Here is a 124,602-nt window from a genome sequence, read left to right as displayed (position 1 = left end):
AACTCAAAAAAAATCTCCAACTGATGAATTTATGTACCACTAAGATGGGATGGATGCTAACTGAAGTAGATGCGTTACTAATACACATTTTCATGCACACAAAGTACTGCATCCTGACACATAAAATCCATGTATAAATATGCATGGATCAATAATGCAACATGACTGTCAGCACATTCAACAATAAAAATAACATTTCTTAGTAGAATATGACCGGCAACATATGGCCTTCGTTTTTAAGTGTTCATTTTGCTTTCTCATATTCTAAATTCTGCTTCAATGTTAGGAAAGCATGACATGAGGATCCATATAAGGAATTCCCAATTTTAGTACAATTTGAAATAATTTCTCTGTTCATTGTTATGAGATTCAATGTATTCATTTAAATATTTCAGTTTCAAGACAGGTTGATTGTTTCCCCCTTTGAAACAGTTAACATTAGCTTGTGTTGTTTGCTTTTTGACATGCCACTTGGACGCACTATATCTGAACATACCTTTCCCTGGCATTCTGTACCAATTCTCAGGTAAAGACCTATTGTATAAATTACCAGGAAGAGAATGTGTAACCAGTCACCATGAAATAAAATGTAAAACGTTATTGGGTGGGTGGGGGAACACTGACAACACCGAAATCTGTGACTCACTTGTTCTGCTTCACTGCCTGCCTGCCATTTCCTCATTGTGGTTTCTGAGATTCAACCATTTGAGCTCTCTGCAGCATTGCATGATGTGATCTTCCAGAGCTCGATAGCTTTGCTGGCACAACTGTCAGAAAGTTAAAAAAGAAATGACAAAAAATGACCTCAAAAATTAAAGCCAAGAAGCCATGATTCAAGCCATAAGCCATGATTTGCAGCTAGATGAGCCCCTTATTGGAAGGTAAAACTAGGGAAAAGTTTTCATCACAACATTTGCTGCACTACTAATCTATTTCTAGATCTTGAGCTAGTACTAGTTCTAGAACAAGCAAAAGTTCATTCCGTCCGGACATTTTTGCAGCTTATGCAGCTATCTTACTTCTTTAACAGTAATCGTCTCTGGAATCAATCCTATGTTCTCTGTATCTGGGAAAGGGTGAGCAAGTTCATCTTCAGGAATCAAGAGCCATTTCCAATTTTTCTCAAGTAAATTAAATTAGTTCAGGTGGCTATAGGAAATTTCTGGAAGCTGTTATTTCTGCTACAGGAGGTAGTACAAAGAGCTGACTGAATGGAGGTACCAGGCTTCTGCACCAGCCATATTCATTTTATACCTTTAAAACTGTTGCACATTAAAAGTATGTATTAAATTTGGCATAAAGATGCTTAACTGTATATGTTGAGGTTTAAGTGAATTTCTGTTAGGAGTCACTGAAATCTGCAGTTTGATCATGGAGGCTGTGGATAAAAGGCAGCCAGGATGATAGATTCCAGCTTTATAATTTACACACACCTTGTATATGAATTCTGTTGCCATGAAGAGAAGAATGTAGTTGAAACATTACTCTGCTTAACAGAAAACTTGCACTGCTGGGGCATGGAAAGAGATAACGTCTAATCTTTCAGCAGACTATTCTTTTTCACAATCTCTGAAGTGTAGTCATTATCATCTTAAGGGCAAGTGTCAGTATAAAACAGCATAGAATATGTCCTATATGTCTAGGGAGATTTGGAATCTTCGGGTCATGGTTGTCCCAAAGGTACTTTTTTTTTCCAAAAGGGAATCTGGATTTCTTGTGTTTTTTCTTTGAAAACATTCCGCTTCTCATACAAGAATTCTCCTCAGTTTTGAACTGAAGATGAGAAACTAAACATTCCCCCAAAAAAAAGTCCAGTTGCCTTTTTGGGAAAAAAGCACCTTTGGGACAATATGTCTTAAAGTTTCAGTGACAGGCTATAGAATACATTTGGTCTGAATTTCTATAGATTTAGAGATTGTAAGCAACATTCTGCTATTGGCCAAAATGTATCTTTACTAATCTTAATATATTCAGTTTAATTATTAAAATTACTAGCTGCCACAAGTGGAAAGTGGGATAGAAATCTAAGAAACATGGAGTTTGACCAACTAGCTTCTGTGTTCTTATGGCTGGCCAGTGTGATCTTGCATGTTCTCAGTTCCTTTTTCCTTCTCTCTGTCACCTACTGTATTTTTTGTCATCTTCATTCCGAATACAGCTTCTCCTCCTGATTATTTTACACAAAGGAGAAGTGAAAGCAGTGACAAAAAAGTAACAAGAGGATCAGGACACCAAAGGCTGTCTGAAATTACGTTTCTATTACACATTGGATCTAGTGAATAGCAGTCATCATTCATCTTCAGAGGCTGTCCTCTGCCTCTCTTTTTTTCTATTTAAGGAAGAAATGGACTTGGCCCACTAGTTGAGCCAAGTGAGTTGTGCTGTAGGGAGATTTGCTTATGTGAGACTTTCAAGGAGATCACCCAAGATTTCAACAACACCAGTGACAAATGTTCTCCAAGTGCCTACAGGAAACCAGTTATATCAAGTGCCTGGGTTGGATCATTTTAGTTCGTTTCCCCTTCTGCCAGACGTTTGTAGCAGCTATTAGTCTAAAACTCACCAAAGGGTGATCTGTCTCTCAAAAGACTTAGAGACGCCTCCTTCAAGGAACAAAACATCATATCCAACATAGAGCCTTTTGCAAGATACAAATTAAAGACAGGCCTATGACCAGTACAACAAACTGGAGGCCCTGAGGCACTCTGGTTGAGTGCAAGTTTCTAGTTTTTGGGGTGCTTCAAGACAAAACACCCATGTCATTTCCTCCATAGATCTTACCTGTTAGCTCAGGGAGAGAGACTTTTACAATCAGCAAATACTGAAAATTGTTGAAAGAACCTTTGCTAGTGGAATTCCTACTGAGTGCAGCAATCTCTTAACTAAAGAGAGTCTGCTGTATCTTGGAGTAATCCAGCTAGCAGAGCTGAGAGAGCTTAAACCCCCCTCCCCCCCTTAACTAAATCTCTGTTGTGCACCCAGGTCAGTGCTTTCATCCAAAATTAAATTCTGGGTGTTTCCAACAACAGATGTGACTATAAAAAAAAATAGAAGCTTAGGTTAAACACTTGAAATTCAAATAGCACAGCAGGTTCCCTGCTGGATAATTTTAAGAATGTCTTTTCTACTTTCCTACTACCTCAGCTTTCTTGCAGTGAAACAATTGAAGGTATCCTCAATAGAAACAACAGGCTCTGGAGAGCCTATTTATCCCTATTATTTTTATCTCATGCCATCAAAAAATAAATAAAATGGATCTTTGATGTTTCTTCATTAGACTTTATAGATTGAATCTTAGTGATTTAGGTTTGCTTCTGAATTTTAAAACAAACTGGAATAAACAGAATCAAATTAAGGCAGCTAAGCCACATAAGAATTTTGCATTGTTTTATTTGATGATCCATTTTTTTCTTTTCTTGGTTGTCATTTCTCAAGAGTTTTCTCCAATACCAAATACCTAGTCAATTTCTAATATGTGTCCTAATTCTTATGGAGTAAGAGAAGAACACAGCAGCAATTTATTTTATTTATTTATTTATTTTATTTCCACTGTGTATATAAGTATGCACATAACACTTGTCTCTGAGCCCAAACAGCAATAGCACTTAGATTTATATAGCATTTCACAGTGCTTTACAGCCCTCTAAGCGGTTTACAGAGTCAGCATATTGCCCCAAGTATCTGGGTCCTCATTTTACCGACCTAGGACAGATGGAAGTCTGAGTCAAATGTACTGTTATTCAGTATTTTTTGCATACAGATATAGATATGCAACCTACACCTATGGTTAAAGCTATTGTGAAAAGCACATAGTTACTAAAATGCTTTCATGTTATTCGAGCACCATAACTAGCAGGGAACTTTCAAACAGAATGAAGGAATGGTACTTTCACAGCAGGGGTGACTTCTTCCCATAATATCTGCTCCCCCCCCCCAAGTTCAAATGGACAAAACATAACTGAAAATGCAGATGGAGGGAGTTGTTAATAATTGTATGTGTGTAGATAGATATACATATATGAACATGGAATAGTGATAGGGTTTAGAAAGTTATCATTATTCCAGAAGCTCTGTTGTTAAACTAACAGATACTACTTGTAGTCTTTTAAAAACAAACCTACTATGTTGTATAGGTTAGCAAATGGTGGGAGAGCTGTCTGGTTCCATGACTGCTCTCAGTACTTTGAGTCTGGCACACATAATAATCATTGAAGGAAGCCTTCAAATTGTTATATGATGGGTTGGAGATAGAAACAAGGTGAAAATTATGATATGGTGAAGCGCCCAATGCCTGAGCAACAGTCTATGCTTTATTGTAATTTTTAGGATTGCTGAAGAGTGAATTTTGAACTTTAATCCAGTGAACAAAGACAGTAGATATTTTAATTTAGGTGAAGGTAAAGGTAGAGGAATCCCTGTGGATTTTATTCCGTTAGTGGTTGCTGACTATAGGGGGCGATGCTCATCTCCATTTTAAGGCTATCAAGCCAGTGCTGTCTGAAGATATTTCCACGGTCATGTGGCCAGCATGACATTGAGTGTTCTTCTACTCGCATTTGTATGCTTTCAAACTACTAGTTTAATAGGACCTGGGGCAACGATGGGACCTCACCCCATTGTGTGCTGTTCAGGTCCCAAATCTGGGATGCTAGTCTTCCACTGACAAGCTCAGTGTGTTAACCATTGAGCCACCGCACCACTCCTATTTTACTTTAGAAACCTCTGAAAAAGTTTCCAAGATGATGCTTACAGAGAAAGTGATGGCCTACTGAATACCAACCATTTATTTCTATTGTCAGCTAGAGCAGGGTTCCCCAATTCCCAAGCCATGACCCATGACTGGGTCTCAGCCTGTTTGGAACTAGGCCACACAAGCAGTGGGCAATCATGTGTGCACAACTCCACTTGCGTGAAACTCATTTGTGCAAGCAGAGGGCACCTGTGCCCACTGCTTGTGCAAATGGAGTTGTGCACGCTTGCGCCTGTGCCTGCCACTCACACGGAACCATCACTTCCCTCCCCCCTCAAACTGCTAAGCTAGAAAGGTTGGGTACCGCTGAGATAGAGAATGAAGTTTAGCTTTTTAAATTAAATAGAAAAAACCAAACCATGCTCTAGGGGGAAAAAACTACATTTCATTTCTTAATCAGCTATTTGTTTCCCTATAGCAGTGCTTCTTAAACATTTTTTCCTCTCAGAATGTCGTCCCATTTTAAAAAATTCTGGAGGCCCCCAAAAGAGTTTTTGTTTCTATGGATAACATTTACTATATTAAAATGAAAATTGATGTGCTTGCTGCCACAACTGCTTCTCATGGTTATTTAATGGGATTTTAATATTCTATTAATTGTCAACATAGGCTGGGAAATAAATTTGATTTTAAGTACCTCTGAAACACTGGGCTAGAGTAATCAAATGATTGTTTCAATCCCGGCTAGCCTCATTGCTTCTTGGTGAGGAATATTCCTTTCCTGCCATCTTTTCCTGGCACAATTCCTGACAGCTCCAGCTGAAAAACAAATGAGAGCAAAAGACAGAGAAACGTCTGCCTAAACTCTGGGGAACCGGAAAGTAGATAACCTTCTGGCTTGTTTAGTCTCATACGATCTGTCCCATGGTGCAAGATTGCACTTTGGGTTTGCCTACAGTTTTGTTTATTCTATAAAGCAAAATTACAGTCAAGTGAGAATCAAGAGATCACAGGACACATCTGTGCTTGCACAAATAAACTTACTTGTAGCACCATATTTTGTTGGTGTTTGCTGTAATGTGGATCAAAGTATCTTCTTTAAACATTTCTTGGAACTCTGGTCCAATTGGCTATTTAACTATTTAGTTGCATTGTAATATTTCATGGCTGTATTTCCCAATCAGCAAAACCATAAACCATGAATACCAACTACACTGATCAATCCAGCCAGTAGATTGAGAAAAATCTACCCAGCTCTCTTAGTAGCTGCATAATTGCCACCCCAATAAACTCGAGTTTTCTCACTCCGGATAAGAACTGGTCAAGTCACCATGAATAGAACTTCTAATTCTTGGGCAGTCAAGAGGAAGAACCACAGACAACTACAATGATCCAATACATATCGATTTCACAGAAGACAACATTGAAAAAGCACTACGCAATTTAAAACCATCTCTACTGGACCGGACAGAATATGTGCCTACTTCTTAAAAAAAAACTATCCACTGTCATAGCCGAACCTCTAAGCATAATCTTTGAAAAAATTTTCAGGACCAGCTCCTTGCCAAACCTGTGGTCTCAAGCCACGGTCATCCCCATCTTCAAAAAGGGAGACCCCAGCCTAGTTGAAAATTACAGACCAATCTCTTTATGCTGCATTACCTATAAAGTCATGGAATCCATTATTAACCAAACCATTATCCTCCACTTAGAGACAAACAACCTACTCTACAATAAACAATTTGGTTTCAGAAAAAGGCTATCCTGTAATCTGCAACACTTACACTGCAGAAACATATGGACTACACAACTCAATCAGGGCAAAGCAATAGACACAATTTACATAGACTTCTGTAAAGCTTTTGATTCAGTGGTACACGACAAACTACTCCTAAAACTAAAATCTTATGGTATCTCTGGACACCTGCATAACTGGATAGAAGCATTCCTGTCAAACAGACAACAAATGGTCAAAATTGGGAGCATCCTATCAAATTTTGTACCTGTCAACAGTGGTGTCCTCCAGGGCAGTGTTCTAGGACCAACTCTCTTCATACTCTACATAAATGACCTCTGTGATCATATTAAGAGCAACTGCGTTCTCTCTGCTGATGTAAAGCTATTCAACACCACAGACAATACTGTTACCCTTCAAAAAGACCTTGACTATGTATCAGAATGGTCAAACAAATGGCAACTTCAAATCCCAACAAATAAATGCTCTGTCTTACATATTGGCAAAAAGAAATCAGAAAATAAAATACAAGCTGAATAATTAAGACCTTGTTGATGATCCAAACTCTGTCATGGACCTTGGAGTACTCATCTCTAATGATCTAAGTGCTAGAGCCCACTGTAACCACATAGCCAAGAAGGCATTAAGAATTGTTAATCTAATCCTACGTAGCTTTTTCTCTGGTAATATCACACTACTAACGAGAGCATACAAAACATTTGCTAGACCAATGCTTGAATACAGCTCATCAGCCTGGAACCCGCATTATGTATCTGATATTAACACACTTGAGAAAGTTCAGAAATATTTCACAAGAAGAGTTCTCCACTTCTCTACTCGTTGCAGAATACCTTATGCCACCAGATTTGAAATTCTAGACCTAGAAAACCTAGAACTATGCCACCTTCAGTGCAATCTAAGTATAGTATATAAAATTATACATTGCAATGTCCTACCTGTCAATGAATACTTCAGCTTCAACCATAGCACACAATAGAAACAAACTCAAGGTAAACCGCACCAAACTTGATTGCAGGAAATACGACTTAAGCAACAGAGTGATCAATGTCTGGAATACTCTACCTGACTCTGTGGTTTCTTCCCCAAACCCCAAAAACTTTAACCTTAGACTTTCTACTATTGACCTCACCCCTTTCCTAAGAGGTCTGTAGGGGGCGTGCATAAGTACACCAACGTGCCTACTGTTCCTATCCTATTGTTTCTTTTTTATTTTTCTTATATGTATCCATTTCATGTATCCATAACTATGTTTATACTTATACCTGTTATAACTGCTTGACAAAAAAAAATAAAATAAAATAAATAAGTGGTCTATATTTGTGGTAGCAACGTTGTCTTCCTTGGGTACAAATGCACACATGCACACAAAAATGAGGTACATGTTACATTATGGGGTTAGTCACTATATTTCCCCCGCTTGCCAGAAACCAGAGTTTCTGTTTTTAGCGCTAGGGAAGGAAAAGCCAAAGTTGTGGTTCCTGGAAAATGAAAGAGCTCTTGATTTAGCAAAAACCACTTTGCTTCAGTACAACTACACTCTACTGTCAGTAAGAGGGTCTTCCTAAAATGTGTATTTCTAGTGACAGAAAAGTAGAATTAAAGGAAGAAAATACCTGCTTCTGGGATCAAATATTTGGCTCAAGCAGCTAACTGTAAAAAGGGTTGACTTTGTAGTTAAATAGAAGGTAGAAAAATGGAAAGAAAAATGTCAGGCAGGTTGAATTTAGAATAGAAAAAGGAAAGATGATTACTGGTTGCCAGAATGCCTCAAGTTTATTGAGAGGTGCATAAACATTAAGATTGAGAATCTTGGAAATACTGTATTTAAATCTTTATTAGAGTTTCCATCCCTTTTATCCCTCCCCCTTATCCTTAGAGTACCAATGTTTTGAGCAACTAGAAAGCCCTTTCCTTGGATTACAGAGTGCTGTAAATTTTTGAAACAGATCAGTCCCCTAATTAAGGGTGGCAGTGGTAAGTGAATCAAATATCTATTCAGAATTAGGCTCCACAAATTCCAGCAGGGTTTCCCAATAAAGATCAACAGAATGATTGCCCACAATGCATTGCAATTTGTCCCCTGCAGCCATTTCCTCTCCCATTCTTGCTACTCCATGCATGTATATGTTTGTGCAGTATGTGTTTAAATTAAATCCCAATACAAAATTGCTTTTTGTAAGGGATCAATCTGACCCAGTTCTATTTCTGAGATTGGTTTGGGAAGGTGTCACAATTTCCCTTTAGAACAGGATCATGTTTTGATGTCCTCTTGGACTCCACTCCCGCTCAGGGAGATAAGAGACTGAAAAGGCAGATAAACTGTCCAGCTTTAATTGGTGCTCAAGTTGCAGACTCCTAGTCAGTTATGCCCTCATCACCCTGTTGGAATCACAGATTCCTGCAGGTCTAATTCAATATAAATAATTCCTCCAATACTTTTTGTTTAAGCTACATCTCTGCTATTCCAATTATTTTGTGAGTGCTGAAAACACCTTCACCATAAAGCAACAAGTGGTTGCTAAAATGCTAAAATGGCCAAGGTCCTAGTCAATTGTGTATACATTATGTTGTTTGCCTATCTCTTGGAGAAATGCAACCATTAGGAAACTTGACTAGATCTGCATATATGTGATAACAGTTGGATGAATCTGCTGATATGTAAAACAAATCTGATATTGATTGATAGATAATGTAGTAGTATATTAGCAGTGTTGCACAGGATTGAAAAAAGGCTGGGGCAGTGGAGAGATTTGTATAATAGTGCTAGATTATATGTTTTTAAATTAAGTTCTAGTTTGATGGGGTTTCTTTCTGTTGACTTAAGACTACAGTATAAACCTGCTGGTTTCCTATACTGTGGAGACTGCTTGGGTAACATGCTTGGGTAACATTCTTGGTACCATTCTACTATTTTATCCTTTATCTGATGTAATAGACTCGGTTTGGTTCTTTGTCCGTTTTATTCTCAGAGCAAACCTGTAAGATAGATCAGTCTAAAATACAGCAGCTGGTTTGAAAGTGCTAGTGACCTCATCCTTGCTTATTATGTGGGTGGGATTATAGCAACACTACACTAAAATATAGTTGGTTAGTTTATGGCTCAGTGTAGTTACTTGATGCTTCAAGGTGCTGCAGTACCAGCCCAGGTAGCTGTATTTGATCTGTAAATCATACATTAATGGATTGCTCAATCATAGCATGTTTGAAACAAATCCCCAAGAAAAAGGAGCTATCATCTAGACAAAAAAAAAGTTGCTACCCAGAAAATAAATACATGAAGAGTTAAGTTTTTGTGTATTTTTTTCTTTTTCTTTTTCTTTTCTTCTAAACTATAGTAGCATGATTTGTAAAACATGGTTCAAAACAGTAAGCTGACAAATTTCTTTTGATGTGCATTGTGTGCTGTTGTGTTTTCCTCAAACAAGAAATGCTTGATTTTGTTTCCAACAGCTGCCTGCAAACCCCAGGTGGCCAGAGGCATGATGACATGAGCAAGGTCTTTGTGGCAATAAAGTTGTTTACATTTAAGATGCCATAAATCTCCCTAGGGTTGTTGAAATCTTATTCAGAGAATCTGCCTTTTACAGTTAGTTAATCTAATTCTTAAAGCAGAAGCACTTTATTTTCTAGGTTTATGTGAAAGCCTGAAAAAAAATCTGACAACTTTAATAAATAGCAGAGATTATGCATTTGCATAAGGCCTAAACCACTCCAAAATCAGTTTTGGAGCATGCAGACAATGCTGTTGCTGCTTTCTCCTTATTTTCCCATTGTGAATGGTCTTCTGTAGCCTCTCAAGCAAGCAAGATAAAAGGGATTAGCAGTAAAATGGAAATTCTTCCTTTTTCTTGTAAGGTGTAGAGACTGAGGCCTGCATCTTTAATTTACAACCTGAAAGCACCCAGTCCAAGCAACAGATCTTACCAGTCCTGTTTTGAGCATAAATTACCTAGAGGCAGGGCAAGAGTGCAGATTTAATATGTGGTTTTAGGCCTAAGAAGGACGCAGACACATTAGGCAAGGTTCAGAGGAAGTTTCACCAAGGGGTTGAGGACTAAGTCTTTGAAAGAGAGATTGAAAAACTGGTTATGTTGAGCTAAAAAATAAAATAAATCTGAGCACGGAGGAGATGTCAATGCTTTTATAGTTCCAGGAAGGCGTGGGAAGATATATGTAGAAGAAGTATGTGACTTGATCTTTACTATCCCCAAAGGCAGGATATGAAAAAAAATGACCTTATGACCACTGTCTGAGGACTCTGCCCCAGTTATAAAGCCGAGTTGTGATCCTATCAAACTGGCTATGCTCAAGAATACAGTTTTATTATTTTCAGCTCTGCTGCAGTACATTTGAAATAAAGCAGACATAGCCATACATTACTACTTTTTTTTTCATTCTCCGTTCCCATAAGAACAGTCTGGAAGATGACCTGCCATTGGCTTCAGAGATGCTGAAACAGATATTCTGAGAATGAGGAATGAAAATTGTTATCCTGTTCCAGCTGTCCTAAGTCCTGAAGCAACAATATGTTCCAGGAAAGTAAATTTAGATTTATAAAGCCAGACATCAGTAGGCTCAACTACTAAGCAGAGAAGCTGTCATGGGATTAAAGATATTCAGAGATGATCCTGATATAAATTGCAAAGTGCATGTGGGAGTGCCCTAGAATAATTTGTATGTGTGGTTTCTAATACTGTAGTTCTATAGAACCTGAGTGAAGGTTGTTAGAAGGGGAAAAGTAATTTGACATGTTTCCAGCTTGTGATGTTAGAGGATATTGGAGGGAAATTACGACTTTGCTCCCAATTCTCAACACTGTAAAGCACGCAAGTTAGCTTTAAGACATTAGGAAGGGCCCCAAGTGAGAGATAAAGGAAGACTCTGGGAAAGCTACAAAAGTACTTTGCAGGGGTTCTGTGGTTTTTTTCACTTCTACGTCATGAAATGTGGAAAACAAGTGACGATTGCTTGCCAAAAGTTCTTGCAGCAACAGAAATCTGTTCACCCAAAAAAGTCCTCTCACTGCTAACCTACCGCTTTCTTCTTGTCCATTGTTGGAGAAGAATTTGACAAGCTATTTCTTAATTTCATGCCCATTCATTTTGTCTGAACTACTGAGAACTTCCAAGGTTATTAAGGAAGATTTCCCCTTGCAGAATCTGAAACAGAAAAAATAGGGAGGCGAGATAAATAAATATAAGAGGTGGAATTTAAGCTAAGCAGAAATTTTGTTGTTTACAATACATATTGAATTGTCTTCAGTTCAGTTTATTGAATTTGCATCTAGAAAAGCAAATGAGCATTAGAAACACTAATAGTACAGTCAATGTTCAGAGAAATGGACTGGATAAAAGGCAACAAGGGGACTAGGTGAGAATGTGGACAGATATGGATGATTACTTCAAATTTCCTCTAGATCAGAAATTCCTCAGCTTTTTGCCATCATGCTTCCATTTATCAATGTACACAAATGGGAAAAAAAGTAATGACCCAAACACCGAATTGAATACAAAGAAATAATGAAAACAACACAATGAAACTTTGGGAAAGGTAGATTTATTGCACCAATGTTCAACTAAATGGTTCTTCACATCTTCCCTGGACTCTGTCTGCACCTCTCCAAGGGAGCCTCACCTCATAGTTTGGGAAACACTGCTCTACACATTGAAGTTTGGACAATAAACATGTTCAGGTTCTTTGTTAATTTTAGTAGAACAAGAAAATGCTTTAAAATAACAATGGTCTGTGAAAGAGACAAAAGTATAATCATGCAAAGATATAATTTGTTTAATCATGATGATTTGTTGGGTTTACTTGAAAGGTTAAGGCAAGGCTAGGCAACATTTCTTTTATCTTCGAGCACCAACTCAAACTTCCAGTTGGTTGGTGGGCCATTACGACACATTCTGATGATTTAGCAAGATCTCTAGAAAGAGCAGGACTAAATAAGTCTGGGTTTTGTGTTTTGTTTTGTTTGTTTTGTTTTGTTGCCTGGGAAAATGAGCAAGATGGCAGTAGAAGACTTCAGTTCACAGTTGCTTTACAGATGCTTTCCATTTTCACTTTATTTTATAGCTTTTACCTGAAAATCATACTGCTGGGAGTTGCATCTCAAAACCAAGAAATTTTGTGGTCAAAGCTAACCCATGAAGTGGGCAGTTGCATTTATTAAATTTAGGTAGCCTCTCATCAAAGGCTACAATGTTCAAATTGTCCTCAAATCATCATCTTGGCTATTTCCATTATCCTAGTATCTAGCTATTTCTCATACATGCAGAAATATTTTTGTTTGTTTCATTTTTATTCCATTGCTTCTTTGTCTTGAAATTCATACATGGAGTTGATTCGCAGCACAGCTGGTTAATGCTGGTTCTCCACTGGATTTTCATCTCAATTGGGTGGACCTCCCTGGTACTTGCTGGAGCAGGGGTGGGGAAGTATGGCAATTATACACCCTGTGGACTTCATCTCCCGAAATTCCTGAGCCATCCAAAAATTCACAGATTGTAAAGTTGCCATAACTGCCCACACCTGCTAGAGATACAGAACGGTGTATTAGTGACCTATTCCTAACCTGTCCTCCTTGTCCTCTCTCTACCCCTCACCCATCTTCCTTTCACCATTCTTTAACCTTTAATCCCGTTGTCTATAACCCAGAGGCGATATTCAGCAGGTTCTGACCAGTTCTGGAAAACCAGTAGCGGAAATTCAGAGAAGCGGCAAATACCACCTCTGACTGGAGATTTTACACGCCCACCAAGGCCAAGCCACACCCACAGAACCGGTAGTAAAAAAAAATTGTACCCCACCACTGCCATAACCCTCCTCTCCCCATCAAAACAGATGGAAACAAATTACCTCCTAATCTGCAGTTGTGTTTTGGTGACACACTGCTTTGCATCCAAAGGCTGCCATGGAAATGCAAATAAAGAATCCCAGGAAAGTTAAAAGTGGGACAATGCCATGTGTGGCCATGCAACAGAACTGAAAAACAGAACGGGAAATGAAGGACAAGAAGCTGCCTTGTTTGTTGCCCTCCCCTGAGAGAGACTTAAGAGTAGTCAGTCTTTCCCCCAAATGTTTCTGAAGCAGATTTAATAAACACAATTAAAGTCTTATGGTTTTAAGGCACTCTAGCTCAATTGCAGGGGCCAGGGGGTTAAGAGATAGAATTGAGGATAGAAACCAATTCTTGAAGCATTCACACAGGTTTTATAATGGTAACAAAAATCACATTAACCTTGAATTGGGGGGAGGGGGGCACAATGATCACTACCACCTCATTACTCATGAGGTACTAGTGATCACTGGGTGTCTTCCCCACCCCCATTCAATTGAAATTCATTTAGCTTCTGTGTATGAAGTCAAATGCACAATATAGGTGTAGGAGATGACCATGCTGAGCCCAAGGGAGGTGGGTCAAACATGTCATCAGTCCCGAGTCCCTATGTGCTCACAAGAGATTTAAGTTCCTTATCTACCAATGTTTTGACTGTTAATAGTTCAGATTCTTGTAGAGAGCGTAACTTTGCAATAAATCTTTATACCCACTTGAACTACCTGGATCTCTTGATCTCCCTGGCACTTGACATTATGATTAAGCAGTTCAGCATGTATTCCACAAAACAGAACTTCTCATAAGATTGAGAAATATAATTCTATGAGCAGAGTTAACAATCTCTATTGGAAATCTCAAGACTACTTAGAGCTGGAGTGGAGAGAGTGTTGCAATGCATGCAACCTTTAGGTCAGGGTCCCCAAACTTAGCAACTTTGAGACTTGTGGATTTCAACTCTCAGAATTCCTCAGCCAGGTATGCTGGCTGGAGAATTCTGGGAGTTGAATTCCACAAGTCTTAAAGTTGCCAAGTTTGGAGTCCTCTGCTCAAGGTTGTACCTCTCAGACTCCCCCCAACCCATGAGCAGTAATCCTATTAATTATCCTAGTATCTCTAATTCAATCACATTTTGTTTTAGTTCAGGCTTTCACTGCTTTTGGGAATAAGGTCTGTGACATGAATAAAGTTGTACAAAAGAACCTTAGTGACAAAGCCATAAAATGGCTACCATAGAAAGTCTGAAGAGTGACTTCACAAGAGACAGAGTCTACTAAGCTTGGGCTGGTTCTAATCAGAAATGCTCCACCAAAACACAAACAAAATCCATAGTATGTCCTTTTCACAGAAGATGGATTTTCTTTTTGTAGAATTGGTGCATGTGCCATGTGTAAATTCAAAATTAATTAACGAGGACATTCAATATTCTACCAGCAAAAGCAATCTCCCCGGTACTCAGTTCAACTTCTGCCAGTTGTATCAGCCCTGAATGTTCAGATATTTTTCACAAAGAAAACAGAAACTTGGCCCCAAGGAGAACTCACCACAATCTGATGATGCAGTTGACAGAAATAATCATTAGTAGTACTACATCGAGTATTTTGGATACGGGTTGTGCAATAAATCAATCAAATAGAAAAAGCACAGACACTACCACTGTGCAGATAATGTAGATGACAAGGCAAGCTTTCACCTGAAAGAAAAGTATTCATGCTGACACCTTTAGGAGAAAAGTGAAGTACTGTTGACACATTTTTCTAGATCTGAAACTGGTAGGAAATTCCATTATAATAAAATGGAATAGAATGGGAATAGAATACTTTATTGTCATTTTTGAATGTACACTAATCAGCATACATGAAATTTCATTGCATACAGCTCTCAAAGGTCACTATCTCCGATATACACTACATAAACATGACAAAATAAAATAAATAATTTATGCAGTGGCGCAGTGGTTAGAGTGCAGTACTGCCAGCTACATCTACTGCAATTTGGCAGATTGAATCCCACCAGGCTCAAGGTTGACTCAGCCTTCCATCCTTTGGAGGTGGGTAAAATGAGGACCCAGATTGTTGGGGGCAATATGCTGACTCTGTAAACCACTTAGAGAGGGCTGTAAAGCACTGTGAAGCTGTATATAAGTCTAAGTGCTATTGCTAAGTGCTATATTATATGATACAGTGTAGTTTTTATGTTATATGTGTACATGATGAGAAAAAAGAATCCTATGAGTTTACCAGGATTACTGGATGGCATAGGGAACAAAGCTGTTAGGGAATCTGTAATTAGTCCTGCCAGAAACACTTTGAAACCTCCTCCCAGAAGGGAGTAACAGAAATAGACGATAGAGTGGATGTGTGGGGTCTCTGATAATGTTTTGAACTCTGAATACATCTGATAATACTGCTGTTTAAGTCACAGAAGATGATTGGGACGGTTCTGCTGCTCAAATTGAGAAACCACTCAACATGGCATGAAAACCATCTGATGCTTCCAGATTGCTAGTCTTTCTATTTTGCAAGCATTCACCAATGTTCCAGCTTAATCTGAAGTCTTTTTTTTCCCCAAGACATCATCAGATCTCTACCATTTTGCAAATACTATTAGGCATCTTTGTAGGTTTTCAGGTTTAAGAGCTTGCAGCATAAAAGACAGCAAATATAGCAATCCTGTTCTCACTTGTGACATCATCATTGTTCAATAGTTGAATGTGCTTCATCCTTCACTCAAAATAAAACAAAACTACCCAACTTCCATTTCCCACATATGCTACAAATGGTATATTTGTAGTGTTTTGCAAATAAGTTCCCTTCAAGAGGCATATGGGGGAAAAGATTGATATGTAAACAAGTGCGCTGAGATCCCAAGAAATCTTTCCATCACATGATGCTCTATTCAGTTACTTTCCAAATCCTGGAATAATTTACTCTGCTGAGGAAATGGCATTGTATATTTGGGCTTAGGAGAAAATCGAAGCAGGGATTTTTTTCAAAAAAAAAACAAACCACTAAGACATTGGAAGTTCCATGAACAAGGAGCTAAATTTTAGAGGGTAAAGTGATCTAGTGATTAAGATATCGACTAGAAAGCCAGAGGCTGTTAGCAAGTTGGGTGACTTAGGCCACTCACTCACTCTCTCTCAGCCCAGTTCACTTCACTCAGCCCAGTTCACTTCACGGGGTTGTTGTTATGGGAAAAATAGGAGGAAGGTGTGTCAGATACGTTTGCCGCCTAGAGTTATTTGAAAACATAATAAAGGTGGGATATGAATAGGTAAATAAAAATAACTCAGGAAGCTCTTAAGAAAAAATATTCAGTGCTAATGCTCGTGCAGGCAGTGCTTGACTTACAACAGTTTGTTTAAAGACCATTCAAAGTTAAACAGCACTGAAAAATGTGACTTATGACTGTTTTTCACACATGATTGTTGCGGCATCCCAATGATCATGTGATCAACATTCAGATGCTTGGCAACTGACTCATATTTATGATGATTGGGGTCACTTGATCCCTTTTGGCAACCTTCTGACAAGCAAAAATCGATGGGGGAGACAGATTCAATTAACAACCGTGTTACTAACTGAACAACTTTAGTGATTCACTTAGCAACTGTGGCAAGAAACTGTGGCAAAATTCACTTGCCAACGGTCTCACATACCAACAAAATTTTGGGACTCAATTGTGGTGGTTGGTCGAGGATTACTGGTATTCATTAACAATGGTACAGTACCACATGCTTCTGTAACTTTTATTAAGCTCATGTCCTTGTTGTGTCACCTTTCTCTCATCCATAGCCCAAACTCTGGGCTCAGCCCAAGTTAAATTAATCTTTAACTGTTCCACTCTTAAAGCAGTGGTTTCCATTTTCTCTTGATACAAGTCTCATTTTATGAATAACAACACACTGACCGATTGGTGATGGGTCATCCAGGGGCCAGAACAGTCCAACTCTGGATGCTATTGCAATTGCACCCCTTCCTAGCTCTCTGGGGACACCGCCCTGAAGTGGTATTTTGGCTTGGACTGCAAGGGGAGACCAGATTCCTAGATGCAACGGAGGCTTCTACTTGAGTTAAGATTTTACTACCCTTTGCCAAGTGCTAAACATAGCTTTCTTATGTAGACAGAAATAGTTTTGCTAGACTTCTTTTTTAAACCAATGTTTAGGAAAACAACTAGTGGCCTCTGGAGGGAAGCTTCCTGAATCAGTGGAGATTCCCTCCCTCCCTTCACCCTGCATCCCCAGCTGACCTGTTGATGGGGCTGTTTTTGGAAATGCCTTTGCTACTTTTTCAGAAATGAAAAAGACCCATGATGAAAAAAAAAATCTTAAGTGACTAATTGTTGCTGCAAAGCATCAGGAGCCTTTCCTGAGGCAATCCTGGCAAACTCTCTGTGCCAGGAATAAATTCAGTTGGACAACTTGCTTTGCCTTTCCCCTGCCAAAGCACCTTAAAGAGAGTAATTCATCCACCATTGTCCTTAAAATGTCTCATATTAGATTTCTGAGGAGAATTCCTCTTGCTGGCCTTGTAATTGAAGCAAAATAGAGCTTAGCTGTCAAAACAGCACAAATTATGCTGGCATACTTGTTGGCTGACCCAAAGACTGGAAGAATACACATCAACTAGGCCCTAAACTTTTATTATAAGGCCAATGAAGAAACTTCATGCTATTTGGCTGATTGAGATTAGAAAGTGAATTGAGATAAAATGTGAAAATAGATCAGTAGACAGGCAGCAGAACTACCACAGGAGCTTCTGAACAGCAGCCAACAATATCTCCCTCCCAATAAATGGGCAAAGTGACAGGAGGGGAAAATATGAATCACACTGGAGGTGGAACCATTTCAGTATCATGAGAACTGTCAATGTATCTGGAAATCCCCACTCTCTAAGGAGGAGCAAACTTACTCATGATGGGTTCCTAGTCCAATCAAAATACATTGTACTGCTCTTTTCTTCCTTTCTTCTTTAATGAAGTTACCAAGACACAGTAAGAACAGAGAGAAGATAACATGAAGTATCTTGAAGGAGTACTGGAAAACAATGGCTTATTACCCTATCAATGAACAAGACCAATAAACTTTGATCAACATGACTGGCATTGGTGTCTCTTGCCTTTTCACATACTTACTCCTCACATACTTACCAAGTTCAGGCGTTTGGCTTTTTCTGCAGCATGGGTGAGGTTGCCTGCCAGAATCAGCTGGAGACAAAGAATGAAAAGAATAATAATGTGATTGATTCAAGATCCCTATGCAAAATTGAACATTGACTCCAGAAAAGCTGACAAGTTGCTACCTCACTTCAAAGATCTAAATGAGAACATCTATCTTACTATGAGAGCCAGCTTGGTATAATGGTTAAGGCATCAGGCTAGAAACTTGATGTTGTGAGTTCTAGTCCCACCTAAGGTATGAAGACAGCTGGATGACTTTGGGCCAGTCATTTACTCTCAGCTATAGGAAGGAGGCAATGGCCAACAACCTCTGAAAAAACAGTCACCAAGAAAACTAAGGGAAGCTGTCCAGATAGTCTTTGAGAATCAGACAGAATTGAACAGAATTTTTTAAAATTACCACACATTTATATGGCTGGACAATCCTGGTGACAACTTCCCAACAATTTCTAGCCTTTAAAAAGAAGGGTGGAGAAGCAGATGTAGTAGAATACTGGAATTTGGGGAGATCCGGATCCACTATTACATATCTAAAATGCAAACTACTCAAAGCAAGAAGCCTCGCAAACGAAATGCATGAATTCCTCATCTTACTAAGCACAACCACATTCGATATTATATTTGTCTGTGAGACGTGGTTGAATGCATCTTTTCCAGACTGTTACCACAGTCAGAGAATATTACATTTATCAGTCAGATCGCGGAATCTGTAGAGGAGGTGGAGTTGCTATCTTCTATAAAAAATCCCTAAATCTAAAAAAGATTCTAATTACACAAGAACTTGCTCTTCCAGAGACCATCATTTGTGAATTGTCCTTAAATACCACTATCCACTTCTTACTATGCTACAGAGCCCCTAATTGTGACATAGTTCATGCAAACAAACTAACTTCACTGTTGATGTGGGCTGTCTCTTGTCCACACCCTCTTATTTTCCTTGGTGGCCTCAATCTACCTCTTATAAACTGGACCCTAAATGAATATACACCCGAACCCATACATGCAACCCTGTACAATGCTGTTACCACACTGGGACTGGATCAATTAGTAACAAACAACACTAGACTCAACAACTGCCTCAGCCTCATCTTCTGCAACAGCTCAAACTCAATTTATGGCCTACAAATACAAGAACCCTTTTCAAACAGTGACCACAGAATGATTGACTTTTGTCTCAATTTACGCCCTCACAAAGAAGATCATAATGATGGATCTCCAAAATACAATTTCAAAAAAGCCAACTATGATCTCATAGATGCCGCCCTATCATCTCTTGATTGGCACTTTCTATTCTCTAACTGTAATATTACAGAAGACCATTATAATGCATTCTTATTTGAACTTGAAAGAGTCATTAAACTATATGTACCATTAGTAAACCCTAAAAACAAAAAACAAATTACCCATCATAAGGAAACTTCAATTAAAAAAATCACTATGGCGTAAAAACAAAACTAGCTATGGAGCAAACTTTAAAAACCAATACAACACCTTATGCCAACAGACAAAGGCAGAATGCACAATCTGCAAGCAGGAGGAAAACCTCCTACATACAAAATCTACACGCACCTTCTACAATTTTGTAAACTCCAAATTTAAAGACTCAAGAACCATCCCTCCTGTAAAGGGACCAAATGAAAAAGACTGCAACGACAAAGCTGTTAAGGCCAACCTCTTCAACACATTCTTCAGTTCAGTCTTTGTAAACAGCAATGGCTCATACCCCACATTTCCTAGTCGTACCACAACTAACTGCAATGATCTACTACATATTGACTTTACAGAAGATAATGTGGAAAGGCACTACGAAACCTAAAACCATCCCTATCTATTAGCCCCGATGGATTATGTGCCTACTTCTTTAAAAAGCTCTCCTCTGCCATAACAGTACCCCTAAGCATTATATATGATATATCATTCAAAACCAGCTCCTTACTGAATCTATGGTCCTTAGCTACGGTCATCCCTATCTTCAAAAAAGGTGACCCCAGCCTGGTTGAAAACTACAGACCAATCTCACTGTGCAAAGTCATGGAATCAATCATTAACCAATTCATCACCCTCCACTTAGAGTCAAACAACCTACTCTCCCCAAAACAATTTGGTTTCAGGAAAAAATTGTCCTGCAACCTACAACTCCTACTCTGCAAAAACATATGGACCAGGGTAAAGCAATAGACACAATTTACGTAGACTTCTGCAGAGCCTTTGATTCAGTGGTACATGACAATCTACTGCTAAAACTAAACTCTTACGGCATTTCCAGATCCTTTCACGAGTGGATTACTGCATTCCTGTCAAACAGGCAATAAATAGGAAAAATAAGGAGTGCTATATCAAACCCTGCTCCAGTCAACAGTGGTGTCCCCCAAGGCAGCGTTTTAGGACCCACGCTCTTTATACTCTATATAAATGACCTTTGCGATCACCTTATTAGCAACTGTGTCCTCTTTGCAGATGATGTAAAGCTATTCAATACCACCGACAATGCTACTGTCCTTCAAAGTGACCTTGATTATGTGTCTGAATGGTCAAACATTTGGCAACTCCAAATCTCGACCAACAAATGCTTTGTCCTACACATTGGTTAAAAAAAATCAATTCACCAAATGCAAACTAGGCGGATATGACCTTGTTGATGACCCTCACTCTGCCAAGGACCTCAGAGTACTCATATCTAATGATCTAAGTGCTAGAGCTCACTGTAACAGCATTGCCAAAAAGGCATCAAGAGTTGGAAATCTAATCTTACGAAGCTTCTCCTCTGGAAATATTGAATTGCTAACTAGGGCATTCACAACCTTTGCTCAACCAATACTCGAATACAACTCATCTGTCTGGAATCTACACTGTATACCAGACATTAATACAATTGAGAGAGTCCAGAAGTATTTCACGAGAAGAGTACTACACTCCTCTGCTCGCAACAGAATACCCTATACCACCAGGCTTGACATTTTGGGCTTGGACAATCTTGAACTATGCTGCCTACGGTTGGACTTAAGCATAGTACACAAAATTATCTGCTACAATGTCCTACCAGTCAATGACTACTTCAGCTTCAACCACAACAATACAAGAGCACACAACAGATAGAAACTCAATGTTAACCGCTCCAAACTTGATTGCAGAAAGTACGACTTCAGCAACAGAGTGGTCAATGCCTGGAATGCACTACCTGACTCTGTTGTTACATCCTCTAACACCCACTCCTTGAACCTCAAACTATCCACTATTGACCTCACTCCATTCCTAAGAGGTCTGTAAGGGGCGTAGATAAGTGCATCATTGTGCCCCCCGAGCCTGTCCTATTATCCCCATTTATTTGTACCCATTTCCTGTATTCTTACTCATGTTTATACTTATACCTATTATCTTGTAAGCGATTGACAAATCAAAATAAATAAATAAAAAATAAAAAATAATTTATCTGCTTACCACACCTCCCAATTGCTGGGGATGTCAGTTTTTTTTTAACAAAAAAAATTTGAATCCCACCACTGCTGCAGATTCTGATCAAAAAAATCAAGATGGTGGTTACAATAGCAAATCAAAGACCTGCCCTTGCAAATTGCCATCTTGAGTTTTTTTGACAGAACACATGGCATGGAAGCAAGGAAGGCTGAGCTGGCCCGGTTCTTGTCATGGTCTCAGAATGTTCAAGTTCCTGTTCAGGCAGAATAGTGACACACTGTTTGGAGAATAAATCCAAGGACTTAGGAAGTAAAAAGAAGCACTCTGGGAGTTGGAGTCCCCTCCCACACAGACGTAGGAGGTTGAAAAGCTTCAAGCTTTTGGCAGTTCAGCAGATGAGCACATAAAACCAGACAGCTGTTCTTCATTCCTGAAAAGCTTGGCATTTCACTGTTATGATTAGCTACTTATTTATATTGTATTTATTTGCAAACTACTCCATACTCCTTGAGGAAGAAGAGTGGTAGGCAACATTATAAATCCTTGTTGTGGCTCACATTTACATATTTTATTGGTTAAGTATAACAACTAGAAGATATAGTGAAACACACCCCAAAATATAACATTGCTAATGTAATCAAAAAATAATGTGCAATAGTTATTAAATGAGTGAGATTTGAAGAAATAAAAGATACATCTATAGAGTATTGATACACAGCTAGCTTTGCCTTTAACATATTATTAAATCTAGTCATTTAGATGACCTATTGCTTCATTCCTTTTCCCAGTTTTAGTTCAATATATTATTTTAATTCAATGATTATATTTATAATGTACATATAATCTATATTATATATATAAAATAATTGTAGGAGACGACCAGGCTGAGCCCAAGGGTGCGGTCTAATGCATAATCAGTTCGGAATCTGTATGCCCACACAAGAGACCTAAATCCAGCCCTCCCCAAAGTCCACTGAATCTTATCTGCCGCCAATTCCCTTTGGCCATTAGTAGATCAAATTCTTGTATATAGGTAGCATGAAATAAACATGTTGTACTTTTGAACTCTTATCCTGGTCCATAACTTGCACCTGACAATAATATATATAATTTAGCTTTATGTAATATAATAAAGATTCTTAACATTGTGCTATTTAGATACCTTAGGATAGAGTTTCCCCCATGGTGGCAACTTTAAGATGGGTGGACTTCAACTCCCAGAATTCTCCAGGCAGCCATGGGAGTCCACCAGTCTCAATGTTGCCAAGGTTGTGCTGGAAGTTAAAACCCACCCCTTTCCTAGGAAAATGAAATATTTTAGGATATACTAAAAAGGCAGAATATTTCCCTTAAAAAGAAAAGCAGAAGCTCAGAGAGGCAGAAACTCAGCCCCCTCCCCATCTTTGTTAATGGGCCATTAAAGCATAGGCCAGAGTATTCTACATAATAAAGGCCTCTGCCCATCTCACCACCTGGACTGGGAAGATTGCATCAGCCAGCACTCAGGTGAAGCCAAGTGGTCCAGACAAAGCCTACAAAGTTAGCTAAGACCCACCCATGGGTGTCTGACAGCCAATGGGATACATTTCTTGCACAGAAAGAGGAAACATTAAGGTGGGGCCCAACAGAGGTTATAAAACTAAGGGTCTCTCAGCATCTCAGCCTTTTTTCCTTCTTTCTTCACCCAAGGCATGTGATTCTGTCCACCATTAAACCATCTTTCCAAGCAGTCACCATGTTTCCAGTGTTTTCTTCCCCACTTGGAACTGATCCCAGAAAGCTATTTCTTCCAACAGTTGGGAAATGTTGCCTTAGAACCATGGGCATTCTATAAATGTCAATTGCCATTTTGGATATTAATGTTGCAAACATACTTGTATGTTTATTTAACATCTCCCAATGCAGTTCTGTGAATTATTCCTTCCCCTCTGAAGAGTAGAAACAAGAGAAGTTACTGCATTTTAGTCAAACCACCACTGTCCAGCTAATTTGATACTGTCCCCTTCACTTGCTGGCCAACATCTCTGGAGTCTTTCTTATTGTTTGCTATCTGATCTGTTTCCTGGGAGTAGAAGGATTGAAAGTGGGGCCTTTGCCAAGCAAATGTTATGGTGGAGAAGAATGAATGGAGGACCATCCTCGTTGGACTGTAAGACACCAGCTGTCTGTCTCTACTCTCATAAATTGAAATATGATTACATGTGTTTCACATCAGGGGTCCCCAACCTTTTTGGTTCTGTGGACCGGTGGTGGCGGCGGCGGCTTCAGTGGTTTTGGTAGTGGTGAGGAATGGATTTAAGTGCAACCTAAATCCCATGCATGGGCAAATGAAGCTTCATGCATCATTCCTGGGCCCGGGGGAGGTGGGTGTTGGAGACCCCTGTTTTACATAATGCACAGATAGCATGAAAAATTGTAGGAAAGCCAAATGGGAGACAGTCAAAGCTTTAGCTCGGAAACAACACTTCAGTCTAACTCAGGGGTCTGCAATTTTAAACACTCAAAGAGCCATTTGGACCTGTTCCCACAGAAAACAAAACACCGGGAGCCAATAATTTAACAACTGGTGTGACTGGGTGGGCGTGGCCAACTCAATGTCACTCACTTCTACCCAGTGACCTTCTGCTCTGGAATATGGAGCAAATCTCCATCTCCTACCATCACCCTTACTTTCTTAGGCCAGGCGAGGAGTTATGGGGAGGGGTGGGGTGAGGCCGGTCAGTGGTAGGATCAGCTGACAGGGAGCTACAGCAGAGGGCCGAAAGAGCCACATGTGGCTCCAGAGCCGCAGGTTGCAGACCCCTGGTCTAACTTCTGAGAAAGGTGAGGAAAACCTTAGAAAAAGATGCTACCTTACTTTAACTCATGATAACCGAGGTTGAGAAACTCCTCATACAGTTTTCAAGATTGTTACATTTTAAAGATCCTTCACTGAAGTCTGTGTCACTGTTGCTTTCTTGGTCTTGCCAGCTTATGTGTGTTTGTGTGTGTGTGTGTATGCATGTGCGTGCACATCGTTGAGTTAGTATTGGACTCCTGGTGACTGTTTGAACAGGTCCCTGTAGTTTTCCTGGCAAAATTTCTTAGAAATAGTGTGCTATTGCCCACTTCCTAGGGCAGAAAGGGAGGAAGGGAGAGACTAACTGGCCCAAGGTCACCCAGCTGGCTTTGTGAACTCTCATCCTCTTGGGTTTTAGCCTCTGAGTCTTAACCACTATACAAAACTGCTTGTTTTGCCAGCTCTGTGGGGTTTGAAAGATAAAGTTTTTGAAGTAAGGTCATGGAAAATGTACAGCATTGTTGCTGATTCAGAGGCTGGAAAGAGCAGGAGAAGCAGAGCTGGTGACTCACCACTGCAGCTGAACTGAAATGCGTGCCCAGCTCATCTCTATAAGCACAAGGGGAGAGGAAAAGCTGATTGGAGGAGCCTGATCATCAACAAGAGTGCCTGCAAAGCAAAAGATAAACATTTTTTTAAATTTTTTTCCCAAGTATAGAGAAAACATGGAGAAGAATGACAACTTATACCAGAAGGTAGATAGGGAATGGGATGCTCACTGACAGGTAAAGGAATTAGTCTATTAAGACCATTCACAAAGGATACTGTTTTGCTTTAGCTGCACCCAGGAAATTTGGGTAAGGACATACAATACTGATAAGTTGTATGAGGAAGAACCTATGTGTCCTTGAACTTCTAAAAGTCCCATGCCTAATGCTTACCCCAAATACTGTGGGATGTCCCTGGAGGAATCTCTGCAGAAGGACTCCAGCTTCTGACATGCCAGCTTCACCACTTCTTGTCAGAGACAAAAACTCTTACAGGTTCCTAAACCCAGCTGATTATTTGGATAGGAAAAAAAATCATGTAGATCATAGATAGAACAATGTAAAACAATGCTTTTTTCCTGGAAGTCAGAATGAACAATCCTGATTAAACTCTTATACCCAAACCAGGAAGATTTATCTATCTTCTTTTACTTTCTCCTGTGCTAGCTTCATATCTCCTTCAACATTGTTCCTAATATATCTCCTTCCCAACATTCTTCACACCCGGAAGTTTACAAATTGCACTGTAACAATATCAGGAAATGTCTCAACCCCAAACCACCACCCCAGACACCCCAAATGGGCTATTGTTGAAGACATTTTCAACACCAGCATTGGCCCACTTGAAGTATCTCCTTCCTTATTCCACAAGGTTAGCACATACATAGTAACGTATCTTCTAAAGGTAGCTTGATGTGTTCCCGGAACTCTGATCACTATGATTCTAAACAGTTTGGGAAATGGAACAAATTATCCTAGAAGACCTCAAAGGTCCTTTCCAGCTCTTTTCTGATTGATTGATTGATTGATAATAACCCCTCATTGTTGTCACATTGTGGAAAGAACTTGATGGACACAGTTGTACACAAAGTTTAGCACTGGGGTTTCCAAAGAGGAGTTGATAGAAATATATCTCGAACCATCTTTAGTGTTTATTTACTTAGATCTTGCATACTTAGATCTGCAATGTTTTCCTGACGTTTAAATTGCCTTTAGGCATGGATCTTTTTGCTGAAATATGAAGGCTGAAAGTTACCACCAAAAAAAGAGGCTTCAGGTTTCATATTTTTATGTAGAACCGAAACAGGATAAAAGCACTAGTATTTGTATTAGTTGGACAGTGCCAGAACTGAGCACAAAATACATAATTTTTAGGCTGAGAATATATAGAACTACATTCTCCACCAGCAGTTTTCAAACCATCTTAAGCAACATCCTGGTGTTTATCAAGCCATGAAGTTGAGTAAGGCGGCCACCCTGCCTCCTAAAATAAACTGAAGAGGAACTAGTTTGAAACTACTGAAACTTTTTCTTTTTTAAACACTACGTTAATTATTTTCCTTCCATTTCTTTTATAGGCTATTTTAAACATTTGTCTAACCATTTTATAGAAAGAATTGCAAAAAGTGGAAAAGAAATACACACAGAGACAGACAACAACATAACAACAACAAAAACAAAATGAAAAATTAAGGATTTATTTTCTTTAATGTTGGTTTGGACACTTCTTTGAGGTTAGATGTATCTGTGATATATAAAGTTTTCTCCAAACAGAATCTTAATTTGCAAGCTGCTGATAAGAGAGAACTAGTCCCCCCCCCCCCCCCCCCCCCCCCCCCCCCCCCCCCCCCCCCCCCCCCCCCCCCCCCCCCCCCCCCCCCCCCCCCCCCCCCCCCCAGCGGGTGCTGCGGGGAAAAAAACCAAAATTAAGAGCCATCAATTGTTCTTTTCCAATTATAGCTGTATCTACAAAGTCAATGCAGAAGGCTACTTCTTAAAATACCGTAGATCAGGGGTTTCAAACTCACATTGCCACGGCGTCATCACATGATGTATAGGGACTTTTTCCCCCTTCGCTAAACCAGGTGGGGGCGTGGCCAACGCATGACACATCTGGCCCATGGGCCACGAGTTTGACAGCCCTGCTGTAGATGTTTTTTTTTACCAGTGATTTACAGTACTACTGGAATGGCCAAGCCATTCAATTTTTTTACCTCTCTACCTATGATGCTGAACTTAGTTTATTCTTGGTGTCAATGTGGATAGTCCTCTACTTACAACCATTCACTTAGTGACTGTTTGAAGTTACAACAGCACTGAAAAATGTGGCATATGACCGGTTTTCACACACACACCTGTTGCAGCATCCCCATGGTCACGTGATCAAAATTTGGGCTCTTGACAACTGGCATATATTTATGAGGGTTGCAATGTCTCAGAGTCATGTGTTCACCATTTGTAATCTTCCCAGCCGGCTTCTGACAAGCAAAGTGAATCGGGGGAAGCCGGATTTATGTTACAACTGCAGTGACTCAACAGCAGTGGTAAAAATGTCATGAAATTAGGCACAACTCACTTAACAATTGTTTTGTTTACCAATGGAAATATTGGGCTCAACTGTGGTTGTAAATAAGGTGACTGCCTGTATACAATCTTAGTGCTGTTTTCCGTTGCCCAAAACACAGAAGAGAGTAAAGGAAGTTGACAGCTCCCCAATCATGCCAGCAGCCCCATCCAAAAAAGGGGGCAAGAGAGGTGGCACTGGATTCAGTTATCAAAATGTGTGCTTTCAAAACAGCATCATCCTTGTTTCGGATCAGCATCGGACATCACAATTGCAACAGAGCTTGGAGAGCAGTAACCAAATCTTTGTTTTGCTATTCTCTCCAAAACGTTGCCTTGTTGTCATAATCCTCAGCAGGGCCACATGGTTGCCATTTTACCCCTCCCAGCTGGCTTCTGACAAGCAAAGCCGATGTGGGGAGGTAGAATTCACTTAATGAATTCATTAAAATTAGTTAAAATAATTTGTATTTTGTTTTCTTACAAAACCATAGGGTTATGAAATCCAATTCCCAGTACTTAAAGGAAAAGCGTGTCTGCAGGAGTAGCTGATGGTCCCCTTCTGGTGCTTCTCAGTTTGGCTATCTAATGATTTGCAGGAGAAATGCTGACCTAATTTTGTTGTGGCTCTACATCAGGTGTCCCCAATCCCTGGTCTGTGGAGGGGCACTGGGCACCAGCAAGCCAGAAACTGGGTGACTCAAACAAGTGAAGCCTCATCTTGAGATGCAGGCAGCATGTGAAACCATGCCCTCTCCAGTCCACAGAAAAAGCCTCTCTCCACAGAGACAGTCCCTGGTGCCACTACTCTAGATATATTTCACCCGGCCAAAATTGACCGATTGACTAGATATATATTATGAGGGTGCTGATTGGCTGATGAGTAGCCAGTGGAATCTATTTTCCACCAGCTGTCCTAAGACAGAAACAACTCCTTTGTGTTGCTATCATCTAAAGAGAATTCACCAATAAAACTTAAGGCTGGCCAGAACACTCTTCTTCAAAAAGAAGGAAAGCAGCGCTCAGGTGAGGCTCTGGAATAGGGGTCCCCAACCTTGGCAACTTTAAGACTTGTGGACTTCAACTTTCAAGGCCACAAGTCTTAAAGTTGCCAAGTTTGGAGACCTCTGCTCTGGAGCTTTAAGGAGGAAGAATTGAGTGTTCTGTTGTATGTCAAATAGTCAAATCATGTTGCAAAGGTGCTTTTTTCAAGAGGCAAGTGGACTTTCCGGTTTTTTTTTTCTTTCATTGAGAAGTTGGAGCTGTGATTGAAAAAGCAAAGGGGCTTAGAAAGGCACCTTTGGGACAACCATGACTTGGGTGACTGAGAATCTCCATAGACATTCAGTTAAATCATACTTAAATCATTACAAGACAATATTCTCATCTTACAGCTAGAGCAAAATTAGGATTGCTAGCAGTGGTGGGATTAAATTTTTTTTACTACCAGTTCAGTGGGCGTGGCTTGGTGGGCATGGTGGGGGAAGGATACTGTAAAATCTCCAGTCAGAGGTGACATTTGCCAGTTCTCTGAACTACTCAAAATTTCCACTACCGGTTCTCCAGAACTGGTCAGAACCTGCTGAATACCACCTCTGATTGCTAGGGTATCCAGGTGACCCTGCAAATTTCTCAATTATTACACATTCTCCATGTATCTTCTGAAGTTAATTTTTAACTTCTGGCAACAAGTACCTGAACACATCCCTGCAGTTTTCTTGACAACATTTTTTGGAATCCTAGGGCTGAGGGAGAGTGACTGGCTCAAGACCACCCAGCAGGCTTTGTGCCTAAGGCAGGACTAGAACTCACAGACTCTAGGTTTCTAGCCTGATGCCTTAAACACCAAATCAGACTGGTTCTACTACTACCACACTGTGTACCAGAGAACAGAAACAGCAGGGCACTACTGCAAGTCCTTGCCTTCTTGCTTTCAGACTTCCCACTGACCCATCTTGGCTGCTGTGTGAATATGTTTTTCCAGCTACTTATCTCATCAGGTATTCTGACCCATGCCCTTTTCCGAAAAATCAAACACATTCCAAGAGGAACAAAAACCTTGTAATGCTTTTACAAAATAATTAGCTGTGATAAGCACAAGCCTTGCCAAACTGTGCGAGACTTGCCCAAAGATAACAGACAAGAAATAATTTGCAAGACAAAAATGTTCAAATACAAACTCAGGATACTGAAATGTCCAGGAGGCTGTGGTTTCAAAACGTCTTTGCCTTCTGCAAAGAAGGTTAGTTTCACAGCTGGCTTTTATCTTCTTCAAGGAGGGGCCATTACCTTGCAGCCTTACTCCTGAGTCACCCATGCTGTTGTAACTGTTCTTTCCTCTGAGCAATTCTGCGTGCATGCACTCTTGGCACAGGCTCCTCAGGAACCTCCTCATCACTGCTGCCAGTCCTCACAATCTCTGAAGGCAGCAGTCCACTCCCTAATGGTCCTGGCTCCTCATCTGAGTCCTCGCTCTTCTCAGCCGTCCACACATGCTGCCGGCTAACCACAATATCGGGTTTTGTTTTTTTAAATATATTTTTAGTTTCAAGCTAACATTTATTAGCAGCTTTTTACTTAGCCACAAGATGTCAGTATGCCAACACAAAGCAGTAGACACGCTGGGATTTTTTCCCCTATTTTCCCAGATAAGCTAATTACACTCAGCTGGATACTTCCAGACTGATCTTTTATTGATCTGTATTCATTTATAAATTTTATCAGCAGCATCAAAAGGCTGCTGTCCTTGTAAAGGAAAATGTCCCTGAGAAAGCAGGCTGTAGCATAACTTGCGTAGGAATAACTTGATCTATTCCCTTAGCTTCACTATTGAAATTTATGAGATGTCAAGAATTATATTTGTTTTTTTAAAAAAAGAACAGGATCACACTCTTTATTGTTTCCTGTTTGGAATTCTTATGAAATTACTACAGTATCTTCCGAGGTGTTATAGCAGACAGGAAAGATGAAGAGACAGCCCTTGAGTTCAAATCCACTAAAATTCTAATTAAGAGAAAGAAAAGAGTGAAGAATACTTAGGTGTCACAACCTCAGATTAGTTAAGTTCTTTGAAAGACCTCTGTTTGGTTAATAAATCAGATGAGATGACTTTTCAGTTCTTTTCTTTTAAAATGTGGATGACCAGACAGCCTGAAAACACATAATGTTGCCATCTGCAAGACGTTTGTGGGAACATTTACTCTGTTTGCCATCTCCACATTCCCACCTGTTTACTTGGTGATGGAGAAGGAGAATTGAAATGACAATTTCATTTCCAAAATCTCAGGGCAACTCTTTCCATAACCATATCTTGGTCTTGCAGCCAACTTCTTCCAAAATTTCTGTGCAGATTAGGGAGGTGGTATTGTTTTGGTGGTCATGTTTAACATGTGTGAGTAGAACAGACTAAGAACTGTAATGGGAGGAGTGGTGAGCAGATGGCAGAGGTTTGCACTTGTGTCTATTTTCTGACTTTTGGGGGGCCTTTCCTTGCTTTTACAGCTCAATTAAGGCTACCTGAGGGATTACAACAATCATGACTAGATGTTTGGCTCTGAGGTTTGCCTAAAAAAAAATTTGGAGGATGCAAAAAGATGCTAGTTGAGGAATTCTGGGAATTGATATCCACACATTGTAATGTTGTCTAGTTTGGGAAACGCCACTGTTGATGATTGGACAGAGACCCAGTCTGAATATCTGGGCTGATTTTGACAAGATGAACCCCTCCCAACATAGCTTGTTGAGGGTTGCTTTTCTGTTTCAGAAGATTTATAGTATAAAAAAAGTAGCCGACTAAATAAATGTAGTTTTTCGTTTTATTATTATTTTTTGTATATTCCTTTTAAGAAAAAACAAGCATGATGCCTATATCAAATTAAGATGTCTGGCTGTGTAAACATCTCTCCATCCTTTGTTCCTAGGACAGACAGTCTACTGTTAACTAACTATATCACTGATGGAACAGAACAGTGGCACAAGGCATGTCCAAGGCATAAGTATGCTTCCCCAGAGGGAAGAAAATGAACTCTCCTTCAAAGCAGACCAACAACAGAAGCTCAAAATCAGTGCAGTGCTGACTGTTGTAGAGATTGATTTGCTGATTTTGCTGTTGGATATAAAAAACCACAGTGAGCCTTTCCTCCCCGCTCCCCTGAAACTCTTTTTAACTATACAGAACTTTGAAATAGTCAATTCCCTTCCTGGTAGCAATTTAACTCAACCTGTCTCCTTTTCTCTCCTGTTCACCTTTTAAGGTCGAGAGGAAATAAAAAAGATTGCAGGACAACTTAATCATTGTTATAAAGCAGGGATGGACAGTGTGGCAACTTTATAACCTGTGGATTTCAATTCCCAGAAGTCCTAAACCGCCATGCTGGCTCATGAATTAGGAGTTGACAGGTTGTAAAAGCGCCATAGTTGCCTACCGCTGTTGTAATGGGAGTGAAAAATGATGGAAGCACTGTGGTGTGGAAGTAACCTCAGCTAGTCTGTTCAGAATGACCTTAGACTCTAAAGAGGTAAGACCAGGCAGAACATGAGAACTTGATTGGTTGAGAGGGAGAGCTGAATTCACAAATGACTTACCACCAACTGAGCCCACTCTGTGCAACCATGTTGGACCTTCTCAGTAAAGGGGCAAGAGGAAGGAAGAAAATAAAATATCTCTCTCTCAGATACAGAAAGTTGAATACAACCGCAGTGGTAGCTGATTTAATACAGAAGATCAAACAGTCTTTTATCTAGGAGAGAGAAGTAATTTATTCACTCTCATAGAATCCCAGGCTAAATTAGGCTTACAAAATAGATGAGAAATCTAAAGAGAAAAGAAAGGCAGGATTCACCAAACCAATGGAAGGAATTCAATCAGCTATAACAGAAATAACACCAGCCAGGAACAACTACCAAAAGGAAAAAGAAGGAATAATGAATACTAATTTAGAGTGTTCACGATTTTAATTAGGGGACTATCATTGCAGATTTGTTAGCCATCCAAAGCTTTGGGAATGGGCAGCCGGTACTGTACATTTTTAAAATAAACCTATAAATACATAACAATATGTAGAAGCAAGAAACAGCTTAAAACCTCAAAGCAAATGTTATTGTTCTTGGCTATGGCTATGGAATTTCACAGCATTGAGGACACAACAACATTGGACTGAGCAGTTCAGCTCCCAATTCCAACCACCCTGCCTAGCACAGCTAATGGTGGATGATGGGAGTCGGTGTCCAACAAAATCCTGACAAAGGAAAGGACTTTATGCAATTCAGGCCAACACAAAACTACTCAAAAATAAATCCCACGAAATGTTATGGGGTTTACACCCCAATAAGCAGGGCGTAATCATTGAAACTTAACTTATTTGTCAATACATATATGCGCTAGAAATATTTATTTAAAACTTTGTGAAGAATTATGAAAATGAAGCATTTAGCAGACACATGAAAATGAGTCTCTTCACACAGTAAGAAAAAGAAGGTAAGAGAGTTGTAGCTTTAATCAAAGAAAGGAAAACATCATTTCAGCAGCTACAGCTTGCCATTTCTCCTGCTGATTTTCTCCTTTGTATAATCTTACAAAAGGTAAATCAATGCTTTCTTCTTTTTCTGAATTTCCAGCATATCCACATTAATTCACTTACCAGGGAACCTGAGAAGAAGTGAGTGCCAAGGCTATCTGTATAAGAATAGTGGCTAGTTAGAAAGAGGACACCAAAAGCCACCTGCAGCAGGCCAAGTATCACCAGGACAGCCTGAAAAAGAGAGTCCACAGAGTTAAATGCAAAGTATCCTGTAATGCCACAGTAGAAATCATGCTCTAGGTGAGTATTGGAAAGATATGGTGTATATATACAGTATACACACACACTTTTTTCTGACCACAAAAAATCCATGAAGGAGAAACATAACACAATACCTTTTGAATGGTAATGCTGTTTTTCTGTGCCTTAAAATACCCCAAGGTAGTATCTGTGTACTTCCAAATTGAATTGGTCTCACAATTTTTTCTGATCTCTTCCTAAAAGAGACTGGCAGAAGATACATTGTCACTCACCCAAAATGTTCTTGGCTGAATCCCAAAAAAATTCTGTAACAAGGGTGCTGTCTCCAGCATGTTTTCCACTACTGATTAAAGCTTCTGTAGCATAGCACCTACTGTATGAGTGTTGTAAATAGGAGCTAGGAAAACAAAGGTTTGCCTGAGTTATGTTACATCATTTGTAAGTTTGCAGCTGATCAGTTAGCTGGAACTCCAACTTTACCATCATTCCTAAGGGTCTAAAACAGCAAATTGCAAGAAATGTACTTGTTTCCATCTTTCCATTAAAACGTATTATATCAATTTCATAAACAAGGTTCTATCCATTCATATTAATCTGCAGGCAGCATGCTCTCTGTTATGTCCCTGACAACTACAGTTCCCAATCTGGTCTGCCAGGTCCCTAGCTAGGGGGAAGGGGTGTTGTGTCCTGACAGTTTCTGTTATGTCTTTGGAACTGGTTGGAGTCCCCAACCAGGTCCGCTGTTTGAGCGGGAGCACCAGCCACTCCCATTGGTTGGCTCCGTTTGACAGTCGGCTATAAAAGCCGGCTGTCGAGCAGAGCCAGCGTTCGTTGTCGCCCTCTGGGCTGCCAGCCCAGCCAGGGCAGCCGCGGCAACCTGTTATGCTTCAATAAAGAGATGTTAGCCTTCAGCTCCGTGTCTGCCTCGTGTCTCCTTCTGGCTACATAACACTGGCGACGAGGGTGGGATTGCACAAAGAAGAGGCAACCGGACTGAATCAGCTGAGCTAGTCACTGAGAGCGAAGCCACGAGCACTGAAGCCGCAGCCACCAACGCTCACAAAGAGCGCGAAATTCAAACCTCCCTTGTTCTGAGCTGTACTCACTGAAGCGAACCACGGGCGCTGTAGCCAGCTGGCCGGCGCTCACAAAGAGCGCGAAATTCAAAAGAGCTGTGGTCACTAAAGAGCAAAGCCACAGGTGCTGAAGCCGCAGCCGCCGACGCTCACAGAGCGCGAAATCCAAAAAGCCTCTGTAGCTTGAGCTGTAGTCGCTAGAGCGAAGTCACGGGCGCCGAAGCCGCAGCCGCCGGCGCTCACAAGAGCGCGAAATTCAAAAAGCCTCCTCAGCCGAGGAGACTGACACTGCCAGACAGGCGCAGCCACAAAACGCTCTTCTCAGAGCGCGATTTTCGAAGTCACAGCTACTGAGGTGACAGGCACTGCCGCTGGCACTACGGGGAGCACGAAGCTCAGAGCCTCCATTTGCCGAGGAGAAAACGCCCCCCTGCCAGGCACTGCCGCTGGCGCTACCGTGAGGTCGGCGACGCTCAAAGCCTCCATTGCCGAGGAGAAAACGTCCCCCGCCAGGCACTGCCGCTGGCACTACTGCGAGCGCGAGCTTCAAAGGCTCCCTCACTGAGGAGACGGACGTCGCCCACAGGCGCCACTGCCGCCATTTCCGAAAGCCACAGAGACGAGCCAGTCTACCTCCTGAAGAACCGCTCTATCTGCTGAAGGCAGAGACAGCCGTCTACCGCCTGAAGAGCCACTCTATCTGCTGAAGGCAGAAACGAGCCGGTCTACCTCCTGAAGAGCCGATCTACCTCCGGAAGAGCCGATCTATCTGCTGAAGGCAGGGACGAGCCGGTCTACCTCCTGAGAGCCGATCTATCTGCTGAAGGCAGAGACAAGCCAGTCTACCCCTGAGAGCCGATCTGCTGAAGGCAGAGACGAGCCGGTCTACCTCCTGAAGAGCCGATCTATCTGCTGAAGGCAGAGACAAGCCGGTCTACCCCCTGAGAGCCGATCTATCTGCTGAAGGCAGAGACGAGCCGGTCTACCCCAGAGAGCCCGATCTACTCAGCAGCCATCGACAACGAACCCCAGCCAAAAGGGCCTGGTCTACCTGTCAAACCCAGCGAGCCCGATCTACCCAACAGCCGTTGACAACGATCCCCAGCCAAACGGGCCTGGTCTACCTGTCAAACCCAGCGAGCCCGATCTACCTAACAGCCGTCGACAACGGCCCCCACCAAAAGGGCCTGGTCACCTGTCAAATCCAGAGAGCCCGATCCATCTAGCAGCCGAGAAGGGCCCGGTCTATCTGTCAGGTCCCGAGAGGGCGGCCCACCCAGCAGCCGTCGACAATCCCAGCCAAAAGGGCCCGGTCTACCTGTCAGATCCCCCGAGCCCGGTCAACCCCGTCGAGTTCCCTACAGGACCCGGTCTACCTCGCCGACGCCGAGAGCTCCCTGCAGGTTCGGTCTACCCCATCAGGAGTCCCCTGCAGGGCCCAATCTACCACGCCGACGTTTGAGAGCTCCACGCGGGGCCCGGTCTACCGAGCCAACGCCGAACGTTCCTTGAACGGCCCCGATCAACTCGAGAAACACTGAGCGCTCCTCGGCCGGGCCCGGTCTACCGGCAAAGGACTCTACCCCAGCTGAGGATTCCTTGGGACTGGGGGTCTATTTGCAGGTCTACCATATCCCTAACCAGGGGGAAGGGGTGTGTCCCTGCCTAACTACAGCCCCAGTCTGGGTCTGCATTATCCCCTGGGACTAGGAGTCTATTTGCAGGTCTACCATATCCCTAACCAGGGGGAAGGGGTGTGTCCCTGCCTAACTACAGCCCCAGTCTGGGTCCGCATTATCCCCTGGGACTAGGAGTCTATTTGCAGGTCTATCATATCCCTAACCAGGGGAAGGGTGTGTCCCTGCCTAACTACAGCCCCAGTCTGGGTCCGCATTATCCCCTGGGACTAGGAGTCTATTTGCAGGTCTATCATATCCCTAACCAGGGGGAAGGGGTGTGTCCCTGCCTAACTACAGCCCCAGTCTGGGTCCGCATTATCCCCTGGGACTAGGAGTCTATTTGCAGGTCTACCATATCCCTAGCTAGGGGGAAGGGGTGTTATGTCCCTGACAACTACAGTTCCCAATCTGGTCTGCCAGGTCCCTAGCTAGGGGGAAGGGGTGTTGTGTCCCTGACAGTTTCTGTTGTGTCTTTGGAACTGGTTGGAGTCCCCAACCAGGTCCGCTGTTTGAGCGGGAGCACCAGCCGCTCCCATTGGTTGGCTCCGTTTGACAGTCGGCTATAAAAGCCGGCTGTCGAGCAGAGCCAGCGTTTGTTGTCGCCCTCTGGGCTGCCAGCCCAGCCAGGGCAGCCGCGGCAACCTGTTATGCTTCAATAAAGAGATGTTAGCCTTCAGCTCCGTGTCTGCCTTGTGTGTCCTTCCGGCTACATAACACTCTCCATAAGGATATACATAGACTGTCTTGAATTAAGAATCTTCAAATTAAGATTAATATCAGCTCTTTGAGGTAGGCCTGCTCGTGACACAGATAACATTAGGGCTACAAAAATGTTTGTTTGTTTAATTTCTATGCCACCCATCTTGCTGATATAAAGAATTTGGGCAGCCTACAATATAATAAAAGATTTTTAAAATACTAGAAAACAATTAAAATTATTAAACTTCAATAGATTAAATTTCTATGTTGTAGGATATATTCACATGATCTTAAAGGCTACCAGCAGACTTTCCGCCTGACTCTTTTACCAACCAGAATCAAAGTGGGCCTATTTTGAGTATTTGTCTCCAGTTCTCACTGGTTCCAGGATTGAGCTGTCATTTAGTTTCTTTCAACCACTCTCCCAGCAGCTCCTGCATACCTTTGTCAAGGCTAACTCCACACTTCCTTTTTCATTTCATAGTAGCTCTGGTCTCTGGATTCTATGCTCCATCTTTTCTGCCTGAATTGAAGGACATCTTTTCTGGTTTTTAATGACATGAAACTTGTTGTGATTGGAAGGATCGGTACTGTTAGGAATTTTGAATCTGATGACTGTTAGATCGTGGATTGACGTCAGAACCAGGAAACGTTAATCTGAAGGGCAAGCCAGTTAATTAGCATGTTGCCTTAATGGGTATAAAAGGACACAGCTGAGCTGGTGCCTTTTGCCAGAAACAAAATGTCTATTTTGAATGAGGACGTTACTGCAAAGAGATCTCTGTTTGTTTGAATTTTGAAGGGGAGTCCTAACAGTTTTTGCCAGCCGGTTATCTTGTTATTTCCTACAGTTTGATTTGTTTGTGTAACGGCTGCTTTGTGTTTGTTCGTTTGAATTTCCAAGAGGAGACATAACATTATTGTTTCTGGCCAAAAACAAACCATCTTTAAAGCAAGATGGATTTAAATCAACTGCAGCGTTTGGTAGAGCAGCAGCAACAGCAAATAAATCAGCTACTGCAAAGCAATGTGACGCTTCAGAATCAGGTAACACAATTGCTGAATTATGTTTCCAGCTTACGAAGCCCTGCTGCTGTTCCCCCTGCCCCTCCTGTGAGGAAAAGCCCAGTATCCATGCCGGAGAAATTTTCTGGGCAAACGGACATGTTTCCGGCATTTTGGGGGCAGTGTCAATTATTTATGTCCTTGAGGCCTGAAAACTTTCCAAATGATCAGGCCAAGACAGGATTCATTCTTAGCCTCTTATCTGGGCAGGCTGCTAATTGGGCTACTCCTTTGTTGGTTCAAGATAGCCCGTTGTTGAATAATTTCCAGGGTTTTCTTCAACAACTGAGAGTGATGTTTGAGAACCCAATACAAACTGTGGATAGACGGTTACGGGACATTACTCAGGGGAAATGTTCCCTGCAGGATTACGTTGCAGAATTTCGTTTGTTATGTTTGGATTCCAATTGGAACGAACCGGCTCATATGGCTGCATTCCAGGAAGGCTTGTCTGATGCCATGAAAGATGAGCTGGTCCATGCAGAGAGGGCTTTAACTTTGGATGCATTGATAGTTCAGTGCTTACGAATTGAAGCTCGTTTACAGCAACGTGGACGCAAACGGCTCGGTATGGAACCATCTTCGTTTTCTCGTGCACAACCCACGCCACCGAGAGTTTTCCAACCCACGGTTAATGTTGAGGAGCCGATGGAGTTAGGCACACTCCGCCCTTGCTTAACGGTGTGAGAACGTACGAGAAGGTTCCAGGAAGGTTTGTGCCTTTATTGCGGGGGTCTGGGACATTTTGTTAATTCCTGCAAACGGAGAGGGAACCGCAGACCCGTACCTGAAACCACTCTTGGCTCGTCAGGAAAACAGGGTAGACCTGACCTCAAGGAAACCCTAGGTCGGACAAATTCCACATCCCCACCTCAAATTGCTGAAGTAAATCCTGGCCCTCCTCGGCATTTACTTTTGGACACTCGAATTTTTCTACAGTCACAGAAGGAGGGAATTCCTGCTGTTGCGTTGGTGGACTCAGGGGCTACAACCAGCTTTATGGACCGAGCTTTTGCTACGCACTATGGGATCCCATTGGTTGCTGTACATCCACCCATTAAGGTGGAAACCGTGGATGGGCGTGAGCTCAAGTCTGGGCCCATTCATTTCGCCACCCAGCCAGTGCGTATGATCATTGGGGATCATGAGGAGGCGATAAGTTTTTATATCACCTCGAACCTTCATCTCCCTTTGGTGCTCGGAATGTCCTGGTTGCGTTTGCACAATCCGTTGGTGGCTTGGTCGCAGAACGGTATTTCTTTTCCAAGTCTCCAATGTGTAGACCACCTGAGACAATTGGAACGAGCGACGCCTCCATTGGCTGTGGGAGACAGAGTGGGGTTGTCAACGAAACATCGTCAAGTTAAACATCAGACTCGGGGGAAGGGCCCTGCGGTGGGGGATAGTGTTGTGATTGGAAGGATCGGTACTGTTAGGAATTTTGAATCTGATGACTGTTAGATCGTGGATTGACGTCAGAACCAGGAAACGTTAATCTGAAGGGCAAGCCAGTTAATTAGCATGTTGCCTTAATGGGTATAAAAGGACACAGCTGAGCTGGTGCCTTTTGCCAGAAACAAAATGTCTATTTTGAATGAGGACGTTACTGCAAAGAGATCTCTGTTTGTTTGAATTTTGAAGGGGAGTCCTAACAGTTTTTGCCAGCCTGTTATCTTGTTATTTCCCACAGTTTGATTTGTTTGTGTAACGGCTGCTTTGTGTTTGTTCGTTTGAATTTCCAAGAGGAGACATAACAGAAACTGATCTAAAATAATTATGTACTATTGTAAATAGTTGGTGCTTCAAACTCAATGAAAGACCAGGAGGGCTGTTCATGTTAAGGGGGGATTGCTCCTATTGAGCTGGATATCTTTAGACCACCAATCCCTGCCCCAGTTAGTCCAGCACTCACCTGTGTCACTGCCGGTAGCATAGAACTTAAATTCTTTTTGCCCAGAGTTTCTCATCAACTATTCTCTCCCCATTGAGGATAGAGAGATGTTTTTAATTGAACAGGAACAGAGTAACAGATCAGTGTTTCTGTAGTGCGGAGCTTTCAACACAATCCTTTTTTGAGCAATACCAAACATAAAATTTTGATTTTCTTATGTTAGAAAAGCATAGCAAGTTGAAACAGGTTTAATTGCCACCATCAAGTCAATGGCTCCCAAGCATTGAGTGACTTTCTTATATTTACATTTACGTCAAAGAAGCAGCAATAGAGGATGAATCAAAAAACAAAATTAAAGTCTGTTAAACTTGAGAGTTGCTGCAGAAGCAAGTGGTACTGGGTAGACCAGGAAAGAGTGGATTTCCAGAGGGAAAGCAAAGCTCTCTTTTGCTAGATCAGGCTGAAAGAAAAAGCAAGTCAAAACAGAGCAATACAAACCAGAAGTCTGTATTGGCTAAGGCAGGGATGGTGAAAGATGTGGTGGTGATTCAGCTTTATATATTTTTAAGCAATTTCCCTTCTATGCCTTTTCAAGTTACATTTCAATATTGCATTTGTAGCAGTTGCCCTTTCTTTTATGTTGTAATTTTCTATTAAAATGCTTTAAAGAAAAAAAGATAGCCTCCGCAAATTTTTCATAGCTGTACTTTTAAGGGCATAAAAGGAAAATCTGCTATACCGTATTTGTTTCATATATACACTTTTAAAATGTACAAATGTATTTTGTCATATATGCTCTTTCCAAGGTTTTTTTTTTTTTAAGGTGCTGGTGAAGATAATTGTTCTTAACTGCTGGCAAATGATTGATGAGAGAGCCTGTCTGAATGAGAAACATGGTGAGTGTTTAGGGCTACCCATCCAACCTTGAGCTGGCAGATATTATGCCTACCTAAAATATGCTGTCATTGGTGGAACCTAAATGTGCATATAGGAATGATGGCAAATAGTGCTTTCTCTTTTTACAGTGTAGAAGGCATGTTAAGACAAGGATTGGGAGACTGGTGAATTACCCCAGCTTTGTTTCCCTAGCCATCTCTAGCAAAAGTCATCAGCCAGTACAAAAACATGGGTTTTAACCACCGGTCAAAATCCACTGTGGTTTTTTGCAAATATGTCTTTCCATCTGACAATCAACTATAGTTGGATTCCTTTTGGACACAGAGTTGAACAATTCTAGAAGAGCATTAACCAGTGAGGAAAAAACCCCAGCAACTGGAGTCATCAGAAACATAGTTGGCTCACTGTTTTCATTCAGCTGTGAGGGCTCCAACAAATCACTCTCATTCAAAGCGAAAATCTCTAGACACATCTCAGAAAAACTAAATTGGTTTATTAGAAACTGTCATGTTGGTGCGTGGCTGGGTGCAGCTGGTACTAAATCCCATCATAAATTTCCCCCTTGACCCTGGTCTTTCCCCCACCCCTGGATGTGACCTCCAATAGGATGCATCAGTCTCCAAGAATCATCCATCATGCTCTCCAATAACCTTCTTATGCTCCGGACAACTTTGGGCTGCTGAGTTGATATCTAGGCATTTCAAGAATGCCTTGTTTTCCCCCACTCCCTTTTTCTGGCAGCTAAAAAGACCAGAGGAGTATCTTTTTAGTTGACAGCAGCCTCTACTTCCTGGCCACCTCCAGTGATTAGATGTTGATCAAAGCCTCTAAGTTGGAGATTTGCTCAGAGATCTGGCAGACACAAGGGAAGAGTTTAGTTTGAAAGAAAATGGACTCTCTTGCTACCAAAGCAGCACAGCCCTGGAAGGACACTGATCTGAGGGGGAGGAAATCTGCCCTCTCTAGTCATTTGATTTTGTCACCAATAGAGTAGTCAATGTGTATCCATGGCAAAATCTGTGTTTGGATAAGAGAGAAAATATAATTTTAATCCTGCTACAGCTAAGAACAAGGTATGACTTGGGGAATCAAATGAAGGCAGCTGAGGTTTAGAGGCAAGGACTATACTGCAATTGGGTGCAAATGAAGAAAGGCTCATCTTTTGCTCTTGTTGTTGTTGTTGTTCTCTCATCACACAACCTCCAGAGAAAGGAAGCAAGCAAGCTTGGTTTGGGGTAAACACACAAGCCTGACATTTTGGGGTTGAGACTAAAAGAGAAACAGGTAGCTGAGTTCTCCGCCAATAGAAATCTGGTGCTACTGTTTCTCCACTGCCACCCCAAACCTGAATTTAAGAACAAAGTAACTTATTGAAGTCATGTTGCTGTGGATCCGCAGTTATGCCCAGACTATATATATATATATGTAAGCCATGTTAGGAATATCTTGAGCATCCTAATTCTACATTAGTCTCCCCCACACCCTGCCGTCTGAGGATTATGTGTGTGAGATGTATTATAATGAGCTTTGGAGGAAGGGTCCATATAAACCGAGAAGGACATTTAGTCCTGTACTCTCTAATTCTTGAGCATTAAAGATTTCTAAATATAACTCTCCATGTGGATGGCTGAAGGTAAGCCGCTTAAAGTGTGACAAGGAGTCAGATGATATCTGGAGTTGTGTTTCAGCTGATCAACAAAGCAATTAATAGCCAGTGATGTTTTTGTGTGTAAGAAATATATTTGCAATGATACCAGATGAAATATATTTGCAGAGTGCAAAACCAGCAAGCTAGTTCTGGTTTTGGAACTCACCCTGAGTTTCCTTACAAAAGATTTGCCAGCTTGTTATTATGAACTCACATACTGGGACATCTGAAACATTTTGTGGATTAGAATTGGGTTGAGTATGCATATTACCTTGGTCTATGACTATGACAAAAATTTGATTTGTTACACATTACACAATTACACTTCCTGTTTTGCACTGGCATATTTATTTTCTTAAATACTTGCTATCCAGAAGAGAGTAGATTTGCCTTTCTAAAATACAGCTACTAAATCATCAGGTTGTATAGATGTAATGCTGGACTGCCCAGAGGTTCCAGTGCCAGATGTTCCAGTTGATGCAGGTGCCATGGCCACAGCATCAGTTTCTCTCAGAACTGACTGGATCATCCCCATTTGGTATCTTCTGCGTGAATGTTTGTTGGAGTAGAAACAGCCCAGAATGGACACCAAGACAATGAAGGAACAGGCAACTAATATGACAATGGTGGCAGTGGAAAAGGGGAGATGAAACCCTGTAAGGAGAATAAATGAGGCAAAGAGAGAATGGAAAGTCAGAATGCCAATTCACAGAGTGAATCATTACTAGTATATCAGCTAGAAAACCAAATTCTTCCTGGACCTCTTCATTCTCTCAACCTTTTTAGATGGCTGATTGACAACCATATCAGATCCAAAGAGCTCTCTTCATTTCCACTCCAAATTGTAGTGCCTCCTGCTACTCAGTTCCAAATGTATGCTGCAGAAATGCCACTGCACACTTGTTTTATGCACTAATCTTTTGGGTTCAAACACAGGTTCTCTGATTAAACCAAGGCTTCAAAGAAAGTCTTGGTGTTTTTACACAGAGGGAATGTTTGCTGTGTAGATCATATCTGGTCTAATGCAAATGTCATGAGGCAACTGCTGACTGTACACTATGAACACAGCTGTGGCTTTCTCTTTGAATATCTCCTTAGATTTGAAAGGCCATTGGAAAAAAAAAACACTCTGTTGGGGTAGCCTTTCCTGCCCTGGTGTTAGGTGCTTTCCCCACTTGCACCTAACCAGAGTACAAACATGCCCTGGCACTCTGGCAGTAGATCTTTTTGGTTGTGTGCCCATGATTTTGCCCTCATTTATCAGCAACACAAGCTGAATGGCCCTTAGCTATATGTATCAGTATTAACATAATGCTTCCTTATTTTGACCCAGTCCAAAGGCAGCTTTCAAGGGAAAGGGACCCCTTAAAAAGAAAATCAGATGATGGACACTGGCCAAGAACAGACAAAATAGAGGCAGGAGAAGGATCCACAATGGGGACAGCAGATTTCACTCAGGTAAAGTTTTTTGCTGAAAACTTTAATTTGGCAAAGAGGAAAAGCCCTGGGATCTGACATGTACCTTCTTTGGAGAACATCAAGCTGAAACTATATAAAGGACTTTGCTCCTTCATGCATCAGAAATACATTATTACTACAGAAAGTACCAGAACCTGTATTTTGATCAACAATCTTTCATAGCAGAGCGTTTGCCAATTATAAGATCCGGTAGCAAAGCCCTGTTTCAAACATTTAGCCTAATGACAATTTCTCATGTATCCAATTAAGCTTGAACTAGCTGTGAAATCTCATACCATAATACATAGTTAAAAGTTAAGAGATTTCACAAGACTATGTTGTTCTTTGCTATAAAAAGCTTACTTCTCTGGAGAAAGGAAATGTAGACTTTGCATTATTGCCTATAGATCAGAACGAAAACCCAGCAAAAAACCAAACACCCCTCCCCTCATACAGTTACTGGATTCTCAAGAATCACAAGTGGAATTCAGTATTTGCAGGCAGCTTTATAAAACAAGTTAGCTTATAATTAAAGGCTTATTCTCCCTATTATGTTTACAACTGTTTCTTACAGGCATGCATCTATAGCAGAGGTCTCCAAACTTGGCAACTTTAAGGCTTGTGGACTTCAGCTCCCAGAATTATCCAGCTGGCTGGATTCAAGCCTTAAAGTTGCCAAGTTTGGGGACCCCTGATCAATAGGATGGAAATATTTGCAGCATAAAAAATGGTTGAGATGTTTATTTCTGCTGACACCAGATCCATTGGCCACCACAGCATGAAGGAAGAAATGTGCAGTTTGCCCACTTACCAATTGCTCTGTAAAACACATCATCATATCTATGGCCTCGGTTCTGTACCCCCCCTGCCCAAATCTCAACCCATTGAAAAATGGAAAAATTTGATATTCTCACCGTTTACATCTTCTTTCATTTTTTCTTTCCTCACGATAATATTCGCCATCTGGTTCAGAGATGGCCCAGCAGCAGGGGATGTGTTGAATATAGCAGGGGCAAAGTTGGTCACAATGGACACCAGCTCCAAAGTCCTAGAGCTGTTCTGCAAAGAGGTCTGGGCCTGCTCCCCTTTCAGTTCAATGGGACCAAGTGTGAGGTCTCCTTCTCCAAATGTTCCTGGAAAGAGGTGAATAAGAGTTTGGAATTCAGCCCTGACATTGTGGTACATGATTACCACAATGTCTCTTTTGCAAAGTGATTCAATTTATCCATGCTGTTCTTTTAATTCTACTTGGAATACATGTGAGATGGTTGGTGTAGAAATTTGATAAGTGAATAAATTTTATGGATTTCAAAATTCCCAAATTAGCCTGAACTCTGCTAATGTAGAGGAACACACTGGATGCATCTACTTGAGCAGGTGCCAAACAAGGCCAGTAAATAAAGCATTATTTTGCTGAACTTTTAAATAAGAAACATTGAAGCTCAGGGATTATCCTGCAAGGAGGATATTATTTTTTAAATTTATACACTGGACTCTTGGAGATCTTTGGGTCTACAGTAATAATAATAAAAAAAACCCTGACCCAAAAATACAAAGGAAAAGAAAAAAACAATAACCAATAAACCCAGATGACAATATCTTCATTAACCCCCAAATATCCTCTGAAAAAATGTTCTGAGCTCTGATTTCAGCAGCCTCTGGAAAGCTACCTCAGAGGGACCTAATCTTACTTCCAGGATGCTATTTCCAAATATGGGTACAATTATCCAGAAATAATGTCTTGTACCTTCAGCCTCTCTTGCCTCATGAAAGTGTGGAACCACAACCAGCATTTCCCCCCAGGACAGCTACATTGGATGGGCTGATTCTGGCTAGAAGAGATATCTGGGCACCCAGGTATAAGGGTTTATAAATTAAAAGCAGCAATTTCAGGAGCCCTCATTCTCCCTCTCTCTCTTTTTTAACCATTGTCCAGGTATTGATTCTAGCACTTCATTTCTCAGAGCAACACGGAATATGAAAGGACATGCTGGGACTGACCAACAGGGGTTGGCACCCAGGACGCAATCTCGTCAAGGACCCAAATCTCCTCCTGGTACCAGAGGCCAAAGTGGGATCAGATCCACCAGATGCCTGAGATGGAGCATTCTAATATGGGAGATCACACTACCTCTCCTCTGCTGCTGTCTCCTTTTTCTTTTTTTGCTGCCACAGCCAGTATGAGATGCACAACAGGAGCAGTCAACCCCTTCATGAGAGCTCCAGGTTGCAGTAGTGTGATCATAGGAACATGCCTTATTGAGATGGTTTGCTGAGCCCACAGGTACTGCCTTCAAGTGGCAGATGAGGTAGATCTAAAAGAATCAGAATAGATATTAGCTGGTAACTGTAACTGTCCTGTATTTGAGAAAGGGAAGACAAAGTACAGAAAAATCCATGGTAATCCCTTACACCTGTAGGAAGTTAGCACCCACCCCTCTCCTAGAAAAATGAAATATCCTAAGAAATGTTTAAAAAGGCAGAATATTTCCCCTAAAAAGAGTAGAAGGTCAGAAGCAGAAACTTACCTCAGAAGCTCACCCCAACCTTTGTTAATGGGTGGGCCATTAAGGCCTGGGCCAGAATATTTTACATAACAAAGATCTCCAGGTAGAGCTATAGAAATTGCCTAAAGCCCTTTTCATTACATCATCATCCAGCAAGGCTCAACCAAGGCTGGAACTCAAGACAGCCTACAGAGTTGCCCCTGCATGGCCCCATGGGAGTTTGACAACCAATCAGAGTACAAGCTCAAATTCAAATCCCAACAGAGGGTATAAAACCAGGCACTTTCAGACCTCCTCCTCCTCCTCCTTGATCTTTTCCTTCACCTTGAAGCATGTGATCGTCCTTTTCACTTTGGAGTTCCAAGCCATGGGGTCCTGTCCACCATTAAACCATCTTTCCAAACAGCCTCCCTGTTTCCAGTGTCTTTTTCCCCACTTGGAACTGAACCCAGAAGGATAATTCTTCCAACACACCAAAGCATCTGCTATTGTTGGCATAATTACTATTAATAATAATAATTGGCATCTGTTGTGATGCATAAGGAGGACTTCTTCCATTTCAATACCTCCCCTCAATACAGGCAGTTCTAGAACTAAGTTAGGAGGATGGCTTTATTCCTCACCTTTTGAAGATGATATCATAAGATGATATCATAAGATGATATATGACATCATAATGTACTTAGATTTTCCACCCCAACTCATACCCACACACTAATCAAGTATCCTAGCCCTACATTTAAAAATCCAACTTCCATTTCTTCCATCTTCTATCTTAACCTGATTGTTGGAGGCTCCAGTGAAGGTAAATGTATCCAGTTGGAAACGGAGAAATCCATCTTCTCGCATGGCAAGAAAATGGGAGCGACCGTGCTGCCCATCTACAAAGCATCTGCAGATTAGACAGAAACAACATGAAAGGGCTTGTTTTCCTTCCCCAGGTTATCAATGCTTTTAAATATGTCTTTCTTTGTGTTCGTCAACAGTATTGCAATGATGAACACAAAAGCAAGCTGCGTGGTTTTGAGCCAGAAACCCCCTCTCTTAAGTCCAGCCCACATCACAGGATTGTTGTTGTGCAAAAATGTCCATTAAGTGGACCAGACTATGATAAACACCACATGGATGGCTAAACTATTCTTACTGAGATTGGCTGAAACAACAGAATCTTGCAAATCTGATTGTGCTGTGCCCTTCCTCCTTTCTATAGTTCAGTGAATTATGGGAGGTGGTGCCTGAGCCACTTCGCAATGTTATCTAGACATTGCTGAATTTAAATATGTTTAGGCCCTTTTGCTTAGGAGAAACAGCATTGTGCATATCTCCATCAAGGTCATGTTCTTTACTGTCTATTGGAAAACAGGAGGAGGGAACATAATGTACCCCACATGAAGTTGCACAAACTAAAGTAGGATCCCAAAATAAACCATCATTTTGACGTCTGCATGTAAGCTAGTAGCAGTAGAATTGGTAGATTTCCAGACAAACCCCTTACTTTAGAAAGACACTTTATTTTGAGAAACAGGAAATCATTGCTATTTCTACATATTTTAGAAACAAAAATAATTTCCTCTAAATCTTAATTCAAGTTGACATGATGATGAAATAGTGGCCAGCTTCTTTAGTCATGCTAAACCACAACCTCATTTTATGGCTTAGCCTTAGACGCTTCAGTGGGTCAAAGGAAGGGTTGGTTATGGAGGTTCATTTTAGGGATGATAAACAATAAATAGCCATGGTTTCTACAGGTCTCCCTACACCTCCCAAAGGACTGCTCCCCCTCACTTCTTTTTTCTCAGGTTTCTTCCTGAGAACAGACCGGAAGAAAAACATGAACTTTCCATCAGAGTATATTCATGAACTGGAATAGAGCTTAGTAACAAGGTCAGCCAATGAGAGCTGAACTGAGGGCTGAAATTTAAAGAGAGAATCTGAGCATGGTTTATCTCTGTTCCTGTGTTCAGCTCTAAATTGAAAGAGAAACTAACTTGTTTGCTTGCCTGCTGAATTAAAGTGAAACTGATGTCTGTTTCTGAGCTCCTGAATTGCTGTTCTGTTCTGAACCTGTAACATGTCTGCTTCTGTTTGAGTTTGCTCCATGTAGAAGAAATCTACAACTGGTATTGTAAAATTTACTTGGGTTTATAAAGAAGTTAAATGAAGCTTCAGCTATCTGTGTTTACTTTTCTGGCGCCGAATTTACGCTGCAGTACTCTGAACACACTCTATCTTTGGACACAATTCAACTCAGAATAGGTCTGTTCTCCAGCAGTCACTTTGGGGCATCTATATGCTTTTTATAAATGGTGCAAGTGTGCTAAAATGTTATGGGCCTCTCCATGGTAAAAATTATAAGCTTCCAAGTTCTCAAACAATGACTTTACCAAACATTCTGCTTTTTCAGCTGTTTTAATTTCCAAGTGGGGTAGTCACCACTCAATTCCAAGAAAATAACCAAACACCATTTAACCTCAAAGTCCAATGAGTATGACCTTACTTTCATAAACACTGGAACTCAGTTATGAATGCTCACTTCTACTAAGAAACATGAGGCTACTTGTAAAGATAATGACTACCACCTCTCATTGTGCTGAGCCCAAACTCTCAGAGACTTACCCATGATTTGTGATAACCTCATATTTCACAGAGGATTCTGCACTTGGCCGGGCAACACATTCATCCACATAGATTCTCAATGGAAGATGGTTATCTTTTCTTACTGATGCCTGGATGTTGATGAAGTCCCCAAGATAGTAAGTAGGGTCAGGCATCAGTTGTGACCAGCTACCTGAAAAACAATATATTAATAGAGCATTATCAATATCACAGAAAAGTAACTAGTAGCCTGCTGTCAATCCCAAAATCTTTTATTCTTTTCTTAATAATTTCTCAAGTTTTTCCTTTCCCCAATGCAAATTTCAATGGTATGGATTTAATGCTTTAAATACTGTTGGAAGAAATATCTTTCTGGGTTCAGTTCCAAGTGGGGAAAAAGACACTGGAAACATGCAGGCTGTTTGGAAAGATGGTTAAATGGTGGACAGGACCACATGACTTGGAGCTCCAAAGTGAAAAGGATGATCACATGCTTCAAGGTGAAGGAAAAGATCAAGGAGGAGGAGGAGGTCTGAAAGTGCCTGGTTTTATACCCTCTGTTGGGATTTGAATTTGAGCTTGTATTCTGATTGGTTATCAGACTGCTAGGGTTGGTTGAGCCTTGCTGGATGATGATGTAATGAAATGGCTTTGGGCAATTTCTATAGCTCTACCTGGAGATCTTTGTTATGTAAAATATACTGTCCCAGGCCTTAATGGCCCACCCTTTAACAAAGGTGTAGGTGAGTTTCTGCTTCTGAGTTTCTATTTCTCTTTTTAGGGGAAATATTCTGCCTTTTTAGTATTTCCTAGGATATTTCATTTTTCTAGTAGAGGGGTGGCTTTTAACTTCCAACAATACAGAGGGCAAAGGCTTGTTCTCTGAGCTCGTGGGTTGGTTTCTGAATGTTTTGTTACCAGGCTAGATAACATCTTCAGTGGAGTTTAGCGGATGTCAGTGTCAGTGTTCTTCTGTTTTAAATGCTCTTTAAAATGCTCAATGGGGATTTAAAAATGGCTATCTACTAGATTTATTTAACACAGGTAGTCCTCGACTTACAACAGTACATGTAGTGACCATTTGAAGTTACAATGGCACTGAAAAAAGTGGCTTATGACCATGATTCATCCTTACGACCATTGCAGTATCCTCATGATCATGTGATCAAAATTCAACCGCTTGGTGACTGACTCATATTAATGATGGTTGCAGTGTTCCCAGGGACGTGTAATCAGCTTTTGCAACCTTCAGACAAGCAAAGTCAGTGGGGGAGCCAGATTCACTTAACAATTGCATTACGAATTTAATAACTGGAGCGGTTCACTTAACAACTGTGGCAAGAAATGTCATAAAATGAGGCAAAATTCACTGCCTCGCTTAGCAATAAAAAATTTGGACTCCATTGTGGTCATAAGTGGAGGACTACCTGTATTGCAACTTTATATAAGTCAATTGAAATTGTAGTTGACTCGATTAGCACACTCACTGTCATAGACTTCCAGGGCAAACACCAGGCTCTGATGGTCCATCACGGTAGAAGTGAAAGGGATCCAAGTAGGATGGAGTCCAAGCGAAGAGACATTCCAGGACCTAAATGTAAACATCATGTTTATCAGCTCACATCCTCTTTGCATTTCCAAAGCTCTTTAATTGTTCTTATATTTATCTTTTTATTATCTGTAAGCTGCCCAAAGTCCTCTTATAGGTGAGAGCAGCAGTATATAAGTTTAATGTAAAAATAAAGGACATTATGCAATTTCCTAGAAGAAAAGCTGCAGTTAAGTGCAAAACCAATTCAAATTAATTCTCAGAACTCAGGAGGCTGGTAGCAATAATGCCAGTTCTGATCGCATAAGAGACTTTCTATCTACATTTCTTTTTTTTCTTTTTTTTCGAACAAATTTTATTGATTTTTTTTAAAGACAAACAAAACATAGGACATAAAAGCATAAAAACCCCTTTCTAAAAATTACTTATAAGTTTTAACAAGGCAAATAAAACATTATTTTTTAAGGCATAGTTCCACATCATCACATTTCCATTTAAGCACATATACATATATCTACATTTCAATATTTAAGACCTAGTCTATAATTACAGAGTAATTATAAGTTAGACTATCTCACTTCTTTCACCAGTATTCCATGACTTACCTAGGATAGAAACAGTTTATAGCATGGGAGAATGGATTGGTCCTGATCACCCCATCTGGAGCTGAAGGCACATAGTGGAGGATGTTCTTATAATGGATGCTTCCTGGAAGAAGCTATGGGGTCAAATAAAAAAATATCTGCAGAAGCTCATTTTAAGGTTATATTCTAAGACGATTAAGGGGCTTACCCCACTGCTGAATTAAAGTGCCATTCACCCATCCTTGAATAAACATGAGCTCAATAGGATACCGTTTCCCCATCTGCTGATCCTTATCCTATGTTTAATGCCTCTGTTCTGCTCATGGGTGAACAGTATAGTATAATTTGGATATTGCATAATTTTGTTCCAACATTGTTGAATTCGGAAGGAATGAAAAGAAATCCCAACAGACAAATAATCTCCTCCCCACCTCAAGACTACTAAGGTTGTATTAACAGATCCTTCTTTCTGATTTCAGAAAAAAAAAATCAATGAAATTAGTGTGACTCTTGTTAAGTAGCTCGATCTTGCTAATAATCAAGGCCAAGACTCTAGCTTCATTCCAAGAAATGGCATCTATAGGTGGGTAGAGGGTGAAATGAAAACAAATAAAACCAGCTTATCTTTTGACAAAGCACCCTTGTCAGCTAGATTTAGAGCTATTACTTTGCAACAGAAAACCTCCTACTCAGTGTGAGATATTTTGGAGCAACTTCAGGAATCTATTAATAAATTAAGTAAGAAATGGGGTGCAGATGTCTCTTAATTAAAAACTTTATAACTGAGTATACGGACAATGTTTTGCCCTCACCAAATTGCTTCAGCAAATGGTAAAAATGGAGAGAGCAATAGCAATCTGGGGTCCTCATTTTACCAACCGTGGAAGGATGGAAGGCTGAGTCAACCTTGAGCCTGGTGAGATGCGAACTGCAAATTGCAGGCAGCCAGCAGGCAGCAGAAGTAGCCTGCAGTGCTCACTCTAACCACTGTGCCACCATGGCTCATGAAGATATATTACAGAATATAGATATATTACATTACAGAAGAATCCGAGAAGAGAAATAATTTTCAAAATGCCCAAAGCTTACAAGCAGATCATTGCTTCGCAGAAAAGACATTACAAATGAAAAAAAAATGATATACATTATTTAAAAAGTTTAAATAAAAAGGAACATAAGGAAAAAAGTTAAAAAATATATTAAGGACTACAAGTAGATATGTTAAACTGCTTGATCAAATGCCAAATTCTAGATGCTATCTGTAGTTTCTTATTTGGGGTTTTTGGTTAGAAATAAAATGAAATGAAAACTCTGGAGAAATGTATATATTATGCTATGCTTGAAAGTACTATTTCTTACTGATATAATCCCAATATTATGTAGTATCTGCACCTGTAGAACATATCCAACAATTGTTGCTAAATAATTTTCAAGACACAATTGCCCACAAATTGAAATATGGGAAAGCAATCACTTCAATATATTATGCACGTCAGCATATACCTGGAATGCTGTGTCTGGGCACTACAGTTCAGAAATGACAATGACACCTTGAAACAACTTCTGAGAACTGCAACCAAGATGATATGGAAATCAAACTCTATAAGGTATAATTAAAGTATTTGGGTATGCCTTGCCTATAGAAGAAATTATTAAAGGGAGCTATGATAGCAATCTTCAAATACATGAAGATTGTTGCATAGAAGTAGGAATGGATTTATGGCAGAATATCCAAAGGGTTAAAATAACAAGGAAGGAGGTTCAGGATAGACCTCCAGAGATCTAGTGGTTCTGTCATTCTACTGTTATTATCCAGAAGGGTACTTGCCTTCCCAAGTAGTGTTATTGCAAAGACCTCTGTAATTAAAATTATTAACAAAATTCTAAACCCAGAGTTATCTTACTTGTCTGGTGGCTTCACAAGCAAAGAGAGGATATTCCAGCAGGAGAACATTTGGATGTACAGCTGTCACTTTACAGTCAGATCCCAGAGTGAGTTCATTGGCATTAACCATCACACCAGTCCCAAAGAGATTCACAGGAACGGTGATCAATAGATGTGAGCTTCCACACGACACCGAAACTGCAGAAGATATAAGGGGTCAAGATAGAGCAACCTGGAGCAGCATATTTTTTCCCCACAAACTGGAATGTGCAAGGGGTTTTCATAAATGGCACCATTATGCTCCTGAAAAGATGGAAGATCCAGAGGATCAAATCAGAGCCCCAATCAATTTAAGATCATCATTATACATATTGCATAAGTTGCCTCCAAGAGGTCAGGAGCAAAACATATAAAGGCCTCAGTTATTGTTGGTTCCCACCAATTAGCTTCAGAGCTGCTGGCAGAGCAACTAGCCAGCTCAGAGGGTAGATAGTGGGGAGAGTGAGGGCAGCCACTGAGAGGAAGAGAGACTTGTGGCTGGTTTGAAGCCCTTATGTGAAGTCTACTGCCATCGGAAGTGTATTCTTTTAACACCATTTATTTATTTATTTTATTTGTCAATCGCTTATAAGATAATAGGTATAAGTATATACATAGTTATGAATACATGAAATGGGTACATATAAGAAAAATAAACAATAGGACAGGGACAGTAGCCACGTTGGTGCGCTTATGCACACCCTCTACAGACCTCTTAGGAAAGGGGTGAAGTCAATAGTAGACAGGTTAAGGTTAAAGTTTTTGGGGTTTGGGGAAGAAACCACATAGTCAGGTAGAGTATTCCAGACATTGACCACTCTGTTACTGAAGTCGTATTCCCTACAATCAAGCTTGGTACGGTTAACCTTGAGTTTGTATCTATTGTGTGCTCTTGTGTTGTTATGGTTGAAGCTGAAGTATTATTCATTGACAGGTAAGTCATTGCAATGTATGGTTTTATATACTATACTTAGATCAGACCGAAGATGGCATAATTCAAGGTTTTCTAGATCTAGAATTTCAAGACTGGTGGCATAAGGTATTCTACAACAAGTAGAGGAGTGGAGAACTCTTCTTGTGAAATATTTCTGTACTTTCTCAACTGTGCTAATATCAGATACGTAATGTGGGTTCCAGACTAATGAGCTGTATTTGAGTATTGGTATTTAACTGTTGTTGATCATCAGCCTTATTTGTTAAGCCTCTGCTTAAAAGTCAGAGTGTCTAGGAAGCCACCATCCCTCATTCTTTTGTAATGAAACCAACAAGTAACTGAAGCAACCACATATTCAAAGCTTGTCCTTTATTTAGGTACACAGAAGCAGCCACTTCAGGTGAAGTAACTACTCAGGCAGAAAATTAGGATCAAACTCTTTGTTACATCTAAACCACTAAGCTCTTGGGGCACTTGACAATCCTATCAAGCCATTTTGTGCCTGTGTTCACATGCCATGCTGCTTTCTCATGCTTAACTAAACCACAACTTATTCAATTGACCCAATTGTCAACCCTGAATTAATTACAATATGTAAATCTAAAAGGTAATTAGTAGTTTGTGGTCCTGGGAGGTCTGTAAATTTACCTTGCATGCCTTTCTCTAAAGCTCCCCTGATACTGATACATTAGCTGAGTTCACATAACTCTTTTAATTTGGTTTATCCCGTTTTCCAATACACAGAAAATATTGGTGTAACTTATAACACTAACTTACAATTTCTGCAAAGAAACCAGAAACTACTTCTTTGTATCTTTTTTCTTCCATTTTTTTTCTCTTTATTTTTTCAATTTGTGTGTGTGTGTGGCTATTTCCAAATATTGTGGCCCAGCAGCTATCCCAATTAACCAGACTATGATAGGAAAACAACCAGCATTTTACTTAGCAATTAAGAAACAAACTTTTTATCAAACGTGAAGTCTTGCAGCAAACAAGCCAAGTTAAAGACTTCTAGGAAAAACCTAACTCTTCTGCTAAAGATTGTGCACATATAAACTGCCTATGTATGAATCTGTAGTAAAATCAGGCTGTCTCCAGAAATAACATTTTTTTGATGTTGACCATTAGGTTCCCTCTTAACAGTCATGAACTTCTTTAATATTCCCTTTACTGTATCTAGAGATGACCTAACTGACACCATATTTAAATTCTCTAACACCCTACAGGCATTTTATAAATAAAACAGCTTGAGGCACATCTTACCATAAATTCTATTTTTAAAAAAATCTTGTAGCTTCCCCAGCCCCTGGTTGGCCCAGTTTGGAAACGATGCAAAGATGGATTCAAAAATTGGTGGAGTTAAATTTGCTATCTGCAGATGATTTATATATTTAGAAACTGCATATCCCCAACCACTATTACAGTTCAGCTTCCATTTAGAAAGTTCCATTATATAAATTGAACATGTTTCTTTACATAGAACTCGCAGATTCCATGCACTGTATCTGTTCATTTAAAAAAGAAAAAAAACTGTTTTCCTTAACCCGGTCAGTAAACCTTCATGCAACTAAAGATTTTGCACAAGTTAATCTAATTAAGGGGCCTCCAACAAGACTTGTCTATTGATCTGAAAGCATACCAAATGTAGCAAAATGCCCAGAACTCAAAAACCATTTGGTTTTCTTTCTCATTCTGAGTCAAATTCTCCATTCCCTCACATTTTACAACTTGGTAAGATATTCTAATAAATATATTTCCTCCCCATTCCCAGCACTGGTTCACTAGCCTAGTGAGCTTGGTGGCTTGTGTTATGACTACATTAAAGGAACAAAGCTAACTCTTCCCTAACATCAAGCAATACACATCAGTTTTAATTAATCCTCATGAAAAATTGTTTTGTAATTCAACTTGCATCTTGGCAGATCTTTAATAACAGGAAACAGCCTATGATAAAAAAAAACATTTAAGCCTGGTCTTCTCTGGATTGAGTACAAACCAAAAACAAATTACAATAGCTAGTTAAGGAGCAATCAATTAATCTTTCTTCCTTTTCTTTTCACTTCTCCAAGTTGTATTCCCTCTCTGCATTTACCTGAGGAGTTCTGAGTAGAAACAGCAGCAATTAAAAGCAACAAAGCCCATGTTCTTAGATGATTCTCCATTGTTCACAGCAACTACTCAAGAATTCTCTCAGGTGAGAACCAAGACTGGGCCCTCTCATTGGCTTCATTTATAGCTCATGCAATACTCAGGTGCCTTGGCTTCTTCCAATGAAACTCTATAAGCTATTTCCTTACCTAAATGAGGAAGCCATTTCCTTTACTCTGAGTGAATTCAGAAGTGGTACTGGTTTTGTGGTTAGTTCGTGTAATATGCTCTGTCAATAGCAATTCCACTATGTTGTTCAAATACTAAGACATTTTGGAATCAGGAAAAGATTTTGTAACCAAAGTTTATTGAAGGTTACAAGTTCTAGTTTCTATTAATCCAAAATGGCAGCTATTCTGAATTCAGCATTCTAATATACTCAATAGAAGTATACAGAAAGTTGTTACAATGCATTGTAAATAAACTCATAGACAGAACTAATAATTACTTGGAATAGTATGATATTTAAACCCAGCAGTTTACTTGTTGAGGAGACCATAGCTAAAACAAACCATGGTGGAGCAGTGATTAGAATGCAGTACTGCAAGCTACTTCTGCTGATCATCGGCTGCCAGCAGTTTGGCAGTTCAGGTTTCACCGGTTCACCAGCTCACCAGCTCAGCCTTCAATCCTTCCGAGGTGGGTAAAATGAGGACCCAGATTGTTGGGGGCAATATGCTGACTCTATAAACTGCTTAGAGAGGGCTGTAAAGCACTGTGAAGCAGTATGTAATCTAAGTGTTATTGCTATTGCTATATCAAGCTCACTATGCATTATAAGGAATAAAAGAACTACAAATGGGAGCATTTATAACACATTCAATTTAATTTATTTTCAAATGATTGTCCATGCATTTTCAACTTGTTCATCTTTTAAGAATGTTGTGTGGCATTAAATATTGGGCCATCAAATAAGAATTCATTTCTTTAGAATACTGCCAGAATAATCTAGTGTTAATGGCAGTCTTAATGTAAAATGATAGTGTTAATGATGGTCTCGTAGACCACCAGCATGGGACATCTCTATCCAACTTTATAGGGAAATAAGAGCAGATGGACTACAGAAAAAGGGACCAAAGGGGTGTTATGTCTTGGGAACCGGTTGGGGCTCCAACCGGGTCCACTCGTTAAGCAAGTTCAACAACCGTTCCTATTGGCTGGCGTCGGTTGACAGCCGACTATAAATAGCTGGCTGTCAAGCCAAGCCAGCCGTTGTTCGCAAGCTAGTCTGCCCATTGGCTGGCAGACGCGACAACCACTGTTCCTTCAATAAACGTGTTAATTGCATGCCCTGGTCTAAGCCTCTCTTTCCTTGAAATACAACACTGGCGACGAGGGTGGGATGTGAAGGCAGCCAGGAGCATTTTCTAAAGGAACAGGAGCCTGTCAGCAGAAGCCGCAGCCGCTTGCCGTTTGCTGCCGAGCCTCGGACTCAGAAGCCTGTCTTCGGAAGCCGCAGCCGCTTGCCGCTTGCTTACCGTGCCATCGGACTCAGCAGCCTGTCAGCGCAAAAGTGAAAGCTCAGGTTAGATCAACCGGGTTAGAGAAGGCCGGGCGCTATCAGAGAAAGCGCGTCGGTTAGAGCACCACGGATAGGAAAGTCGGGCACTGAAGCTGCAGCGCCGCGCGCGCGAAAAAAGGCGCGAAAATTCTAACGGCTGTCACTGAGCTGCAGCCCCGAGCAAGCCACGGCGCTGAGAGCCTCAGCCGGCTCGATCACAATTGGGCACTAATTACAGAAGCCGTCTCTAAGTGAAGACTCCCCAGTGAAATTGTGAGCGCCTCAGCCGCCTCGCCAAAAAAAAATAATAATTAATAATAAGAAGAAAAAGGGCTCAATTTAAAGCGCTGTCAGTACAGCACCACAGCCACAGCCGCCAACGCTAGCAAAAGAGCACGAAAATTCAAGCGCCTCAGAAAAGCCGAAGTCCTTGAGTGAGAATAGGGCACTGTAGCCACAGCCGCCCACGCCCCAAGCAGCATCAATCCAAGACAACGAGCTCCCAGTGAGGCAGACCAGTCTACCAAGAGACTGAGGGATCAAAATGAATGTCAATTCAGTATTCCCCCCTTTCAAACCCGATGAGGTTTTGAAAGGGGGGAATACTGAATTGACATTCATTTTCACCGATGAGGAAAAGTGGGACTCATATAAAAATCGCTTCAACCACTTTATCGATGCCATTGGACTGGCTGAAGCTTCGGAGCAGAGGAAGAAATCCTACTTCCTCAGCTACTGTGGGGCTGTAGTATATGACACTGCCACAGCACTCCTGGCCCCACGAGAAATAGGGAATGTCCCATGGGCAGAGCTGGTGGAAACGCTATCCAACCACTACTCCCCAAAACCGTCTCAGATTGCTAGGCGCTTCGCTTTTAGGATGAGGAAGCAAGCTGAGGGGGAATCCATAAATCAATATATGGCAGCCCTGAGGACAGCAGCTCTACAATGTGAGTTCAAGAACTATTTGGACGACATGCTGCTAGACCAACTCGTCTGTGGGGTGAGGGATCTAAAACTCCAGAGGCGTTTGCTGGCTAGAAGAGACCTAAACCTCCCCAGGCAGTTGAAGAAGCCTTAGCTGCAGAACTTGCAGCACAGTCCGCAGCTGAGATCCAGGGCACCGCTCCCAGACCTAGCACTTCCTCTGTACACTCTGAAGAAGCGGTAAGTGAGGATGACCCGGCAGAATACTCCGATGTGCATCGCCTCAAACCAACGAGACAGCCGCAGGTAGGAGCGAGGCCAAGAAACAACAGTGGTCCAAAACAAACTCTTTATGCCTGACCTGTGGAGGTTCCCATTCCCGGGCATCTTGCAGGTTCAAACGCCACCTGCCACAACTGCCACAAGAAAGGTCACCTCGCAAGAGTCTGCCAGGCAGCGCGCACCTCTCCACAAAGATCTCTTTCCCCTCCTGTTCCCCGAAGGCAAGTAGAAAAATGCCATACTTGCTACCAAGCCAACCACACACTCTACACCCCCAATAAAATTACACTTTCTGTTTTACTAGAAGGTAATCCCTGCCGCATGGAAGTAGACACGGGGTCAGCGCTCTCAATCATATCTTGGGACACGCTTAAGAAGATCCAGCCCAGACTGACAAAGAAACAGCTTCAAAAGTGTTCCCATCTGGGGGGAAGGGGTATTATGTCTTGGGAACCGGTTGGGGCTCCAACCGGGTCCACTCGTTAAGCAAGTTCAACAACCGTTCCTATTGGCTGGCGTCGGTTGACAGCCGACTATAAATAGCCGGCTGTCAAGCCAAGCCAGCCGTTGTTCGCAAGCTAGTCTGCCCGTTGGCTGGCAGACGCGACAACCACTGTTCCTTCAATAAACGTGTTAATTGCATGCCCTGGTCTAAGCCTCTCTTTCCCTTGAAATACAACAGGGGACACATCCACATATGCCTAAAACAGCCTGTAAACACTATGATCTCACCCATGAGAAATTGCCTGAGCTCAGGTTCCTATGTAATTACATATTAGTATGTAATATGTGCAGAGGTATTAATTGAAACAAACTTTTTCCTGGATAACTTACTTAAAAGGACATTGGGTTCTAGTTTTAACTCTCTTACTCTGTTGATCTTTGAAATTTGCCAGTGAGAAGGCACAGATCTTAGCCTCTAATTTAAGGGTCTTCAGACGTGGCAAGTTTAAGGCTTGTGGACTTCAACTCCCTGAATTCCTGAGCTAACATGCCCGGAAGAGGAATTCTGGGAGTTGAAGTCCACAAGTCTTAAAGTTTGAAGAACCCTGTTCTAATTCATTATCCTACCTGAGTACAGGTAGCTCTTGACTTATGATCACAATTGAACCCAAAGTGTCTGTTGCTAAGTGAGACAATTGTTTTGCCTCCTAAACACAAGTTTTAAAGACTATATTTAAGAAGAGAACCAAAGGGACAGACAGCAAGGATTTTACCCTATTGATTATCTCCACCAGTAACCCCACTTTCCTTTGGGCCCCCCAAGGCAACTAGCATACCAGGGTTTGATACTTGTTGCTAAGCAAGATTGTTGTTAAGTGAGTTTTGCCTCATTTTACAACCTTTCTTGCCTCAGTTGTTAAGTGAATCATTGCAGTTGTTAAGTTAGTAACACGATTGTTAAGTGAATCTGGCTTCCCCATTCGCTTTGCTCGTCCGAAGGTTGCAAAAGGCGATCACATGACCCCAGGACACTGCAACTGTCATAACTTATGAGTCGGTGGCCAAGCATCTAAATTTTGATCAAATGATCGTAGGGCCGTGATGGCGAACCTATGGCACACGTGCCACAATTGGCACACAGAGCCATTTGTGCTGGCATGCGAGCCACAGGCAAACTTACCTTACTGCACATGCGCATGCCTCACAGCTGATTCCACCCCCCCCCCGGTTGGTTTGAGGCCTTTTTTCGCCTCCCAGAGGCTTGGAAAAAGCCTCTGCAAGGCTTCTCAGACTGAATTATAGGCCCATTTTGTCATTTCCTGTAATATTGAGTCTGAGAAGCCTTGCAGAGGCTTTTTCCAAGCCTCTGGGAGGCCAAAAAAGGCCTCAAACCAGCCCAAAAATCAGCTGTGAAGTGCAGTGCAGATAAGGGGGTGGGGGATTGCGAGCGCATGCACAGGGGGCATGGGGAAGGGGGCACGCATTGAATTCTGGGTAATGGCATGCAAGTGTGGGTGAGCTGGCACATTCGCAATTTTTGGCACAGGAGCCCAAAAAGGTTAGCCACCACTGCCATAGGGATACTGCAATGGTCATAAGTGTGAAAAATCAGTCAGAATTCACTTTTTCCATTGCTGTTGTAACTTCGAACGGTCACTAAACACATGGTTGTAAGTCGAGAACTACCTGTAGTGAATGATTTTGGTACTTGAAGGACCATCACAGGGGAAAACAAAATGTTTATTTATTCTCAGAGCACCTGAGGTCGGGACAAAAAGCAATGGGTGGAAATTTATCAGAGGGAGAGCCAACCTGGCAATTAAGAGGAATTTCCTGATATTGAGAATCAGTGGAACAGCTTCCCTCCCAGAGTTGTAGGTGCTCCATCGCTGGAAGTTTTCAAGAAAAGATTGGGCAACCATTTGTCTGGAAAGGTATAAGGACTCCTGCCTTGGGCAGGGGGTTGGACTAGAAAACCTCCAAGGTCCCTTCCAGTGCTATGATTCTATATGACTAGGGAAGTATTGGGAACAGATAAACAGATAATCAGAGTTGGAAGGGACCTTGTAGGTCATCTAGTCTAACCCCTCGCCCAAGCGGGAGACCCTACACCATTTCTGACAAATGGCAATCCAATCTTTTCTTGAAAATCTCAAGTGATGGCGCTCCCACAACTTTTGAGGGCAAGCTGTTCCATTGTTTGATTGTTCTCACTGTCAGAAAGTTTCTCCTTGTTTCCAGGTTAAATCTCTCCTTGTTCAGTTTCCATCCATTATTCCTTGTCTGGCCTACAGGTGCTTTAGAAAATAGCTTGACCCCTTCCTCTCTGTGGCAGCCCCTCAAATATTGGAAGACCGCTATCATGTCTCCCCTGGTCCTTCTCTTCACCAGACTAGCCATACCCAGTTTCTGCAACCATTCTTCATATGCCTTAGTCTCCAGTCCCCTAATCATCCTGGTTGGGAACATTATCTATTCTATTTTAATGATATATTACAGATCATCAACACAGATGTCATATTGTTGGAAGAGATACCAAAAAAGAAAGGAATATAACTTTTGACCAACTGTATTAGTTTTATTTCTTTTAAAGTGGCAAAAAGGGATTAATCCACAAAGATAATTATGATAAATTTACAACCACTGTCAAAGAAGGAAAATGTATAGTAAGTGAAAAATGAAAAAAATGCAACAAAGGAAAAATGAAAAAAAAATGCATCATTTCCTTATTTTGCTTCTTTTTTCCCATTATTTTTACTTGGAATTACAATTGGTTATTTCACGAGTGGATTAAGGTCTAGAAGAATCTGAAGATTTTGAATTGTCTGAAATAATCAGGAAACCAACAGCGGCTGGTTCAACTTCTACTTCTTCCTCTTCACCTTCTGGAGGACAACGCTCAATACAGGAAACATGACGCTGCAAATGATTATGCAAGGAATTCAAAATATACAAACAAGAACAGAGAATATTGAAAAGAGAGCAGAGAACGTTGAACAAAGAACAGGAAAAACTGATGAAAAGGTGGAGAACATTCAACAAATGATGATGATGTATGATGAGAGATTCCAAAAAATTGAAGAAAAACAAAAAAATAAGAAAATTGGAGATATTGATAGCAGATTAACTGTGGTTGAACAAGATAAAAGTGGGATGCTGAGATGAGAGATGGACAGATCAAAATTTTATCTCAGATTCCAAAACATAAAGGAAGAAAAGGGACAAAACGTAGCTGAGATAATGATAGAAATCTTGGCTGAAGCTCTGGAAATAACCAAAGAGAAGATGATGGATGGAATAGATGAGATTTTTTGAGTCTTTACAAGATATGCAATGAGAAATAGCTTACCAAGAGAAGTTCACATCAGATTTACAAAGAAAGACATTAAAATGCAAATATTGCAGGTGGCAAGAGAGAAAACATTGAAATATAAAGATAAGGAGATTGTTGTCCTGAAACAAGTACCCAGAAGAGTGAGAGAGATGAGAAGAGAATACCAATTCCTGACTAAAATCCTACTTTAAAAAGAGGTGAATTATAGATGGCTGATTCCAGAAGGTTTAATGTTCACATGGCAAGAACAGAGACACAGAATTGACTCAATTGAGAAAGCTGAATTATTTTATATAGAATACTTTGGAGGGAAAGAGGAGGAGACTAAAAAAGAAATGTCACTAATTGAATTCCAAGAGGACTTCCACATAGCCACTGAAAAAGAAGGGGCAATAGGCAGAAAGGTGGAAGTTAAAGAACAACATGAACCAAAATTTACGAGAGCTGCCAAACCTACCTATAAAGTATAATCATGGAAGAGAAAAAACTGATTACAATTAACATAGACAGACTTAACCCAGCTGTTAAAAGAAGGAAAACTTTCCATAAATTAGAAAAATTAAAATTTGATATAATCTGCCTACAAGAAGTACATATTAAAAATCAACATGAACAACTGTTGATACAGTCAAAGTTAGGGAAAATATTTACTTCTTTGACACAATGCAAGAAAAGAGGAGTGGTGTTATACATTAAAGATATTATCCCAGCGAAATCAATCCATAGGGATGACGATGGAAGATTATTAATGGTGGAAATAATGGACAATAATATGAAAACACCCCTGATTGCAATCTATGCCCCGAATGACAATCAAGAAGAATTTTATAGAAAACTACATATGAAAATAATTGAACTGGACTATGCTAATATAGTTATGATGGGAGACTTTAATGGAATTGTAGACAATAAATTGGACTATACAACACAGAAAACAACAAAGCAAAACAAAAAGACTCCCTAAATCCTTTTTTAAAATGATAGAGGAAATAAATTTAAAAGATACATGGAGAGAAAGAAATGCTAAGACTAAACAATACACCTTCTATTCAAACAGACATTTATCATGGTCCAGAATAGATATAATATGGATGTCAACAGAATTGTTAGCTAATATCCAAGAAATAAATATTGAAACAAGTACTTGGGCAGATCATTATCCAATGGCAATTAAATGGAAAGGACAAAGAAGAAGATCTAGATGGATGTTTAATAATACTATACTAAAAGAAAAAGATTGACATTTGAAATCAGAGAACAAGAAGATAAACAATTTTATAAAATTTGGGATCTATTCTATCAATGGTTAGACAATAAAACACGGTAATGAAATATGTAGATTTTTAGAACATAATCAATATATAAAGATGTATTTTTTAAATTATATCTACAAAATGATTGTAGGATAGATTTGAGATGATAATATGAACTGTCAAAAAACAAATTAAGTAAAATATGGATTATCTTGTAAAACATGAATGAATAAGAGTATAGTCAAATGATTGATTAACAATGATATTAATGTATTTAATATTTGATTGACAATATGAGAAACATATACAATGTAATTGTAATTGAAGACTATGAAGTGGAAGCACAAAACAATTTGTAAACCAACCAACACACTGTATGCACATATATGGAAGATGGTTTGATGTTTTTATGTTGTGATTCTTTATGTTTGTCTTAAAAAAACAATAAAACTTTAAAAAAAAGAAAGAAAGAAAGAAAATGTATAGTAAGTGAAAAAGTGAAAAAATGCAACACAGCAAAAATGAAAAAAAAATGCATCATTTCAATAGTAAATAATTACAATTCTCTATCTAATGCAAATACTATTCAAGTACATCTGTATTTATACTTCCAATACATTTATGTAACTCATTTTAACCCCTCTGTTTAAAGAAGCATTATCATTTGCATCAACACTGAAATAACAATGTGAGGTTTAGAAATAAACAAAATAATATCATCTCCATACAGATCTTTTAAAAAGATGAAAAGTGGCATCCTTTTCTACAGGTTGTCTTCTACCTACAACAGTTTATTTAGTGATCATTTAAAGTTACAACAGCACTGAAAAAAGTGACTTATGACCATTTTTCACATTTATGACCATTGCAGCATACCCGTGGTCACATGATCAAAATTCAGATGCTTGGCAATTGATGCATACTTTTGACGGTTGCAGTGTCCCAGGGTCAGAGGTAGTATCAGTGGTGTGATTCAAATTTTTTTTACTACTGGTTCTGTGGGCGTGGCTTGGTGGGCATGGCAAGGGAAGGACACTGCAAAATCTCCAGTCAGAGGTGGTATTTGCCGGTTCTCCGAACTAGTCAAAATTTCTGCTACCGGTTCTCCAGAACTGGTCAGAACCTGCTGAATACCATCTCTGATCACATGACCTTGGGACTCTGCAACCAGCATAAATACAGGCCTGTTGCCTTTTTGAATTTTGATCATGTGACCATGGGGATACCTCTGGGTGGTATTCAGCAGTTTCTGACCAGTTCTGGAAAACCGATAATGGAAATTTTGACTAGTTCGGAGAACCGGCAAATACCACCTCTAACTGGAGATTTTACAGTATCCTTCCCCTGCCACGCCCACCAAGCCACGCCCACAGAACCGGTAATAAAAAAAATTGAATCCCACCACTGCGCCAGTTTTATGTGATCATCTTTTTTGACCTTCTGACAAGCAAAGTCAATGGAGAAACCAGATAAACTTAACAGCTGTTGTGTTATTAACAACTGCAGTGATTCACTTAACAAATGTGGCAAGAAAAGTCGTAAAATGAGGCAAAACCCACTTAACAAATTTCTCACTTAGCAGCATAAATTCCGGGCTCCATTGTGGCTGTAAGCTGAAGACTACTTGTTTTCCTTTTTAATAGCGAGAAACATGCTATTAATCATGACTTCAGATATTCCAAAGAAGGTAAGGTAAAGGCGTCATTCACTGCCTGCTGATGCCCCATTGCCATCCTTCTCTTCTTTCTCCCCCTGATCTTTGACTACAGAACTGAAAAACCAGGCAAGATAAGAATTTGGCTCATTCGGTGGTTTTAGTTGAACCTTGTTTTATTGTTAAACAGGACTCTCTGGGAATCATCTTTCAGTGGTACTCAGCAGCCACCTTCCAGGCAGTGGCAGATTAAGGCTCACTGGTGCCCTAAGCACTGACAAATCTTGATGCCCCCCTCCTTTTTTACAAATCTTCATTGTTTTTTTTTCTTTCTTTCTCAACTTTGTGGTGCTCCCTTTGGGCCTGGTGCCCTAAGCAAGTGCTTAATGACTAATACACCACTGCTTCCAGGCATACTGAAGTCCAGCCTTACAATCACACTCATGTCGGCCTACATGTCTTGAAGGACATGTCCACACTAGGAGCAATTACTCAATATCTCTTGCTTTGTTATGGGAAAGCAAGAGGACAAGGGAGGAGCCCTCTGCCTCTGCTTTTCAATCATAGCAATACTTCTCTGTGCTTGCCACATTGCATGATAGCCCTGCATGATGGTGAGAGCTCTGGTAGGATTCCTGCTCCTGCTTCTCAGCCAAGGACAACACTGTCTTGGGTGTGGTAAGTAGGAAAAACTGGATGGGCCATTTGGATATCTGGTTCCTTAGGTCCTTATTTCCTTTATTTCAAGAGGTGCTCTTAGAAAACAAAATACATTTTCTATACAAAAAATCTGCTGTGGTAACTTATGCTTCACTAGCTTCTTTATCAAAATCTTTGCATTCCTACTGTTAGCTGCCTGTATCCCACTTTTAAGGGGTGATAAACTTCAGGAATGTTAGCAGGTACTCAACATTAATTTCTTTGGAAGGGAGAACATAATCTCCTTCCATGATAAAAGAGTTTATTAATACAACTATATGGGTACATAGAATTTAATAACAGGTTTACTGTAACTGATCTTTATTTTACATCAGATTCTTAGGAAACCCTTATTGGCATACCATTTATTATCAAGTTTTTTATTATCTCTTCTCAATTCAGTACAGGTCTATGTACAACTATCTATACAACCAGATTCTTAGTGGGTAAGAAAAATGAGTTATCTCCACTATCATTGTCCAGGTTCAGTTTCTGGCAATGACTTGATTTATGAGTCATTGACAAGAAAATAATGGTTCTCAATTGTTCCTTAGTTGTGTCTTAAGACAGATTGCCTCAGGGGTAATTATACTAATTTCTCCATTCAGAGAAATGTTTTGGAAATAAATCCTCAAAAAGAATTCAGATTAATCAGTCCTCCAAAACTCATTGCTCACCTGGTCATTCATACAGCTCTGTCTTACGCAACACCATTTCCTTAATCTTTTGCTGAGACTCAGCAGCAATTCATAGAGACTAAAGTTTATCTCCATGCACTGAAAAACTTCCAAGTTCCTACAAATTGGATGATTAAAAGTTGGATTTTTAATACAGCAATTGGGTTAAGTGACTGAATTAGATTTTTCTCATACCAATTTTGTCAGTTTGAGTTGTCTCCATCTCCATATTCATCCTCATTCTAATCTACAGGGCACTGCACCTATTCTTGCTTAGATCCCAGTTAGGGAATATCAACTATTTTCCTACTTCTTGTATGCAGTATTGTTACATTTTTCCCATTTCTCCAAGAGATGAGACATGCTACTGATACAATGTTTTCTTACAAGTGCAATAGATATGTCAACTATTAATAAAATAACTATTAATTCCATTAGCCTTCATTCATAACACTCAAGAAACTTTAGCTATACAGTCCTATAGTAAACCACTTCTGATTTTAGTTTACTTTAGTTTACTTTATTGTCATTGTACCTCGTACAATGAAATTAAATACCATCTTCAGTGTACATTATGACTATGAAAATAAACACAAACACACATTCTTCACATTCTATACATTGAATTGAAAACCCCTGATATTGCAGTAGAATTCAGGAGAGCTACTGGCCTGGGATAGAAGCTGTTTTTCAGCCTATTTGTCCTTGTTTTTATTATCCTGTCCATCTGCCAGATGGTAATAGTTTTTAAAAAAAAGGGTGCCGAGGATGAGATGGACCTTTGAGAATGTTTTGAACTTTCTTAAGGCAGAACAATCCATAAAAGCCTGAGACTTCGCGAGTAAAAGGAATGATAATGGTTTGCTCAAAACTACACATCATTCGTGGCTGTAAAAAAGGTGATATTGGAGTTTCACAGCTCCTTCTTGGCATCAAATGAATGTAGCTTTTTATACCATGTAGTTGTTGGATAAAAAATGTTTTTAAAATTAATTTATTTCTATCCTGCCATGGTGGTGCAGTTGTTAGAATGCAGTATTATAGACTAACTCTGCTCACTGCCAGAAATTGGATCCTGACTGGCTCAAGGTTGATTCAGCATTTCATCCTTCTGAGGTTGGTAAAATGAGGACCCAGATGATTGGGGGCAATATGCAAACCCTGTAAACCACTTAGAGAGGTCTCTAAACACTATGGGGTGATATAAGTGGTATTGCTTCTTGCTACTTATTATTTTTACAAATAACTCAAGGCAGCAAAAATAACCAACACACCTTCTTCTTCCTATTTTCCTCACAAAAAAAGCCTGGTGAGGTGGGTTGGGCTAAAAGAGAGTGACTGGCCCAAAATCACCCAGTTGGCTTTCATGGTTAAGGTGTGAGACTTGAAAAATAAAGTAAAACGGTGCTCCATATTAGAATCCAAACAATATCTGCAGAATTACAGTAACTGTAAATATATACACAGTGCGGGTCCCTCATTTAGTAATCAGAGGAATTGTCCCAAAAGCTCCATTTAAGCTTTGACTCTTAAGGAAAAGCCCTTGATCCTCCAGAGAGGTAAGCTCAAGAAGAGTAGGATGCATTTCTGCAATTGAGGCCTGCCTTGATCACTCATTTCTGAAGAGCTTCTAGTACCTGCGTGGCATTGCTATAACAATTATTGTCACATTGAGTTTTTCCACATGGTTCTACATTAGTATTTTTTTTAAAAAAATTGAACAGCCTTATTTCTGAATGTAGGATCATTTATAGCAATAGTATGTTTTTAAGAGCACAGTTTTGGCATATACTGTGACATAACGGTGGTGGCGAAAGGCCTAGGAGATGCTCTGTTGCCATCTTCTATTTCTCTAGAGTAGCCTAGTAACATCCTATTTTTCCTGGGCAAGAAAGGTAGGAAGTTCACAACTTTCTCAACACAACTTTTCTTCCATGAAAATTATCACATTCTAGCCATTAACCTATGTGACTCAACAAATTCTTGCTAAGCAAGTGCCTGTTCTCTCACAGATGGTATGCAATATCTTGCCAAGTTACATAAGTAGCCTTCCTCCTGTTAACATGCAACCCACTGATTTTCCTGAAAGGATTCGTTCTTTCGCATCACCTTGCCAGACCTGTTTAGAGCCAGAGTTGAGGAAACTGAGATAAACAAAGGAAAGTCAACGGTGCTAGAAATGAAGTGACTATTTGAAGGTGAAAGGTTGGTAGGGAGGTTCCAGAGCTGTCCCAGCAGTTTATATAAAGGAAGACAAGCAGGTTTTCACCCTTGACTTCCAATATTCTGCCACATCAAGGAAGATTTGGTCTAAGAAAGGATATGCCCACATCTGAGCCCAAAATGTTCCTCTTGACTATTATCATGTGTGTGTTCTACGCAGTCACTAATGCAGCTTCCAGTTCTTCAGGAACTTGCTGTAAGTATTTCAAGTTAATCTTCCTCTTGCATTAGCCCTGCTTCTCCCTAACTTGATGAATAGCTTGACTGAAGGATAATATAGGAGTCAGTCAATAGCTTGACTGAAGGAGTCTTAGTCCAACACATTTGGAGATCTTCAAATGGGTGGGTCACGGTGATCAAGTAGGGGCAGGGTTTGCCCTATATTTAAGTGACAATAGGTCTCTTACACAGTCGAAAGCCTACCTCTGCAGTTATGTCCTTTCGAAGGCACATGTAACTGTTTCAAAGGCTATCACTGGGAGCCTCCATATGCTCACGCAGTGACATTACTTCACGACAGACTCACCAAAAGCGTCTGCACATAAGACAACTAGAATCAACTTTTGCAACTTTTTGAGCTTTGCCAAGAACATGATTGTTTTAACAATTTGAAAGGAAGTGCTTCATTTGCACTAACATACTGTGAAAAATGTCTCTTTGCACAACCCTAGATAATGTATGTAAACATTTCAAATACTTGTGTGCTGAATGAAATATTAATGCACAGAGGGTGTTTAGACTGGATCAACTTTCCTTCATGAAATAGTTTTGGAACTAAACTGTGAACTTGAGCCATCATGACTGCCAGTTTCTATTCTCCATACCTCATTAATGATGAAGCCAAAAAGCTATGCCCTACCTAAATCTTCTCATGTTTAATAAAAGCAACACAGGTGAGGAAGCTTTCTAATGATCCCATCTGATTGAACAGCAGAGCTAAAATTCCAAGCCAGCACATACATTAGCTTTCTGAATACACAAATAGTTTTCAATACAGATGCACAGAGTGTATTGACCTAGTCAATACACAGTGTCCACAAAATATGTATGATGTGAAAGGAAAACTGAAAATAAAACATGAATTTAAAAAGTATAGAAGCATAGAGCTGAATAATCACTTCCTACACGTAGAAAAATAAAGTAGTACAATGCAGAAATGGTTTATCTCCTTATGTGCTATTGATATCATCTGAAATGTAATAAATTTGTAGTGCAACCTTCCCTAACCTAGTAGCCTTCCAAATGTCTGTGTTCATATGATATGAATTGCACACCAATGAGTGCCAATGGGAAAGACAGGTCCCATTGTCCTTATATCAAAGAATATAAGAAGTGACTAAAGGAACTTGAGGAAGCAGCTGTTTAGAGATTATGTCCAGCAGCCTATCTAAGTCACCCCACCTGCTGATCTATTACTATAACTTCACTTGCTATCTGCCTGTTTTCATACATCACAGTAAGTCCATAGAAGACATAGAGAATAGGAAAGTACCCCATCAGAAAATGATATACAAAAGCTCAAAACTTAGTGCCAAGTGTCTCATTGAGCAAAAATGCTTCCTGTGTATTGAACTGGATTAATTTAGTTAACTTACTTGATCTGTATTCCTACTGAAAATAATAGCGCTTAAAGTTGTATGTACTCTATTCTTCCATTGATTTCAGTAAGTCAGTTCACCTTAAATAGAGCAAGAGAGAGATAGGTTTGATTGAGTTAACTGTGACAAAATCTTGCATGAAGGTATGTGGGATGGCAATTTTGGCTAGAATCCATTCAAAATATCCACATTCATAGCTAAAGATGAGGCCCAGAGAATTGTATATAGCCTCAATAAAAAAGGAAGTACAGAGAGAAACAAAAGTGAAAAAATCTTAAATGTACACAAATAATTAAACAGCTTTTTTTTTTTTTTGCTCACAGTGAGTGATAAAGTTCATGTGCAATGTTTTTTCCCCAAAAGCAGATAAATTCACATAGGTCTGGATATCTTTATGAATAACAAGTCTGCCTATGTGATAACAACTTGGTTGTATGGATCTTGCATGATATATACAAATTATTTGAAGTTATTCTTATTATAATTATAGAACTCATTAGTGAACAAAAAATGTTAGTGGGCAAAAAAAGGAGTAAGAGCCAGAGGTGGTATTCAGCAGGTTCTGACCAGTTCTGGAGAACCGGTAGCGGAAATTTTGAGTAGTTCGGAGAACCAGCAAATACCACCTCTGACTGGACCCCCCCCCCACACACACACATCTATTCACTACCTCCCGAATTCCAGCTGATCAGCTGGGTCTTCTTTTGTTGCCCTGCACAGGAGAACAGAGCTGGAAAGCAGGTTAGTGGGGTGGGAAGGGAATGGGATTTTGCAGTATTCTTCCCCTGCCACACCCACCAAGCCAAGCCACATCCATCAAATCACACCCACAGAACCAGTAGTAAAAAAATTGAATCCCACCACTAGTAAGAGCCCCAAGCTCTACCAATGCAGAAGAAAAATATAATAGAGACAATTTCTTTGACTGAACTCTACTTCTGTTGACAAGCTACATCAGAGTGCTCTAGGAACAGGTGCTGCTCTTGGTAAACCTCTTTGGTCTTTGTTCCAGATGTCCCAAGTGATCGGCAATGGTTAGTTAGAGGCCTCCAGACTCAACTGGAAAATTGGGCCAGTCTGCAGAGTACACCTGATCCCAGTGTCCTGATTGCTTTGAACTTGGCTGAAGACCACAACCTTAGTGTGATAACACAGTTGGTGAGGCAGATAAAAGAAACAGCTGGAACAGGTATGATGTTGAAATGAGAAGTTTTTACATAAATGACTGTATTGTTTCTATAACCACTTTGAATCAGTTCATATCTTTATTTTGTTACATTTGTAAAGAGGGAAACATGGAAATTGTCAATGTATAAGAGCTCATGAATTGGAATAGACATGGTAACAGGTCAGCCAATGGGAACTGTTTGGTGACTAAGAAACAGCACCTGTTGTCAGCCAGAGTTGGAGACTGGGGTAGTTTAGGATTACTGGTCTGTATATAAGAGTTAGTTTGTCCTTGGATCTTTGCTTCTGTGTTTATATTGCTTCTGTGATTATGACTTCTGGATTCTTCTGTTTCTGACTTCTGCCACATGGTATTGTATGCATGCATCAAGCGTCTTCTATAAATGAATCCTGCTGAATTATTTACTTGTGTGCTGGTTGGATTGCTGCAAACTCTAACAGAAATAGTTTTCCATGTGTCACTTTTGAAAACTGTGGGTAACTCGTTAAGCCAAACAGATAATGAAAAATACCATGAAGCTTTATGATTTATTTTGTTTTTACAAGTACCTCCTAGGTTTGACTATGACATATCTCCCAAGCTTAATTAAAACTTAAGTAAGTCCAATTCTATTTCTAGAATGGCCACTGTTTCTTGGTAATATAATAGGTAGCACATGACAAGTAGTCCTCAAGTTATAACAGGTCACTTATTGGTGGTTCAAAGTTATGACACCAGCCCACAAAGTATTTATGGTACAGTCCCGAAATTACAAATGTTGCAGCACTGCGGCAGTCCTTCATCCTTACGACCAACCACAGAGGCACTGCAATATTCCCCCTACCTATTTTGCCCCCAAAGGACTTACTAGTCATTGGATTGCTATCGTATCCCACTGGGAGAATGGAAGCCTTTGGGGGTGAGATTTTATGCTCCTTCAGGTCTCTGTCCTCTGCACCAAAAGCTTTTGCAAGGGGACGGAAGCCTTCAGTGGCACAATCTTACACTCCTCCAGGTCTTCAAATCCTTTGCAAAAGCTTTTGGTGCAGAGGATGGAAGCCTGGAGGAGCATGAGATCACACTCCTTCAGACTCACCAAGGCTTCCCGATGTTCCAAAAGTGGATCTGGTGTCCTGTGCATGCAACCTTGGTGAGACAGCCAAACTGAGCAGGGTGCACTCATCCCACTCTGCCTCTGCAAAGAAACCTCACTGCTGTGCAAACCCCACAAGAGGAGAGGAGATAGATAGCTCATTTGATGAGTGAGAAGGAGCAGTCAGTCTGTTCTGGAACTCTGGACATCTTTGAAAGGTGAGTCTCCACAGGTCCAGTGCCTGTGGAGACCCAGCGGGGAAGACAGGGTGGGGGAAGCAACTATGGGGACCCCAGGGGATTATAAGTGGAGCACGAGGTGGGAGGAGGCCTTGGGTGTCTGGAAGCAGGTCCCCCATGGTCTTCCCCACCTTGAAATATCTTGTGCGCACTTAATCTGTGCATTTGATGAACAAATGCATTGGGGAAAGCAGGGAAGGGTCACATTCATTTAATGTGATCCAATTAACAAATCCTCAGATTGCGAATGTAATTGGCAGGCTCTATTACATTCGTAACTCAAGGATTATCTGTACAAGGCAAAGTTTTCATTATGATCATAGGTCCACACTTGGCAAACTTGGCTAAATATTTCCCACAATTTCATGAATAGGTCAAAACAGGTTTGTTTGTTTTTTAATTGTTGATCACCTATATTACAAGAATCTCATCCAACTGGCTGCATTCCCTTGAGAACCAGCAGATAAGCCTTCACAAGTCTGATTCCAGTTATTGTATAACTCTAATTTTAAAGCAACTCTCCCAAATGTTTTGGGCTGCAGTCTAGACTTCCAGCCGGGATGCGAAAGGGTTCTTTATTGCTTTCGAAGCATTGCTTACTCAATCTTTGTCCTCTCTTATCCCTTCTTGCAGAGATGACCTCTGGCAAAGTGGCCCTTTATGTTCTAGCTCTTCGGTCCGCCTGTCAGAATCCTGCTGATGTCACCACGCCAGAAAAACATGTCAACCTGGTCCAAGTCCTTGAGGAGAAAACAAAGGAAGAGATTGAGCATATCCGTAAGGAGACAAATGGGCATTAGATTCCTGCCTTTCATTCAGATAACAAAAAAGGAATGATTAATGCATGGCTCCTTGACTGTCTGTGCTCTCCCCCATCATCGCCTTCAAGGATGGTATTCAGTTGAATTGAAATGCCCAATTCATAGTCTATTAGAATTGCTCTCTTAGCCATGTTAGCAGTGCCTGTTCTTTGTCTCAGTTGCGAGTAACCTTTTCTTTTTTACATTTGAAAGATTGGTACAACTTAAAATGTTTGTACATCTTTTCCCCAGATAACGCAATCACTTTTCTCCCTATTTCACAATGCAGATGACAGCTGAATCAATCTGCTGGTGGTAGAATACCAATCCTGCTATTAATTCTGATCCCTATTTTGCATTCTTACTTTCCTATTCTTTTAGGACTTTTATAACAGCTGCAAAATTGATCCAGAGTGGTGATGATGATTGAGAATGGCTTTGTATCATGCATTTATTTAGTCAAAACTTTTATATAGCCACCCATCATAAACCAAATTCTGCACAGCTGTCCACAAAAATACCTACAATAAAAATATTAAAACCAAAAGACCTGCTACTATAGCTAAACTTTCCCATGCAGCACATTTTCTGCCAATCAACATTGTACATGAAAACAGCAAAATCTTTGTGAGATCTCTGAAAGGTGAAGTTGCACCGATGAACTTATGGGGAAGATTTGTTTCAGTTCAGGCTGAAAACATGTTCTGTGCAAGATAGAACAGAACTCATAAAGTACAAAATCTAGTTTAGCATATCTGATATTCATCTCTGCATCCTAAATTTCCGTACAAGTATTCCTTGACATATGACCATAATTGAAACTAGAATTTCCATTAATAAGCAAGATAGTTGCTAAGTGAGTCATGCCTGATTTTACAACCTTTTTTGCCATGGCTGCTAAGCAAATTACTGCAGTTGTTATGTGACTCATGTAAACATTAAGGTAATCTGATTTCCCCCATTGACTGTGCTTCTCAAAAGCTGGCTGGGAAGGTTGCAAATAGCAATCACGTGACCCCAGGACTCTGCCACTATTGTAAATGCATATTGGTAGCCAAAGCCATGAATTTGGATCACATGACTGTATAGATGCTATGACAGTCATAAATGTGAAGACCAGTCATCACTTTATTCAATAGCATTGTAATTTTGAACAGTTGCCAAACAAATGATTTTAAGTTGAAGACTATCCATATTGTGGGTAGGTAGTATTATAAATTATGCCTAGGAGAGGTTTATAGCTCTTTTGAGATATTCTCCCTATAGCATTATAAACTCTCATGCAGCGGGAGAATGGACTTCATTTTCTGCCCTTTCTCTTCATTTCCCCTGCATTTGAATCTAACTTGGCTTCCAAGTTAGAGGGGAAGATCTGCAGCTACGAACCCAACCATCCCATGCACTAGGTTAATGGAGATCTTCCAGATGAGTAGACTTCAGTTTTGATGCCAGCTGGGGAATTTGGAAATTGATTTGGAACAGATCTGGAAAATGCTAGTTGATAAAAGATTATTTTTTTGTGATTTAGAATCCTGCACCATTATGGTTATCAATTCCATGGGGATCCCACAGAAGTACAGCTGGTTTGTGATTTCAGATCACTCCTTCTTCAATATTACTGTTTTCCATTTCTGCCTCATTTTGAATTCAACCTCCAGTTATAGACGGAGGGTAGATATCTTCTGTGACCACACAGGAAGTAACTGATAAACATGCTTACTTTTCAGATACTACTGGGACTCCCAAGACAACCTACTACCAATTGGCTCTAGATACTTTGGCTCTGTGTGTAGAAAAAAGTCCAGAATTAGAAAATCCTGCCACCACCCTGGCTAAGGCAGCCCTGAATAACAGTTTCCACTTCGATGGTCGTTTCTCTGTAGGTAAGATAATGCTTCACAGAGATACAAACACATGTATGATTTTGAATATTATTTTAAATTACCTTTTTATTCTGAGCTTCCTAGTACCTCAGGATAGCACTTTCAATGTTACCCGGTAATGATCCTGGCAAACAGGCTGGACCTTGTAATAAACGGCCTTTTCCAATTTGGCCTGCTAATCTCAGATATCTGCTATTGCCCAGCACTTTTATACCAAAGAGAACCATGACTCTTCCTAGATTGGCAAATATTCATGACTTTCTCCTCACTGCTCAATCCCTTGTCTGATGTAATTCACAGATACTGCTGCTGTAGCAAATCTGGGACTCTTCTGTGTGTATGAAGGAAAGATCTCACCTCAACAGAGCAAAATTACAGGAACTGTTACAGCAGCCTTAACCCACATCACAAAGCAAATCCTTAATGAACAGCAGTCTAATGGCCTCCTTGGAAATGTCTATAGCACTGGCCTTGCAATGCAGGTACATCTGACCTTTTATTTGGGAGGGATGAAAACCCAGCAATCTGGTCTTTATCCCTTTGAATTTACTGAGCATCTCTCTTTCTTCTCTCTCTCTCACTCAACAATTTCCAGGCTCTCAGTGTTACTTCTGAGTTCTACTCTGCTAATGCATGGAATTGCCCAAAGACCCTGAATGAAGTGCTGAGTAAGATCACCGAGGGAGCCTTTAGCACTCCAGCTGCTGCTTCTCAGATCCTACCTTCTCTGGTGGACAAAACATATTTGGATGTCAGGGGTCTCACCTGCAGCTCCGAAACTGGTAAGGCAGCTTCTTCAGTGGAAAGAAACTCTTCTGGCACTTCCCTTGTTCTCTCAAGGAGAAAAAACAGCAGGTTTGGCTAGTGAGATAGTCATGAGTTCTGTATTATAGGTTCACATCAGTGGTGGGATTTAAATTTTTTTACTACCGGTTCTGTGGGCGTGGTTTGGTGGGTGTGGCAGGGGGAGGATATGGTAAAATCTCCAGTCAGAGATGGTATTTCTTTTTTAAAAAAAATAAATTTTATTGAATTTACAGTTTAAAAACTTATCAACAGTACATTTACAGAATAGAAAAAATGGCTAAAGGGAAAGAAAGAAAACACCCAGCCTAACAAACCGGATAGGGGCCGGTTGGGGGGGGGAAGAAAGAATATAGAGGGAGAAGGGGGAAGGGTGGGGGAAGGGGAATAGAGTAAGAAAGTACATTAAAAGCAAACAATATCTTTTTGTGACAGTCTGTAAGGATCATTTCTCTTCGTCATATCCGATCTACTCCTCTTTTCCATTATGTTTAAGTTACTCTATATCATTTACACAATTTGTCTCTGTATAAGCCAATTATACCAAGAATCCCAGTTGTTGTAAAATGTTGAGGACTCTTTGTTTTTTAGAGCTATAGTTAGTTTATCCATTTCAGCACACTCACATATTTTCTGAATGACCATTTGCTCTGTAGGTGTAGGAGGTGATTTCCAACATTGAGCAAACGCTAATCTAGCCACAGTTAGAATATGGATTATTATATATTTTGTCTTCTTGGATAGATATCTATCAGAGATCCCTAGCAGGAAGAACTCTGGTTTATAGTCTATTTGTTCTTTAGTTATCTCCTCCAACTATTTTCTGATTTTTTGCCAAAATTTTTGGGTAGTTTTACAAGACCACCACATGTGGAAAAAAGTTCCTTTAGTGCTTTTACATTTCCAACACCTTGAACTCATGTTAGGGTTCATCTTCGCCAACCTCGAAGTGGGTAAGTGCCATCTATATAACATTTTATATATATTTTCTTTGTACGCTGCCGATTTCGTAATCTTGATGTTTCTATTCCAAATCTTTTCCCATTCTGTTAATGTAATGCTTCTTCCAATATTCCTGCTCCACGCTATCATGTTCCCTTTCACTATCTCTTGCTCTAATTCTACCTCCAATAAGTATTTATAAAATTTAGAAATATTCTTTTTATTTGATCCTAATAAGATTTTATCTAAATATTGTAATTTGCTATTGATTCCAAACTCTTTGATATCTTGTTTGTATCTGCTATGGATTTGTATGTATAACCATTGGTCAATTTTAAATCCCTGTTCCTGTAAATCCTGTTGAGTTCTTAATTTTCCTAGAGGGTCTAATAAATCTTTATATTTAATCATTTTCATTATATCCAAATTGTTGGGATGTATCATTGCCTCCATTGTTGAAAGCCAAATCGGAATTTTTAAATAGTGTTTTTTGCATATTTTTTTCCAGTTGGTTAATAATGAATCTCTAATAAGGTGTCTATGAAAGTACAACTGTTTAGTTTCCCCCACTTCCCATAAAAATGCATGCCACCTGTTGTGTCCCTGACAGATTCTGTTATGTCTTTGGAACTGGTTGGAGTCCCCAACCAGGTCCGCTGTTTGAGCGGGAACACCAGCCGCTCCCATTGGTTGGCTCCGTTTGACAGTCGGCTATAAAAGCCGGCTGTCGAGCAGAGCCAGCCCGGAGAAGTCGCCCTCTGGGCTGCCAGCCCAGCCAGGGCAGCCGCGGCAACCTGTTATGCTCCAATAAAGAGATGTTAGCCTTCAGCTCTGTGTCTGCCTTGTGTGTCCTCCGGCTACATAACACTGGCGACGAGGATGGGATCGCACAAAGGAGAGGCAACCGGACGGAATCAGCTGAGCTAGCCACTGAGAGCGAAATCACAGGCGCTGAAGCCGCAGCCGCCGGCGCTCACAAAGAGCGCGAAATCCAAAAAGCCTCTGTGGCTTGAACTAGTCACTGAGAGCGAAGTCACAGGCGCTGAAGCCACAGCCGCCGGCGCCCACAAAGAGCGCGAAATCCAAAAGCCTCTGTAGCTTGAGCTGAAGTCACTAAGAGCGAAGCCACGGGCGCTGAAGCTGCAGCCGCCGGCGCTCACAAGGAGCGCGAATTCAAAAAGCCTCTGTAGCTTGAGCTGAAGTCACTAAGGAGCGAAGCCACAGGCGCTGAAGCCGCAGCCGCCGGCGCTCACAAGGAGCGCGAATTCAAAAAGCCTCTGTAGCTTAAGAGCTGTAGTCACTAGAGCGAAGTCACGGGCTCTGGAGCCACAGCCGCTGGCGCTCACAAAGAGCGCGAAGTTCGAAAGCCTCCTCAGCCGAGGAGACAGACGCCGCCTGACAGGCGCAGCCGCAAAACGCTCTTCTCAGAGCGCGATTTTCAAGTCACAACTACTGAGGTGACAGGCACTACTGCTGGCACTACTGGGAGCACGAAGCCCAGAACCTCCATTGCTGAGGAGAAAACGCCCCCGCCAGGCACTGCCGCTGGCGCTACCGAGAGCACGACGCTCAAAGCCTCCATTACCGAGGAGAAAACGCCCCGCCAGGCATTGCCGCTGGCGCTACCGAGAGCACGACTCTCAGAACCTCCATTGCTGAGGAGAAAAGCCCCCTGCCAGGCACGCCGCTGGCGCTACCGAGAGCACGAAGCTCGAAGCCTCCATTGCTGAGGAGAAAACGCCCCCCACCAGGCACTGCCGCTGGCACTACTGAGAGTGCGAAGTTCAAAGCCTCCTCGCTGAGGAGACGAACGCCGCCCACAGGCGCCACTGCCGCCATTTCCAAAAGCCGCCGAAACGAGCCAGTCTACCTGTCAAACCTTGAGGAACCGATCTGCTGAAGGCAGAGACGAGCCGGTCTACCTCCTGAAGAGCCAATCTATCTGCCGAGGGCAGAGACGAGCCGGTCTACCTTTTGAAGAGCCGATCTATCTACCCGAAGGCAGAGACTAGTCGGTCTACTTCCTGAAGAGCCGATCTATCTGCCGAAGGCAGAGACGAGCCAGTCTACCTCCTGAAGAGCCGACCTATCTGCTGAAGGCCGAGACGGGCCAGCTACCAGTCAAGCCCAGAGAGCCCAATCTATTCAGCAGCCATCGACAACGATCCCCAGCCAAAAGAGCCTGGTTTACCTGTCAAACCCAGCGAGCCCGATCTACCAAGCAGCCGTCGACAACGATCCCCAACCAAAAGGGCCGGTCTACCAGCCAAACCCCGAGAGCCTGGCCCGCCCCCGTCGAGTTCCCTGCAGGGCCCGATCTACCTTGCCGACGACGGGAGCCCCCTGCAGGTTCCGGCCTACTCAGCCAACGCCTAGAGCCGGTCTACCAACAAAACGCATGGGCTCCCGACCGAACGGCCCGGTCTGCCTTGTCGAACCGCGAGGGCCATGGTCTACCCCGACAAGCATTCTCTGCAGGGCCCGATCTACCACGCTAACGACGAGGGCTCCCTGCGGATTCCGGTCTACCCCGACAAGGGTTCCCTGCAGGGCCCGATCTACCACGGCGGCGGCGAGACCCCCTGCAAGGCCCAGCCTGCCCGGCCGAGTTCCCTGCAGGGCCCGATCTACCATGCCAGCGACGTGAGCTCCATGCAGGGCCCGGCCTACCGAGCCAACGCCGAACGTTCCCTGAAAGGCCCCGATCAACTCGATAGACACTGAGCACTCCTCAGCCGGACCCGGTCTACCGGCAAAGGACTCTACCCCAGCTGAGGATCCCCTGGGACTGGGGGTCTATTTGCAGGTCTACCTTATCCCTAGCCAGGGGGAAGGGGTGTGTCCCTGCCTAACTACAGCCCCCAGTCTGGTCCGCGTTATCCCCTGGGACTAGGAGCCGATTTGCAGGTCTGCCATGTCCCTAACTAGGGGGAAGGGGTGTTGTGTCCCTGACAGATTCTGTTATGTCTTTGGAACTGGTTGGAGTCCCCAACCAGGTCCGCTGTTTGAGCGGGAACACCAGCGCTCCCATTGGTTGGCTCCGTTTGACAGTCGGCTATAAAAGCCAGCTGTCAAGCAGAGCCAGCCCGGAGAAGTCGCCCTCTGGGCTGCCAGCCCAGCCAGGGCAGCCGCGGCAACCTGTTATGCTCCAATAAAGAGATGTTAGCCTTCAGCTCTGTGTCTGCCTCGTGTGTCCTCCGGCTACATAACACCACCCTCTCTGAAGATCGTGCCCTTCTAAAGCTAAGGTTCTTTTATTAAGTAAATTTACCCAGTCTTTTATCCATAATAAGATGGCTGCCAAATTCCCAATTTGGGAGCGCTAGCCCCCCTCTATTTTTTGTGTCTTGTAAGGCCTTAATATTGATCCTAGCTTTTTTCCCTTGCCAAATAAATTTAAGTGTTAACCTATTTACATATTCAAAAATTTTTTTGGGTAATTTAATTGGAATTGTCTGGAATAAATAAAGAAATTTTGGTAGAATGTTCATTTTGATCGTGGCAATCCTGCCCAGTAGGGAAAGCTGCAGCTTATTCCAGGATTCTAGGTCTTTCTTAATTTGTTGTAGTAGTTTATCGTAATTATTCTCTTTAATCGATTTACTTTGTGGTGTTAACCATATGCCTAAGTATTTGACCTTTTTTGTTGCCTGTATCCCTATGATTTTTTCTAATTCTTTCCTCTGATTCTCTGTTAGATTTTTGGTCATTAGTTTTGTCTTATTTCTGTTAATCTTTAATCCTGCTACTGAACCAAACTGTTCTAATTCTTTTATTAGATTATGTCCTTTTTCCATGGGTTCCTCTAAGAAGAAAACCATGTCATCTGCGAATGCCTGTAGTTTATATTCCTCTGCTTTAACCCTTACTCCTTTGATTTCAGAATTTTGTCTTATCCGCGTTAACAGTGATTCTAAAGCAAATATAAATAGGAGGGGTGAGAGAGGACAACCCTGTCTGATGCCCTTTTCAATGTTTATTGGGCCTGTTTGTTCACCGTTAATTAGTATGTTAGCCTGTTGGGTGTTATAAATTGTTGTGATAATGTCCTCGAATTTGGTGCCCAGATTCATGTTATAGATTTTTTGGGTTAAAAAGTGCCAATGTAGATTATCAAATGCTTTCTCAGCATCTAAAAACATGAGTGCAAATTGTTTCTCCAAATGAACTACATAATATTCTAAGACGTCAATAACGGTTCTTAGATTATTTTTGATTTGGCGGGACGGAAGGAAACCATTTTGATCTTCATGAATGTATAAATTTAAAACTTGTTTTACTCTATTCACTATAATAGAAGTAAATAATTTATAATCAGTGTTTAAAAGCGAAATTGGTCGATAGTTGTTGATATATCTGGCATCAATGTCCTCCTTCGGAATTAGTGAGATCAACGCCACCCCCTCCATGAGTCTGGCATCTTGGCTACCAAAAGTACTTCAGTAAACACTTCTAGCATCAGTGGCCCTACTAACTCTATTATAGCTTTATACAATTCTACTGGAATCCCATCTGGACCAGGGGATTTGTTATTACTTTGATTCTCCATTGCAGATTTCAACTCAGACCATGTAATATCCTTATTTAATAATTCTTTCTCTCCTTCCCCTATTGTTTTATCATTTGTATTTTCCAGATAAGTTCTTATTTTGTCTTCATTGATTTCTTCCTTTTTATATAATCTTTGAAAGTAGTTTAATATGATATCTTTTTTCTTCTCAATCTCATGTTGTGGTATGTGTTGTGTCCCTGCCTAACCACAGTCCCCAGCCTGGGCTGCCATGTCCCTAGCTAAGGGGGAAGGCGTGTTGTGTCCCTGCCTAACCACAGTCCCCAGCCTGGGCTGAAATGTCCCTAGCTAAGGGGGAAGGGGTGTGTCCCTGCCTAACCACAGTCCCCAGTCTGGGCTGCCATGTCCTAGCTAAGGGGAAAGGGGTGTGTCCCTGCCTAACCACAGTCCCCAGTCTGGGCTGCCATGTCCCTAGCTAAGGGGGAAGGGGTGTTATGTCCCTGTCAGTTTCCGTTATGTCTTTGGAACTGGTTGGGGTCCCCAACCAGGTCCGCTGTTTGAGTGGGAACACCAGCCGTTCCCATTGGTTGGCTCCGTTTGACAGTCGGCTATAAAAGCCGGCTGTTGAGCAGAGCCAGCCAAGCAGAGAGCGGACCAACGGAGCAGCGCTCGCAAGAGTTCTCGCCCTCCGGGCTGCCTGCCTGGCCAGGGCAATTCTCGCCCTCCGGGCTGCCTGCCCAGCCAGGGCAGCTCTCGCCCTCCGGACTGCCTGCCCAGCCAGGGCAGCTCTCGCCCTCCGGACTGCCTGCCCAGCCAGGGCAGCTCTCGCTCTCCAGGCTGCCTGCCCAGCCAGGGCAGCCCTCACCCTCCGGACTGCCTGCCCAGCCAGGGCAGCTCTCGCTCTCCGGGCTGCCTGCCCAGCCAGGGCAGCCGCGGCAACTTGTTATGCTTCAATAAATCGATGTTAGCCTTCAGCTCTGTGTCTGCCTCCTGTGTCCTCCCGACTACACAACACTGGCGACGAGGGTGGGATCGCACAAAGGAGAGGCAACCGGACTGAATCAGCAGAGCTAGTCACCGAGAGCGAAATCACGGGCACTGAAGCCGCAGCCGCCGGCGCTCACGAGGAGCGCGAATTCAAAAGCCTCTGTAGCTTGAGCTGCGATCACTAAAAGCGAAGCCACGGGCGCTGGAGCCGCAGCCACCGGCGCTCACAAGGAGCACGACATTCAAAAGAGCTGAAGCCACGGGCATTGAATCGTAGCCGCCCCACTCACAGAGAGCTCGAGCTCAAACCGCTGCGATCTGAGCTGAAAGTCACAGCGCTGAAAGCCTCAGCCGCCTCGCTCGCAGAAGAGCGCGAAATTCGAATTGCTGTCAGTTACGGCGCTGTAGCCACAGCCGCCAAACGCTCGCAGAGAGCACGAAAATACAAACTGCCTTCACGAAGGCTGAAATCACTGAAGCTAGTACGGTGCTGCTGGCGCCACCAAGAGCGTGAAGCTCGAAGCCTCCGTTTGCTGAGGAGAAAACGCCTTCCCCGCTGGGCGCTGCCGCCGGCGCTACTGAGAGCACAACGCTCAAGCCTCCGTTTGCTGAGGAGAAGAAACGCCCCCGCCAGGCATTGCCGCTGGCGCTACCGAGAGCAAGACGCTCAGAACCTCCATTTGCTGAGGAGAAAAGGCCCCCGCCAGGCACTGCCACTGGCACTACTGAGAGTGCGAAGTTCAAAGCCTCCCCGCTGAGGAGACAAATGCCGCCCACAGGCACGACTGCCGCCATTTCCAAAAGCCGCCGAGACGAGCCGGTCTACCTGTCAAACCTCGAGGAACCGATCTACCTGCTGAAGGCAGAGACGAGCCGGTCTATCTCCTGAAGAGCCGATCTATCTGCCGAAGGCAGAGATGAGCCGGCCTACCCCTGAGAGCCGACCTAGCTGCTGAAGGCCGAGACGGGCCAACTACCAGTCAAGCCCAGCGAACCCGATCTACCAAGCAGCCATCCAACGGGCCTGGTCTACCTGTCAAATCCAGAGAGCCTGATCTACTCAGCGGCCGCCGGCAACGATCCCCAGCCAAAAGGGCCTGGTCTACCCGTCAAATCCAGAGAGCCCGATCTACCTAGCAACCGTCGACAACAGCTACGTTAAGCCCAGAGAGCCCGATCTACTCAGCAACTGTCGACAGCGATTCCCCAGCCTACAGGGCCCGGTTTACCGGTCAAACCCCAAGAGCCTGGTCAACCCGCCAAGAGTTCCCTGAAGGCCCCGGTCTACCTCACCAACGACGACGAGTTCCCTGCAGGGCCCGAGCTACCTCACCGACACCAAGAGCTCCCTGCCGGCTCCGGTCTATCTAGTCAAGAGCTCCTTGCAGGACCCGATCTACTTTGCCGACGACCGAGAGCTTCCTGCCGGTGCCGGTCTACCAAGCCTAGAAGTTCCTGCAGGACCAGATCTACCTCGCCGACGGCGTGAGTCCCATGCAGGGCCCGGTCTACCGAGTCAACGCCGAACGTTCCCTGAAAGGCCCCGATCAACTCAAGAGACACTGAGCGCTCCTCAGCCGGGCCCGGTCTACCGGCGAAGGACTCTACCCCAGCTGGGATCCCCTGGGACTGGAGGTCTATTTGCAAGTCTACTTGCAGGTCTAATTACAGGTCTACCTTGTCCCTGGCCAGGGGGAAGGGGTGTGTCCCTGCCTAACCACAGTCCCCAGTCTGGTCTACCCCAGCTGGGATCCCCTGGGACTGGAGGTCTATTTGCAAGTCTACTTGCAGGTCTAATTACAGGTCTACCTTGTCCCTGGCCAGGGGGAAGGGGTGTGTCCCTGCCTAACCACAGTCCCCAGTCTGGTCTGCCATGTCCCTAGCTAAGGGGGAAGGGGTGTTGTGTCCCTGTCAGTTTCCGTTATGTCTTTGGAACTGGTTGGGGTCCCCAACCAGGTCTGCTGTTTGAGCGGGAACACCAGCCGTTCCCATTGGTTGGCTCCATTTGACAGTCGGCTATAAAAGCTGGCTGTCGAGCAGAGCCAGCCAAGCAGAGAGCGGACCAACGGAGCAGCGCTCGCAAGAGTTCTCGCCCTCCGGGCTGCCTGCCCGGCCAGGGCAGTTCTCGCCCTCCAGGCTGCCTGCCCAGCCAGGGCAGCTCTCGCTCTCCGGGCTGCCTGCCCAGCCAGGGCAGCCGCGGCAACTTGTTATGCTTCAATAAATCGATGTTAGCCTTCAGCTCCGTGTCTGCCTCCTGTGTCCTCCCGACTACACAACAGTATGCCTTTCTCATCCATTAGTTGCTGTATCAGTCTCTTTTCTTTTTCTTTTTTAAGTTTATGAGATAACCATCTTCCTGGCTTGTTAGCATGCTCAAAGTAGGTTTGTTTGGACCTTCTCAAACTAACTTCTATTTTATCTTGTTCAGTTAAATTCAGCTTATGTTTGGCTAATATTAACTGGTTTTGTATTCCTTGATTCTTAGGGGGTTTTTGTAATTGTATTTCTAAGTCTTTGATTTGTTGTTGTAATTCGTTTTGTCGGGCATAAGCTCTCTTATTTCTCATAGCATTATAGGAAATTGTTGTACCTCTTATAATTGCTTTCATTGTATCCCAAATATTCTGTTTTGAAGTTGTTTCATTATTATTTTATTTTAGGAAATAGTTTGGCTCCTCTTTCAACTTATTGGTATACTCTTCTTCATTTACTAATTGGGTATTTAGCGTCCATATTTTTTTTATTCCTCTCCTGTCTCTCCAACTTAGCTGTATTGGGTTATGGTCGGCCCACTCATGGGTAGAATTTTAATTTCTTTTATTTCATTAGCCAATTCCAAATCCTTCCAAGCCATATTTATTCTAGTCCAAGTTTTATGTGGATTAGAATAGTATGTAAATTGTTTCTCTTCCAGGTTCTGTTCCCTCCATAAATTTTTTTAATGTAACTCTTTCGTCATTTCCTTACATGCCATAGAAAATTCTCTTTTCCCCTTCTTATTTTTTTCCATATTACTATGGTCTTTTTGGTAGTTTGCAATGGAGTTAAAATCACCAATCAAGCAGATGTTCCTTTTTTCAAAGCCTATTATTTTTTGGTGGAGGTGTTTGAAAAATTTCCCTTGGTCTTCATTTGGGGCATAGATTGCTACAAGTAAAAATGTGATATGGTTTATCCAAATTTGTATAACCAGAGTTCTTCCTTCAGGATCCGACCAAGTTAATTCTGCCTTTACATCTTGTTTTACATAAATTGCAATTCCTTTTTTCTTGTGTTTATCGGCTGGTGCCGTAAAGAGTTTCCCTAATTTCGGACAAATTAGATGTCTTTCATCATTTTTCAAAATGTGTGTTTCTTGAAGACATATTGTATCAGTGTTTTGTCAAATAAGTTTTGAAAATATCCTTTTACTTTTTGATATTGAGTTTAAACCATTTATATTGATGGAGAGCAACTTCTTCCCCTCCACCATTTATCTATGTCTGTTTAGATTTTTGCCTAGTAATGATTCGATTCTCTTCTTGTTGTTGTTGTGGGATTTGCTCATCTCTCCCAGGTTGTGGTTTATCACTTCCTGAATTTGGGGAAAGTTGTTCCTTTTGGGTTCTGTGATGATAGTGGTCCTCCTGTGGTCTCCTTTTAAGTTCTTCTTTAGTGTATTGACCATCCATATCCATGAGCTGTTGGTAAAAGTCTTGGGCCTGTTCTATTGATTCTATTTTGATTTTCCTCTCTTTCCACGTAATTAACATCCCTTCCGGGATTAGCCATTTAAATTGGATTCCTTCTTTATTTAAATCATTGGCTAGAAATTTATAATCTTGTCTTATAGTCCTCACTTACTTTGGAATTTGTTTTAAAATCGTAATTTCTCTACCTTTATACGATATTGTTTCCTCCCTAGACATTTTCAAAATTAAATCTCTCACACATCTCCTAGAGAAGTGTATGTGGATTTCTCTTGGACAGTTATTGCATCTAGCATAGCTTGTGCTAACCCTATATACCTCATCAAACTCTTTAATTAAGTCATCTTTTCCTTTTCCTAACCATTCAGCCAATATTTCTGCCATCAAATGTTCCAATTCTTCGTTTTTTGCTTCGGCCACATTTTGGAACCTTAAATACGCCATTGCTTTGTCCATTTCGAGATGAACCAGTGAGTCTTCCATTTCTCTAAGTACATTTTTAAATTCCTCATCCATCCTTTCAAAGTTAGTCTCCATGCGTGTTGTTCTACTCTCTATATCTTTTATTTTAACTTCATTTTTCTCCATGGCCTGCTGTAGGGACCCTATCTTTCCCTCCACCTTCGATATATCTGCTTTCATTTCAGCCTTCAGTTTCCCCATCTCATCTTTCAGTTTGCTTATGTCTGCTCTAGTTTCATTATGATTTTTGATCATCATTTCTTGCATTTTAGATATAGCTTCCTGCAAGGATAATAAGGAACTTTGTATATTAATGTTGGGGACATTAGGCTGCTTTTCCCCATTAGGGACTCCTCGATAGTTTTTTGAGTTGTTGGTGGGGTGGGTGTCAACGTAGTCAATAGGGTCGGAGTAGCCTTCCTTCCTGTTTTTAGGGCCATAGTTGTCGTGGATGCCATCTCTCTAAGTATTTGTTTTTGTTGATGCACAATTTTAGATATATTATCCCAAATCACCATTCAGTGTTTGGGTCCTGTATTTAAGAGTCTATTCTCATATTTCAATTAAATATCTCGCTCAACAATCTTTTCCCCTATATTATAAATAGGTATCTACTACAATATTCTAGTCTATATAATAAGAAAATTGGTCAACAATAGTACATCAATTAACACTTTAAGGAATTAATCTTAAATATCTTAAGTAGTCTAAATAGTTTATAAATAGTTTATATCAACAGAGTTTTTCCCTCTTTACTATTAATACTTAAATCAGTAATCACTTAACTCTATAAGGATAATATGCCCCCCTCTTTCTTTCTTTTTTTTCCCAAATAAATAAGATTATGTAAGCTATTTAGAAAATACAATAGGGAGGCAGGGGACAAGATAATGAGAGGAAAGGTAAGAGAGAGATTACCTCAACTTCAGAAAATCAACAAACAAAAAGCAAGGGATTCATCTTAAAGAGAAAATAGTGCCAAAATAGTGATATTAAGTAGTACCACGTAATAAAAGAAGCAAGTTGGGTAAGTTAATAAACCATCTTCCAGCTAGAAGGTTCTTTTCAGCATTCCAATCAGCAAATGGTATAATGTGCTGACTAATCTTCAGTCCCAAAACCGTCTTTCCCAGCCTTCTGTTTGTCTCTGCCTAGTTCCTCTTGCTTCTTCTTCTTTCTTTCCCTTGCCACTTTTAATTCAACATACAAATCTTCCACAGTCCAATGCAATACTCAAGTCTGTCCTCTCCATGGTATTAAATAGATGTAATAGTCGTGTTGTACTCAAATCTGAGGATTCATAAGACTCGATCGATACCAGAATTCTTTCGCCTCCGTCGCTTCCCTTTTCTCAAGTAATGTCAAAAAGAAAAGACACTTCCGGTTTGTCGGCTTCGGTGACAGCAGGGATTCGCTTTCTCTGCGATCCCTGCTGTGCTAGCTGCCTTGGTGCCTCTGATCCTGACGGATTTGGAGGCTAAGGCTGCCCTGTTGGGGCAGCTGAAGAAAGGGGGGATCCGGACAGGGGTTGAGGGGTATTGCAACCCCCCCAGCCAGCAATAACCCCCTTCTCTCAAGATGGTGGAGAGGCGGTCTTTATGGCCACCATAAAGAAGCCGGCAACTGGATAAAGAATGCGCAGGAGGAAGAAGAAGGAGTTTTAAAACGAAAGTTTTTTCTTGGTTGAACTGGGACCTTAAGGACATATTTAACACCTGGGAAAGTATTGGCTTGGACACTACAATGTTCCCGATTGATGTTTTCAGCTGCGAAGAAAAGTGACGAAAAGGGGAAGTTACTCTCCCTCCCTTATGGAATTAACAAATGGTCAAGGGAAACCAGCCTTTTGATAGAAGGTAAAACCTAAACTCCTTTGTTATAAGTGGGAAGGGAGAGGCTTGGGAAAAAATTTTTTTTACTCTAAGACTTCGTTGGAGGAGATGCCTTGAAGATAAAGAGAATAGAAATTAATTCTAAAAAAGATTTAAAGCACAGATTGGATGTTTTTTCTTTCCCTAATTTGACTTTACCCCTAGAAGAGAAATTGTAAAAAGAAGAAGCTAGTACTCTGCCTGGACTGTTTGATGACTGTGGATTTTGGGACTTTTAGGAACTGTTTTAAGTTTGAAAATAACTGATTGGCTTAATAATAAAAAGAGGATACAGAAAGAGAAGAAGAAACAGTTCAAAATGGCTCTATCTCTTGATGAACTAAAAAAACAATATTTAAAAATAAGGAAAGAAGGCAAAGATGTTATGGGAGAAGCCCTTTGTTTCCTAGATATGGCGCTTGTCATGTGTCAGCAAATTAAACAACAGCTGGAAGAAGCCGAGGAAGAAGAAGCCATTTTTAATGAACTAAACGGTGTGACTAAGAAAGAAAGAAGAAAGAGAGGAGCGAAAAGGAAGGACTTAAGAAATAAAAAAATATTTATGAAAGAGAAAAAGAAGATGCAAAAACAACAGAATGCTAGAAAGCAAAAGGAAAGAGGAATGCAACAGAAAGGGGAAACCAAGAAGGCAGAGGTTTGGAGAGGAGTGGGTAAAAAGTTTAGGCGGGCTAAGAAGGAAAGGGGGAAAAAAGTTACAAAGGTATAAAACAAGATGGAGAAAAGAAATTTTTTTTTAGGGATAATGGGTAAAGTATGGGTTTTTTTTTTAAAAAAAGGGGATTCTGCAAAATACACATGATATTGTAATAGTGGTATTTGTATTATAAGTAGATAATCAGAATTTTTTAAGATCTAATAAAAAACTAAAATATTAAGGTATAACTTTAAAATGTTTAATAATGAATGATATTAAGTTTTAATAAAATACTAAAGGGAATGTTTAAAATATTAGTTTAAATATAGAGTTTAATGGATTAATGTGCTGACTGTTATGGATTTATTATTGTAGTATTGGTTTCTGAAATAGTAGAATGTACTAAGCAGAATCTGATTGGGATTTAGGTGTTATTTTAAATTTTAATTTAGGGGAATGATAGAAAGGCATCATACTCTGATTAGTGATTCCAGGGGAAACTATTCTTTTTTAAACTGGAAATGAGACAGATGTAAATGGAGAAATGGACAAAAGATATAAAAATATTTTTCTTTAAAGCAAGATTAAATATATAAAACAGAATTAAGATGAGGCAAAAGTGGAGAGGAGTTATATAATAGATATAGAATGGTAAACAAGATAGGTAATGGTATATAAGAAGAGCATGAATTCAATTGAAGTCCATACAAAAAGAGGTAATCTGGGGCCAAGTTACTTTCTAGAAGAAAGTTTTATGTTTTTATGTTTACGTCTTATGTGTGTGTGTTTAATTAAGAATTAAATAATAAAATCTCAGAGGAAGACTAGATGAGAATAATTATAAACAAGCCAGAGGAAAATATAAATGTGATGATTGAATAGCAGATAAATTAGAAAGGAAATATGATTGAATAATGATTAAAGAGAAACAATGTGGAATTTGGTAAAGGGAATTTACGTGTTTATATGGAAATGGGATAAATTATAAGTACGTGATATAAAACAATATGTTACCTGCCTTGTAAAGATTTACAATGGAAAGAGGTTTTATGTTCTTAATGTTTAATGATGTTTTGTTTTGTTTGTTTGTTTGTAAAATCAATAAAACTTGTTTAAAAAAGAAAGAAAAGAAAAGACCCGAAAGTCAGATGAAGCCCCTCACAAATTCCGGACCTCTGATCTCCTGGTTTTAACAGTCTTCCTCTTTCCCTGGAGCTTCTCTTTCACAGGCTGAAATCTGCACTTTCACTCTTGTGCTTAAGCTTTTCCGCTCTCCCTTATAGCCCTTTCATTTTTTCCCAGCCACTTTTCTGGCTGCTTTCTGTCCGACTTCTAAAAGTGCTGATCACAACCAGGAAAGAAGATTTTACGCCGCTATCATTCTTTTATCATTCTGCTCTCTTCAGTTTTCAAAGATTCCAAATTATATAACAGTTTTTCAATTCCTGTTACTCTCGACCTCGCAGGCTGTTACTGCTTTGCTTATTCACCTAAGTGGTAGACCGGACTTGAAGCCGCCATAGAATGACAGCTTACTCTTCCACGCCAGGCTCGGGAGCTTTCTTCTTCGCTGTTGGGGGGTTGCCTTCCCCACTCTACTGCTCGAGGTTCTCCACGTTGACATGAACCTCTCCGGGGTTCGTGTATCCCTGGGGGGGTCGCTCCTGGCGCCAGAAAAGGTGTTTGAAGACCGCAAGAGTCTTCTTCACCTCCTTTCACCCCTGTCCTGCCACCGGAAGTCCCAGAGGTGGTATTTCCCGGTTCTCTGAACTATTCAAAATTTCCATTACTGGTTCTCTCCAGAACAGGTCAGAACCTGCTGAATACCACCTCTGGTCCACATTCCCCATCACTACGCGTACAGTTTTGCTGTTATTGATTATCTTGGAGACACCGGAATTATGCTGAAAGAAAGGAAATGATGGAGGCTGGAGATGAAAATAAGGGGACAGAGTTATGCCATTTAGTGTCCAATGACATTGGGAATAATCACACAATCCACAAAGTGATGTTACCAAAGTTATGCTACTTTCACATAGCTTGATTCTAACTGGCATTTAATTCCCGAATCCTCCTCCCCGCCCACCAAAAAGCGTGTTGTGGGGCTGAGGATTGTCTATTTTTGAATGATCCATTTAATTCACTGTTATGGATTTGCAACTTTTGCTGAATGGATCGCCCATAGTGATGAAAATCAACTGCAGCTGCTAGCAATAGTCACATTTTAAGCATCTTCAGATGGATGCCAATTTGTGCTTCCAAGTCTCAGCTCATGTTATTGGCTATCCCTTATCAAAACTGTTCAGGCCTAGGATTGGCATTGGATGCTAAGGGTGTAATGAGTTATTTCACCTGCCTTCTCTTCTGTTTCTTTGCAGTAACAGTGCATTATACTATAATCAATAAGCTAACACAACCTTATTTTGAGTATTCCACAACTGTGAAAGTGCCAAAGGGTTCTGTACTGCTTGCTGTCTTGGAAGCAGCTAAACAACTTAATGCAAGTGAATTCAGGTAAATAGACTCCTGGTAGATTCATTATAGATTCTAAATATTTTCACCTATAATATGCCTGATCTTTTTTTCATTCAGTTTTTCTTATTTTATTAATTTTTGAAATTAATTTGCTTTTAAGATTTCTTGTGCATGTATTTGAATTTAAATTACTATGATATAATTCACCATTTTCGTATTCATCCTTCCTTCTTGTTACATTTTAATGAATTTGGCATCTTGCAGCTTTCAAACAGAGGAGACTTCTTGGGGCCCCATGGTCACCTCTATCAATGGCCTCCAAGGCAGCACCAATAAAAAGACTTACTGGCAGTTCCTCAGTGGCAAAACACCCCTTGAACAAGGTACATTTTCTTGAGAAGGAGGAAAGTGCTGAAAGATACAACATAGTTCCTCCAGATATTTGCGGCCTTAATCACATATCTTAATTATGATTAACTTATTAATGAATATGCAGCCATAGGACAATAATAATCAACAAGCCCAAAATAATAGTTTGATGCCTGTTAAGATGGCATAGTCTTCAAGTTGAGCTCAACTCCTCATTATTTTATAGATATATCTAGGTAGTTTTTTTCAGTGAAACACTGAAATTATGTGTCTTTGTCCTCTCCTGGAATAAGCTTTCAACTTCTCGGTCTATACTACAGTACTGGCATGACCTAGAAATAGCCTAACCAGAAACTAATCAACTTTGTCTCTACTTAACTTTTGACCCCAGACAAGATTTCCAAGGGCTGCAATTAATTGAGAGCTTACTCAAATGCACAATTCCCAAAGGGCAAGGTGTACAGAGGACATAAATATACAGATTTTACCTATTTAGTGCACTTGGAAATGTGAATATAGAATTTGTTTTCTACTCTCTAAAGCAGCTCTATCTTTTGGGGGCTTAAATGGCAGCTGCAGCTTAGGCATCCTTTGCGGGGGAAGTTCAGGGCAATTGAGCCTTCATGACTCAAATCCTACGTTTGCATCTAGTATCAGGAAGCAACTATGAAAGAGTGGAGTTGTATTGTGATATTACTGTATGCATACTATTTTTCATCATCATGAGTGGCTGTGGCCAGGTATGCAAGGCAGCAGAGTATCTGCATATATCTAATGTAATACTGGTTTTCAAACATCTACACATATTAAGACTTACAATTATCTCTAATGTATGGAGTATGATTTACTTTTCAACATCATGTTTTTTATCTTTGCAGGTGTTGGCAGCTACAAACCAAAAGATAATGAGGAAATTGTGGCCATCTTCAGTAGATACTAAACTATTACCTATAATAAAGAAGTGGGGTTCAAGTCTATATCAGTAAAGTATTGATTTCTTTCACATTCACAAAGTAAATCATTTTTGCTAGGCAAACGTAGGTTACAAGACAGTATAGCACTAATAAAAACTTCTATTTTGGAAAGAAACCTGCCAATGTTTTTAATCAGATGTTGCTATCTGCTGCTATGTATATTCAGCATAGGGAAAGAAAAGATAGGCATACAAAATGCAGTTAAATGAATAGAACCCAAAGGCTAGCTGAAACAATCGGAATAAAAAGGCACTCAAGTACTTGGAAAGCTGACTTACATATATGAGTACTAATTTAAATAATATGAATATAATTGAAATACAAATACATCTTACTAAATAAATGCATAGATTCCTAATACATAAATGAATAGATCTTACCGGAAAGGAGAAGACTTTGGCTAACTTACTGCTGACAAACATCTGTCTTTGCTTTTAACTCCGGTCTTCAAATGCACCCTGTCTTTTCTAACAGCTGTTCAAAGAGAAGATTGCCCTCTAAAGGGAGAAATGCAACACCTCAGACATTGATTTATTGAGCCAGTTCGATGTTGTCCCATTTCAAAAGACACAAAATGATTTACCATATACCAAAAATAACATCAACCTTAAACCAACAGAAAAAGTGAATTACAAAAATAGCCCTGAGCTAACCCACAACTATTCATCAGAATTTGCCTTAACATAATTGGTAATATTCCAATGTTTATACATCTTGAGGCTGCCATTAAAAGCTGTTGGCTTTAAAGGAGAAAACATGTTTATATTCAGTGGTGGGATTCAAAAACCTTTACCATCAGTTCGGTGGGCACGGCTTGTTGGGTGCGCTTTGTGTGTGTGTGCACACACTTTGCATATACGAGCGCACCAAACACGCACTTTGCTCAGGCACAGGGGCATTTGCACAGGTGCAGAGGCATTCCAACTCACCTCCTGCAAGTCTGCACTCTCCCGGTCACTTCAGTAGCTGCCGTACGGCACTCTTCTGTGCCGCGCAAAGCAGCTGCGCTTCAAAAGCAGAAGATAAAGGTGAGTATGGGATCTTGGGCAGGTGGGTGAGGCCAACAGCAGCGTAGCAGAGAGAACTGGTTTGGTCTCCGCTGTTCATCACTGTTACTGGCTCAGCAGAACCAGGCCGAACCAGTAGCATACCGCCGCTGTTTGTATTGGTGCTGCTAAGGACAAATTAACCAATCTTCTGCATGGCCTGGGGAAAAGGAGAAAGCAAAAGCCTTTTTGTTTAACAAGATTTGTACAGCTAAGTCCTTGACTTATGATCACAATTGAGCCAAACATTTATATTGCTAAGCAAAACAGTTAAGTTTTTATCTGAGCATTTTATTTTATTTTATTTTATTAATTTTTATTCATTTTTAAGACAAACATAGACAAACAAAACATAAAAACATCAAACCATCTTCCATATATATACATACAGTGTGCTGGTTGGTTTACAAATTGTTTTGTGTTTCCATTTGGTAGTCTTCAATTACAATTACATTGTATATATTCTCATATTTTCAATCAAGTACTAAATACATTAAAATCATTGTTAATCAATCATTTGACTATAGTTTTATTCATTCATGTTTTACGAATAATCATATTTTACTTAAATTGTTTTGTGACAGTTCATATTATCATCTCAAATCTATCCTACAATCATTTTGTTGATATAAGAATACATCTTTATATATTTATTATTTTCTAAGAATCTACATATTTCATTACCATGTTTTATTTTCTAACCATTGATAAAATAGATCCCAGATTTTATAAAACTGTTTATCATCTTGTTCTCTGATTTCAAATGTCAATCTACTCATTTCAGCGCATTCTTAATGATTTCCTCCTGTGATGGTATTTTCTCATTTTTCCAATTTTTAGCAAATACAATCCTAGCCACTGTTAATAAATTTACAATCATGTATTTCAATTCTTTACTATATATTTCAGGTAAAATTCCCAATAAAAATATCTCTGGTTTCAAATCTATATGCTTTTTTGTTATTTTTTCCAACCATGTGTGGATTTTAGTCCAATATTTTTTAGCATCCGCACAAGTCCACCACATATGGTAATATGAGCCAGGTGTCTGATGACATTTCCAACATTTTTCTGATTTGTTCCTGAACATTCTTGCTATTCTTGTCGAGGGAAAATGCCACCTGTAAAACATCTTATACAAATTTTCTTTATATGCTGTTGACATTTTCATTTTATAATTTTGAGACCACAATTTTTGCCATTTCTCTAAATCAATCCCATATCCAAAATTCTTCCCCCAAGCAATCATTGTTTCTTTGACTTGTTCTTCTTCTAGTTTAATTTCTAATAAATATCCCTATAATTTTTTAATCACCTTTTCATCAGTACCTGTCAAAATCTTATCTAGATCAGTCAGTTTATCATAGAAACCTTCTGTTTTAGAGTCTTTATCATACCTTGAATGTATTTGTGCATATGAAAACCAATTCATCTTTATACCTTGCTCCTCTAATCTTTGTATAGATTTAAGTTCACCCTTTTCATTCAATATTTCACCCTATCTAACTGTTTGTTCCTTTTTATATATTATAGGATAAGAAAATGCTTCAATAGTTGATAGCCAGACTGGAATTTTCAAATAACATTGCCTTTTAGTCTTCTCCCAGTTTAACCACAGAGACTCCCACATATAATGTCTTCTAAAATACCCCTGTGATTTAGTTCCTTTTATACCATAGAAAAGCATGCCACCCCAACAATAGATCATGTCCTTCTAATGTCAACAGTCTAGTTTTTCTTAATGTTACCCATTCCTTAACCCACATCAAAATTGTAAGCTTGGTAATACAATTCCCAATTAGGCAAACCAAATCCTCCTCTTATTCTAGAATCTTGCAAAAACTTTAGCTTTATTCTCGCTTTCTTTTCTTGCCATATATATTTCAATATGATTTTATTTAAATCTTCAAAGTAATCTTTTCCAAGCCTAATTGAAATTATTTGGAACAAAAATAAAATTCTTGGTAGTATATTCATCTTGATTGTTGATATTCTCCCTATTAATGACAGTTGTATATTTTCCCGTTTCGCCAAATCTAACGCTATCTGCTGCTTAAGTTTGATATAATTATTCTCTTTTAGTGTACTGCATCTTGCTGTCAAATGTATCCCCAAGTACTTAATCTTATTCGTTACCTGAATTTTCAATAGACCACAATTGAGGCAAACATTTGTATTGCAAAGCAAAACAGTTAAGTTTTTATCTGAGCATTTTATTTAACCATGCTTCATCCTGACAGCATCACTGCAAACCAATAATTTTGAAAGCAAAATTTTACCAAGCTGCAGTGGAGATGAACCCCCCCAAAGAGATCCCTGAAACATTGCTAGAGGAAGACTCAATGTGAATCTGACTGGACATAAGCAAGAGCCTATTTTAGGAATTATTTCATAAAGAGAAGAGCGGCAAAGGTCAATGTTTCTTTGCTCTTATTGTATTTACTGATAGCCATTCTGTTGTGTCCCTGCCTGACTTCAGTCCCCAGTCTGGTCCGCATTTCTGGCGGGAGCACCGATCACGCCCATTGGTTGATGCCGTTTGGCAGCGGCTATAAAAGGCGGCTGCCAAACGGCGTCGTGGGTCGTCACCCTCTGGGCTGCCAGCCCAGCCAGGGCAGCCGCGGCAACCTGTTATGCTCCAATAAAGAGATGTTAGCCTTCAGCTCCGTGTCTGCCTCGTGTGTCCTCCGACTATATAACACTGGCGACGAGGATTGGATCGCACAAAGGAGAGGCAACCGGACTGAATCAGCTGAGCTAGTCACTGAGAGCGAAGTCACGGGCGTCACGGGCGCACTGAATTAAAGCCTCGCAGCGCCTGGCGCACAAAGAGCGCCACAAATTCAAAAAAGCCTCTGTAGCTTTTTGAGCTGTAGTCGCTAGAGCGAAGTCACGGGCGCTGAAACCGCAGCCGCCGGTGCTCACAAAGAGCGCGAAATTCAAAAAGCCTCCTCAGCTGAGGAGGCAGACACCGCCTGACAGGCGCAGCCACAAACGCTCTTCTCAGAGCGCGATTTTCGAAGTCACAACTACTGAGGTGACAGGCACTGCCGCTGGCACTACTGGGAGCACGAAGCTCAGAGCCTCCATTGCTGAGGAGAAAACACCCCCCGCCAGGCACTGCCGCTGGTGCTACCGAGAGCACGATGCTCAAGCCTCCATTGCCGAGGAGAAAACGCCCCCTGCCAGGCATTGCCGCTGGCGCTACCGAAAGCACGACGCTCAAGCCTCCATTGCTGAGGAGAAAACCCCCCCCGCCAGGCACTGCTGCTGGCGCTACCAAGAGCGCGAAGTTCAAAGCCTCCTCACTGAGGAGACAGACGCCACCATTCCAAAAGCTGCCGAGACGAGCCGGTCTACCTGTCAAGCCCCGAGAGCCCGATCTACCAAGCACCCGTCGACAATGAGCCGGTCTACCTGTCAAACCCCGAGAGCCATGGTCTACCCCGACAAGGGTTCCCTGCAGGTTCCGGTCTACCCAGCCAACGCCAAACGCTCCCTGAAGGCCCCGATCAACTCGAGAGACACTGAGCACCCCCAGCCAGACCCGGTCCACCGGCAAAGGACGCTACCCCAGCTGGGGATCCCCTGGGACTGGGGGCCTATTTGCAGGTCTGCCATGCCCCTAGCCAGGGGGGAAGGGGTGTGTCCCTGCCTGACTACAGCCCCAGTCTGGTCCGCATTATCCCCTGGGACTAGGAGCCGATTTGCAGGTCAGCCATGTCCCTAGCCTAGGGGGAAGCGGTGTTGTGTCCCTGACAACTGCAGTTCCCAGTCTGGTCTGCCATGTCCCTAGCTAGGGGGAAGGGGTGTTGTGTCCCTGCCTGACTTCAGTCCCCAGTCTGGTCCGCATTTCTGGCGGGAGCACCGATCACGCCCATTGGTTGATGCCATTTGGCAGCGGCTATAAAAGGTGGCTGCCAAACGGCGTCGTGGGTCGTCACCCTCTGGGCTGCCAGCCCAGCCAGGGCAGCCGCGGCAACCTGTTATGCTCCAATAAAGAGATGTTAGCCTTCAGCTCCGTGTCTGCCTCGTGTGTCCTCCGACTATATAACACATTCAGTGGCCCTATTTAGGATGTCCTATTTCCTATTGATTGAGGGGCCCAGCAGAACATGTGCTGGACCATTTTGAAGATTATTCAGGCTACCTGGTGGGTAAAGTAGATCAGATTTGCTCTGTCTTGGATTCTGACTGGGCAGAGCAGGCTAATGCTGTGATTTGGGATGAATTTGAAACAGTGACTTCTGAGCAAGTGGACAGAGGAAGTGGACAGGGATCTTTGTGCTGTCAGCTCAGATATCTGCTTACTGGGTCCAGGTCCCTCCTGGGTTTCCAGGGATATGACCCATGCAGAAGTGTCAACCTTTTTGATGGAGCAAGTGGTGATTGCAATATGGAAAGAGGCATTGGTTGGATCTGCAGACAAGGATGAAAACTCTGGAGGAAATAAATTATCTTGACCCATCTCAGTAGGTTTCAGGCTGAGATTTAATATTGAGACAGATTTGATGAACTGTTGGCAGAACCAGAATGGTGATAGGGCATCCACCCTTGTACTCTTTAATCTCTCAATGGCTTTCAATATCATTGACCATGGCATCCTTCTGAGATGGATCTGTGAGTTGCGGATTGGGAGCACCATTTTACTTTGGCTCTCTTCCTTTCTCTGTGGGCTGATTCAGTAAGAGCTGGTTGGAGAGATCATCCCCTAGTCCCTTACTTGTGGGGTGCCACATGTTCTACTGTCTCTCCCCTCCTTTTCAACATTTAAATGAAATTGTTGGATGAGCTCATCTGCCACTTTGGGACTCAATATCATCACTGATATATACTGATGATACTCAATAATACCTTTCAACTCCAGGCCTGCCAAATAAGGCTGTCACAGTTCTATCCCAGTGTGTGGAACCTGTGCAGGTTTGGACGGAGAGGAACAATTTTCAACTCAATTCTGCCAAGAGTGAGTGGCTGTGAGTGAATCACCCAGATTTGGGGATGTTCCAAGTTTGACCTTGGATGGAATTGCACTTCCCCATTCAACAATAGTGCACAATTTGGTGGTCTTTGTGGACTGATAGTTCTTGTTCAATGAGCAAAAGGCAGATGGGATTAGGACAGCTTTCCCAGCTTCATCTGGTACATCAGTTGCACCCTTTCCTAGATTGGAAGACTTCCAGGCAACTATTCGTGCTCTAATCATCTCACAGCTAGAGTACTGCAACATGTTTTACATATGGCTGCCCTTAAGACTGCCCAGAAGGTTCAGCTGATCCAGAATTCAGCAGGGTAGATAGTGACGGGCATGCTTTAGTATGCCCATGTAACATTTCTGCTTTGCAAGCTTCATTGATGGCTTGTTTGCTCCTGGGAATGACTCATAGTGCTGGTGGCTACCTATAAAGGCCTGCATAGCACATAGCAGGGGTGTCAAACACATGGCATCACATTGTTGTCATGTGACGAATCACAACTTTTTCCTTTATTAAAATGGGGTGGGCACAGCCAGTGCGTGACGCACCCAGCATAAGGCATGATTACCCAAGGGACTGTCTATTTTCTACCATATCTGCCCAGCCAGTTTGAATTGGCAGGTTTGGTGTGTTCCAGATTCCATTGATTAAGCAATGCCATCTGTTTAACTCTGCAACTGTGCTTTCCCTGTAGCAGCAGCTATCCTCTGGAATGAGGTCCCCTCCAAATTCAAATAGCTCTTGCCCTGTTGATATTTTGAATAGTTTTTAAAACCTGCCTCTTTACCCAGGCCTTTGGAGAGAACAGTGAATGGCCCCTTCTTCCTTTCTATTCCTTTCTGGTTTTCTTTGCCATTATTATTTAGTGCTGTTTTTGCATTTTGTACCATTTTTTGTTTCTAAATGTTATAACAGTTATAAATCATCTGAAATTGCTGCGGGTCAGGATATAAATTTAATCAATTATTATGGTTGGCTGCAATCAGCCAGATATTTAGGCTGGATTTGGCATTTTTATCAATGTGTCAAGTGCTTCCCAAGGATCTGGGAAAAGCAGGTGTTGTTTGATGATGCTGAAGGTATTGTTGTAGGATATAAGCTGTTCCAAGTAAAACTGTTGTTTGCAACTGACTGGTGGTGATTTTATCAATGCTGATGGTGTTCAAGTGGTGCTCTGGCTGTTTTGGGATTCCACCCAAGGTGTCTGTTACTGTTGCCATTATCTTTGCTTTCTTTTGCCACAGTTATTCCATTTCTATTTGCAAATCTTTGTATTTTGTGATTTTCTCCAGTTCATTCTCTTCTAGTCTGCTGTCTACAGGTACTGCGGCTTCCATCATCCAGATTATTTTATCTTTCCTACTGACTTCTTGTTATCATAAATATTTAAAACTACTATAGTGGCTTTGCTTCAATATTTTTATTCAAAAGGGGAGAAATTTGTCCCTCCAGCAATACAAGTTTTTAATGCAAAGATTAAACCTCAAATTTTATATGGAGCTCCCATTTGAATCACAGTTGTCAAGAATATCATAGACCAATTGCAGAAGTTTTAATATCTCCTTTAAAAGTTCCAAGTAATGTTCCAAACTCTTGTTTCCTTGGAAACTATACAATGTCCTTTGAACAGCAACCTGGCTATGTACAGTATTATTAAGTTTTGGTCACAAATACGTTTCTGAAAAACAAGGAAGGATTGCTATGTGAAATAGATTCAGATACATGATTTAAACAGGTGACCCAAAAGATTAATCATATCGGCATTGACCCTGATTATTTGTTTTTAAGGTTATGACATCAGCATTTCATTGTATTATTAAAAAAATGAGGAATAACTCAGTACAGAATGGCAAAGGCTAAACTTCTATGTTTACCTGTGACTTTTGGAATAAATTGCAAATATACTTTTCGGTTCCATATGTTTACATTTAATTAGATACAAAACAGACTTTTCAAAAGCCAGATTAAATGTGTTGCCATCAAATATGCTATACGGTAGCTTTCAAAAGATCCTCAGATTTTGTTCTGGGGAAGTGTGTTTGTGTATGTGTGTGTGTATTTCACACTGACTTTAACAAAAGCTGAGGAACATGAGACATTATTTCTGATGCACGCTGGATAATTGAGAAAGCCGAAGTACATGAAAAAGAAGTCATTATGTGCTGTATTAATTATAGAAAAGTCCTTGATTATGTCATATAAAGTTGTGGGATGTGTTTAGAAAAAATGGGATTCCCAGGACATCTCATTGTCTTCACATAAGAAATATTTGCCTGGATGGGATGCCCACTTTGGCCAAGTTCACCTTCTTTGACAAGTTCATTAGTTTTTGTTTTAGTGTAATTTCTCACCTTTTTGCCCTGGAAATGTCTATGAGGTTAGGACTGAGGAACAAGGGAAGATTGAATGTTAGGGAAGGTTTGATTCCTTTTCCATAACTGTATAGGTGCTTTTGAACTTTTGTGTTGGAGAAGACTCCTGAAAATATCACAGACAGCAAGAAAACAAACATATGCAACATTAAATAAATTAGCACAGGTTTCTCACTGGAGGCACAAATGATGAGGGTCAAATTATCCTACTCTGAACATATTATGCAAAGTCCTAACTCTCTGGAGAAGGCTTTAATTAATACTGAGAAAAGTGGAAGGAAAGAGAATGACCAGTAGCAAGATAGGTGGACTCAGTTACAATTATGATAGGTTTGCCTTGGAAACCCTGAAAAACCAGGAATGGATCATCATAGAGCAGGGGTCCCCAACCACTGGTCCATGGAAAGCACGTAAGCAACTGGTCTGTGAAGCCCCATCTGCAGGATGCAGATTAGCATGCAAAACCATTCCCTCTCTGGTCCATGAAAAAAACTCTCTCCATCAAACCAGTACCTGATGCCCAAAAGGTTGGGGGCAGCTGTTACAGAGAAAATCTGTCTATGTTGTTTCTGAGAGTTGTCACAAGATGGATTATATTTTGTTGTATTGTGAATTTTCAGCAGGATGTTATCAAACCTACTTTAAGATCAAGACAGGCAGAGACATTTCTGGATGTGTTAAAGTTTTACTCACAAATAAAAATCCTAAAATTATAACATCAACAGACAAATTTTTACTATGGCATAAAAACAAGTTCTCTAGTAACACATCAATAAGAGAGAGTTTTAAATGTTTTATGTAATATTTACCAATTATTTTACATGCCAAACTGTTTTATCTAATGTCAACTTTTAGATTATATTTGCACTTTGCTGTTTGAGCTTTGGTGTTAAATAAAATTAAATTAAAACTCCTAGAGGAAATGTATACACTGTGCTAGCTTGTAAGTTTATAAGTACTATCCCAACAGTAATGTATATCTCTGTAGGACAAATCCAAGAATTATGGAATAATAATCCAAAGCTGGACAGGATGGCTAATACTTTAAATGAGAAAGCCAGAAGATTCAAACAGAACTAGATAAGTTTGAGCAACAGGCTGAAATGAAAATATTGAAAATATTTTGTTTCACATCAATTCTGACCAAATAGCACAAGATGTCTCCAAGAGTCAGGAGCAAAACATAAATACTGTATATTTTTTGTTGTTGGCAGGTGGGATCTGTTATTATTCAACCAACCATTTCCATTGCACTGTTTCCCCCACTGGGGCCCCAAACCAACTGGCAAAGCCACACCTTGAGCCTCTTACGAAAAATAGGCGGGTTGGGGCCAACCTCCCATTGCTGGGGTGGAGAAGATGTTCCAGAGGGAAAGAGCAACAGCAGGGAAGGTTCTCCCCCTGGACCCTGCCTGTCAGAATAAATGGGCTGATGGGACCCACAGCATGCCTCCTCTGTTGGCACCACTTCAACTTTAGAGGATTTGACAGTCCTATCAGGCCATTTTGTGCCCATGTTCACATGTCATGCTACTTTCCCATGCTTAACTAAATTATGACTTATTCAATTGACCCAACTGTCAACCCTGAACTAATTACAATATGTTAAATCTAAAAGACAGTAGTTTGCAGTAGTTTGCAGTCCCAGGAGTTTGTAAATTTACCTTGCGCGCATATCTCCAAAGACATTAAGAATTCTATAGAGTTGTTTGTAAAAAGATACAGTTGTCTTCAATTGAAACAGTTAGTACACACAGCTGTATTAACCTTTATAATTTCAGCCTGAGAAAGTTCTTATCTTGCAGTTAGAAAGTTATAATTATTTAGTTGCTAAGGCACAAAATGTTTGCATTATATGATCAAATATAAAAAGTTTTTTAAAAAGAGCAATAAAATCCATGTTGCTTGGCCCTCTCACTCTACAAGCCATTTTATAAATAGGACAGCCTTACACATCTAACTCTGATGGTGTGGGTAGAATTGAATTTAACAATGACAGAAAACACCCAAGGACAAATAATCCATTTTATTCTCTTTCTGCTCTGCCTCTTTCTGTCCTTTTTATTAGAGATGGTGTGGGGGGGCGTGTTCTTTAACATCAAAATACTGTGTGCTCTGAAAAACATTATTTGCACTGGAGGAGGAGAGGGAAGAATATAATATTGGTCATTATTACTCCTCCATTCCCCCATTTGCTCACTTTCTTGACCAAGTTATTTATTGCTGACTTTATCTATTGATCTCTGGGGAAATAAGTATCAGAGCATTGAGGTGGTTCAGAAAGGTAGGGTGAGGTTTATAAACTCCATGGTTCCCATGGAAAATGATACTTCAGCAAGCTATTCTTTTTCTTGGTTTCGTCCAACTGCCTTTCCATAAATGAGCCATGATATGCCAGGTTAGCCATTTTGTAAGCAATCCAAAGTCTGTTCTCTGAAGCAGACTTGTAGACTTCAACTTGCTGCCTGAAGAATTATGGGAGTTGGCGTCCTCACTTCTTAAAACTGGTTGGATTTCCCTGCTCTAGACAAAGGAGTTCTTGAGAATTCAAAAGCTGCCCCAGTGCTTTGACATTTAAGTAGATTCTATTTTTTAATCTTTAGTTGGCTTTTAATCCTCGTTGGCCCAGCTTTAAAAAAAAAAAAATTAATCACACAAAGGTGGATCCAAAACCTGGTAGAGTGCTATTTGCTAGCTGCGGATAATACATATTTTTAGAACCTACATATCCTCAATATGGGGTATTATTCCATTCAAACTTCAATTTAAAAAGTTCCACTAAATAAATTGAAGGACTACGTGTTTCTTTACTTCTATCTCACAGAATCTATGGGTTGTATCAGTTCATTTAAAAACAAAAAGTAACAACCACTTTCTTCTTACTCAGCAAACCTTCATGCAACTGAAAATCTATTTTGCACAAGCTAATCTAATTAAGGGCTTCCAAATAAGACTTGCTATTGATCTGAAAGAGCAGCAACAATCAACCAATGGAACAGTTTGCCTTTGGAGGTTGTGGGAGCATCATCACTTGAGACTTTCAAGAAGAGATTGGACTGCCATTTGTCAGAAATGGTTAGGGTCTCCTGCTTGGGCAAGGGGTTGGACTAGATGACCTACAAGGTCCCTTCCAACTGTGTTAATCTGACTCTAAATCTGAAAATCTAGTAAAATGTCCAAAACTTTAAAAACCATTAGGTTTTCTTTTTAATTCTGAGGCAGATTCCATAACGTTTCCCCTTTTTACAGCTTGGAGAGGTGTCCTAATAAATATACTTTCTCCTCTAACCCAACAATGGTTCACTAGCCTGGTGAGCTGGGTGTTTTCTATTTTGAGCACATTAAAGAAAAAAGTTAACTCTTCTGTTACATCAATAATAGCACTGATATAGTTTTCTACTAATGGGAAACATTTTGTAATAAGAGAACATTTAAGTCTGTTCCTCTGACGGCATAGTATTAGTACAGTGCACATCAAAAGCAATCAACCAAAGCAGTTTCTTTTCAGTTCTCCCAAGTTTTATTCCCTCTCTGCATTTACCTGAGGAGTTCTGAGTAGAAACAGCAGTGATTAAAAGCAACAAAGCCCATGTTCTTAGATAATTCTCCATTGTTCACAGCAACTACTCAAGAATTCTCTCAGGTGAGAACCAAGTCCTGGGCCCTCTCATTGGCTTCATTTATAGCTCATGCAGGTGCCTTGGCTTCTTCCAATGAAACTCTATAAGCTATTTCCTTACCTAAATGAGGAAGCCATTTCCTCCATTCTTGAGACAATTGAGGTGATATACTACATATTCAGGCTGGGTTCACGTTCCCTTCTTGGATAAACCATAGGCTGCTTTTTTGGTTAAATCATATAATACACCTCATCTATAGAATTTCTACCACGTTCTACAAATACCCAAACTAAGAGAGTTTGGAGTCAGGACTCTGGTGGAAGATACAAGTGCTATTTTTCGTTGTCAAGACAGCTCGGAAGGACAGGTCCAGTTCAGTTTTATTTCCTTTTTCTCAACCCAACTTCTCCTCCATGAAATGTATCCCTTCCTAGCCATTAATATGTGCTAGATGCATGGCTCAGCAAATGATTTCTTAGCAAGTGGCTGTTCTCTCGCAGATTGTGTCAACATCTTGCCAAATTACATTAGCCATCTTCCTTCTGCTAATATGTACACCTGCCCCACCAATTTCTCTGAAAAGATTTGTTCTTTGGCATCTCCTACTCAAACTGGTTCCCAGGCAATGTTGAGAAATTTGAGATAAGCAAAGAAAGTCAACAGTGCTAGAAATGGAGATAAAAGATTGGCAGGGAGTCTATATAAAGGGGGGAAAAACACATTTTCACCATTGACTTCAAAAATTTTACCACATCAAGGAAGACCTGGCCTAAAAGAAAGGACAAACACAGATTCCTATCCCAAAATGTTCCTCTTCACTATTATCCTGTATGTGTTCTGCACAGTCACCAATGCGGCTTCCATTTCTTCAGGAACTTGCTGTAAGTTTTTTGAATCACTCTTCCTCTTTGATTAGCCTTCCTTAGATTGATGCTTCTTGAAGATCTGTTGACTGATCTTCACAGCCAAATGAGCCTTGAGCCTTGCAAAGACTTGGATGCTGGAATTGGGTATGTCTAGTTTAATGGAAAGAAGTAGTCAATGCCTGGAATACTCTATCTGACTCTGTGGTTTCTTCCCCAAACCCCAAAAACTTTAACCTTAGACTGTCTACTATTGACCTTACCCCATTCCTAAGAGGCCTGTACGGGGTGTGCATAAGCGCACCAATCGTGCCTACCATCCCTGTCCTATTGTTTTTTTATTTTTCTTATAATCTATCTATCTATCTCATGTATTCAAAACTATATTTATACCTGTATCTGTATCTATCTCATGTATTCAAAACTATATTTATACCTGTATCTTATACCCTTATATTTATACCTGTATCTTGTAAGCGATTGACAAATCAAATAAATACTAAAAAAATACTAAATACTAAAGGACTATGGGTGATATGATAGCAGTGAGTGTTCCAATACCCGAAGGGCTGTCACAAAGAAGAGGGGGCAACCTATTCTCCAAAGCACCTGAAGACAGGACAAGAAGCGGTGGATAGAAGTTAATCAAGGAGAGAACCAACTTAGATTTAAAGAGAAATTTCCTGACAGTTACTCAGTGGAATGACTTGCCTCCAGAACTTGTAGGTGTTCCGAAGAGATTGGACCATCATTTGTCTGAAATGGTATGGGATTTCCTGCCTGAGCAGGAGGTTGGACTAGAAAATCTCCAAGGTCCCTTCTAACTCTGTTATCCTAATAGAATAGAATAGAAAAAGAACAGAACAGAACAGAACAGAACAGAACAGAATAGAATAGAATAGAATAGAATAGAATAGAATAGAATAGAATAGAATAGAATAGAATAGAATAGTTGGAAGGGAACTTGGAGGTCTACTTGTCCAACCCCCTGCTTAGGGGGTTATTTTGAAAATAAGTGCTTCATTTGCACTACCGTACTGTGCAAAGCACCTCTTTTACAGCCCTAGAAACATTATAATATTTGTGCACTGCATGGATTACTGATGCATAGAGCGTTTACGTCAGGCCAACTTTGGCTCATGGAAATAGTTCTGTAAAAAAGTAATTAAAATGTAATATTGGATAAAACCCAATCTGTCATTATCTTTAATCTCTATTATCTTTGTTGATCTTAGTTTCTATGAAAATAATGGACCTTAAGCTTGTATGTATAGCATTTGAAGCTATCCTTGTTGTAATAACAGAACTCACTAGCGGGCAAAAACTTTTTGGTGGACAGAAAATAAAATGTAATACAGGAAGTCCTTGAATTACAACAGTGCATTTATTGACTGTCTGAAGTTACAACGGCACTGAAAAAAGTGGCCTATGACCATTTTTTGCACTTATGACTGTTTGCAGCAGGAGTGAGATGCTACCGGTTCTGCCTGGTTGTATAGAGCCAGTAGCTCTGAAGAGCAGCAGACACAGAACCAATTCTGTGTTTGCTACTGTTTGGCCCGCCCACCCGCCTGGGCTCTTACCTGTCCTTTATTTCCTGCTTTTTCAACCTCAGTTGCTTTGCGTGGCACAGCTAAGGTTGAAAAAGTAGAGAAAAAGAGATTTTTCAAACTCTGCGCACCTGTGCACAGTGCTTTTCAGCTGTCTGTGCGGCACAGCCTAAGGTTGTTTTACACACACGCACAGGGCAAAACGTAGTCACCAAACTGGTAGTAACACCGGTTGAATCCCACCCCTGGTTTGGAGCATCCCCATGCTCATGTGTTCAAAATTAAGATGCTTGGCAATTGACTCATACTTATGATGGTTGCAGTGTCCTGGGATCACGGGATCAGCTTTTGTGACCTTCTGACAAGCAAAGTCAATGGAGAAGTCAGATTCACTTAACAACCATGTTACTAACTTAACAACTGCAGTGATTCACTTAACAAGTATGGCAAGAAAAGTTGTAAACTGGAGCAAAATGTACTTAACAAATGTTTTGCTTAGCCACAGAAATTTTGGGCCCAACTGAGGTAATAAGTCAAGGACTACTTGTAGCGACAATATCTGAGGCTAAATTATAATTCCATTGACAAGTTACATGAGAGTTGTCTAGGAACAAAGGCTGTTCTTGATAAATCTCTGGCTGTCTTGATTTTAGCTGTCCCAAATGATCAGCAAGGGTTGGTTAGCAGCATCCTGACTCAACTGGAAAACTGGGCCAGCCTGCAGGGCAAACCTGACCCCAGTATCCTGATTGCTTTGAACCTGGCTAAGGATCACAACCTTAGTGTGATAATGCATTTGGTGCGACAGATAAAAGAAACAGCTGGAACAGGTACGATATTTGAAATGAGAAGCTTTCACATAAATAAATTGGTTTCTATAACCACTTCTGAAGCAGTTCAGATCTTTTTCATTTGATCCATTTTGTAAAGAGGGAAACATAAAAATAGTTTTTCAGCTGTCACTTTTAATAACCAGCTAACTTACTAAAGCTAACCTGATTGCGAAAAATACCATGAAGTTTTGTTATTTTGTTTTTACCAGTACATTCTACTTTTAACCACAATATACTTCCCAAAATTAAATAAAATTAAATGTCCTATTCTATTTCTATAATTGCCAGTCAGCTTTTTCTTGGTAGTAAATAGCCACTAACTGGCAAAGTTTTTATCATGGTCATATGTACACACTGGCAAAAGTTCATCTGCTAAATGTTTCCCTGTTATTATTTGTCACAAGGAATCAGAACAAATTTTTGAATAGGCCAAAGCAGTTTTGTTTTTATTGTTGATCACCTGTATTAAAAGAATCTTCCCAGACTGCATTCCTTTGGGAACCAGTAGGTAAGGCTTCGGTAGTCTGATTTATAATGTTTCCTCCCAGGGTGTGACTCCAGGCTGGTGCCCCTTTTTACTCTCACTTCTCTTTTAACTGGTGATTCTTCCATGGTTTAAAGTTGTTATTTTTTAAGTATAGGATACAATAGTATGTATATATGTATGTATGTATGTAACACACTTTTGTACCCTAAACCTACTCTGGATCATCATTCTCCATTCATGTGGGACCACATTGTCCTCATAATCCTCATAATTTGTACCTCTCATATTTAAAATAAATTTTCAGACCACACACAGTCTGTTGGGTGGCATAAATACAACTGATTTATTTATAGTCCTCTCAGAAATTTCATAAAGTCTAAAGAAGCCTGCTCCCATGTAAGAGAGTGGGTTAAATTGTAGCTAAAAATCCCTTCCATGGAATAAAAGCAGTAGGTTCTAATGATGATAAAAAAAGAAATTAAGAGCTTCATGACAAAAGCAAAACAGTTTTGATTAGAAGCATGTTTTTTTTCTTCCTGGAGCTGAAATTATATTAACAACTGTGAGTCTGTACTAATTCAGCCATATCTGTCTAGACTTTCACAGATTGCAGTAAGGAGCATCTGACACCAGGAACTCCAGTCCATGAAATCTTATATTATCACTACTTTGCCTTTAAAATATCAACCACATGGTTCTGCAATGTATTCAAGGAAAAAGAATCAGAGAGGGTGTCCAATTATATCCCAATTTTAAAGCAGCTCTCCCAAATGTTTTGGGCTGCAGTCTAGACTTCCAGCCAGGATGCGAAAGGGTTCTTTATTGCTTTCGAAGCATTGCTTATTCAGTCTTTGTCCTCTCTCATCCCTTCTTGCAGAGATGACCTCTGGCAAAGTGGCCCTTTATGTTCTAGCTCTTCGGTCCGCCTGTCAGAATCCTGCTGATGTCACCACGCCAGAAAAACATGTCAACCTGGTCCAAGTCCTTGAGGAGAAAACAAAGGAAGAGATTAAGCATATCCGTAAGGAGACAAATGGGCATTAGATTCCTGCCTTTCACTTAGAAAACAAAAGGAATAATTAATCCAACTGTCTGTGTACTTTCCCCCACCATTGGCTTTCAAGGATGGTATTCAGTTGAATTGAAATGTCCATGTATTTTAGGAATGTTATCTATGCAGTTCAGATAGCTCCAAGCAGTTCCAGGATCATCAACAAACTAGCACTCAACTATCTATCTCAGGAAAGAAATAATCAATCAATACTATAATTATTTTCTTAGTCAGGTTGACAATTACCTGTTCTTTGTCCCTTTTATGAGCAACATATTCTCTTCTGCATTTGAAAGACAAATGCAAGTTTAATTGCTTACAAACCTTACTAAACCCTTAGTTAGTGCACATTTTCATCAGAATTCAGTTCTCCACATACAATACCTCACAATTTCTATTCATTCTGATCTTCACGCACATTTATTCTGCAGAAATAAATTTTCTGAAGGAAATGTACTTTTATAACAGCTGCAAAATTGATCTACAATACTGATGGTAATAGATCATGGCTTTGTAATATTATGTATGTAGTTATTTATTTATACAGTATTATTTATCTAGCTACTCATTATGAACCAAATTCTGGGCAGCTCACCACTCAAAAATAAAATGGTATCAATAAAATCATTAAAATCAAAAGACCTGACACCACAGCTAAACTTCACCATGTAGCACATTATATATCCCAGTTAATCAACACTTTACATAACACCTACTGAAAACAGCAAAACCTTTTCAAGATCTTGAAAAGGTGATGTTGTGCTACCGGTAATATACTTGTGGGGAAGATATACTTGTGGGGAAGATATCTTCAGGCTGAAGATACGTTCTGTGCTAGAAAGAGTAGAACTCATAAAGTACAAAATCTAGTTTAACAATTTGATATCTGTATCTTTGCATCCTGAGTTTCCAGCAATATATCTCACAGACACTTTACACAAAAGTCAGTATTGTGGGGTAGGTAATATTATAAATTATGCCTTGGAGAGGTTTATAGACCATTTGAGATATTCTCCCTATAGTATTATAAACTCTCATGCAGCAGGAGAATGGGACTTCATTTTCTGCCCCTTCTTATCATTTCCCCTGGTTCCCACACAATGTTGAGGAAATTGAGATAAGCAAAGAAAAAGTCAACAGTGCTAGAAATGGAGATAAAAGATTGGCAGGGAGTCTGTTTGACTGAATGCTGCCTTCCACATTAGAGGGGAAAATCTGCAGCTATAAACTCAATCATTCCCTATACACTAACTATGTGGACATCTTCCAGATGAGACGACTTCAGTTTTGATGCCAGCTTGGCAATTCTGCAATTGATTTCTACAGACCTGGAAAATGCTAGTTGATAAAAGGGTATTTTTGTGATTTAGAATCCTGAACCATTATGGTTATAAATTTCAGGAGGATCCCATGGAAGTATAGCCGATTTGTGATTTCAGATCCCTCCTTCTCCAATAGTACTGTTTAGAAGTAGTTTTCAATTTCTGCCTCATTTTGAACTCAACCTCCAAACAGTTATAGATGGAGGGTAAATATCTTCTGTGACCATACTGGAAGTAACTGATAAACATGCTTACTTTTCAGAAACTACTGGGACTCCCAAGACAACCTACTACCAATTGGCTCTAGATACTTTGGCTCTGTGTGTAGAAAAAAGTCCAGAACTTGAAAGGGCTGCCACTGCCCTGGCCAAGGAAGTGCTGGCTAATAGTTTCCAGCTCAAAGGTCATTTCTCTGTAGGTAAGATAATGCTTCACAGAGACACAAACATATATATGATTTTGAATATGATTTTAAATTACCTTTTAATTCTGAGCTTTGAAAGTCTTCAAAGTAGATGTCTTAATGATACCTTGTAATGATCCTGGGAAATAGGCTGTGTCGTATATCTCATACGAACAAAGGACGCGAGTCGGTGACTTGGTTCAGCTCATTTATTAGGGTAAGACACAAGTGGGGAGAGTGGGGAAGAAGCGCGGCTTAAAAGCACTTTCTGCTGAGTGCTGCGGCCAATCGGGTCATTTTGAATCGCCCGCGATCGGCTCAGCCAATCGCGGTCGATTCCGAACGACCAATCAGTGCCGCGCACTCAGCCAATCCTGTGGCCGTGCGCTTTAGCCAATCCGGGCTGCCGGATTTCGAGTATTCAAATGTCTGTACAGAACACCCTCCCTCTTGGTTTGGTCCACGTGACGTAGTCCCGTAAGTAGGCGGGCTCCGTATTTTCCGACTTGACTTGTGCTGGTCAGTTGTCTCCTGGCTGTCGGCCGGTTCGGGTGGGACTCCTGTCGCTCTCCGCCTCGTTGATGGAACCGCCTGGAAGGGTGAGTCAGGCCTCTCGCCGCGGCTCCCTCCTGGTCTCCCCGGGTTGGTCGAGCTGCTGGCTTCGCTGCTCCCGCTCGGCTTTTCCGGGCTGGTTGAGCTGGCTTGGCTGCTCCCGCTCGGGCTTCCGGGTCGGTTGAGCTGGCTCGGCTGCTCCTTCCAGGTGAGGCTTCGAGTGGGTCGCTCTCCGGTTCTTCAGGTGGTGAGTACTGCTGGTTTCTTTTTGGGTGGGTTTGTTCTTTTTGTTCTTTGGGGCTTCCTCCCCTCTTGGTTGGTGTTTTGCCGGTTCCTTTCAGTGTCTGGTATTTGCGTGTCGGTTGTATTTCCCGCGGTGGTTCTTGCTCTCAATTGGTCGATGTGGCGTTTCCACGGTCGTCCGTCGGTAGTTTGAAGGCGGTACGAGTGTGGGCCTGTTGCTTGGGTGATCGTTGCCGGTATCCAGAGGGGGTCCCGGTAAGGTTTTTTGCAGACCCTGTCTCCCGGTGCGAATGTTCTGCGTTTGCTGGTGGAGTCAGGGGGTCTTTCCGGTTGTATGTGGGGTGCAAACGGTCGAGCGGTGATCGCAATTTCCTCCCCATTAGTAGCTCCGCTGGGCTCTTGTTCGTCGTAGTGCTCGGGGTTATGTGCTGAATTAGTAGCATCCGGTTTATTTTGTCTTGTATGTCCCCGGTTTCGATCTTTTGGATGGTCTTTTTTGTGAATTGGACCATTTTCTCCGCCCTTCCGTTCGCCGCCGGGTGCGCCGGTGCCGTTAATGCGTGTCGGATCCCTCGTTCTGCCAAGAATTTCTCGAAGGGTAGCGCGGTGAACTGGGGGCCGTTGTCTGACACGATGACATCGGGAAGGCTGTGGGTTGCGAAGAGCTTGCTGAGTTCTCTGATGACGGCATCTGTGGTAGTTGTCTTCATGTTGCTTACCTCCAGCCAGTTGGAGTAAGCATCTACGGTTACCAGGAAGGTGTGTCCTCTGGTTGGTCCCGCGAAATCTACGTGGATTCGGGACCATGGCCCCCGAGGGGTTTCCCATTCCAGGATCGGGGCGGCGGGGGGGTTTGGTCTTGATTCCTGGCACTGCTTGCAGGAGGCCACCCAGGCTTCGATCTCCTTGTCCATCCCTGGCCACCAGGCGTGACTTCTGGACAGGGCTTTTGTCCTAACGATGCCGGGGTGCCCTTCGTGCAGCATGCTCAGGACTTCTTTTTGCAATTTTTCTGGGACTATGACTCTGTCCCCCCACAGTAGACAGCCTTTCTGCGTTGATAGCTCTGTTTGTTGGTTCCGGTAAGCTTTGAACTCGTTGTCCACGTCCTTCTCCGGCCACCCTTTTCCCACCCATCTTAGGACCTGCGCCAGACGTTTGTCTTTATTGGTTGCTAGGGCAATGTCTGACACGGTCAGGGGTAGGTTGGGTAAGGTCTCGATGCTCAGGGTGGCTGTGGTGGGTGCTGGGTCAGCGTCCAGGGTGGGCAATGGTGTGCGGCTGAGGGCATCCGCGTGCGGGATTGACTTACCGGGGCGGTGGATTAGCCGGTAATTGTAGGCGGCGAGAAATTCGGACCACCTTGTCATCCTTGGGGAGAGGATGATTGGGGTGGCCCGGTCTCCCGCCAGTATTCCCAGCAGCGGTTTGTGGTCCGTGATTATGGAGAAGGTCCTGCCGTAAAGGTATTCGTGGAATTTCTTTACGGCTGCGACGATTGCTAGAGCCTCTTTGTCCAATTAGCTGTAGTTTCTTTCGGGTTTTGAAAGGGTCCTTGAGAAAAAGGCGATGGGTGCTTCTTTCCGGTCGGCGAGGGTGTGGCTGAGGACGGCTCCTACGCCGAAGGGTGATGCGTCGCACGTTACCGTGATGGGGAGTGTCTCGCTGTACTGGATGAGGACAGCGTCCGATGTGAGAAGGTCCTTGGTTTTGTTGAAAGCGTCCTCTTCTCGTCTCCCCCACGTCCAGGTGGCTGCCTTGTCGAGCAGCCTATGCAACGGTTCCTCCACGGTCGCCTTTTGGGGCAGGAAAACATTGTAGAAATTAATCAACCCCAGGAATGCTTGTAACTCAGTTTTGTTTCTGGGTTTCGGGGCTTCTTTGACGGCTTTTATTTTGCCCTCGGTGGGGTGGATTCCGTGCTGATCTAGTAGGTACCCCAGGAATTCGACCCGTGCCGTGCGCAGTTGGCATTTCTCCCTCTTAACTTTTAGTCCTGCACTTTGGAATCTTTGCAGTACTTCCCTTAGGCGGCCGTCCAATTGTTTCTGGTCGGCCGCGGCTACCAACACGTCGTCAAAATAGGGTACTACCCTTTTATGCCCCGGAGGAGCCTCTCCATTAGGCTTTGAAATACCCCGGGGCTACGCTGACTCCAATTGGAGCCTCTTGCAGCGGAATGCCCCTCGGTGTGTGACTATAGTCTGCGCTTCTGCGGTTTCCTCGTCGACCGGCAGTTGCTGATAGGCTTGGGCCAGGTCGAGTTTGGCGAAAACCCTGCCCCCCCCCCAGTGAGTGTAGAAGGTGTTGCACTACTGGGACGGGGTAGGCGCTTTGTTGTAGCGCGCGGTTCAGGGTGGCCTTATAGTCCCCGCAGATTCTCACCGACCCATCTGGCTTTATCGGGGTGACTATAGGGGTCTCCCATCGGGCATGGTCCGTTGGCTCGAGGACTCCCTGCTCGATGAGCTTATTTAATTGCTCATCGATTTTGGGGCGGAGGGCAAAAGGCACTCGCCGGGGTTTGAGGCGGATAGGGGCAATGGTGGGGTCAAGGCTGAACGATATTGGGGGCCCCGGTACTTGCCTAGGTTTCCGTCGAAGACCTCTTGGAACTCGCGCACGAGCTGCTCCTCCCAGTCCGCCTCGGCGACGTGGTTGGTGCCGGTCACTTCTAGTCCCAACGGCGCGAACCATTGAAGTCCCAGGAGGCTGGGGCGGTCTCGCTCGACGATGGTTAGGGGTAGTATTTCGGTGCGCCCTTTAAATGTGACCTTGAAGTGCCCGGTCCCTACCACGGGGATGCGATTCCCCTGGTAGTCTTTGAGGATGAGTTTCTGGCTCTCCAGCTCGTGCCGTTTCATGGAGGGTACTAGCCGCTTAATTTCCCGCCACGCGACCATGGATAGGTAAGATCCGGAGTCGACTTCCATTTTGCAGGGGCGGTCTTCGATGGCGACCTCCACGTGGACCTTCCGGCCATCCCAGTTGGAGGAATGGCCAACGATGACCGTCTGGTGCGTTTCCTCGCGCTGGCGGTTTTCGTTGAAACGGCGGCTCCTCGCTTCCCGGCTCCAACGGCTCTCGCTATCCCAGTAGCGGTTCCTTGGGGGTGTTGTCGCGTCTGGCGTTGTCGCGTCTCTGTGGGCTGCTGTCTCGGTGGCGGGGCTGTGGTTCCGTTTGAAAACGGCAGACCTTGGCGATGTGGCCCCGCTTGTCGCAATGCCGGTATATTGCATCAAAGAACCGGCATTTCGACCGCGGGTGTTCGCCGCCGCAGCCGGCGCACTGGAACTTTGATTTTCGGTTCCGTTGCTCGCGCCGGTTGCGTCCCGTCTGCAGCCGGTGGATGTCCTCCTCGTCATCTTCTGAGTCGGAGGGGGATTCGAGATCGCCGTGATGTGTGGAGGCGGCTGCTCGATGGTCGAATCCGGACTGGTTCTCGGGGGTCGCGGTCGCTTCGGTCATGGCGGGTCGCTCCGCGGTGCCGGCTTGCCGCAATTGGGCCGCTGATTTCCGGGTCGCTTCTGCTGCGGTGGCTTCGGCAAGGGCGTCGGCGAGGGAAATGTCGCCCTTTGCCATGATCCGGCTCTGCAGGACGGGGTCCCGGAGGCCGAGGACGACGCGGTCCCGCAGGGCTTCATCGAGATCGGTGAACCCGCACAGGCCCCCGAGGTCTCTGAGGTCGGCCACAAAGTTGCTGACGCTCTCCCCTTGCTTCTGATCGCGGCGGTAGAATTCGTGCCGGCGGATGAGGGTGGGCACGGCGGGTGCGTAGTGGCTCCTCAGCAGCGGTTCGAGATCAGCCCAGTCCATGGCCTTTACGTCGAGCGGCTTGGCGAGGGCTTTTGCCATTTTAAACACTGCGGGCCCGCAGTGTGTGAGGAAAACGGCCCTTTTCCTCTGCCCGTTCGCGTCCTTGAGGTTGCTACTCTCCAGGAACATGAGGAATCGGTCTATGTACGATTCCCAATCCTCCGTAGCTTGGTTGAAGGGAGCGGGTGGCACGTTGCCGCTGGCCATGCTGCCGGTTGCGGTTCCGTGGGCCACGTGCGGTGTGGGACTTGTTTTAAAATCCCACCTTCGTCGCCAGTGTCGTATATCTCATACGAACAAAGGACGCGAGTCGGTGACTTGGTTCAGCTCATTTATTAGGGTAAGACACAAGTGGGGAGAGTGGGGAAGAAGCGCGGCTTAAAAGCACTTTCTGCTGAGTGCTGCGGCCAATCGGGTCGTTTTGAATCGCCCGCGATCGGCTCAGCCAATCGCGGTCGATTCCGAACGACCAATCAGTGCCGCGCACTCAGCCAATCCTGTGGCCGTGCGCTTTAGCCAATCCGGGCTGCCGGATTTCGAGTATTCAAATGTCTGTACAGAACAGGCTGGATTGAGAGATGGCAAGTAGAACCTCAGGGAACTTTATGATGAGCAAGTGATTGATAAGCTTGGAATCCATTAGCCATTGCATCATCCACAATGACAACTTGTAATAAACGGCCTTTTCCAATTTGGCCTGCTTCTCTCAGATATCTGCTATTGTCCAGCTCTTATACCGAAGAGATCCATGACTCTTTCTAAATTGGCAAATACTCCTGACTTTCTTCGCACTGTGCACTTCTTTGTTGATGTAATTCAGATACTGCTGCTGTAGCAACCCTAGCACTGTTCTGCGTGTATGAAGAAAAGATCTCGCCTCAACAGAGCAAATTTACCGGAACTATACGAGCAGCCTTGGCCCTGGCCACAAAGGATATCCTTAATGAACAGCAGTCCAATGGCCTCCTTGGAAATATCTATAGCACTGGCCTTGCAATGCAGGTACATCTGACCTTTTATTTGGGAGGAATGAAAATCCAGCAATCTGGTCTTTATCCCTTTGAATCTTACTGAGCATCTCTCTTTCTTCTCTCTCTCTCACTCAACAATTTCCAGGCTCTCAGTGTTACTTCTGAGTTCTACTCTGCTAATGCATGGAATTGCCCAAAGACCCTGAATGAAGTGCTGAGTAAGATCACCGAGGGAGCCTTTAGCACTCCATCTGCTGCTGCTTCTCAGATCCTACCTTCTCTGGTGGGCAAAACATATTTGGATGTCAGGGATCTCACCTGCAGCTCCGAAACTGGTAAGGCAGCTTCTTCAGTGGAAAGAAACTCCTCTGGCACTCCCTTGTTCTCTCAAAGAGAGAAAAATAGAGAAATAGAGGCACAGCTTAATGAGGCTTGCATTGTAAATCCACCTTTCCCAGCACTATATTTCCACACCCCCCAAAAGTACAGTTTTGCAGTTATTTGTTATGCTGGAATTCCTGGACCCCATAACAGCTATCCTGGAAGAAAGGGAATGATGGAGGTGGAGGAAACAGTGCTATTTCCAGGTAATATTTATTTCACCTGGGTGCATTTTGGATATTTCCCTGGAGGGCGCCAGAGTCAGATAAGGTAAACAAGGACAAGCACTTTTTAGCCATACTTTCAAAATGTATTTATTTGACCAGAGGTGGTATTCAGCTGGGTCTGGCATACTGGTAGTGGAAATTTTGACCAGTTCGCAGAACCGGCAAATACCACCTCTGGCTGCCCCACCCCACCTGCAGCCACCCTTTCCTGTCTATATTCCCTTGGTTTTTAGTTCAGCTGATTCACACAGCAGAGTGGATTGCCTTGTCTCAGTTGAGCTAAAAAACAGCTCAGCTCACCAGCGTTGACAGAGGTTGGTCTTTGAGCTCTCTGGGAACTATTCATAGAACCAAGTAGGAAAAAAAATTGTAAATCCACCCCACTGCACGATTGGAACATTCTAAAGCCATTGATAGGGTATGGGGAACAATTTTCAGCATTTTTAAATTCAAATCTATTTTCATTCAAAATAAATGTTATGCTACCAGAGGTTTAAAACACTAAAATTAGTGGCTTGTGTTCCTATTTTGAAAGAATTGCAGAACCCTCCACAAAATTATGCCACCAAAGCCAAATAGATTTTTCATCTAATTTGAATGCTTCTTGAATCCACAAAACAAAGGTGATGATGTAGGTATGCAATGGATTGCCCAGCCTGTAATGATCCAATTTGTTCAGTGTTATTTACCTACAGCTTCTACTCAATAGCTCATCCATAATGATGAAAACAGTGGGCTTATTAGCATCATTCTTCTTGTCATACTGGCCAGGGTTGGTTCTGGAGTTGTGGTACTGTGATTCTGGAAAGTTGTACAATGGGAGAGCTGTACACCATTGCAGTTATACCAGATGCAAGGAAAAATGTGTAATGTAGATATGGAGCTCTGGTATAACAAGCATATTTTAATTTTGCCTATGGATCTATTTTCACTGCACCAAGAAGTGCATGTGTTTGATAAACCTCCTTTAAATTTGCTGCCAAGTCTAGTTCATATCGCTGACCCTCTGCTGCGAAAATCTAGAAACGGCCATAGGATATTAAGGTTTAATGAGTTTACTTTACCTGCTGTCTCTTCTCTTTCATTTGTAGTAACAGTGCATTATACAGTAATCAATAAGCTAATAGGACCTCACTTCAATTATTCCACAACTGTGCAAGTGCCGAAGGGTTCTGTGCTGCTCACTGTCTTAAAAGCAGCTCAAAAACTTAATGCAAAGGAATTCAGGTAAATAGACTCCTGGTAGATTCATTATAAATTAGGTCTCTGAATGTTTTTTGGGGGGTGGGGGGCATTCAGCGTAGGATGTGAAACTTTTCTTATTTTCAGTTCAGGTAAACCTTTATCAATGTATTTTAAATTGTCTTTGGGCTGGAGGCTGGATAAATTTGAATATTTGATTTCTATGAACTATTTTCACCTATAACATTCCTGATCTTTTCTGGTTTTTTTCAATTTTTCTTATGTGTATATTAAATATCTCTTAACGTGTTATGACATAATTCAGCATTTTCGTATTCATCCTTCCTTCTTGTTACATTTTTAATGAATTTGGCATCTTGCAGCTTTCAAACAGAGGAGACCTCTTGGGGCCCCATGGTCACCTCTATCAATGGCGTCCAAGGCAGCACCAATGAAAAGACTTACTGGCAGTTCCTCAGTGGCAAAACACCCCTTGAACAAGGTACATTTTCTTGCGATGAAGGAAAGTGCTGAAACATACAACATAGTTCCTCCAGATACTTTCAGCCTTTATCACATATCTTAATTATGATTAACTTATTAGTGAATATGCAGCTATATGACAATAATAATCAACAAACCCAAAATAATAGTTTGATGCCTGTTAAGATGGCATAGTCTTCAAGTCGATCTCAACTCCTCATTATTTTATAGATATATCTAGGTAGTTTTCTCAGTGAAACACTGAAATTATGTGTCTTTGCCCTCTCCTGGAATAAGCTTTCAACTTCTCAGTCTATACTACAGTACTGGCATGACTTAGAAATACCCTATCTAGAGACTAATTAGCTTTGACTCTACTTAGCTTTTGATTCCAGACAAGATTTCCAAGTGCTGCAATTAATTGAGAGCCTACTCAAATGCACAATTCCCAAAGGACAAGTTGTATAGAGGAAACATAATATACAAATTTTACCCATTTACTAAAGTGACTGATAGGCAACTCAAGAAAAATCAAGGTTGTTAATCAGTTCAGCACGCAGTCTAGGTGGAAGACAGTTGCATTAACAAGAGCATCAATCAAATGAAGTTAGGGGTGAAATGTAGTCCCAGAAAAAGACTGGGCAAAGGATCAAGTTGAAGAAAAGGTTGAGGAGTACAATACCAAAGTGAAGATTCCATGAAAACAAAGGGACAGAACCTTAAAGATTTAGAAGAGTAACTGGTCCTCTAATAAATGGTTGCCTAACATTATCTAGTGCTGTTCAGTTATAGATGTGTATAAAGCTGACACAAATATATTACAATAGAACATAGTTGTCCAATCTTTTAGCTTGCCTGGGCTGCATTGAATGAAGAGGAATTGTCTTGAACCAAGGAAAAATATATTTTTCATTATCCTGTGGTGTTGCTTTACTTAACTGTTCAAGGCTGCATGCTATTCATGGGCTGTGTGTTGGACATGCCTGGTACAGTGGATAGGAGTATGCAGTGCTTTGGATTTGATTCTAAAAAGATGCTTCAGTGCACTTGGAAGTGTGAATATATCCCAAAGGTGCCTTTTTCAAGAGGCAGCTGGACTTACTTGTTTTTTTTTTTTGAAGACATTTTGCTTATCCAAGAAGTTTCTTCAGCTCTGACTGGATGGTGGGGAATGGAAGGATTTATATTTTTTGCAGTCAGCTGGACATTTGCATTACTTTAGAGAGTCATTGAGCCACTTGGAGGTTTATCTGTATCCTCAGGGTCACCTGAGTAGTACAAATGAATGTGGAGACATCTTGGAACTGCTGAAAGGACTGTGTTGTGGACTGGAAATAGACGATGTCACATCCCTTCCTGTGTTGAGAGAGGGTTGTTCAGTTTTGACATAGATGGCCTCATTGACCACTCTTTCAAATCAGTGGTCCTTTCTGTCCAAAATGAGTACTTTGCTATCTTCAAAAGTGTGGCCTTTGTCTTTCAAATGCAGATGGACTGCTGAATCTTGTCCTGGTGGGTTTGTTCTCCTATGATATGCCATGTGTTTGATAAACCTCCAAGTGGCCTCAATGACTAAAATAATGCAAATGACCAGTTGTCAGCAAGGAAAATAAATCCTTCCATTCCCTGCCATCCAGTCAGAGCTGAAGAAACTTCTTGGATGAGAAGCAAAACATCTTCAGAGAAAAACAAGAATGTCCAGTTGCCTCTTGAACAAAGAACTTTTGGGACAATCATGACCTGGATGACTGAGAATCTCCATAGACAAGTGTGAATACAGCACTTGTTTTCTACTTTTTAAAACAGCTGTCTTTTTGTTGGTTACATGGCAGCTGCAGCTTATGCATCCTTGGGGGGGGGGAGGGGGGTTGTATTGTGATATTATTGTACGCATACAATTTTTCATCATCATGACTGGCTGTGGTCAGGTATAGCTGAGTATCTGCATTTATCTAATGCAATACTAGTTTTCAAACATTACACATATTAAGGCTTATAATATATCTAATGTACGGAGTATGATTTACTTTTTAAAATTGTATTTTTTTATCTTTCCAGGTGTTGGCAGCTACAAACCGAAAGATAAGGAGGAAATTATGGCTATGTTCAGTAGATATTGAATTATCACTTACAATATAAGATAGGACTAACATTCAAGCCTGCTTTGTATCAGAGGATCCCCTTTTCAGTCAAAACATGTGTCAAGATGACAATAAAAATGTTGATCTGATGTATGCAATGTATTGTATGTTTCAAAAGGAATTAATAACTGAATGCCAACAAAGGTAAATTATTGTAAGACATGATATATTGAAATACTTACAAAGGGACTGACAATTTTATTACATGCTGCCAGAGATATATTCAGCATAGAGAGAGAGAAATGAGCATGGAAAATAGAAAGATCTTAAAGAGATTTTTCTTTCTGCAATCTGAAACATATCAAAATAAATGGACAGAGTCTTGAGTAACACTTGCATATGCTGACTTACATATATGCATATACATTTAGCATGTATAATATAATTGAAATGGACATAAATACATCCTACTGAAATGGAGAAGACTATGTAATTTCATTAACTGCTGATGGACAAATGTTTTATCTTTTTAACTCTGGTCTTCAAATTCTTGTATTTTATAAAAGTTGTTGAAATAGAAGTCTTCCCTCTAAAGTGAGAGACAAAGCATCTTAGATTACTTTTTTAAATTAACTAGTTTGATGCCTCCCCATTTCAAAATACTCAAAAGTAGTGTAGAATACTATATAGCAAAAATAAAACTACAACTACAAACCAACAGAAAAAAATAATTTATCTCTTGTGCTCTGTAGGGACTGTCCATGGCCCTTCCCCACCTACCCTGCATTTCTTGCTTGGGACTCCTGCCTCTTCCTGTTTAATGATCCATGCAGTCCTGAGGCTACAATGACACCCATGTCTGTCAAAATTGCTGTCACTAAGCAATGCAGTCCCATGAATTGTGCTTTACAATGGCATCACTTAGTGATGGAAGTTCCAATCCCAATTGCTATCATAAACACAAGACATTCTATATCCAGCTAGAACAGGGGTGTCAAACTCGTGTAGTCACAGCAGCTTTCTCCCCCTTCGCTAAACCGGGGGTGGGGGTGGCCAACACGGGATGTATCTGGCCTATGGGCCCGGGTGTTTGACAGCCCTGAGCTAGAAAATAACAGTTAATGACGTTCTTTTACATTCCTTCAAAGGAATAGGTTGAAACTTGTAATTAACTTGTAAGTAAGGCTTGGTAGGGGTGGGTGGGGGGCATGATTTCCCTACTTTATTCCTCTCCAGTTTACATTGCTACTTCCAAATTTATCTTTTAATACACAGGAGTTTTACAATTCATCTGGGTGACATTAAAGGCAGAAATATGCCAAAATATACACCTTCAATTCATTCTCAGATGTTTTGTCAATAGTGGTTTTCACATCCACAGTAATACTCCTTGAGGCCTCCCCTAAACATTCAAGTAACCACAAATACCATCACAACTATTTGCATCTTTCATGTACATTTATTAAGTGTTATTCTAAAATATCAAAATGCTATGCAGAAATAAGCCCCCATCTTTTGCCTTTTGTTCTCAGAGAGCAGAATTCCTATTAAATTCAGGGTGGCAACCTATTTGTAAATGAACATATTTATTGTATTTTACAAATTACCCCGACAAAAATACATTTGAGCAGAAGAAACAAAACAGAAAAACTCACAGCATTGTAGCAGACATTCAAACATTTTTCTTCATGTTGAAATTTTTAACCCCATGTTTCCTGCTAACTACATATCATGGCAGATATGATCCTTGTTCACTGTAACAAAACACTGAACTATCAATAATATGAAATTTTATACCTCTAAAGCACTGTCTGCATGTTTATGATTGTTCCAACTGAACACTTTTCATCTTAAGTGAGGTAAACAGAGAAATTGAGATGGGCAATAAAACATATAGAAGCCTGATTTACACCTCTTTTATCAATGCAAGTGATAAAATGTTGAACATGATTGTGTTGTGTATATAGACAACAGAATGCAATTCTCCAAACAAGATAGTAACACGAAGGCTTACATTGTTAACCTTGTTTGCTGATCACTTGTCCAACTTAATTATTATTTTACGGTGCTTCCAGATGTTGGCTCACACTATTCACATTTGGTGGCATTATGGCATGTAGGGTCGTGGATGAGAGAAGATAATTGTGCAAAAGGCTCATCTGGAAGTATTTTGAAACATCTCGAGATTGAATAACTGATGCATTAAGAACCCACCATTCCTTGCATTGTTGCAAATGCAATTTTTTAGCTAGAAAAATCCCTACCTTAGATGAAGACTGCTGCAAAGTCAAATGGAGAATTCCAATCACGTTGCACAGGACAAAAAGAGAGACTTAACATTCCATTTCTCTGCTACAACAAACACATGCACCTTTTGCCATTTTCAAATAATTTTATCACATGTGATCTCACATAAGGGCACTTCCGCTAA

The 124,602-nt window shown here is 41.4% G+C and overlaps 4 protein-coding genes and 1 long non-coding RNA gene across 7 annotated transcripts; 3 read left to right on the top strand and 2 right to left on the bottom strand.

Annotated features, from left to right (window-relative positions):
* Positions 1 to 19,107: 19,107 nt before the first annotated feature.
* LOC148128062 (uncharacterized) lies at positions 19,108 to 24,159 on the top strand. The gene is given in 3 exon segments (XM_087938330.1): positions 19,108 to 19,841; positions 19,843 to 19,907; positions 24,095 to 24,159. Coding segments are annotated over 3 exon segments (864 nt in total).
* An 18,673-nt stretch (positions 24,160 to 42,832) lies between these two features.
* Positions 42,833 to 74,025, bottom strand: LOC113450204 (zona pellucida sperm-binding protein 3-like). Of its 2 annotated transcripts, none has more exons than XM_087920769.1 (9): positions 73,895 to 74,025; positions 53,101 to 53,279; positions 51,218 to 51,330; positions 50,551 to 50,654; positions 49,085 to 49,256; positions 47,249 to 47,360; positions 46,093 to 46,276; positions 44,876 to 45,094; positions 42,833 to 43,157 (listed from the first exon to the last, which is right to left on the bottom strand). In XM_087920769.1, exons 2-9 carry the CDS (start codon positions 53,209 to 53,211, stop codon positions 42,898 to 42,900), a joined length of 1,275 nt encoding a protein of 424 aa, XP_087776895.1. In that variant the 5' UTR covers positions 53,212 to 53,279; positions 73,895 to 74,025; the 3' UTR covers positions 42,833 to 42,897. The 2 variants fall into 2 exon arrangements, with proteins under 2 accessions (XP_087776895.1, XP_087776896.1); XM_087920770.1 differs by lacking the exon at positions 73,895 to 74,025 and adding an exon at positions 70,792 to 70,869.
* Positions 66,120 to 93,718, top strand: LOC113450194 (transcobalamin-1-like). 2 transcript variants are annotated; one of them, XM_087920772.1, is made up of 9 exons: positions 66,120 to 66,275; positions 71,807 to 71,983; positions 73,928 to 74,071; positions 75,822 to 75,977; positions 76,278 to 76,459; positions 76,573 to 76,759; positions 92,276 to 92,411; positions 92,637 to 92,755; positions 93,620 to 93,718. In XM_087920772.1, exons 1-9 carry the CDS (start codon positions 66,206 to 66,208, stop codon positions 93,679 to 93,681), a joined length of 1,233 nt encoding a protein of 410 aa, XP_087776898.1. In that variant the 5' UTR covers positions 66,120 to 66,205; the 3' UTR covers positions 93,682 to 93,718. The 2 variants fall into 2 exon arrangements, with proteins under 2 accessions (XP_087776898.1, XP_026577137.1); XM_026721352.2 differs by lacking the exon at positions 66,120 to 66,275 and adding an exon at positions 69,173 to 69,392.
* A 12,780-nt stretch (positions 93,719 to 106,498) lies between these two features.
* Positions 106,499 to 122,320, top strand: CBLIF (cobalamin binding intrinsic factor). The gene is made up of 9 exons (XM_026721353.2): positions 106,499 to 106,607; positions 108,793 to 108,969; positions 110,337 to 110,480; positions 112,095 to 112,250; positions 117,667 to 117,848; positions 117,963 to 118,152; positions 119,517 to 119,652; positions 119,991 to 120,109; positions 122,149 to 122,320. Exons 1-9 carry the CDS (start codon positions 106,532 to 106,534, stop codon positions 122,208 to 122,210), a joined length of 1,242 nt encoding a protein of 413 aa, XP_026577138.1. The 5' UTR covers positions 106,499 to 106,531; the 3' UTR covers positions 122,211 to 122,320.
* LOC148128061 (uncharacterized) lies at positions 109,779 to 119,301 on the bottom strand. The gene is made up of 2 exons (XR_015740864.1): positions 118,093 to 119,301; positions 109,779 to 110,443 (listed from the first exon to the last, which is right to left on the bottom strand). It is a non-coding gene; the product is annotated as an uncharacterized LOC148128061 (long non-coding RNA).
* Positions 122,321 to 124,602: the final 2,282 nt, after the last annotated feature.

Source organism: Pseudonaja textilis, chromosome 1 (genome assembly GCF_049901715.1).
Source record: "Pseudonaja textilis isolate UNSWEBS1 chromosome 1, rPseTex1.2, whole genome shotgun sequence".
Taxonomy (NCBI): Eukaryota; Metazoa; Chordata; class Lepidosauria; order Squamata; family Elapidae; genus Pseudonaja; species Pseudonaja textilis.
The sequence above is the reverse complement of the archived record's forward strand: the minus strand, read 5'-3'. Positions and strand labels throughout refer to the sequence as shown.

Coding starts and splice junctions, on each gene's coding strand:
- LOC113450204 (XM_087920769.1), bottom strand. CDS start 53,211: ATGGTTAATGCCAATGAACTCACTCTGGGATCTGACTGTAAAGTGACA. Junction 51,331..53,100: donor CTTGTGAAGCCACCAGACAA/GTAAGATAACTC, acceptor TTGACCCCATAG/CTTCTTCCAGGAAGCATCCA. Junction 46,277..47,248: donor CTGGAGCCTCCAACAATCAG/GTTAAGATAGAA, acceptor TGATTCTTTTAG/ATCTACCTCATCTGCCACTT.
- LOC113450194 (XM_026721352.2), top strand. CDS start 69,296: ATGCCCACATCTGAGCCCAAAATGTTCCTCTTGACTATTATCATGTGT. Junction 74,072..75,821: donor GGAAGAGATTGAGCATATCC/GTAAGGAGACAA, acceptor CTTACTTTTCAG/ATACTACTGGGACTCCCAAG. Junction 75,978..76,277: donor CGATGGTCGTTTCTCTGTAG/GTAAGATAATGC, acceptor TGTAATTCACAG/ATACTGCTGCTGTAGCAAAT.
- CBLIF (XM_026721353.2), top strand. CDS start 106,532: ATGTTCCTCTTCACTATTATCCTGTATGTGTTCTGCACAGTCACCAAT. Junction 112,251..117,666: donor CAAAGGTCATTTCTCTGTAG/GTAAGATAATGC, acceptor GATGTAATTCAG/ATACTGCTGCTGTAGCAACC. Junction 118,153..119,516: donor CACCTGCAGCTCCGAAACTG/GTAAGGCAGCTT, acceptor TTTCATTTGTAG/TAACAGTGCATTATACAGTA.